Source organism: Xiphophorus hellerii, chromosome 24 (genome assembly GCF_003331165.1).
Source record: "Xiphophorus hellerii strain 12219 chromosome 24, Xiphophorus_hellerii-4.1, whole genome shotgun sequence".
Classification (NCBI taxonomy): Eukaryota; Metazoa; Chordata; class Actinopteri; order Cyprinodontiformes; family Poeciliidae; genus Xiphophorus; species Xiphophorus hellerii.
Window position 1 is genome coordinate 6,367,569 of NC_045695.1, and position 137,300 is coordinate 6,504,868.

At 38.8% G+C, this 137,300-nt stretch overlaps 3 protein-coding genes and 4 long non-coding RNA genes across 8 annotated transcripts; 3 read left to right on the plus strand and 4 right to left on the minus strand.

Annotated features, from left to right (window-relative positions):
- Nucleotides 1-8,421: 8,421 nt before the first annotated feature.
- LOC116715536 (muscarinic acetylcholine receptor M4-like) lies at nucleotides 8,422-49,005 on the minus strand. The gene is made up of 7 exons (XM_032555982.1): nucleotides 48,472-49,005; nucleotides 39,577-40,175; nucleotides 36,672-36,826; nucleotides 35,950-36,151; nucleotides 33,864-33,947; nucleotides 28,972-29,241; nucleotides 8,422-22,557 (listed from the first exon to the last, which is right to left on the minus strand). The coding sequence occupies exons 1-7, from the start codon at nucleotides 48,524-48,526 to the stop codon at nucleotides 22,312-22,314; spliced, it is 1,611 nt and encodes a 536-aa protein (XP_032411873.1). The 5' UTR covers nucleotides 48,527-49,005; the 3' UTR covers nucleotides 8,422-22,311.
- On the plus strand, nucleotides 30,693-69,549 carry LOC116715571 (uncharacterized). Its single transcript, XR_004338194.1, has 3 exons — nucleotides 30,693-32,267; nucleotides 36,700-36,876; nucleotides 68,654-69,549. It is a non-coding gene; the product is annotated as an uncharacterized LOC116715571 (long non-coding RNA).
- sonb (SON DNA and RNA binding protein b) lies at nucleotides 59,529-82,157 on the minus strand. 2 transcript variants are annotated; one of them, XM_032555967.1, is made up of 20 exons: nucleotides 82,026-82,157; nucleotides 81,430-81,630; nucleotides 80,461-80,495; nucleotides 79,760-79,944; nucleotides 78,946-79,136; nucleotides 76,988-77,166; nucleotides 76,130-76,397; nucleotides 75,839-76,032; nucleotides 75,583-75,735; nucleotides 75,138-75,313; nucleotides 74,132-74,266; nucleotides 73,673-73,759; nucleotides 73,351-73,572; nucleotides 70,245-70,355; nucleotides 70,034-70,150; nucleotides 67,522-67,669; nucleotides 67,141-67,209; nucleotides 65,541-65,656; nucleotides 64,338-64,439; nucleotides 59,529-60,177 (listed from the first exon to the last, which is right to left on the minus strand). In XM_032555967.1, exons 1-20 carry the CDS (start codon nucleotides 82,106-82,108, stop codon nucleotides 60,100-60,102), a joined length of 2,850 nt encoding a protein of 949 aa, XP_032411858.1. In that variant the 5' UTR covers nucleotides 82,109-82,157; the 3' UTR covers nucleotides 59,529-60,099. The 2 variants fall into 2 exon arrangements, with proteins under 2 accessions (XP_032411858.1, XP_032411857.1); XM_032555966.1 differs by having other exon boundaries at nucleotides 81,430-81,633; nucleotides 82,026-82,154.
- A 3,971-nt stretch (nucleotides 82,158-86,128) lies between these two features.
- LOC116715567 (uncharacterized) lies at nucleotides 86,129-87,307 on the plus strand. Its single transcript, XR_004338191.1, has 2 exons — nucleotides 86,129-86,568; nucleotides 86,681-87,307. It is a non-coding gene; the product is annotated as an uncharacterized LOC116715567 (long non-coding RNA).
- Nucleotides 87,308-102,353: 15,046 nt separating this feature from the next.
- LOC116715572 (uncharacterized) lies at nucleotides 102,354-113,084 on the plus strand. The gene is made up of 3 exons (XR_004338195.1): nucleotides 102,354-102,402; nucleotides 111,921-112,766; nucleotides 112,884-113,084. It is a non-coding gene; the product is annotated as an uncharacterized LOC116715572 (long non-coding RNA).
- Nucleotides 113,085-122,102: 9,018 nt separating this feature from the next.
- On the minus strand, nucleotides 122,103-126,871 carry LOC116715550 (ribonuclease inhibitor-like). Its single transcript, XM_032556013.1, has 5 exons — nucleotides 126,611-126,871; nucleotides 125,170-125,349; nucleotides 123,363-123,536; nucleotides 122,674-122,826; nucleotides 122,103-122,154 (listed from the first exon to the last, which is right to left on the minus strand). The coding sequence occupies exons 1-5, from the start codon at nucleotides 126,868-126,870 to the stop codon at nucleotides 122,139-122,141; spliced, it is 783 nt and encodes a 260-aa protein (XP_032411904.1). The 5' UTR covers nucleotide 126,871; the 3' UTR covers nucleotides 122,103-122,138.
- Nucleotides 126,872-128,313: 1,442 nt separating this feature from the next.
- Nucleotides 128,314-134,551, minus strand: LOC116715568 (uncharacterized). The gene is made up of 4 exons (XR_004338192.1): nucleotides 134,448-134,551; nucleotides 131,353-131,476; nucleotides 130,728-130,879; nucleotides 128,314-128,363 (listed from the first exon to the last, which is right to left on the minus strand). It is a non-coding gene; the product is annotated as an uncharacterized LOC116715568 (long non-coding RNA).
- Nucleotides 134,552-137,300: the final 2,749 nt, after the last annotated feature.

A 137,300-nucleotide genomic window follows, 5' to 3' on the forward strand; every position in this document is an offset into this window, starting at 1 on the left:
ACAGTGTGGTGACGGCGCCGGTTGGGAGCTGCAGGTGAAACTATTTTCACACGTCAAAGAGCAACATTTAGAAGGTCAGGCATAAACGCACCGGGTGGCAAGTACTACATCACATTTATGGATCAAAATTCTCACCATGAAAAATATAGAGCTTATGATTCCAGCCTCAAATCCAGAAAGGAAAATCTTTTCTATTAGAGTGCTCTAATCACACATCTAATATAAATGTATGTTTTGAGAATAATAATACTGGAAACACAATTAAATTTGAATTATTCCATTTGAGCTGTGGATTTATGGAATCGACTATTCATTTATTAGTAATCACAATAATATATTGTAGGAAACAAAACAGACAAACATAAAACCTGCAGCAAAAAGAGACAAACGCAGGAAGGAAGTTCACCGACAGTGACGCCGACAAGGCAGTGGTGTCACTGGGAAAGACTGGTGTCCTTTCCAGTGACACCAGTCCTGTTCGGTCTGGTTTGTTTGAGGAGATGTGAATGCACAACTGAACTCTGATGCGGACTAAAAAAAACGAACTCTGGTCCACATGAAAACCGCGTTCCGGTTTGGTTGAAAGTGAACTCTGGTACGGTTTGAAGGCATGCGAATGCCGACCAGACCGGAGTCCGCTCCAAAAGCAGGAAATGATCTACAGAGCACTGCATGCTGGATAAATACAACCAAAACCAAACGGATGAGTCCGTAGAGCTAATGAGAGAAATGGAGAAATTTTGCCTGTGGAGATATCCTGAAACCGCTCAACTCTTACGCCGCTCCATTTTTGTTTACGTGTCATGCAGAAGAAGATGCTCTCAGTTTCTTCTTCAGAGGTTTTCTTGTTGTTTCCTTCAGGCGATCTTGGTGCAGCAAAGGGGGCAACAGGTTGCTGGAAGGATTTGGTTTATTTGACCTTTCAGGATTGAGAAACGTCCAACCATCGTACCTCGGCTGAAACTGGAACAAATGCCACTGTTTTGGTCCACTAAGCCTAACCCTTATGAATAAAGACAATTATGATTATAAAATGACTACTATGGGAAAACATTTGCCATTTCTGAAGATTTGGAACTTCATTGACATTATTTCCCCCTATCGACATGAAGAAAAAAAGAAAAGAAGAAGGAAAAAATTTAAAAAATAAACATATCAGCAGGTGATATAAGCAAATTTTGTTATGCCATATTTTTTTGTTAAAATGTAGATAAAAGTTTTATTAATATTTTTTCCGGTATTTGTTTTTGGGGGAGAAGTCTGCATCATTTCCACTAATAAACTCCAGTGTTAAATAAACATAACTTTAAATTGAAATCTGCCACGGGTCTGAATATTTTTTAATCAAGGTGTCATTAAAAAACAACCTCAACTCACTTATTGACCTAATAAAGAGAAACGAACGTGAAACCTTTAGCCTTATTTGAGAAACGTCTTTTGATCTGTAATGCATGGAGCCGAGCTGCCGGCGGCTTCAAACAGAATCCCTGTTGACTCTAACAGAGATCCTGGGAAGCTTGAAGTGAGTTTTTCTCCCCGAACAGCTGGGGAGGGTCAAGGCAGCAAGACAGAGGAACCGCAGACATGATGAGGGGGGAAACGACAAAGAGTTAATGATGGTGTGGAGGTCAAAGGTGATCAGGGACTGGAAGAGGAAGACGAGGTGGAAAGGAAGGAAGAGCAGAAAGGAGACTCCATCAGACCAGGTTCTAAAAAATGTCACCTACAAAATAAAAAGCAGTTTTGGTTGACATGATACTCCAGAAAAGAAAAAAAAAAGAAGATATTTAATTTTGTTTTTCAGCTGATTTTCTTTCCAAACGTTTCTTTGTGCCAGAGGTTTTACGTGACACCTTCATTGATTTTTTCCCATCAGCGGAAGAAACTCCGGCTCACATAGCGTCCGTTCTCAAGGTTCATTCTGCGTTTGCAGAAAAATAAAATGCACATTACAATTTATGATAATGTAATGTGTTCTGTTAGAGTTTAAGTAGTTGTGTCAGTAAAACCTTTTATGCTAGAAAGCAACAACTTACTTTACTTTACTCGTTTGTGTCGCCATCGTGAGATGCGACTTTTTAAAGTCGTCGTTATCGCAGCCTTATTCCTCCGACGCCGTAGATTTACTAAATGTTTTTTATTTGTCAAATTTCATAAATTACGTTTTATGACCACAATCATTCCATTTTATTTGGACATTGTATTGGGCAAGACTTGTTAAATATACAAACTCTGAACGCTGAACATTTAGAATATAAGAGCGCATGTTCTTGAAAAGGTTTAAGCAAAAGCTCAATATTTATATTTACATTTACAGATTAATAAAAAATACATACAAAAAAAGAGAACATTTCAACATTTTATAAAAAAAATTTAAAAAATCAGGAGTATGCTCCATTAGCCAAGAAAACATGCTTCAGTCAAACCAGTTTAGATTATTTTGAATTAAAAATCTTAATTTTCCAAGATTAAAACTTGTTGAATCGGCAGAATCAGTGAACTGTTTATGATTCTGAAAACAATAATTCAGCCTCGTATAAACTCATAGTTCATAAAATTGGGAAGCCAGACACTTTTTTTGTTCATAAAAATGAACGAGGTTAATCATTGCAGTCGTTACGGCTCTACGCTCATCGGATCTGGAATTGATTTTTTTTTGGTCCTGGATCCAGATTCTTTTTTTTTTTTTTCAGACTTGCTTTTCACCTTCTGAACATGAGAGAAGCTGAAAAGAGGATGAAGTTTCCTTTGTTCTCCTTAATTTCTTTTCCAAACTTCTCACAATGTTTTCATGTCTGTCTTTGTCTCGTCTCTGAGTCACAGTCAGAAGAAGAAAGAAGAAAAAACTTTTGAGTTCTTTCATTTTCTCTTCCAACTCACTTAATGAGTCACATCTTTGTTTTTACTGAGCGTCTCTGTAGCAACACTCTCAATTACTGTTATTTACAACATACATTATACTGCCATGTTATTATTATTATTATTGAAAACCACATTTTTATAACAGCACAGTCATAAAAGCTGCAGAACCATTTTAGTTTCATTAATGATCTGTTTACATTCTCATTTATCCATTCACATAAACACAGACAGATCCTTTATGCTGTTGTGAAATGAGTTCCTTGCTTCAGTCCAGCTGATTTCAATTGACGACTGATTAACAGGCGTTTGTTGAACTGCAATCAGCTGAATCAGGGGGAAACCCTGGACTAAATACCCATAAATGATAGCGATAAAACAGACATTTACAGGACATTCTCATATTTTCACATTCCAGTGGAAGGCATTGAAGTTTGTGGTTGAAATGTGACAAAAATATTAAAGGGTCAGCAACATAGAATCATTTTATAGCATAATCAAGTTAAGTATATATCAAATATGACTTTGCACTTTGAAATTGGGCGTCCTGCTTTTTCTGAAACTCTGTCATCACTTCATGGCTCCTCCGTTCAAAGAGCAACACACCAGGTGTGCTTTTGATGCGGGAATAACATTATAACATGATGTAAAGCTCATGGAAGTTGATTTTACATCTTACTGCCCCTTTAACATGTGATTACTTTTCCAAGGCAGCAAATTCTGAAAGTAGTTTAGTGAAAGTGATCAGCCTGGTTCTGGTCCATCAGTGTTTTATTTCTGGTCCGTCCTTCCTCCTCCTTCATTTTGTTATCAGGGTGGAAAAAAACGTTTTTCTCTCATTGCTGCTAAATCCACAAACATGTTCCTTTGTCCTCCTCCCGTTCAGACGTCAGGACCGTTCCGACACAAGAACCACAGAGCGGGTCGCTGCTGTCGGCCGGCTGTCCGCCGCTGACACAGCCCACAACGGGCCGGCCTGCTGAGGATTCCTGCAGCTGACAGCGCTCCCAGTTAATCTGGATGTCTGAGGTGCAGTGGGTGAAGAAGAACTGTCAGAGTCCACTCCTCCCCCACCCCCTGTGCTGCTGACCACCCTCAGACACACACACAGCTCTTCAGCTGCACCAGCAGTGATGTGTCTGTCAGACTGACAGCCACTCTGGGATCCGAGGAAGCATCCACCTGCAACTCCAGCAGCCTCTCAAACAGCCGTGCAGGTTGGATGATGGTAAACACACCCGCTAAAATCAACATAAATCATCTTTCATATTCCGCCTGCTTGATCAGGTTTGGTGATGATTCCGTCTTCCGCTGCAGATCAGCAGCTGTGGGGTTCCATAAAAGTTCTCAGGGCTCACACCGGTCGTGGGTCAGGCCATGAACACATTAAAGATAACTGGAGTAAACACAACCTGCACATGAAAAAAAGAAACCCAAACCAACCTAGCCAGAATGTGAAGAAATAATTATACCTTGTACCTTGGAGGGCAACTACTTTGGTTGTACTGCCAACAACTTTCATCGAGCATTTTGGACACACGTAACGAGTTTTGTTTTAATTCATCCACATTAGGAGAGTTTTAAGTATGAATAGTCCAGTTTAAGATTATGCCAAAGCACATATATTGGATTCAAGTTTAGATTTTGACTAGACCACTCGAAAATTTTCAGTTTGAGGTTTTCAGAGGGGGAATTGGTGGTGAACTGTGTGAAATCAGCAAACTGCAGTACTATTCTGTTTTTGTTCCAGTATGATGTTGTATAATGTCAAACCAAAAACCCAGTGTAGATTTTTAAAACAAAAAGCTAAAAATAATATTGTATTTTGTTGTGGAAAAACATACATTTTTGTATTTTGTACAAAGAAAAGTGGTGTCCTTCAGAACTACATAAGTTAAACAGTTTTACATTTTAGCAGAGTAAAAATAACAGGTAACAACTGTGATTTTTTAAAAAATCCGGACACATTAATGCATTTAACAAACAAATATTTTGATTTTCAACAAGAGAAGGGATCAATTGATGTACTTTGTGTGCAGTCCAGTGGGGTCACATGCACTATTGACTTGTTATGAGTTCAATAATCTGACATTGGAGCAAATACTTTTTCCATGAACATCCAAGAATCATCAACTTAAAACAAGCTCCTGTTTCTTGCTGAAAACTTACTTGCAAGTTAATTTGAAGTGTTTTTAAAATTTTGACTATAACCAGATCAAAATTACTTTATATAATTTTGCGTTTTTGCAGTGTAGAACATCTACTTTGTTTATTTCATTTGCGATGTCCCAATGAGATAGAAGTGCAACTAATAACTAACTTTTATGCAGATGACAGTTAAATGTTCTACTTTGAAAAAGCTTTGAACTCTTTAAGATGTCTGAAATGTGCGTCTAGACGAAATTACGAAAAGGGTAAAAGCTAACTCACTTCGCCTGAACTCTGAGTGTTTCTGGTCATTTCGTTATTCCTCTGATCAGACAACGGCAGGTTTGAACTAGACCATCAAACCAACTTTCCAAAGAATCAACTTTCTCCTTCCACCCGTCCAGCAAGCTGTACCTACTCAGAGTTTGTCCCATCATCTGGTCATGCACTTGATCATGTGTGAGATCTATGTGGTTTAAAGGTTTTGGTTAATCTTAACTAACTTGACTAACCGAATCAAACCAGATGCCTTGGCTTTTGTCCGTCTGCTTTGTTACCTTTGTTCTTATTTTTTGACAACCAGCTCCTCCCTATCTAGGTCAGCTCTCGTGTTCTGATCTCTGTGCTCCATTTCATTGGAATCCTGCACTGGAATAAATTATGTGTGTAGTTTCCGTGCGTGTTGCCATGACTACCGTGTGACGTTGGCATTTTAGTGCCAGCAAGAGGGGCTATCTCTGTTTTCCAGACTTAGAGCTCGCTTAGATAGATAACAGAAAACAGAAATGTATTGACAGATCATTACACGTGTAACAAATGGGAAATACACGAATTAATTATAAGAATTATTCATCTTTCACATCATCAAACTCATGGATCCTTATATTGAATTTTGTCACATTGAAACTAAAGTAGTCCGTTCGGATGAAATAAAAAAAATATGAGGTTTGTTTATGCTTGGAATGACGGACAGTTTGTTGAGAAAACATCTTTTAATGATCCAACATTTGCATCTGTAAACCTTGGTCTGGTGTCTAGAATAAACTTATTTGTGATCAGGCAGCTGCAGGAGCATCTAACAGTCAAACGGGTCCAGGCACAGAGGATGGGTGTGTGTGGGTTTTCAGGAGGGAAGCCCAGACGTCCTCCTGTTGTCTCTACGGTAACATCCTCCATCTTCTTCTTGGGAATTCCAGGACACTTCTGTCCCAGAGGGAAGTTATAGTTCTGCAAGCTACAAGTCTGAAAATACTCTCAGTAATTTGAACAGTTTCGTAATTTGATCAGAGTACTACTTATTTTGATGTATAAATTATATTTAAAAGTGTTTTTTTTTTGTTTTTTTTTCCCATCAGAACAACCAGGAAGTAAACTTTAAAAATGTGTAAGTATTGCTGATGATGCATTTTGCGGGAAAGATGAACCAAAACAAATCAAAGATCCAGTAAACAAATAGTGATCAAACTGATCCCTAATTTTAAAAAAATACCCAGTTTCCTATACAAAAATAAAAATCAAAAAATTTCCATGTTAACCAAATACAACATCACAAACCTTCTCTTACAATATTACAACATAGATGTGCTGCTTGGATGTATTTGTCAGGCTCCAAAAGAAACTTAGTTAAGATAATGTTAAGCATACATTTGTCCCTTTATTGATGAATAATAAGAACAACAGACAATGTTTATCCTAGAAGTTTAGATATGGAAAAAAAAATCCTAAGAAGATGTAATGAATGAAAATCAGTTTGTAGCATAGCAATGTAACTAAACCTGCAAAATTACATTACAACGTTGCTACACGTCCATTGTTACTTAATTATGATCAATTCATTTTACTTACAGAAACAATATGAACAACACATAAAAGTAATGTCATCATTAAACTAAAATTTAAAATAAAATCAAGATATAAAAATACTAGAAAACTACTGGACAAAACTACACAAATGAAAAGTAGTCAAAGTCTATATAGAGTTATTAGGATGCTGGCGGGTTAGACAAATCTAAACAGATTGGTTCTGACTTTAAATGTGGTTTGTGATGAAACTGTAAAAAGTCCTAATGGCTCTCCATACCAGAGCGGAGAGGCAATGCCTCTCTGTCTGTAAGTATTATGTTCTGAGTCCATCACCCAACACATTCATGGCATCCATGATGTCGACACGGAAACTGGCAACACTTGCATCACTGTGTTCAGACCCTCAGTACAGGATCGGTTCTGAACCTGCTGCCATCCGCAGTTTAAATCTTTCCGTAAGTGCATTCTAGGGAGTTCTGCTGCCAACCTTCTGCCTGTTCGATGGGTGAACTTGAATTTTATTTTTCAAATCTTAAACAGTCCTCTTTTGATAGTGCTGGAAGAGAACTCTGCTCCGCCTCCATCAGCTTTGGCGCCGTCATCGTAGGACCCAGGAGAGAGCAGGTAAGCAGCAGAGGAGCCGCAGTGTTCATGTTGTAGCAACAGTAGAGGCAGAACAGGCAAATGGAGGAGAGTGAATAGCAGGTTTGAAGCCCACATTCTGTTTGACGTCGATTCTGTTCAAGTCAAAGTGAAGCCACGGGTCATCTGTGTCAAAGTTCAAGTTGAGATTAAAGTGATTAAAGTTGAGACTCGATTCTAAATCCCATAACTTGAGTCCACACCTCTGAATCCCACCTGCTCTGTTGTTTCCAGAGCTATGTACTTGGAAAACACCAAAGAAAGTCGCCGAGGAGCCATCTTAATTAGGACTCAACCTACCTCAACTGAGTCCGGTTGATGTAGAAGAGGACCGTAGCTTACACTGACCTCAGAGAGTGGAGCTCCTCCACCTCACTCGTTCTCGTCCCCATTCAGGCTATTTTAGATGATGCCAAACTGATTTAAATAAGTTTAAAACACGAACTGCAGTAACTGTTGCGAACCTGAAGTGAAGAGGATGTAAACTACTAAAATGGGACCATTAGAATATGATGGAGTTGGCACTAGCAGCTCCATCATTCATTAGCTCTCACGCGTTCATCACAATACAGTCTTGTCGTGTCATTTTTCCCCCCCATCAGTGTGACAGCTGCAGAACTTTTTTTTTTTTACATCAAGCTGATTTGCATCAGTTTCACATATTTATGTTCTGAAAATTTCATGAAGAAGGAACTCCAGCTGCTTCTTGTGTCTTTGAAAATGATTTATTTGTTTATTTGAGCACTTTTTAAATTGAAAGTACAAACAGCCATAAGATATTACACAGACAAAACACTTCACATCAGGGGTTTCCCCCAAAAAACACCACTAAAATCCAAACCAAAGTGAAAGACCTGAGTACAATGAGTCTGACTGTTTGTAAGGGTAAATCAACCACAATGTGTAAAGAAAATGAAAAGCACTTATTTTACTGCAACTTTTATGGGGTGTCTTTTATTACTATTATTATTTTTGCTTACGTGACTAAAATCCTGGAAGTATTTAAGATGGATGAGTTTTGTGTGATAGAAGCAAAGTGACTGCCAGTTTAAAAGTGAAAGAGTAGAGTAATTATGAATAAGCCTAGAGACTAAAACTGATCCTCCAAACTATTTTGGTTGTGTTTGGCAAAACGTCACACACTGCTAGCGGAGGGAAAAAAAATGTTTCAAAAGAAAGAAGAAGAAAAAACACACAGAGGCATGCACACACTCTGCAACGCGATGCCGCCTGCACTTGATGGTTATCAGGACATTTGAATGTATTTTAGGCCAAGATGCATTTTTTTAGTAAACAGTTTGGTGATTTTCTTTTTTAAACCTACTTTGTAAAGCAAATCTCAGCAGAACATACAGGTCAAAACAGTCAATCTGGCCTCAATCTTAATTAGGTAACTTCTGTAGACGGCTGGTTAATCTGCCCGTTACATTCAACCAGCCAAATCTGTAGTTGAAATGCTAGTCGGCTTTTACAAAGCAGCCAATCCAGAAATGCCATTCATTTTCCTTGGCACTGATTGGCTGAGCTCCAGGAGTATAGCTAAGGAAAACTGTAGCTGTTAGCTTCTGTTGTACAGACATAACAGTTTCCAAAGTGCATATTAATGAATATTAAGGTATATTTGGTGTTTGAACTATTAAAATGGATATTTGTAAGAGTCTTTAGAGAGGGTCTCAAGTATTTATGGGTTTTTGCAATTTGCTGCTGGCTGTACATGCTACATTTTTTAATATTAAATAAGCTACCATCACTTTCCAGAGGGCTAAAATTGGTGCATTTGACCATTTTTTAAAAATTTTTTTTAATTAATGCCATTTAAAAATTATGAAAAAAAAAAGAGTTGTTTTAATTCAATGAGTTATCTAGAGAAAGCATAAGTTCTCAGTAATAAACACATCACCAATGTTTCAACTTAGTTCTGTTTAACCTGGTGGGAATCTGTTTTGGTTTTGACCCAAATTCAACAAACGGTTAGCTTAGCATTTTTTTAATCTTCTCCCCCATATTGAAGGTATGAAGACTTAAACAGATGTTTGCTGTTTTACAGTTTGGTTACAAAAAACACAATAATAATAATAATAATAATAATAATAATAATAATAATAATAATAAAAATAAAAATAAAAAACAAGTTAAATGTTTTATGTTGATTTACCCTTTTTACAGTCATTCTGGCTGCATCTTGTACAAGAACACAAATGTGGCCAAGTTGCAAATATAATTCAAAGCACATATTTACCATCATACATAAAACATTTATAGGACAAAATATTTGAGTGGAATTTTTCTTCAGTGTATATATTTATATATATATACAGTATATATATGTTACACATCCTGCCTATTTGACACCTAAAACCCTCGTTTGGTCTTTAACATGTTTGATGATAATCTGAAGTCACCTTTACTGTTATTGGGACAGAAAAGGACTAGAATTGACATTTCCTTAGATTACTAGAAACTCCATGCTCCGTACATAGAGGTAAATAATTTTTTATATATACTTTATAAGAACACAAGTCTCTTCTCTTTGGAATAACTTAGTAAGCGATGCAAAACCCTGAAATGTTCACCTTGTGTTGAGTATTTACAGTCATGCACAAGAAATATACACATGAAAATCCAACAGTGTATCTTAAGCCAGTCTCCTGTCTGCATTTGTAGATAATTGTACATAATTCATCCTTAGCATTATAAAAAATTAACAGTATTTTTTTTATTACACTTCTCAAAAGCTTTTTTTTGTGGATCTGTCTCAGCGGAAGGCAAAAACCTGTCATTAGCTGACACCGGTCAAACCAATGCTCTGTCCCAGCAGTATGTTTAAAACCAGTCATTGTGAGGCACCATCTAATTACCAGAAACAGAGGCTCTCTGCTGGGCAGTAGTTTGGATGATTATTGGCCTCTGGCTGAAACACCCACTCTCTCTGACTAAGACACATGATTCCAGCTTTCACTACAGGAAGAACATCTTCCAAAAATATTTCGTTTTGAACAGGAAGCCTGACATTAGTCATATTTAGTTAAATGATTTGACATGTTAACATTTTCTGAAATTTAGGAAATATGTTGAATGGGTAGTTGGTGACCAATCTACTGTATGGTCACCGACTGGTCACATCAGAAAACATACAGAGAGCTGCTTCGCTACAATGATAATCTATTCAGGAAACGGGTGAACTCAGGGAAAGAAAGAGAGAAACAGGAGGTTTAATAATGTAGAGTAAAAATGTCACCATCTATCTGTCTGATTTTTAATTGTTTTAATTGAGCACTTTTAAATCCCTCAGCTGTGCCGGTTTGTTAGGTCTCAGAGGTACTTCATAGACATTTCTTCTGACTTTCTCCTCTTCAGTGGAAAAAATACAAATAAAATATAACATATAGATATAAATTCACATCACTATTTTTTCATTTTTCGTCAAGCGTTGTTCCATAAACACTTTTTACAGTATTTATTGGTTTATCTTGCCTGTGCAAATCAAATGTAATTTACTGACTTTCTTCACAAACACAAAAGCCTGTTAAAAGTTCGGCTGGAATATAATTGGCGTATATTTAGAGTTGATTTGTGTGAAATGAGTGAGGCTGCATTTACACAACCGCTTCTGACTTGAATCTGTTCCCGGAATATCGCTCACTGCTGATTTTCCATATCAAGTGATGCCAGATAAATACACCTGAATTTAATTAAATTCAGAAAAATGGACTGACCTTTCCATTAGGGATGTTTTTCTTTTCTAACTCCAGAACGGGTAAGAAACGGGAGCCTGTTTATTTGGCTGCAGCGACTCACGTTGCACCTTTGTTTGCCCTCAATTGCCCTCAGTGAACTCTAGTTTCACTCTTCCCAAAACTCTGCAGACTACCACTCGCATTTATTTACTTCAGAAATCTAGAATTCTCACGTTTTAGACAAATTCGTTGCGAAGTTTGGAAATGAAGTCTCAATAGGTGATGAATTTGTGCCCAAGATTTAACTTCCTAGATTATGTTTCAAGAGACTTTGTGAAATGCACTACTCCGTTCTCTGGCAAAATAAACTCAGCATGATGCTACCACCACCAAAACACCTTTTGGTGGTGGTAGCATCATGCTTTCTTCTCCAAATATGGTCACCGTGACAACAGCACGTCTCCAAAAATTAAGCTCTTTGTCCCTGAATACATTTCCACACTGTAATCTGTATTTTTATGTTACTTTTAGATTAATGGCCTCTTCTTCTCAGTACATTTAGATACAGGACTCATTCTAACAAATTTTCCAATAGAAGCTCAAATATCCAAAATATTAACAATAGAAGAAATTATAGTGTGTAACAATATCCCAGTGACACAAGTTGGTTCAAAGTTAATATTTAAGCAAATCTATGCAGAAAAAAAGTAATAATCAGTGCGAATCAAGAATTAATCCCAAAATAGGGACTGCTAGCACAAGTGATGAAACTCCCACACCCCTAAAAACTTAAAATAAATTATTATTCTTTCTTTTTTTTTTTTTTACACGCCTCTGAAAGTTGATCAGGTATTTCTTTGAAGATCCGGGACATTCTGTTTTTTTTCTCCCTGAAGGTAAAACTGTTATTCTGGACATTAATCCTTCAAATAGTCAATGTGAAGATTTGATTAGACTGGAGGAGAAATGAAAGAACAATGTTGCTTTTTCTTTGTGTTATTGTAATTAAACATGAGCAGGTGAACCTTTGTCTCTAAATTAGGCTTAACAAGGTTCATCTCAAGTATTTCTGACTAATCACTTATTGGCAACATTTAGCTTTATCTAAATGCAGAGAATACATCACGGGCTGACAATGCCAAGCTGAAAGGAACAAGGAGGAGATTAACCAGAAAAGAGATGATGTGATTTAGCACTCTGAATCTCAAAGAAGCGTCATTATCAGCTACTTAAAAAAGGGACAAAGAAGGATTGAGGTTCTGAAAGGTTGGGATTTGTTTGTCTGTAAAAGAATCCTGTGTTAAAATGGGACTTGAGACGCGAGAGGGACCCAGATGTGTGTTAAAAAGAGTGAAATAATCTGATTATCTCAGAATATCACAAGCTAACACACATAAATAAAATACAAAGATATCACCTTAGATGAAAGAACTAAATGTTACTAAAACCTTCTCAATCTTTATAGGGTCAAAGAGTAAAAACTATCTGACTGCTGTTTAAACTTTCCTTGGATTTTGAGGACAAAAACTAACTAGCATAACATTCCTAGCCCTTTTTAAAATAGAAATGATCCTGTATTACTTAAAAGAGCTATTCTTCTTTAAGTCGACAGGAAGTGTGCTTACTTCCATATTTTTGAGTGTATTTTGGGTCAATGACACAGGTCAGCTTCGATTAGAACGTCCTGCACCTCATTAGCATTGCTAGGCAAGTGAAAACTATGAAAACTGTCCGTTGTGTCCAGGCTGAACCACACAGTCAGACTGAGGGGAAGAAGTTTGTTCCCAGAGGAATTCTGGACAGCGAACAAGATACAGGAAAATCAAAAAGTAAGAGCAAAGTTCAGCGCTGTCTCAGAAATGAACCATTTTTAGCCTCTTTCCTTCTCTGCAGAAACTATAGATAATCTAATACTTTTTCCATTAAACATTATAAATGATCAACTTTTCCTATTTTAAGATGGCAGTATAGAAATAATACACAATAAAAATACGTGAATCGTAATGAAGTCTAAATATTATTAAAGGTGGATGCTAATAATTCGCCTTCTCCTCTAATGCTGTCTTTATTTCACTGACTCCACACCATCTACCTGCCACTCAGCTGTCCATCACTAACAGGATTCGCCATCAATGTGTCCGTTAGACAGAGAAAAGGCTCTGGTGTAAGTGCTAGCGGTAAAGGCTTCTTTGCATTCTTTCCTCTCTCTAAATGTGACAGACTGCCTAAAACCTCTGGCCATAGGAGTCGCAGGAAAGGTGTTAGTCCCAGAAAGGTTGCGATTCCGTTTCTAATGTAAGAAAGCAAAGTTGGATTAAGCGTCCTGATGATGTACGCCACAGATTTCTAATCTAACTTAATTATTTCAGATCCTCCAACACATTTTAGTGTGAGATAAAGATTACCAGTTCTCAAAAGATGATCTCATTTATCCAAACAATGTGGTGTGGTCGCTCTGTTACCACACCTGCCATCGACGAGTTTTTCTGCAGAATTTTGTCCAAACTTCGACTAGGCCAATGAAACGTTCATTTTCAATTCTTCGTTGCACCATTCGCGACGTGTCATTTAAAAATGAGCCCGTATCTAGAATACTGAAAAACCAATTTGTATTGTTGAGAAAACAATCGTTCCGTTACATATTTCTGTGAAATCTGGTACAGATTCCTCACAAAGGCAACAAAAAGCTGGTGCCGCGTGTCTGCTGAATGTTGTGAGTCGTTTCTGTTGCAGCCCAGTTTTCTAAAATTGTGTGTTATTAATAATAATGAATGAAGTGGGAACGAGGATTCTACAGAGGGACTTGTTCCTGAGAGCAGCAACATTATGACAGGGGATCAGGAAAAATTCATGAGTCTCCATCTGGGTGCGGGTTTCTTTAACCCAACGCTGACATACTAAATCTGCCAGTGTTCCCAATACAATGCACATCAAACCATTTATTTCCTGTTTTTGCATAACTTTGAAAGAATGCTCTAAAAAGCCTTGCTGTAGTTGAATGTTACAGTCTTACTCCAGAATGTGTAACCTGTTGATTTACTTTTTAAAGAAAGCATCTAAATTAAAATACATCATTTTCAGATCACCCTGTCATACTAGGATATGTCTTCAAAACCATGATGCTTTGTTATGTCTCAAAAAAGCTGAAGGTGATAATCTGGAACATTTTAACAGATGTTAAACAATTTTCTTACGTTGTTTTATGTTATCTTTTAAAATATCTTTTGAGTATTACAAAACGTATTCAGTTTTGTTCAAATTCATGTTATGAATTACAAATATGTTTCCACAGGGTGTTCTAATTTTTTTTCCAGCAAAAGCTTATTTCAGTAAGACAAGCTTTGTTATATTGGATCTAATATTACTTCACTCCCCACAAGCATCAATGATCCCTGTCTTCATTTCTCCTGTTTTCCTTCCTCGAAGCGCTTTAAGTAGGCCGTCGCCACGGGCTTTCTTCTAAATCCCTCACGTCTTTATGATTCTTCGCATTTCCACCTTCAATAACCCACATCAACAAGGACCAAGTGTTCACTCAGTGCTGCTTTCAGCAACTCAACATCCCTCTCTTTTCCAAGTTCACCACTGTTGCTACTTTGGAACAGATATGACCAATAAATGTCCATATTTGAACCACACATAAACCGGAGAACTTAATTATCCGTTCAGACACATCCAGTCGACCCACAGATATATCCAGCTGTGAAACTGGATTCCAGGCTATAAACAACAACTCGTTTCAGGGATTCCTGTCTGGGTCTTTTTGTGAAAATGGTGTTCCTGTCACCTGCAATGCCAGATATCACTTATCGGAATAAAAATGAATAGAAATACTTCAGGACCTTTTATTATTCATGTCTCTCTGAACAGCGAATCTTCCTGGAGAAGCAGAAGAAGGTAAGTAGCACTGAAACCTAGCTTGTTAACCCTATGCTAACTCAGTGTGACTGACTTCCTGAAACAAGAAATGAAGAAGTAGAAGACAGCACCACAGCGGAGCCTTTGGTTTCCTATGCTTTGCATCATCATTACGCTGCTCATCAAATACAGCGGTTTTTCCCCAGAGGAAGAAAAAGCTAAAACGGGGAAAAAAGCTAGAGGAGTTTTGATTCTCTTAAAGGCGGAGAAAGTATTCAATAGACAGAAATAACCTGACAAATACAAACTGCAGTGGTCAAATTATGAGTTTCTTCATTAAAAGTATTATGGAAAGAAGAAGTAGCTCCCTAAACCTTAATGCTGGTGTTTTGAAGTGTTTGTGTTCGTGACAGCTATGAAGAAATGTTGGTTCACTTTTCTAATTGGTTCTAATTTGGGTTCCCTGGAGAGGTTCATAGAATATAATTAAAATAGCTGAAGGTCACAAAAGCACAGATTATTACATCAGTATGGCACAGTCAGTACTTTGATTGATTTAAAAAGTCAATCATGCAATTAGCACACCGTGTTCAGAAATCTGATCATCTTCTGTTTAGGCAACCATCTCCTCTGAAACATTTGTTAACTTTCTGGTTGAGTTGAAGGTCATGCAGGAGTGTCCAGTCCTTCTCCTTCAGGATTTACTGCTAGCTAGAGAGAACGATGCAACGTTATGTTTATAGAAATATTGTTTATATGGTGCCATTGTTTGGTTGATTGTATTTTCTCAGCTTATCTTTGTTAGATATTAAAACGGGACGATCTGAAACATTTCAGTGTTCTACATGCTTCTGGCTGAATGGTCCAATGAAAAGGTTTGTCTTTTCAACGCCATCAGTGAATAAAGCGGTGACACGATGAACGAACAGGAAGTCGTGGTCTTCTGCAGGTCTCGGCTGTTTTTCTCCAGTGATGGAAGCAGGGGTGGAATCCAGAGAAAGGTAAAGCTGAGGTTAGCTACTTGGAAATATGAACGAGCCGACTGCTGAGCTGCAGGAGGGTTTGAATAAAGCTTTCACTTCGCAGATAAAATGCCTGGATTTGGGACTGAGTAGTTCTATGCGAGGCAAAAAAAATCCTTTCTGGTTCCTTATGAGAATAAGAACCGATGAACTCCACGTGCAACTGGTGGCCCACACAAAGTAAATGTTGCATTAATAGCCTGTTGGTGTGATTTTCAGTTTTATTGTGTCTCCCTCTCAAGCTAACTAGAACTAAATAAAGGATTCCTGTTCTGCCTCATTGATTCATGCCCTACTTTTCCTTCTCAACCTCATCATTACATTTCTCTAATTCCCCTCTCCTTCTGCCTCTGTCATTTCCTTGCATCAGCTTTCTTCTTTGATGGTGAATGAACTGAAATTAGACGTTTTTGAGCAAACACAAGCGCCTCGACATGCAGGGAAGTCAGGAATGGAACCACAGACATGGTGACAGGTGGAAAAATTCTATATTTGTATTTTTGTAAAATTGAATTTTATTTATTTTTGTTGTTCTACAGCATCCTCAGTCTTTTCCTGTTCTTCAACTATGCTAAAGAGATTTATTGAGAAAAAAATTTCCTAAAGTCAATAGGCGTGGATTCAATGTATTGTTTTTACAGAAATCTACTGAATTTCATAGCATTTCAAAAATGATTATTAGCATTTTAAACTTTGCCTCTTTTAGCATGGATTTGCCTCCATAACTTCGGAGAATTCGCAGAGACTAATATGTGGAAAAATCCCAAATTCTGGTGTAGAAAGATCGAGCTAAATGTCAGGTAATTCTGAACAAAAAAAAAAAAAAATGTTTGAGGCTAAAAGAAAACTTTAAAAATACAACCTGAGCTGGATGGTGTATATCAAAACTGATCGTGTTAATAAATTAAAGTGTGTCAAGACGGAGAGTTTCTCAGTCTGGACTCAGCAGTGGAGTCAAAAAGAAAAGCAGCTATAAGCATCAGCAGCAGAGCAGCACGACTGAAGATAAACTGGTGGTTTGCTGCTCTGCTTAGTGCAGCACCGTCTCAGTGAAATGGACCTGAATGTGTTGGTGTGTCTGCTATAGTTAAGCAGTCAGACTGGAAAGCGGCTTGCATTGGGTCATTGAATAATTAGAACAGATCTGATCTCAGCTGTGTGTACCTTCTTGGTAGCGCGCCTTAGAAATATTAATAGGAAAAACAAACAAAAAGCAAGGATGCTATAACAATATGCATTTCCTCTTATAGATTTAATCTGGATTGCTGTCAGCTGAAAATGTTTTAGATCATGAAATAAATGTAATATTAGACATAGATTCAAAAAAATGTCTTTTGTCAAATTATGATTCCATTTATTAAAGGAGAACCATTAAGCCATCACTTTGCACTTAATCCAGGATCGGGTCCAGAGCCTCGTTCACATGGCAAGATTTCATGCCAATTTTTTTTTTACCTTAAAGTTTGTTTACTCCGAATTCATGTTTGGTCTCTCGAGAGGTTTGGCCAGATTTCCCATCTGAATGCTGCTGAGTGAAATCACTTTGTGTTTTAGTGTGTTGCTCCTCCCGTGCGGCTGGACAACACAAACTGCAACAAAGTCTGTTACAACTATGATTTTTAAAAAAAAATCATGGCGTGTGTGATCTCTGAGGTTTTAAATCTCGCCGTGTGAAGCAGACAGAAGACTTCTCTCCAACCTGGAGCAGCTCATCCTGGGGAATCCCTTGGCATTCCCAGCCCATCCTAGAAACAACTGGAATAGCTCACCAGCTTTCTTAACCACGTGGAGGTCACAATCTGATGAAGCCAACAGAACCACATCATCTGCAAACAGCACAGACCCAATCCTGACACAACCAAAGCGAATCCCCTCAATACGTTAGCTGCACCTAGAAGCTCTCTGAAGAGGACCGGTTACTAAGGGCAACCTTGGCAGAGTCCAACTCTCACCAGAAACGAGCCCGATTTAAATATCCCTTACATCAGATATGAAGTTGTCCCTTTAATGCATGACATGACATTTCGATCCAATGTTAAAATCTGTTTGTTGATCTGAAAACTAAAAAAAACAGCTGTTGCTCGTCTTCTTCTGAGGTAAATTTACTCCAGTCATATCTTCGCTGAACTGCCACATGAGATCTCCAGCAGAGCTGAGGCCTGAGCGAACTAGAAGACAAATCCAGGGATTGTGTGAGAAAACGAGTTTGTGTGTGCTGTTGGATTCTCCTCACATTCGCCTGTTTGCTCTGCTGCACTGACGGGTTTATAAAGGATTAAAGTGAAAGCAGCCGACTCAGCTCCTTGTGATTCAGCCATATTAGGGAAATCAAGTCTCCTGCCTTCACTTCATCGCTACTTAAATTACAAAAGGAATCTGTTGAGCGCAGCTCCTCGGTTCTGTCTCTGATGAAGGCGTCCTGGGTGACATCCCGTCACGCCGAATTCCGACATGGTGACCAGAACCGGAGCTAATCACAGACCCATTTCTGGCGACGACTGGCTCCTGGGACAAAGCGATGAGCTAATTTGCTTTCTTGCCAGGATGCATCAGTCTGAATTAATTAAGGTAACTGAAGTGATCTGAGAAAGCGGCTCCTTGACTCATTCATGCTCCCTCAGAGCCAGTTCTTCTGTTGGATCTCGTTGAGCTTCCCTCAGTCACATGTCCCAACATTCTCACATCAGCAGCCCAGAGCTGTTTAATTGGGATCTTTAATTGGGATCTTCTTTTGACTACTTAGCTCATCTCAAAAATCTGAATGAATGACTGAGAAGAAAAACCAACTTTAACAGATATTTGGTTCCTGTTTTTTTTTATTGCCAAAGCAACAGATATAATACAAATAAAAGTTTTAAAGAATCTATTAAAATGATCTTGGACAATTGTCCTGATTCTCATTTCCTAGGACTATCCAGATCCCTTAATTAACCCATTTAATCCCACAATTGTTGCCATTTAATCCCACCGGCAACAATTGTTGCCAGACATTTTTTCTAACTTCTGGAAGCTCTAGAACAATTGTTTTGACGTTTGGCAGCCAACTGAAGTTTTAAAATAAAATAACAATGTGTCAACTCTAAGCAATATCAATTTCATGCATCTAGTGTGAAAGGTCACATGACCAGACCTCTTTACTTCCTGCCTGTAACGCTGGAGGTCAATGTCAGTCACAAACCTCTACAAGAGGAAGTCAGTAAAATATTTAAATAAACAAATATAAATAAAATATTTTGAACATATGTTCTGTCAAGTGTCTTTAAAGAAAATTGTATCCCTTCATTCATCTTTTGATCATAAGAAGAGTGAATGGCAACAACGGTTGCCGCTACAAGATGACGCCACGCCTGAAACTACTTTGATATTTGTGATTGATTATTACTTTTACCATTTTTAAACCCTGATTTGTGATGAACACGTGAGCAGCAGAAGATTTGGCCAATAGAAAAAACTTGCACAATCCTCCAACACTTTATTCTGCTATCACTAATTGCTTTTGGATCGGAAGATTGAGGTTTGAAGAAAAATTACATACTGGCAATTTAACAGTTTGTTAAACAAACAGCCTTGATAACACTGCGTAGCGCAGCATTATGTAATAACCGACAGAACATGTAATAAAATTTTTGAACACATTTTGCAATACCTTCTCTTGCAAAATGTTACATTTTGTGGCAATTATTACAAAATGCAGAAATTATTATTTAGAAATTATAACGTAATAATGTGGCACATTATGCAATAAACAATTATAAACTGTTTCTTTTCATCCTGGTTATTATTCTTCTAATGTTATTTAAGGATTTGTCAATAAATGCCAAACTTTTGCTCGTAGTTGTCTTATCATAGAAAGAACCGTTGGTACTAACTTATGTTGTTCAGGGCAAAACGATTCAAAATGCGTTTTATGACTTCATTTCATTTTGTGCTGGTTATTACATAATATGGTGTTAATGATGTTTTGTCACATTTAATTATTAGAGCCCTACATTTTCTTACCGATGTGATTTTCTCACATCGGTAAGAATTACAAAATGCACATTCTGTAAGAGCTACAAATTTCACTAGTGTTTTAAATTAAGAAGATTTTTTTTTTGGTCCATCATTGACAATAGATCAAACGTCAGTTCCATATATAATATGGCAAAAACTTAACAGTAGGCATCAAAGTGATAATTTTCTCATTAAAATGTGAATATTTGCTAAGTGTTTTTGTATGATTAGCAGCTGAAAGACGTTTCTTCTGAGAATCATGAGGAAATGAGGAAACAGGATTCAGGATTCGACCCAAAACAGAAACAACCCGTTTCCACGCTCCTTCAGGGTTTCTGCCACCTTTCACCTCAGTCCTCCTCTTATTCTGAAAAATATCATTTTGAAGCTCTATGGCTTGTTAGCTGGTAGGATTTTAAGAAGCAGCAACTTTCCTCTAATCCACCTGCCTGCAAATCTTCCTCCCTGTGTAGTCATCACTCCCCCACTGACTTCCTTTCAAATCCGCAGCTTATCCTGATCTATTTTCAATAAACAGAGCGACTTCAGCCACCTCACCCTTGCTACTTAAAGTTGCTGCCCTCCCCACTGGCAAGTTATATAAGCTCGTTCGCTCGCCCTGTGAGGGTGGCAGCAGAGAGATACATCAATGAATCTCTAGCAGCTGGAACCGTTCCTTCCTCTTCTCTCCTGGGAGAAGAATTCCTCTTTGTTTCTAAGACAGACGGCGACTGCAGCCATCTGCTTTAATGCTAAGCCTGAACAGCATCACTGTCAAACTCATCAATTGAGCTTTTAAGCTTTATAGTGGAGAGAACTTCTACCAAGCTCAATCTCATAATAATGATCCAGTCTGAGAGGGTAGAGAGGAGAAGAAGTCAGGCAGAACTCCATCCGTAGCGCTCTAAAAAGGATTTGTTGACATTTGAAGGTCTCAGCCCATCAAATGAGTTTTGATGTTTTTGGAATACAAAAAGCAGTTTTTGAGAGCTGATTTAAAAAAAAAAAAAATTGAAAGTAAAAGTCTTTACAAAGGACTTTTATCTTTAAAACAGACAAAAACTGAAAAAACCTTTTCTTTTCTTCTCTTAACATCCTCATCTGTCCAATGGGTCACATTTGGAACATGGAGCTTACGCTGACTTTGTCGTGAGCAGACCAGAGAAATTCCTTTATGTTACGGCTAAAACGTTACTTATTGGAAAATCTTTGACCTGACCAGACAATGTTGAAACTTGCTATGGATACTTCAGTTATGTCAAAAGCCTCTAGCCGAGTTTCCATTATAAATGTGTGCAAAAATGTAATGTCAAAGTAAAGACAATTTCACAATTGTCGTGCATACAATAAAAAAAATCACACGTTAAGTTTGTTCATGTGATGCTGCATCATGATCCTCCTATTTGCAAGATAAATCAATTTCAATACTGCTGAAAAACCACCTCATCCTAGTGCTAAATCGCTTTTTTTTAAAAATCAGAAAACAAATTTGTTTTTTAAATTGGCATGTTTCTATTAAGCAAATTTATTTTTGAAATGTCAAATTGCGCAATTATGTGGTCAATGGAAACACAGCTACCTATTCTCCCTTATTTTAATCCGTCTCTTGTTTCCTTTCTGTACAAACAGCTGATTTCAGATCAACTGCAGGAACAAGAAGAACTTTTTAATGATTCTGGACCAACTTTTACCCGTCTGGGTCGATAGTTGAACTGTCACAACTCAGCCAGTGGCCAATTACCCACACAACTGCCCTCGGTACTTTGATATAATAGAGTCTGCATCACATCAGAACTTGAACGCACGACTTTGCGGGGATTTCTGCTGGGAATAATTCATCATGGGGGAAAATGACAGAATATCCAAGCTGTCCTCAGCTGATCCGAATATACACAAAAACACTCAAATCCAAGCAACGCCACTGCCGCCGCCGAGTGAATGCTCTGTTTTAGTTTTGTCTCCACAAGCTTTTATTTCCATTCATGGTCTCCACACTTTACAGTTGTTCCTTCCTTCCCAGACCACATTCACTTTGTCTTACGGCTGTAGGAGCTTTTCCACTCTGTGGATCCATGTAAAGGGAAGCTGGGGAGCTCTCTCGCCTGTTTGCTTTAACTTGCAGAATAAATAGATGCATATCCCCCGCCATATGCCAGCCCTCGTTAAATTTCACACATTTATGCTTCTATTTATCCAGTCTTCTTGTCACTCACCTTTATAGTGTTTCCTCTGTTCCTCCTTTGACGTGGCTTACATCTCCCCTTCTTCTCCCTCCCCTCCCATCCCACCCTTTATCTTCTTCTTTCATCTCATCTCGTACCTATATTTTTATACTGGCACAGCAGCAGGTTTTTGAAAGTCTTTTTGAATGTGGCATTGCACAGTGCGTAACAAGCTGGGTTGATGGTGGAGTTGACATAACATAGCCAGTAGCCAATCGCCCACACGGTGTCAGGGACACAGGACTGACAGAAGGTGGATATCAGCACCATGACATTATACGGTGTCCATGTAATGATGAAAGCCAGGAGGATGGCAAAGATGGTCTTGGTTACCTGCAGAGAATGAGAAAGAAAAGAGAGACAGCAGAAGATTGGACTTAGCAAAACAGAGTAAAGGTACAAGCAGTTCCAAATGAAAGATCTTTAAAAAGACACAGAGGGGACATTTTGTCTGTTTGCTTTTATCTAAACGGACCCGATGCAGTTAAAATCTGATTACAGTGCCTTTTGACAAATCCAGATAATGCAACGGATTTGTTAGCTAACGATGAAGAGGTGAGACAAAACATTTGAGATACATGTTGGATCACCTGTGGATGTGTTTCACTGCAACACCACAAACACACCACTGACGCTGTGTGTCAACATACAAAATGCAAAGGAGTGTCAGGAAGGCTGAAGAAAACTGAAGTTTCTTGGCTCCAATTTTCCACAAGGTTCACTTGTTCGAAAACAATTTTGTACAAGAATGTCCAGTTATCATGCACATCATAAAGGAGACGTGTTCTCTGTCCCAGATGTGAAGAGGTTTCGGTCTGAAACGTGTGACTCAATGCTGAAAACCTCATGAACAAGCTGCTGTACAAACATGGGCTGAAAGGTCGTTCAGGGAGGAAGAAGCCATCTCCAAAAGACACGGATTACAGTTTGGAAATGCACTCATGGACAAGAACGTTGAGTTTTGTAGATCTATCCTGTGGTCTGATGGCTGACGGCTCCAAACTGTTTTGGAGTGTCCATCACAAGGTCGTGACCTCAGCCTCAGTGGGCGGAGCTGAACAGGTGCGTCTGTCAGGGATCGACCAACATTCCAACAAACTATTGCTGAAGGAAACCCAAACATTTGACCAAAATCATACAGTTTAAAAGCAGGTAAAACTTGGAATTTAAAGAAGAAGAAAAAATTCTAAAAATATTCACTCTTTTATTATTCAGGTATCTTAATATAAGAAAGAGGGAGAAAAAGTCTTTTTGCACAGTGAATGTAAATCTCTGGTTTCAACTGTCTGTGTGAACTGCAGCTATTATAGCTTTAGGAGGAAATGATTCAGTGTTATGTGAATAAAAGTAGCGAATGCCATTACGCCCTTGCATTCAAACCAAGCATTTTCAAAGGCATTTACTTTCAACAGAAAGGTATGAATTATTCAAGTGCAAAAAAGACATCTGTTTCAAAGGATGAACCAGTAAACTGTTTTGAATTCTAGCTTTAAATGCTGTGTTAGAGCCTGTTGCACAGAGGCATCATTTGTTCCACAACTGTAGTTGCATCTAAATGCCTGAAATAACAGTCTGATGGGAAGAAAGTGATTTTTGAGAGAGCATGGCCGAAAACACCAGCAAAGAGTTAAAATAAAAAACAAAGTGAAGCAGCCAGAAGAGGTGCTCTTGTTTAAACATAACTCTGTAGATTTATGCAAGAATTTACTTTGAAAGAAGCTTTTACATCTAGTAGAGGCACTGGGGACTTCATAAATGAAGCAACAATAGACAGAGGCTTGTTGTCATGCCAACCTGTCCAAGACCTGAACATGGTAGGTTCAGGTGACATGAGACTCTGTGTAGTTTGGTGGACATAACCTCTTGGAGGGGATGATTTTATGGCAGGAAAGAGAGCCGATAAGGATTTCAGGAGAAACTTCTAATTCTTCTTTGTCAGATGAGTTCAGGGTCAAACAAGGGCACAAACTGCACTCCACACATCAGTCCTTTAAGACAACTGCCAGGTTATGCATTTTACCCAAGATGTCTTCATGTCTCTCATACTATCACAGCTGCAGAAACATCTAACATTATCTAGAAACTTCTTTAACCACATCTTGCAGAAATACAAAAACACAGCAGATATAATCAGTAAATAAATGGTAATAAGTATCATCAGTTCCATCCAAGATGAAATAAGGCTATGAACAAAATTTTCTATTTCAAGAGCAATAATAATAAAAAAAAAATCCTTGAAAGCAAACATATTGGTGGAAACAAAATGAAAGGGGAAAAGTCTGGCAGAACAGGGATAACCACAACCTAGAGAAGGTATTGAAGCAAAGCACCTTCAGTGGAAAGGAAGTACCAAAGGCTTGGACTATGGTTGAGCCATCAAGAGCCACTGCACTCAGACATATCCAGGACATGGATAGTAACCATCACGCTCCTTCAGGTAAATCCTGAACCAGAGACATCAGAAGCCGCTAATCTGACCTGATGTCATGTAGTGGTGCGGTGTAGGTGGTGAGGCAGACGCAGTAGACCCAGGCATAAATGAGAAATGAAGGTTTAATGAAGAAAACAAGTCCAACAATAGTCCAACAACCAGGCGGCACGGCTGAGCAGAATCCATGGCTCGACGCCGGTAGCAACTGGAGGAAACGAATGGACAGCTGACGGAGACGACACATACAACCAAGCCAAATGAGACAAGGACCCAACAAAGACACAGACACACAGGTGACACTAAATACACAGAAGGGTAATCAGGGAATGAGAAACACCTGGGAGTAATCGAGGGGAGAACAGGACAACGAAGAGACTCAAGGACACAGAAACTCGAAATAAATACACAGAAAAACACAGATCATGACACCTGAGGAGACAAAGGTTTGGACCGGATCGGTGGTCCAAAGTCTTTTCTCTCGTCTTCCCTCCATATCATGAAGTATTTCATGTCAATGGATCTCCAACCAACTATTGAGTGAATATAGTTCATGAAACTCAAGAAAGCTTAGAAAGAACTAACTTCAACTCAACTACAAAATCTAAGACTCCAACATTTATGAGAAAATGGATTTATTGTACTTCAAGGGCAGTGCTGTAGTGAAACACAGGCATGTAGGATTAGGTGTGTGCTTCACCCTCTCTTTTTGTGATGGGATTGAGGCTGTTTCTTTTATGCACACGTTGAATGAGCAAAACAACCCAATACTACCAGTGGCAAAAGCTATATGAAGTGGGGATTGGAAAAGCAATATAGTCCAGTAATGCATATATTCATGCTAGACCTTCTAAGAAAGCGTCAGCAGTGCAATCAGAGCATGGTGGATCCACTGTGTGATAACAATGATGCAGCCACAGATGCTCTTTTGTTGATAAAATCATGAAGAGATTGCTCTATCTAGTCGTGAGCTCCTTCTTCCTTCTACCCCGTGATTCAAATACAGCTAACAGAGTTCCTGGTATGGTTCTGATCATTCATGCACATCCCTAACTCAACACGGCACCATGTGCCAGCAAATCCTGTTCTGGTCAGTCACATCACCACAATGCATTCCTTGCACTAATTTGGAAAGAGAGTGAAAACCAAGAGGAACCAATAACATTACTGTAAACTGAAAGAAGCCACAATCCTACCACTTGGGAACCTTTCTTTTATAGGAAACATTCACAATTGTGCTTCACAGGAACAGAGAGGCACCTGATGTTTGGAAAAATATATTTGAACCAACTGACAAGTAAACTATAATCGTTAATATTTAAAAGTGTTTCATGTAATAACCTAAAGATTGAAAACATATTAATGTACTCTAAATAAAAACAAAAAAATATATGGAGTCTTGAGTCAACGCTGGACTGTTAATATCATCATAGAAGCACGAATGCTTTCAAGTGTATGTTTACATTTTTACACTGCAACATTCAAATCCATAATATTCGTCACAGGAAGAGGGTAGAAATCTCTTTTCCAAAAATAAGTCCTTGATACTGAGAGTAAGAAAAAAACTGTAGAGAAAAGTGTTGTGTGATTCAGACCTCCAAACACTGAAAGCACTTTCTGACTGGGAATCTCAGACCAACATCATCATTGAGCTTTCTGTAAAGCTAACATCAAAACACGTAGTGTTAGCTTACATCTTCTGGGATGTTTACTACTTTTAAGTCGCTTTAAAGTGGTAGAAAAGTTTAATATTTTTCTTGTCTGCTAGTTGTTAGTGTCCGAACAGCACTGTTATATTAGACAGAAAATGTTCACTTTAATAATACACTGATAGTCCACAGAGTGCAGAAATACAAACATCCAACTGATTTTAGTTAGTGTTAAGATAAACATATCTGTTTATGATGACTTTTAAAGACATTTATACTGAGTTGTTTATTGGTCAAGAAAAAAAATTGTAAGCTATTCATTTTGTAGCATTTTTACAATTAAAATGCCATGAATTGCAACATCCTGAAGATATTGAATGCTTTATACATTTGTATTCAAATAGATAAATTATTTTCTTTAGTTGCATCATTAAATGTACTGTAGCATAAAAGAAGAACTAATTGGGTTCAGGGCTGCAAGGGGCTGGAGCCATAAGGCAAACCAAGGTCACTATTCCTTCACAGGGTCAACAGAGAGAAAGACATCAGCTGCATAATTATTCATCACAGTAGTTAACCAGAATCAGAAGAAATCTTATTCACAGAGAGAAAGTAAAAACCTTGTTGCTGTGAGGCGACATCTGAGCCACTCTGCTGACTACCTACCTTCTCCTGAAATATGAGACAACTTTTGCTGGTAACAGCATCAACACAGATGGTAGGGGCCAGATCTGGACATACTGCAGAACATCACAGCTGTTGCCTCATTCACACCCAGTTTGGCCGAGTGCTTTTAAAGGCGAGGAGCTGAGGATGCTGGGAAAGTAGATTTTTGCTGCTGAATAACTTCAGTTTAGCTTAGCAACATTTGGGATCAAATGTCAGCTCATTCTATTGACATTTCTTCCAGTCTGGTGTTTATTTGTCTGGGCTGAGACTCAAGTGATGTTTTTATGGGTTAACAATGACACAAAAAATAAAAGATACAGCTGTGAATAATTGTGACTTTTGTTGTTAAATTTGTTGTGTCTGACTTGTTGCAACATTACAAGCCACAGAATCTCTCTTTGTCAAACCAGAATGATTTGGATCATCCTGAGTAACCAAAGATAACCTGAGTAAATACAAAAAGCAAATTTAAATGATGAAGAAAAATCTAACAGGCCATGAAAGCGAACAGGCTGCTGTTAGCCTTTAGCCTAAATGAATGCAGCTCTATGTTTTGCTAACAGTATTTATGCAGGAAATTTCACTCCTGCATAAATAAACCTTCAGAGTGCTTATCACTTGGATAAACCACATTTGATCATAACAAGATTTGTCCACATGTGTTTACACGGCCCACTGCTTCACTCAAACATAATGTCCCTGTGGAGCACAACGGCAAGGTGCTCTAATTGAATAACACAAATAACTGGATGTTATTCTGAGTTTTCCCAGTAGCTATTTTCTCACTGCAGGAAAAAAAAGTGGCTTTCACACACTTTATAGTAAAATGACTCTCCACAGTCAGTTCAATTTCACAATTCCTGTTAAGCCACAGTCATGAAACATCCTCAGAAAATCCACCAACACATTCTGCCGGGTCAAATGAAAGATGAAAAAGGTCAAGAGGCAGAAGACAGAAACCAAGAACAATTACCGTAGTTGTGTTGCCATGTAAGTGTGAAAGTGTGTATTTAATAGCCAATATTTGGAAAAAAAAAAAAAAGAGTTCCTTTATGGTGAGAACAATGGGGGTCAAATATATTCAAAATGCCCAGAACAATAGCTAAAGACTTTGTAAAGATACTCATCATCTCCAGTGAAACCAGTCGTGTCCCACCATAGGCTCAGAGAAGAAGAAGAAGCCATTACTCCAAACCAAACATTCAGCCAGATTACAGTTCAGGAATCTACTTAGAAACAAGAGCTTTGGAAACATGTCCTGTAGTCTGAAGAAACAAAAATGTAGGTTTTGAGCCCTTCTGACTGTTGTCATATTTAAAATGAAATAAGATAGAAAAAAATCAAAAATGTATAATTAAAAACTGATATTAAGAAAAAAAAAAAAAACAATCTGTGGAAATTAGAGTCTACAGACATCAACCAGAAAGTTAAAGTTTGAGGGTAAATGGATCTGTAATCCCCACCCGTAAACATGCCAGTTCTGAAACAAAGATGTTTTTCAGTAAAATTTCTTGTGGTGCTAGGATTAGGTGGTTCTTTGGTTTATTTGGGAAAACTGCAATGGAAATTTTTTTTTCCGCATCACACGAGTCAAACCACAAAGAAGACAACAGGAAGTAGTTGGAGGATCATGACACGGCATGTTTTTTAACACGTGGACAAACTTATTCACACGTCATTTAAATTGCGTTTCTTATTTAATGGAAACGCCACAATTGTGAAAATGTAATCGTTCGACATTAATTGTAATATTGACAAATTTTGTTCACATTTGCAATAGTTTGCTTCAGAGTGAGCAGGAAAGTCCTGAGCCCAGAGGACTTTAGTGGGTGGAGCCTAAAGGATGTATGTGAATAAGTTTGGTAAATCAGATGACCTAAAATGGTAAAAGTTTAGTTTGTTTTAAAATCAGATAGTAAAAAAAATTGCCTTTTGGATACAGTACATGGAAATATGTTGTTGCAACACTATCCAGTTTTCACCACATGCTTAAACACTCACTTTCTTTTCTCTGGCAGCCATCTGTCTTTTCCTCTTCACTTGGCTTCTCGCGATGCTGGCAAACTTTCTTGCCACGGTTCTGGGGCGGCTGATTGGGATGGAGCGCCTCTCCGCTCCCTCCACCGGCGGGACGATCTCTATCGCTGTGATGCATTCGTCGCCCGCCTGCTTCGTGACTATCTTTATCTTGGACCACCTTGACGATGGGTTCATCTTGGTAAGGGCAGAGTTGGATGTTGTCGTGACAACTGGATTGGGATTTGTAGCCGCCTGCAATCAAAAGCAAAGAGTTTTATTAAATCTCACCGTGATTTCTCTAGGGTTAAAACTTTTCTTTTTTCATAAAGTGTACAGTTAGAGTAGCTAATAAGATGGCCGCTCACACTGAACCAGGCTCTACTGGAGGTTTCTTCCTGTTAAAGTGCAGTTCTTCTTGACTTTAAACATTTCTATGAGGCACAGAAGCTCCTCTCCAGCAGCAAAGCAGGTAATTAGCAGTAAGGTCTCACAGCAACTCAGTTCCTGTGAGACCTTAAAGGGTTCAGGTGAAAGTTAATGCTCTACAGCAAGTCAGTAACACTGAGCTACCAAAAATGAGACAGTAAGTACAGAAGAATGGGCAGTAAAGTTAATTGAATATAAAACCATCTAGTTGGGATTTTAAATCAAGAACATAAACTAAGCCACATTTTAGACTGATTTGCTGCATCCGTTGAATGTCTGCTGAGAGAGGCTCAACATTTTAAGATTGCTTATTTAATTGAATTTTAATGAACTCTACTGGATATAATGGATGACATGGCACAGCAGCGGATCTTATTGTCCTCCCAGCAGTTTATGTCTTCTTAAATGGAAAATGTTACATGCAAAACAAACAAACAAAATCTTTTATTGCCTATTTATTTTAGTTTTGTTTCATAGAAAGTCCTGCCACAAGCATCCAGCGACTTTTTTTTTTTTTTTAAACCCGGAAACACTTGGGCACACGCATCCATTATACTTAGCTAAATACAGTTTTAAAAGAAAATTAACATTTTTGTTGCTGGAAATGCACCAACAAGAAGTTAGGTAACCGCAGAAATTAAGGCAAATGTCATGCTAATGTTGGTTTGGTTAAAATATTATTGCTGTGTAGATAAAGGAGGAAGAATTCACACTTTTTGTGTTTTCAATTGGAGAGGAAAAGCTAATGTTGCCCCAATTCAGATGGATGTTCTCCATTGGGTTACGGCTGATGTTACGTTCTTGTGCTTCACTGACTGCATCCTAGCCGACCTTCTCCTTGAGAGGTTACATTGAGGTTGCAAGTTGATGTGAAGGTGGAGGAGATTGAGGTCCGATTTCCCAATCAGAACATTTTTGAAGAACTTCATTTTGGTGTTGAATAAATCTTCCATCCGTCCTGACAATTTAAAGTGGAGCTGAGCAAACAAGAGTGAGACCAGAACTGCAAAGTCTTAATCCAGCAGGATCGTTGTGAAAAACTGAAGCAGAACTACACACAGTTTTATGCCAATATGTGTCTCACAGATGAGTTTGGTGTAAAATCAACCTCAGGAATAAAACAAGACACAACTGTGTCATTAGATTGTCTTATTATCCGAAGTGAAATGATTTCTGTACTTTATGAGCTCAGCGAGGAAGAAGCCTTTACTCCAAAATTCACAAAACATTATTTGGAAATTTGCAAAAGGAAATAGCTTTTCAGTTTTAGAAAAAAAAAATTCTGTAGCATGATGATAAAATAAAATTGAAGTTTTGGTCATAATTTCCAGTTATGTCAGGAGGAAAGGGACGCGTGTACAGACGCTCCAGGTCACACATGTTCATGAGGTAATTCCTCCAATTACTACAGATCTGTATGGAAACTGTTCAAGATGAACAAAGAAAATAGAAAATTAATTCTCTTTAATTCTTCAGGCATATTTAAAATGGAAACACTTTTGATAATCTCCACTAAAACAGAATCCATCTCAGACGTTGGAATGTGTGTGTACAGTTACAGTGTGTATAAGAAACTGGTTTCAACTGTGTTCTTATTTAATCCAAGACAAACTTTAATTAAAAATATTTTCTAGTGCTGTTCATCGAATATTCAGAAGAATTGGCAACATATTTCCGTTCATTGTCATGTAGCTTATCTTTTTCTGATCATTGTCTTCGTTTTCTAAAGAAGCCAGGAGGTTCTGGGTTCAAATCCCAGTCCAGGTTCTTTCTGCTGGGACCTTCCATGTTCTCTGCAGGGACTCTGACTGTTGGGTTAATTGGTCTCTTAAAATTACCCTTGGGTATGAATGTGTGTGTGCATGTCTGTTTGTCCTCTGTGTTGTGATGGGCTGGCAGCGTCTCCAGGGTGTAACCCGCCTCTCACCTGTTGACCTCTGGAGATAGGTTAAATAGATGATAGATGTTAATATATAGTTAATAGATGGATAGAATGTACTGCTTTATACTGATTTTGTTTTTATTTTTCAATAATTAAAGAAAGGTTGCAAGATGAGGTTCTAGCCTTATCATTATTATTATTATTAGTAGTAGTACTGTAGTAGTAGTAGTAATATGTTAATTTCTTTGCACCTTCTGCCTATAAATGAAAATTTTTCCAGTCTCTAATATTTCTGTTTTCTGAATTTTTTTTGAAAGTTTATGGCATTGATTCAATGAAACTATTTCTGCAAGACTGACTAAGGCTGTTTGGCGATCACATGTGCATTCAAACCGCACCAGAGTTCACTTCAACCAAATCGAGGCCAAGTTTTTTTTTTTATTGCTCAGAGTTTGATTAAAGAACAAGGCTGGTGTGAATTCAACGTAATTCCCATATTTCCTAAAATGTGTCTTGGTTGCAAAGTCAGATCACAAAAACCAAATAGGCCATACATGTCTGGCCTTTTTATTATTATTATTATTATTTTTTACACACAGTGCTGTTCTTTAGAAGCTCTGTAAGATTTCCAGAACCTACTTGCGTCTGTAAAATGTCTGAAAGATAAGCAAATATGAACCAGCACATTTGTGTGCCGATAAGAGCCGCTGCAATTCTGCTCCTATCCGCAGACGTGAAACACGGCTGCATGTGATACGAGTATCCACGGAAACCAGCCATCAGGTAGCCGTGTGTAGAGAAAACACTGCGGTCCCAGCGTCATGCCTCATGGAAAGATGCTCCCCCATGTCTTTTCCCTGGAGCTTCCCGCTGTGAGAGCTCGTCTCCAGCAGAAGATCTCCCGCCCTGAACAGCTCGTGTCAACAGCATCTGGGGGAAAAGAGCCGAGCCAAATTGTCTGTAGAGTCTTGTGAGCATCTCTCCGTGTGTGAATAGACCTAATGGGAACATTAATCAATGATGTGGGGTTTGAACGTATTAAAAGTGGATTTTTTCCCCCCCTCCACTGATGTGTAAAATACAGAGCACTGGGAATTTCTTTATCTAAATACATGGGCTTCAGGCAAGACAACTGTTTCAACAGTTGTTTTGGCAAAGAGTTTCATAGTTAAAACTGGTTTAAAAAAAAAAAAAACTCAGCCTGAGTGCCAAGAATAAACTCAGCGGGGAAAACGGTTTGAGGATGTGTGAAGAGCAGCTTAAACACCTGGAACAGTTTGTTTCTACAGGTTAGAGAAAGAGGCAAAGATGCTCCAAGGAGAACAGAAAAGATTATTTTGAAACATTCTGATCTAAAGAAGCAATGGCAATGAAAAGTTAAATGTCACTAAAACCATTTCAGCGCTTCAAATATCATCCTATTTGCTCTGATATATAGTTATAACTGAAAAGGTGTGAAGGAGCAAGGAGGCAAAGGACAAGACCGGCAAAATTTTAAGCACAAACCCTAAAAGTGTTTTGTCGAGAAAAAGTGAGAAGACGTTAATGACGATATGAAACGGTCGTATGTAGCTAAAAATAATCCAGACGTGGTGCTGGGCGTCAAACACACAGAGCAGGTCAGTCAGCAGCTGAAGGAAAACGTCCAGACCAGCGTCAGATTGTTTTATGTCAAACCTACTGTACTGTCCTTACATGCAAATTCAGACTCTGAAAGTTCCATCTTGTTTTTTTGTTTTTTGTTTTTGCTTTCCAGCATAATGTTGCATTCATCTGAAAATATTTGCATACATCACTCAAACAGAGCTGCCATTTGCTTCCCTGTTTGTGTCATTGTATAATTCTCCTGCTTGTCTTTGTGTCCATTTTAAGTTTGACACCAAGCCATCACTAAACCACAAGATTTTATTACAACTGAGTTTTTACATCTCTAACGGCTGAATTGACTGGGTTTTAAGAATCATGTAGGAATTAGTCCAAATAGAACAAGTCATCTTCAGAATTAGATGCTTTGACTTTTTGAAATTATGTACATCACTACACGTTTTTCAGCCATAGTTATAACACACATATACCAGTAATCAACCGTCACAGAGCTGCTGCATTTGCACTCAGAGAAAAGGGGGCTGAGTACTTTTGCACACCGCATTTTTCAGATTTTTAACTTATAAAAAAAAAAATTTGGAGTCATGTTGAATTTTCTTTCTACTTCACAATTGCATACCGCTTTGTGTTGGTCTTTCACATGAAATTCCAGAGAAATAGGTTTATATTTGTGAATGCAATGCAACAAAATACGGAAAAGTTCAAGGAAAAGCATTGATAATTTAGCAAGCCACAGAGACGTTGAACCTTAAAGCAGGAGGTTTACAGCAGCAGAAAACACACTGGGTCCCAGAGTGCGTTGTAAACAACATGAAAGGATCCCTATGGTTATATCAACAGTCCAAGTTTAATGATGCGAGGAATATTCTCTTACCACACAACCGAGCCTACACGAGTTACTGACCATGCGCTTCCCTTTCTGACCACTAACAACAATATTATCCACGTTTTGGACACAAACCTCAGACGTCGCCTCGCTGTTGGCCTTTGGTTCTGTTGGAGGGATAAAAGCTGTGGACGAGTCGTTGGAGCTCTCCTTCTCCTCCTGCGAGAAAGAAAAAGGCACAAACTCTAATGCCACTCAGTTATGCAATAAATGCAGGCTCAAAATACAGTCTCTCTGCTTTAATTTGAGGGCACTCCAAAGCTGCAAGTAGAGGTTAGAGGACTGCAGCGTTCTGCAGATGGCTATGAATTTAGAAACTGCTTCGTGGAGAGCTGTGAGAAATTCTCGTTAGATCTTCTGATTAGTAGAGCAGGTAGGAGGATTGCGGGAGATTCTGTATGTGGAATCTGCATTCTGACTTTAGTCTGTGAACTGACATCAGTGAAAGTGAAAGGAGCCATTCTTTGACTGGAAAGGACTGAAACAGATCCATCAAAGAGGTAGAGCTTCACTAAAACAGAACACACTAATGAGCCCAGACACACAGAAAGGCTACATCAAGAGTTTATGATTAGATGGATTCCCTCCATGGTAAAAAACCAATACCACAGACATCAAGGGTTCGTCACAGTCAGTGCTGTCAGGTACTTTTTATTATACTTCAGGCTCATTTGAGCAAAAACATATCATCTTTCATTACCACTTTTTGTAAAGTATTACTGATTAAACTTTAGCTTTAATAACACAAAGCTACATCATTTTTTTAAGTTTAATCAGTAACACTTTTCTAACTAATTTCTGTCAGATCATGATTTCTTGGTTAATGACAAGTTGTCATAAAGACATTTTGAATAATGTCAACTTTGTATTAAAAGTGTCATGATTTAGCGAATGACACTTTATGACAACAGTCGTAAATATTCATGAAGACTTTACTCATGTTCATGACAGTCTTATTCACAACCCGTCAAGTAAAGTGTTAGCGAAGCAAATAGCACATCAAAAGACATTCAATACACAAATAAACGAATCTAGGAAAAAAAGGAAAAAACAACTAAACTAGATAATTTTTTTTTTTAATTAGAGGCTTCAGGAAACTATTTTTGAGATAAAATCTGCGTAAGTTTGTGATGTAGAGAAGGATGTTCTCTGTTCCCATGACATTTACCAAAATAAAAGCTATCACAAGGATTTTGAACATTGCTCACTTTCTATAGACGCGCTATTATTTTGAACCCAACTGTAATTTAGCATAAACGCTCCATGCTGCCGTGCAGCTGCTGCTGGAGCTGAAACAGAAGGTAAAGGTGAACATGTAGGCCGGGGGCAATCATCCTTCAGAACAAAACAACAGCACTGACAATCATATAGGCACGCAACGCTCTGCCTGCACAAAAAAGAAACAATGAGGTTTTCAGTGTTGCTATGGAGATCTGTCTCAGTTTTACTGGGGTGTGGTTTCTTGGTTTTTAATCTGTTTCACCTTCTCTCTCTCTTTGTCTTAACAGTTCCCTCTATCATCATCTTTTTCTTTTTCTTCTTCCTCAGCAACACCAACACTCAAAGTAACACTGTCCTTTAAACTATGGCTCTAATAAATGCATGACTCTATAGATTTAAATCTTTAAGTAGCTTTAAATTTCATTGCTAAATTCACTGTTGTGTCTTTGTGCAATGATAATAAAATAAGTCTAACATCGCCAGTGTTCAAAGACGTATTTAGAGTTTCTTCTCCTCATTTTCAAACATCTGGACAGAACAATTCCAAGTGAAAGCAACAGAAGGAGAAAGGGAACATGAGAGGATTCAGAAAGTTTAAAGAGGAAATGATTCAGGTTTTCAGGCCGAGGCCCTGAGCTTTCCACCCCAGGGCAAACCGAGGGAACGGACGGTGTTCAGCTCCACAGTTACCGGAGGGCTGTGAATAAATGTGGAAATGTCTCTAAGACTACATTTATTTATTTATGATTTAAGGCCATATTCCCCACAGAGCATGTGATAATGCTGATCAGCTTAAATCCCAGATTTCTTTCACTATTGGCAACAACACAAGAGATAAACATCCTGGACGCAAAGACCGTCATATTGAAGCTTAGAGCTTAATTTTTCCAACAACTAAACTTTCTAATGTCTAATAAGGTTTAGAATAATAAGTCAGTACCTGTGCCAGTCTGGGACTGGGGTGCCCCAGGGCTTCGGCTTGGGAAGGTTTCTGTTCCTCCACCTGGCCGTTCTTTACTCCATCCAGGGCGGTGGTGGTGGAGTCCAGGCTGGCCTTGGGAGTGGAGCGAGGACTGACTTGAGGGCTGGTGTCGTTGTTGTTGTTCTGCTTTATCATGTGACTCTTTAGCAGGTTGGGAGGTCTGAGGAAATGGACAGTTATTATATTCAACTAGAAAATACGTTTAAGACTCTAGAGAATGTTTTTGGACGTTGACAAAACTGTTTTACAATAATCTCAAACAGTAACTCCTTTTGTGTCCTGCTTCTTGATATTAAAACATTCTGAAGTTTTCCTGTTTTATTAAACTGTATCAATTTTCTAAATGTCAGAATATATATATATATATATATATATTTAATCTTTGTGACTTTCTTTAAATTTAGACTCATTATGTCATCAATCAGTTTGGGATGATCTTTCAGGTGGATAAAGGTTTGATGAGTTAATTCATGACATGATCTAATCAGAGCCATACTGAAAAGTTTAACCAGATTTAATGTCAGAGTGAAGAAAATGACTGCATCATTATATACAGGGTATGCAAACCTCTGGTATTTTTTTAAAGCTAGGTTGAATTTGAGAAAGAAAGAAAAAAATCCCTGTTATGTCCAGAAGGTATTTCAAAGAAGTTTGATGTTTAATTCACTGATCAATCTTACTTGATCCCCTTCTTCTCTTTCTTCTCAGGTTTGTGTTTGGAGACTCTGCTCCTGGAAGCCAAGGAGATGTTGATGTACAAGACTGTCATAATAACGACGGGCAGATAGAAGGCAGCTATAGCCGTCCCAAAGGTCACTGCGGGGTTAGAAAGGAACTGGAAGAGGAAACAGAGAAAAGAAAAAATGTATCTGTTCACACTCAGAGGTAATTAAGATATGTAAGAGTTAGATACACAGGCAACAATTTAAAGTCCAATAAAAAGCATTTTGTCTTTACTTGACACGTGTACTAGACTAATATTGAGACCGACTAATACAAACTATACAGAGACTATTTTTGGTCAAACTAAAAGGATATTCTCACAAACTCAGCTCTGGTTGCATTTCTATTACGTTTTCCATCAACTTTGAAACTGGATTCTTGAAAGGGTGGAAATAAAAAAGAAGAAAAAAAACCTCTACCAATAATTCACCAGATATTATTTGTTTCAAATTGGCTTTTGGGTTTCCATCATATATTCCCACTTGAAATGTAGAGTTTTCAGGCTGTGTGTATAAGGAAGAGGAGTATCCAGAGGAAAGCTTCATGCAGAACGACTGGCTGGGATTCAAACCTGGGACCTTCTTGCTAAGAAAATACTGCCAAGCTGTTGCAAAATCATGGTCACAGTTAATAAATATGTTTTTTTTTCCATTGCATATCTTCCTCAAAGTCCTTATCTGCATCTTTATGTTACTAAAATCCACTATCTACTAACTAGTCATATTTTTTTCCCCAGAATTCATTTGCCACATAAAATAAATGATTTCTTGTGAATGTAACTAGTGCTGCAGTCAGCGTTGGCACATACTGACACCAGCAGAATGGGAACAGATTTGTTGGATATTTTCAGGATTTATATCACATTGTGATGCCAACATTAGGAAATGTTGTTGCAAAACCAAAAATAATTCATCTTCACTGGCAAGATTGTTTTTGTTTAGTTTGATTGAAGTTAAATTTTGTTTTGGTTCCATCATTTTCTCATAGCTGAGACTGAATACTGAAGATGAAAGCCAGAAGCCATAGAAATATTACCACCACATTTAGGTTTCACCTCACTGTGCTCATTAGCACTCACTATGCTATAAAAAATAAATATGAGACGTAGATAATACAAAATGCAGACTTCAATTGTTTCATTTATTATGAAACATGTACATAATTGCTTTGTTAAATGAGTGAAACAAATGCACACCAGTAAATTTGCTGGGGAGTACCTCAGATTCGCTAAAGATGAAGCTTTTGGAGTGGCCTAGTCAATGTTCAAACACAAATCCTACTGAAATACAATGAAATCATTTTCAAAAGGCCTTTCATGTGATTTAATGACTTTGAACAAAGTAGAATTCTTAACATCTTTAAAATATAGAGAATGTATTTAATGAAGTGATGGTCCAGTATTCTTTAAACTGGGTTCCACTGAGCAGCAGTAGATAACTTAGTTAGTGTCCAATTATTTAGAAATCACATCAGTTGCTTTCAGAGGGTAAACCTAATGGCCTGTATGAACACAGGTAAAGGAGAGGGAGAGGGGGAAATGCAAAAGTAGTTTAATGATCTTTTAACCTGATATCATATTTGCATTATACTGTTATGTATGCAAACCAGCTGTTGTTTACATAAGGACCGTAGTACAGAGTGGACCTCTTCTAATGACCTTCCATGTGAAACATTGAGCAGATTAAAACCTGAGAAGCTTCTCCTGCCAGAGTCAATAGTACAAATTGAGAGAGCGTCTGCTTGATCTGCTATATTAACTTTAATTTTAAACCACATGACTTCAATAATAGAAAGTTTCACTGTTTGCAAAACAAAGCAATTGACCTTTTTGAGACTGAATTGCTTTTGAGATGACAGGAACTCATTTTTAGCAGATCAAGATTAAAATATTGTGAGATTATAATTTTCAGACTCCAAGAGAAAATGACTTCAAGGGACAGTATTGTGTATTTTCCAGACACATACTGCCTTTTTACATCACAATCACATAAAAGTTGTTACCTTCGGTTCTTATAAAAAAATTCTATATATATCAAATATGACTTCAAACAAATTTGACTTTGTAATGTAATGCCTTGAAATGGGGTCTCTGTCTCTTTAAAAACTCCTGCTCTTTCTGACACTCCATCTTCAGGAAGTCATCACAACATGGCTCCTCTACTAACTCTAATAACATGATACCATGGTTTCACTGAGAAGTACAGTAGCTCCTATAATGAGCTCAGGTGTTTGCTAATTGCTGCTGGCTAGTCTGAAGGAGCTGAGTGGGGGAGATCCTGGGGAGGGCTGCTCTGTAAGGGGGAAGCTTGGTGGTTTGTTCTCAATAAGACTCTTGGCAGGCAACAATGTCCCTGTGGAATATCTTCAGATCCAAACCATGAACATCAAAATTTTAAATAGTCATGGTCATACTTCCTTCTTTTTTTTTTTTTTGCTTCATCCAGACTCTGTCATTCACTGTATCTTCAAGTAAAGAAATCCATCCTTTTTATCTCTGGCATTGGCTCGATGCCGTTGACTGAATGTCAGCAGTTACTTTTTCTGGTTTATGGTTTTTCCTCATCTTTGTTAAGTCCTGGTTTAGGGTGAACTGGGAAAAGGTGTTCCATGGTTTCCTTTCCAGAGATTTAAATTTAAGAAAGTGGAAGACAAGACTTTCATTTATCTCCTTTCATAAAAATCATTGGCATCATCATGTGTGTGAAACTAATTTGTATTTATACAAATGAAGACACGAAGTGAGTTATTTATTCCAATAACTTCCTGGAAACTAACCAGTCATAAAACCTAACTTTAAAAATGCTGACTTTTCCTCTTAGTAACGTGGGACATTGACAGTCGCACTTGACCTATAAAATGTACCTGAATGTAGCATTCTCCTGCTGGCACTGTTCGCTCCCCGACAATGAACTGCCAGAACAAGATGGCTGGAGCCCACAAGATGAACGACAGGATCCACGCTGCAGCGATCATTAGTCCCGCCATCTTGGTTGTCCTTCTGGTGGGATACGTCAGGGGTTTGGTCACGCAGAAGTAGCGGTCGAAGCTGATGATCAATAAGTTCATCACAGAAGCGTTCGAGACGACGTAATCTAAAGCTAGCCACAGATCGCAGACGACCGGTCCCAGGGGCCAGGAGCCAACAATGATGTAGACTGTGTACAAGTTCATGCTGAAAACTCCGATGATCAGGTCAGCACAGGCCAGGGAAAATAAAAAATAGTTATTGACAGTCTGTAAGTGGCGGTTCACTTTGATGGACAGCATGACTAATATGTTTCCAGTCACAGTCACAAAGCTCAGAGATCCAGTCACCAAAGCAATAAAAAACATCTCCACGGTTTTATACGAACTTCCAGGCCTCGCGTTGTCGTCGGGAAGAGAGCAGGATGTGGAACCGTTGGTCGACTCATTACAGGAGATGTTGGAGAACAGGTCAGCTGACTGGTTGCCCAACGACCCTGAGGGAAAAACCAAAGACGGTGGAGAACCATGAAATGTAGCTAAGTTTGAAATTTGGAATCACTATTTGATAGTAATGGTGCCTGTACTTGTATTTCTGTATGCTTCAGTCAACAGATTAAACAGATTTACATTGAGAAAGAAAAGTAAAAAATCAGACTGAGATTGTGGACAGGTGTTGGAAATGATTTCTGTTTTGGATTTCACTACTGAAAACCACCTGAAAATTTAAACAGAAAACCCAAGACATATCAGATCCCCAAACCCATCCAATTAGTATCCATGAAACAAACACCTGCTGTTTGCACTGCCACCAGGAATCTGATAGATCCTAAAACACACCGATATCTCTGCACACTTCCACATTATGTTTTTGGACACTTTGACAGACAATGTTCTACATGATAGACAGACACAGATAGATGAGTGACAGGAGTTTTAAAGATGGGAGACGCCTTGTGTGCTGATATTCGTCTCAAATGATGTGAAGACTGAGCGCGCTGAAGAAACTGACTGACTCCAGCTGTCAAGCCTCAGACCCAGAAGGAGCAGCGTGGCTTTGGGAATGTTGAGCGGATCATCGTTCAACTGGTCTACATGTATGGATGTGGAGAAACCTTTTCACTGTGACCCTTAAGGTTTTTATGGTGGGTGTTGCATGGACATGAGGTTCTATGAGGAATATAATCAAAGCAAGCAAGTAAAACTCGTTTCCAGTGGGGATTGGACTACACCGGTCCTGTTATAGATACAATTTTAATGAAAATTAAAATGATAGATCCTATTTTTTCTGCCCTAGCTTCACTTCATTGACTCCTTGTTAAATCCGGAATAGAGTTTAAGATTCTCGTGGCAGGCGGCTGCTTGTACTGAGCCTGGTTCTGGTTCTGCTGGAGGTTTCTTCCTGTTAGAGGGGAGTTTTTCATTTTCCTCTCCACTGTCGCCTCATAAATGCTCGGTATGAGGCATTGCTGTAAAATCAATGACAATGCAAGTGATTGTCGCAAACATGCTCGTCCAGCAGGAATAAATACTGCAAGTCACTGAGTCAAGGTTTCCTCAGAAACTTTTTAAACTACTTTGAATAATTAACTGGGATCAATTCAAATGTGTCAATGATTGAAATAACTTTTTTTTTTTTGTAAAGTGCCTTGAGCAGACATTGGTTGTGAATTGGCACTATATCAACACATTGAATTGAGTTGAATCTCTGGGGAACCGAACCTGTGAATAAATGAATGTGGGATTTTTAGGCATCTGGTAATTGTACCTGAACAGGAACCAGACCTGTGGATGATTCAGGTGTCTAAGTGAGAAAATCTTATCAGCTTCTCAAACTAAACCAAATGAACTTAAGTTGCAGGCTGAAGTGACGAGAAATCTGAAACGTTCACTTGGAAAGGAAGTAGTAATTACTCCAAAAGCCAAAAAAAATCTCAATTTTAAAACTCACTTAGGCAGGGCCGTGCAGAGACCTTTGGAGGGGCAGGGGCTCAAAGTTAAAAAAGGGCACATTGAACAAGATCTTAAAACACCGAACAACAACATAGCAACAACCCATATTAATCAAGAATTTAATCGGATCCTACTATATCATTGGCATCATATATAAAGGCAGACATTCTTTATATCTGTCGGTGGGACCGACTCAGACTCAAACTCTTCTAATTTAACTAAAAGTTAAAGAGTTAAATATGAATGAGATATTTGCTACCTTTAACAAAACAGCTTAAGTCTATGAAAGCAGTGTAGCAGTTTTGCTAATAAGACAGCTTATCAATATCAATATGAAATAAACTGCAGTCTGATTTTTCTTGTTAATGTGTTTCTACCCACTGAGCAGTGAAAGTAAATAAAATGTTTACATGTCTTTTGCTGTAAGTATTTACATATTGGAGGGGTTTTTATTGGTGATGCAGAGCTACAGCTAACAGCTAGCTCCTCACTTCAGTAGCTCTCCCATACTTTGGACTGAACTATTGTTCTAATTATGGGTAGGAGGAGGAAACTAAAAATTAATTTATATTTTTTTCTGAGATAAATGGCAGATTTATTTCGTTTTTGGTTTCTTTTGCCTTTTCATATTGATATTATTTAAATGCAAACGTTTCTTCAATGATTTATTTTTTGGGGGGGACAATTCTAGACTTTTCCAAGATTGAAGTCAGACTGAGAAGTTCCTCATAATGCAGCATCAAACATGAATTATTGATGGCAAAGGCCATTTCCTCAAATGTAAAAAAAAATAAAAATGGATGTATGAACATTATGATGATTTATCCTAAATACACAACTTATTTTAAAATATCTCAAGAAGGCAACACTTAAGGGAAAAGTTTACAGCTGTCATCTGGTTCAAATAGCAAAAGAATTTGATGGTCACACATGGGATAGCATCTAAATGGGTCCCAGTAGCTTTAGCTTTATGGAAGTGATTTTTTTCATTCTACTGAGGTAATCCTGTTTATTACCATCAAACTTGAACTCATCAGGAAAAATGAAGTCAGTTGCAGTTTTTCCATTTTTTTAACCAGGGGGCACTTACATTTTCAAAAAGGACCAGCTAACTTTTCATATCACAAAAAGTTAAATCACTTGAAATCAGCATTGTGTGAGTGCTCTAGTTCCTTTTATTTATTAGTCTGGAACCTTGAAGTTTTTTAAAGAAAAAGCAAAAAAAGAGGAAACTTGTACAAGAGAAAATACTTTTTCACTACTAGTTATAATAAGGAGATTTCCATACAAAATAAATATAAATAAATAAAATAGAAGTAAAGCCTTACAGAAAACTAACTCCAAGAACCTCATGGTGAAACACTGGAACAATGGAAACGGGTCATGTGGTCTGATGAGTGCAGATTCACCGAACTGCAGAGTGATGGGAGCATCAGAGAAAGAATAGCGGCAGATGAAGCGATGCCCCCATCATGCCAAGAGCCTACTCTATAAGCCTGTGGGGGCAGTGTTATGATTAACTCCCGCTGAGGAATCAGAGCTGTTACAGCGAGGCAACAATGGGATGCTGAAAAAAACAGGAGGGTACATGGCATCATGTACGCTCTGGAGGAGGAGAGGATTTTTAATAACAGAAAAAATATGAGAACCTGCCTAACGGGCGTCCATGGTTCCTACGCGCACAAGGTTGAAAATTACTAGCTTGGTTTGTAAATTAACAATACAACTGTTGAAATCAGATGTTTACATTCACCATATAAAGGAATTATCTTCTTTTAAATTTGATTAAATAATCCAGTTTTCGATCAGGATTTCTAAAATTAGTTGGATTTGCTACATGCCAAAATAATGACAGACGGAACATTTTCAGTTTTTTTATTTTCTTTTATCTACTTTTTCCACTTAAGTTATATAAGCTTAAGTTTTTAAGTCTATGATGATGTCACAGATTTGTATGCTTCCATTTGATTTACAGCAATGAAATCAAAACCTGAAACACTCCTTCTCCTGTGACATCGCTGCAAAAATAAAAATGAGTAAGTCAAGACATCAGGAAGGGGAATTATGGACTTTCAGTCCAGGTTTGCTTCTCTCTTGGTTCCCAATCTCCAGCCACCTGAACTCTCCACCTTCATCTGTTCGATCAGTTATCTGCAGGTTCTCAGTGGAGACAAGCAGCGGCTACAAAATCAGCGGCCAATTGTTATAGATGTCAAAGCATCTGTCCCAGTCAACTAAGCAATAAATAAAGCTTAGATAAACTGCACCAGAAAGAGAGCAATGAAAATCTTAAAGTCAGCCCACTGTTTCACCATATGGTAGAAACAGTTCAGATACACATTAATGAACCAGCAGATGTTCAGAACTGCAGAGCTGTCAGTCATTCCATACTTGTGTCTACAACTTATCCCCATCTGGGATGCAGATGGGGATAAAAAACTGTGCAGGGTTTGGTTAAGAAAGATGGAGGCTAGGCTGCTGTCTTACCCACACAGGCTTCTTTCATTCATTAAAATTACATTAAAATGATGGTTAGGTTTAAATTGACTTTTAGGTTTTCGGTCTTGTTCCCATGAAGTGTTGTTTTTAGAAACATTTTGTATTTGTCCTTTCGAAGAAGTCCTTAGCATCACACAATTTTAAAAAGTGGCCTTGGCAATACAAGAAAACCGACACCAAGCAAATATGCAACTTATAATTTAGTTTTCATCCTCATTAGAATAATGATTGCTTCTTTTTTTTTTAAGTTCAAATTCTGAGCTGATCCTAAAGTATTTGGTATGTTAAAGTATGAGATTCTTGTTCAGATAGATATTTATTTTATTTTATTTTTTTCATTCAAATTTGACCAAATTAAACCCTTTCCTCATGTAGCCACTTACTTACCAGCAGGCATGAACTTATGGGTGAAAAGGACAGAAGATATGCCACCACAAGATCTAGCATAGGTAACAGGGTTGGCTCTGGAGCCCCCTGCTGGAGTGGAGGGGAATTGAACTCGACACCAAACTGGAAATTTGGCAGTTTTGGAAAAACGGAGCCAGTGTTTTCCCTCGGCTCGTTCTCTAATTCGGTTGTCAGTATGGATGGATGATTAATTAAATTGTCCAAAGAGCTCCGCTGGTCTCTGCAGACTAGTTAAATGATTTGAGATCGATCTGGAGTCTGCCTCAGGGTCCCCAGTCCTCTCTAAGGGCCTCATGATGAGCCTTAACGAGCCGCAGCTGCGGGGCCTGCACCTGCTGGTCACACCCTGGAGAGACGGATAAGGACAAAAACACCCAAACCACCACACAGCTCTGTGGATACCAACTACGCCTTGTTTTGACGTTTACACCTTAAATTCTACAATATGTTTTTGATTTATAATATAAATACATTAGGGAACATAAGTATTTGGTAACTTTTCCAAGTTTTTCCACTTTCAGAGAATAAAGGTCAATAATTTTCATCGTAGACCTCAGCTGTGGAAGACAGAATCTAAAAGGAGGATTCAGAAAATCACGCGATTTATGATTTCCATGCACGTTCAAACCTTGTGGAGGACCAGTGATCATGAGAAAGGTCAAGGTTCAAACCAGAATGGCACAGAAGGATCTGGTCAATGATCTGAACTGAGGTAGGACCACAGTCTCAAAGGTTACCATAGTAATACACTACATAGTTACGGTTCCAAATCTTTCAATATTGGGCATCTTGCTATAAAAGACTGAACTAGAGGAGGCTGGTTTAAGAACTATTAATCCCATAATGCTTTGTGTGATGCCTCATGTCAACCCGAGGCCTCTGCTGAAGAAACGTTATGTGGATTATGTTAAATCTCTAAAATATATTCTCCACAAGCAAATAGAAAACATTTTGGTGATTCTCTCGAAACTAAAACATGAGATGTTTGGTCAGATTAACTTCAGTGTATGTAAATATCTGGCTTCAACTGCAGATAAATTTATTAGCTTATTCTTGTTGACAAGCTTAGCATACTGACATGTACAACATTATCTGCTTCCAACAGCATTACTCAACTTGTTTGGGAAAAAAACTGTGCTAATTTTATTTTTGCTGGCCTGCTGCCATGACTCTAACACACACAGGCATGCAGGTCTGCTCAGCAGCAGGTCTCTGTCGCTGCCCTGGGCGTAAAACTGGCACTGGCATCCCAACGCTCAGGTTGTGTTTAAAGGCGGCTCAGAAAAAAACATGTTAAGACATGCTAACAACGGATTAAAACAGTTGTAAAGGTTGAAAAATGTGTGGGGAAAAAAGAGAGCTCATATAATGGGAGTGTGGGAGCCACAAACGACCAAACGAGCCTGTTTTTTCAGTGAAAACATCAATGAATATCAATACATTTGAAAATGTGATTAAATGCAGCTGGTGTGGGTGTGTGTGTGTGTGTGTTGGTTACCCAAATCACTTTTTTACACATTACAAATTGAAGGCTGTAAGTATTTGTGTTTGGCGAGGCTTTGATTTTTATGAAGCACAGTAATAGTCACACAGATGCCTAAAAAATTAATAGTTTTAATGAAAATACCATGATTAAACTACCTCCATATGCCCACCCCTAGTGGACTGCACAGCAAACTGCAGGATCATTTCAAACAATACACAAAATGTGCATGTGTGTTTGTGCCTCCAAAATATTTATTTGCAATAAATGACAATAAAAATGTGCAAACAACAGCATAAAAGTTATTTAAAATGAGAAAACCAGTGTAGAAACCAATAGGAATGTAAACAATAAGTTTATGATGGTTCTAGAATAAGGAAAGGTCTATGATAACTCAGGATGCAGCAGTCTGTCTGGTGATGATCTGGGTGATCCTGGGGTAAAGGTCATGAGGTCAGACGAGAACATTATGGAGCTTTGTGGTATGAACGCTACTCGCCGTGTTTGGAGGAAAAGGAAGGATGAGAGGAATCCCTAGAGCAGCATGCCAACTGTGAAGCATGGGAGTGGAAGCATAATGCTGAGGGATGCTTCTCTGTAACCGGGGCAGGGTGGCTGCACCGTGGTCCTGGAGGAGCCTGGGCTGTCTCCAACACCTGAACCCAATAGAAAATCTCTGGAGGGAGCTGAAGCTCCGTGTTGCCTAGCGACAGCCCCCAAACCTGAAAGATCTGGAGGAGATCTGTATGCAGGAGTGGACCGAAACCCTGCAGTGTGTGCAAACCTGGTCAAGAACTGCAGAGACAAACCTCTGGGATTGTAAAACAAAAGTTTCTGTACCAAATATTAGGTTTTATTTTTTTTAATCATCTCAAATTGGTTATGTCATGAAAGAAAAAATGCTGATTAATGATTTAAAAATCATATGCTTTCATCGTTGATGAAAATTGCAGACCTCTCCATTCTTTGCAGGAGGTGAAAGATGAAAAAACGCCTTTTGAATTTGAGTTTAAAGGAAACTTTCAGATAGCTTCAAACGGCATAAAAATTGAACAAACAGAAACTTTTGTTCTTTTGGACACATCCATACACTAAAATAAATAGCTAAGGATCCTAAATCCTATTATTAATCGAACAAAAAGTCTCAGCCTCCAACATAAATACAAATCGACTTTCCACCAACACGATCCAAGGAGCAGGCTGCAGAACAGGCGGATTAGAGATGGGTGACAAGCGAACAAAGAAGCCACAACGATCCGCTGGGCCATTTCAACATTCTGCAGCTCTGACCGTTAACACACTCCAGGACGGATGGAACACCATCCTACCATTCCTCTCCTCTTATCCCACTAAATTCCTCTTCACATACGAGCATCATATGCCACACGCCCTGCGATTTCTGCTGAACCACGTCAACAGACAGATCTGAGAGCAGCTCGTTGTGCTCAAACCGATTTTTACTCCGAGTCTGGTTTTAGATGGTGGATTTTTACTAGTTAAACAAAGGAGGATCAAATTCAACCCTGTTTTAAGCCCTGGGTTTTCACGCTAAAGCAAGGAGGGAAAAATGAGAAAAGTAGCAACATTTTAAAAAAACAAGAAACAAACTGGTAACAGAAAAAGATCAATAAAATAAATCATGTTTTTCTGCTTTGGTTCAACGTTTTTGCTGCATTTGTATGCATCATGGTCCCAGCCCCCATGAAGAACAGATTTTACATACTAAGCCTAGAAACAATAAAAAAATTAAAATAAAAGAATAACAGCACTGTTTAGATTTTAATCTTTTCCAAGAAAAATCAAACAACAACATGTCATATCTTCAATGTACTAAAATTCCAACGATTTTAGTAAATTTCCATGTAATCGGGATGAACTGATGGCAGAGTTCACACAAATCTACCATGTAAAGATTCCAGACTCAGATTTCGGTGTCTGCCCGATGTAAAGGTCAAAATGAATTTATTTATTGACTGATTCAGCTTTAAATAAGTGATCAATACTGTAATAAACAAACAAACTGCAAATTTACAAACTGAGATTTAGGATGGAAGAACAGAAAGTATGAAGGACAGGAGAGAGTGAAGAAGAAAACAAACCTTTAGATAACTAGATATGTACAAATACACACCTTCTCTAGAAAGTGCTTTCTTTATCCATACTTATCCATGCTAGAAATGTGATTGATTCATTTCCAATTACATACTCCATTGTTAGATTTGTTTTGCATCGAACAAAAATAAATAAATGCTAAATCTGTTTTTGCTGGGATGTCATTATGATGAGATTCGTCTCTGTGTGCAGCGGGTCATTCCAGCACAGCGGGGCCGCCGGAGCGCACCTGACCGATTCTCACACTTTCAGGTTTCAAAACTTGAAACCCGTCGCTTGTTTCCACCAGCTCCTCCCTCTGCTTGTTAAACCGAATAAAAAAAAGGTTTTGTACTCACCGCCGAAGCTCCAGTGAGGCTGAAAGCCTCCAACTTCACTGCTTTCATTAATCATGTTTCATGGCAAAAGAGCGAAAGCCAAGTTTTTCCCGCTCAGGCTCCTGCCGCCTCGACCCTCCGCTGGAATCAGAATCGATGTTTGGACTTTTTTCCCCCTCCTTCCTGGAGCTTGATTTGGTTTCAGTCCGAGTCTTTGTTAACATCTAATTAGGATCGCGGTGATTTGAGCTCCATGCCATCCAGGCGCACCGCTCCGCTGCGCTCCTCACCGCGCAGCGCTCTCTGGAAGAAGCAGCAGAGAGATAGAGAGAGAGACTTATGATGTCATTTTCTTCAGCCAATCCTTCATGACTCACTGTTTGGATATTAGAACTCTCATTTATACAGACGCTTTCCTAAATCTTCCCGACATTCATCCACAAACTCCGGGGAATCATCCATCCATCCATCCTCCCGGATTGTTTTTACCCACCATTTACGACTAGAACGCGGTTTTCTACCAAATCACAAGCAGATTTTCATTTTCTCTCACCCCTCTGGCAATCAAATTCAATCTCCTGTCAGGCAAACGCAGGCGAAACCCTGAGGTTGGGGGGGAGGAAAGCTGGGGTGCGCTTTTGTCACTTTAAAAGTGAAGCAAACATTTTTAGATAAGGAAGAGGCGCTTTTTTTTAAAACCTGGGAGATTATATATGACGGTGTGAATAAGAACAAATTTCCACCAAGAAACTCAGACAATTTTGAGATTAATCTCAGAAATTTTGTAGAAAAAAAAGGGGGAAATTTCTAAGTTTAAAAAAAGTCAAACATTTTCCACTTTTGAAACTGAAAATGTAAATGTTTTTTCTAAAAAAATATATATATATCTGAGCTTAATCTCAAAATTTCTGCGTTTTTGGAGCAAATTTTCGACTTTTCTCAGGATCTTCTACGAGATTTCTGAGATTTACTCCATTTTTTCTATTCACAGAGGCCCTAATACAGCCAGAAATGTATGGATTTCATTCAGTTTGATTCAATGTGCCTTCTTTTGTAAACTAACCACAATATGTAAAGGAGAAAAATCTTTTTTTTATTATTATTTCATTCCACTCATTGGACATAAAAAGCACCTTTAAGTTTATCTCATTTTTGCTTCTATTCATTTATTATAAAATATCATTTTTTTCTTGTCTCCTCATCTCTCCTGTGTTTTTTTCTTATTGTGCTTCTCTTATAACATGCCATCACACCATTCAGTTGTATTCTGTGGAAAAGAGCACCAACCCAGACAGAAGCTACAAGTGTTTATTAATCACTCCAAAGAAACTTAAAACTGAAGTGTTTCTGAAGGACCAATTCAGAAAAACCTAGCAGAACATAGAAATACATGAAGCACAGAGAATTTTCTGTGGAGACAAACAAAAGAGAAAAACAGAAACCTGAGCAGTCAGAGCTGGTAAACAGAGAGTCAGTCATGAGAAAACCAGGAGCAAATATTCGACTTTATGAGCAAAAAGATCTGAGATTTACAGTGAAAAGTATTCACCGCTTGAATGTTTTACCCTTTTGACTTTTACAAATCAATCTTTTCTTGGCAAAAAAAACCCAAGCTCTGTCAAAGCGGAAAAAAAAAACAAATCTACAAAATTGATTCTTGAACTTGATCTCAGATGATATTAACCGGGATTCTGTTGTTCAGTGGAAAACGTGGAACTTTGGTTTCAGCTTTGTGTCACTTTTAATACGCTCCTTACAAGTTTTCATTTTCAGACTAAGCTTATTCCAATTTTAGGATTTTATTCCTTCAATATTAATGCTGATTAGTATTTTTTCAAGCATTGTGATAAACACCTTAGAGCAGCAAACCGTTGACTTTTTTTTTTAAGAGTAGCTCTTTCTTTTTCAAACGTCTTCCACTCTGATTAACCTACTGACTTGATAGAGTCTAACATATTGACAGCGTCTTGCATTTGTTCTCAGCAACTGTACGTCTTCAGTGACTTGCTCGGTTGTGGTGCTCCCCAAGGCGGACTCCAAGGACTTCTCTTTGTTTACCCTCTTCTGTATGGTCAGTGAATCCAAAAATGATGGTGACCATCACAGTTTCTCTGCAGACAACACGTCTTGTCGGTCAAAAGAAATACCTACAAAAAAAAACCCAATTTGTTTCCAGTTTGCTCTTACATTGATTACTGTAATGAAACTTACAGTAAGCCTTTGTCTCCAGTAGGTTCAGAACACTGGAGCTCGACTAATTACAGAGACTAAAAGGCACAAAAACATTACCCCTGTGCTTGCCTGTCTGCACTGGTTTCCTTTTAGGTTTCATATTGATTTTGAGATCTTGCTGCTTGGTTGAAAGCTTTAAATGGCCATGCCCTGAATAAATCAGTCCTATTGACAAGGTGAGCTTCCACTTGAACTCTGAGGGCCATAGACAGCGCTCCTCTGAATATTCCCAAGGTGCAATTTATGGCGATAGGAGATCAAACCATCTCCATTATAAATCTCCAATTCAGGGAAACCAACCCACTAAACACGGGCCAATGAAATGCTGACCTTAAGAGCTAAGCTTGGTTCTGCTTGTGAAAGTCTTGGTACATTCTTCTTTCGTCTACTTTTATTGTTCTGAATATAAACTTGGCAAAAAATCTTGTAGTTTCTTCTTATGCAATATGCTGTAACAAATGTCCATTACAGGTTTTTCTTCAGTTTTGCTGTTACAGCCAATGGAAAAAAGTATTTCAGAAAAAGAACATACCGCAAGTTCAACATGTTGGTGGCAGTGTGATGGACTTGAAAACTTTGCTGCTTTAGAATCTGGACATTACAAAATCAAGCAAGTGTGACATAAAAGAAAAAAAAATCAAAACAGAAGAAATCTATTGGGGAACAATTGCGTTTTTTTTTTGTGCGTGTAAACAGGTCAAGGATCAAACAATGTTTTTAAAGAAGATCTATTATGCAAAATTACCTTTTTGCAATTCTGTTTGTGTCTCTACTGCTTCTAGAAACAGTCCAAGCCCTAAAACAAAACATCTGTTTGTGGCAATAAGTCTAGGGTTTTTTTGGTGTCTGAAAAACGAGCCACTTTAAAAAAATCTTCCCACCACCTTAGAAAAAGTTTTGTTACCCTTTGCAGATTGATTGGTTTTGTTTCTAATCTGATCTTAAAGTTCTTTAGATTGGGGCTTTAGGTTTATGTCAGACAGAGTGACCTGGTATTCAGACCTGGGTGTGTCTAATAGTGAAATTGAGCTAAATTTTCTATAATCATCCTCTTAATTTGCAATTTTTCAAAAACTAAATAATATGATTTTAAAATGTGCTTTATCAGTTGAAATTTCAGTGTGAAAAAAACAAATCTGCTCAGGTTTTCTCACAGCTCTGCTCATGTTGTCATTCTAATGTAAAAAAAAACAACAACTCATCTTCAGAGGAACAGGAGCCGTTGAATCGGAGGCGACAGGTGTACCGCTCTGTTTGTGTGAAATTTCAGAGCATCTGCTGTCACAGTCATTCTGTGTTCACACTTAAACAATAAAAATCCAGCAGGTCTTGTGAAAACGAGGTGACTTAACCATCTGGTGGCAAAATTGTAGAAATGAGTCGAATGCCAGAGAAGGGCATGAGTAACGTGAGTGTGCAGAAATACTCAGGCACACACTCAGACTCTTCTCCCTGCAGTAGGTTGTATAAGAGTATAATGGCTGAGCCAAAATCAGTCCACTTCAACCCATAATGGTTGGAGTGGAACTTCTTATGTAAGCTTGTTGGTACAAAAACACACACACACACGCGTTCCATTTCCTACTATTGACGTCCATTTAACGGACACACAAAGGAATCTCATGCCTTCGCATTGTGAAGTAGTCGTCCTTCACCTTTTATAGCGAACATTGTCCTTTTATAGTTCTTCTTTTGGAAGCAAACATTACATGGGATCTGGCATTTCTGTTAAAATGTCCAATTGAAATTTGTTAAAAAATTATAGTTGAAAGATTTTTTTCCCCCCATACAAGTTCTTTCCAGGAATTTCTACTTGGGTTTTCAACGACTCCACAATATAGAGATACAGACGTTTTAATTGATACTTGAACTAACAGCAAGTTAGTGATTACTAACTTGGTATCACTGGATCTTAAGTGCTGAATTTGATACAGTGAAACTGGAAAAGTGACAACTGTGCAAAGTGAATTGAAATATTCTTTACACATAGCTCAGATTAGAGTCTTGTGACATCTCTTACCAGCTCTATGCTAATGGTACACATCTTTATATTTCTTTCTTAGTCCCGTACTCACTTAACTCCAGCATGTTATTCCTCCAGATTAACGCTGAGAAGTAGACAAAAGTTGTGGTTTTTAGTCTCAAAAATATTAAAGCTAGAGCATCAGACACAAAGGAGAAGTTGTGGATGTAGCCTTAAAATTGAACAATCACAAAAAGAATCCAGCTATGTTCACCTTCCACCATCTTAAAATGAACGTAAAGCTGCTGCCACAGTTTGCCCCAGTATATTTTGACATACCTAAGATGGCTTTATTTTGGTTCAAAACAGAAATAAAAAGTACCAACTGTGTCGTTTATGATGCACTCCTTCCACCATAAATAAAAACACGGTTTTGTAAAGATATCTGAACAGATGGGGACAGTTTTTGGGTGGTTTGGTTCTCTGTATCGTCACAGTTACAGTGGAATAAAATAACACTTTGACACAACAAAGGTGGATAATTCACCAACTTTCCCTTTTGATTCTTATTCCACCATTTTTAGTGATTAGAGTGTGGCCATAATTTTGATACGCAGCAATGAGGCAAGAACATATGTTGCAGTTCATTTTAAAGACCTGGATAAATCAGTAAATCAAATAGTCTTCCTACTTAGTACTATAAAGTTTGTTTGGAACCATTACATCCAATTAAGCCTAATGTCCCTAATTTACATCACACCAAAATGTGTATCAATTGGATGCATTTTTTGTAAATTAACAATATTTAACATATTAATACTTAATGCAACAAATACTTAGCAATAAAAACAACATATTATTATCTTTGCACTGGCCTCCTGTCTGAAAAATATGACTTTTTAAAAATGTCATCTCTTCCACTGTAAGGTCTAAGGCCTAAAAAAAAAAAACAGGATTTACTTGTCCTATGTTGAAGTAGTGGAGCTATTTAATTCCATTTTAATCCTTTACTGTGTTACTTTTTTAGTTTACTTCTTTTTCTGTGCAGCACTTTGTTTGTCCTCATGTGTGAAAACTGTTCACTGACTGACCTTCCCAGTAACATTTTAAATAGGAGGAATTTTAATTAAAATATGGGAATGAGCAGCAGATATTTGACCACTGACTGCATTAGTTATGTCTTTATTAGTTGCAAAATATAAAGTGCCTTTTACAATGTCTCGTGGGATTTAATAGTGTTTTACATTTGCTGGAGGACATTTTTCAATCTTTTGCAGCTTTGTTTGCTTTTTTTCCTCACCTTTAATTTGAAGCAGTGACTAAATCCTGGAAATCGGTCATCTTGCAGTGTTGCCTTTGAATGCTTCACCGAACACCCTAATTAAATCCATTCCTTTTTGCTCCAATAGCTTTCAGAGTTTTATTGAAGTGACATCTGTATAAAATTTAAAAAAAAAATAAAAAAAGTTTTGTTTCACTAAACTTGTAACCTTTTGAAAAAATGCTTAGAAGGTGTCCTATTTCCTTCTTTTGGTAAAATTACAGAACTAATCCAATTATAAAACTTCCAGAAACATCCAGCTATGAATTTATTTTATTAAGTTACAGGCAGGAACATTTCTTAAACGGACTAAAGCTTTTCTGTAAGTAACAGGATTTCAGCCAAAGTATGACACGGCATCTTGCATATGAATTAAATTTGTTTTGATGTCTCAACTCCCACTCAAATTAACCAGCCAGCATGACTGCAACATAATGTGTTCTGTCAGATGCATTTTCAGCTTTTTGAATGACAGACCATCAACGCGTCAGAGTTTCTTAAAGCACATTTGGACGTTCCCTTACCGGCGCAACATTGTTTTTATTTTGTTTTGGTTATTTGACTCGCATCATTTCAGGATGAATGATGAAAAGAAACAGGAAGAACAGCATATTATATGGATGAAAATGTATCGCATACAGACCTGCTCAAAAGGATACAAGCCTCTTCCCTCAATGCCTGACATTTAGTCAGACTAGGTTTTCCTGTTTTACGTTACGATAGTCAGAATGATCAAAATTGATACTCTGTGCCAGACAGATTCTTCTACGTTTTCAAATTCAGACAGTTGGTAGATTTGCCCTTTAAGTTGATTTTCAGGGTAAGCATCTGAAAATAGTTTGCTGAAATTCTCTCCCAGTCTTCCTCATAGAACTGGGGCGGCCATGTTGAGGCTTATAGCCTGTATATTCAGAGAGTCTGCTGATTTATTCTCAATTAATTCCTTCTTAAGTATACTGTGTGTAATTTAATTTTAACTACTCCCTGGATATACAATTATATCCCTAAAAAACAAAAAGAAATTGTAGACTGAACTAAAATAACGCAGGGTAGATGTAATAAATTCACCCTGATTCACATTTTTATTGATTCTCATCTATAAAAGTCAAACAACACAATGCATCTCTTTGCTTCTGTGAGATGATTGCTGGGCTGTAAAACAAACACACGACTGTTTGTAACTGTCCAATCAAAAAGTGGTACAGTGTGAAATTCTGAAGAGTTTTTCCCAAATAAATATATTGTGAGATTTGGGTTATGATCTGTAAAAATGTCGCCTTTCTGTGACGCTCCCAGCTGTTCTCTTCATTAAATCCTCTCTGTCTGCTTCTTTTTGAGAATCGCAAAAAAACAATCCATACCGCTCAAACTTTTCCACAGCCACATGCCCACAAAGCATCGTGCATTTTACTGGGAGATGATGTGACAGATTAAAGTAGCGTATGATACAGCTGGGACACAGAGGTTATTTTATACTGTGGATAGAACAAAAATAATCGGATCAGATCAGGCCCCAAATGGAATCTAATTTTCTTACATGCAAACCACTGAAGGTAAAAATAACACTGCACAGCACTGCCGTCCCCAGTATGATGCTGTGGGCATGTTTTTCATCAGCAAGGACAGGACAACTCATTAGCATTGATAGGAAGATGGATGGAGCTAAACTCAGGATGATCCTGGAAGAAAACCTGTTAAAGACTTCAGAACGCCACAGTTTGTAGGTTTTAATTTGAATGGCTTTGGGCGGTACGTTTTTACTACAGGTTTCCTTAGTCTTGGTACGTCCAGAACAGAGTTGGTGTACCCCAGGGGTCCCAAAGTCGGTCCTCAAGGCCCTGCATGGTTTAGTTCTCTCCCTGGTTTAACGCACCTGGATCCAATGATGGCTCGTTGGAAGGCCTAAGAACATTGACATGCTGAAAACGTTGTTGGTGCCACCAGGGAGAGAACTAAAACATGCAGGATGCCGGCCCTCGAGGACCGACTTTGGGCACCCCTGGTTTACCCTGATCAGTTGACAAAGTTCCTTCCTCAGGGAGTCTGAAATGATTACTGTGAGCTCTGTGAGGAAACAGATTAATTCTTTTCTCCCGCTGACGAGATCACAGCAATGGCATCCTTTAAGGTTTTGTCCCTGCACACGAGCCTCATATTTAACGAAAAGAAACTGTTCACTGCAGGATTGCACAGATGGGCTGTTTATATCTGAAGGCAGCTTGAGGGATAAGTCATGTCACAGACATGTTGCCTTATAATGCTAAACAAACAAGAACACAGTGATATGTGTCACATTTGGACATGAACATCTAAAACTAATCTGCATTTAAACCAATTTGGATTAAACCAATGACTCAATAACTTCAACACAATTCAAGAAATTCAAGCTTTACCACAGATAATTACACCACAGACCATTTTACACCAGAAGTTCCATCTCAGGTCCCAGAACAGAACCAGTGCAGCATCATTGGCTGAATAATGGCCAGTTGCAATGATGGTTCATAACATTTGTGTAATCAATATGCCTTCCAAGCAATTTTGTGTTGAGCACTAGTGGAATTTTAAAAAAGATCTTTTTCCATATTTTGCATAGCCTGGGGAAAAATTAACTTCCTTTTGCAGCCAGCTACATTCATGTGAGGCTTATTGTATTTTTCACCCCACTGGAACACATCAGGGTAAAGGAAGATATGCACTCACAATCCAGCTACCCATTTATTTGATGCAAAATGAAGTTATTTTTTAATTCTCATTTGCTAATGCTAATGATACAACAGCTCCTCTTGGGTTGATTATTAATCTTAACTCTTAGATTTTTATTTATATATCCTGCTACTAATTTATTTTTATTTTATTTCATTTGTATTATTGTTGATTTTCTTTATCATAGTCTATCCCATATAGAACAAGTTTCCTGTATGATCTAAACAGCGGTTTGATGCTGGCAATGTAGAGAATAAATTATTTGAATACTTTGCATAACCTTTGGCAGCAACAGTTACATTCATGAGAGGCTTTTTATATTTTTCACCCGACTGGAACCTCGGGCGGGTTTTAGGGTTTAGATAGTGATGGAGCGATTCTCCACTTTCAAAGTTTCAAAGTTGTCAACACCAAAATGCAGAGCCAGAAATGTTGGTTTCCAGACTCCCTGTGAGAAACTTTATGAAAAAAACAAAAATATAAGTAGAGCAGGTCAGACATTGAACATGTCTGCTTCCTGTTCTGATTCTTGCAAGAATTAGAAGGGATGTTTAATCACCTCTCATCTTTGCTCGGTAACTAGTGACAGTTCATTGGGGCATTTTTTTCTCTTCATGTTATGTTAATATACGTTAAATATGTCATATACGTTAATATGACCTATATTAGCCTATTAATAGTTTCCACTATTAATTGTGGAAACTATTAATAGATTAATATTAATGCTACAAAGAAAAATAAAACAGAAGCATCAAACTACTTTTGATCTTACACATTAACAAATGCTCCCTGTTGAGTCACTTTCAAACAATTCAAACACACGGACCTAAATACCAACTCCGTGAAAAACTGTCTCCCCTCACATGAATTAATTCAAGCAGTTTTCGGCATGGCAACCTGAGAATACTCAATAAAACAATCTTAAACTTTTAAAGCCTTCTCCATTAACCACATTGCCCCACGTGCGCATTCCCAGACGTCATAAATATGATAAACTAACTTTTACCTTCTGCCTGCTGTCAGCCAGGTGCTTAAAATCAGTGATGCGTCTTCTGTGTCGAAGCGTCGAAAGGCGTGTCGAGTAATCCAGGAGAATGTTTTTATTTTATTTTATTTTTTTTTAAGCGCCTGCCAAGGCTTGTGTTGATTGAGCAGGTGGTGGTGACGTCTGCCCTCGGGCCCGCGTGACTGATTCAGGAATTGTAGCAAAGCCGCCGCCGTTTTCGCGTCACATTTTCTTGTTTTAGGATTTCATTGCGAGTGTAGTTGCAGTTTATTTGAGCGCCTTTTTTTTTTTTTTTTTTTTTTTTTGCGATAGACTAAATTTTTTCCATGTTTGGCAATATTTTGATATCTGTTAATAAAAAGGTTCGCATACAGTAATAATAAATAATTTCTTATGTCAAAAAACAAAACAACAACAATGCAGCGAGTGTGGAAGTGGAAGCATCATGTTGATACTGAAGGAGGGACTGGTGCTGGTGTCATTGGGAAAGAATATTAACTGGAAACACCTAAAGACAAACAGGAAGTTATAGATTGAGAATAAATTCAATTCAATTCAGTTATTTCTTTTGTAAACGAATTAAGAACAAATGTCAAAAGTACTTATTTTATATCAAATCAATCCAAATGTACACAGAATCAAAGTGTATAACTGCGACTGGTAAAAGTTTTCAGTCTAAGCTCACTCCTCCTAAACGACCAGCTAGCAACAGGTCAGCTGATTGTAAAGACTAGAAACATCTCCCCAGGCATTCCACCAATCCCAGACTTCTGGCCCCTTCTGTCTGTCAGGGGTGTGAATAATAACTTTGTTGGTATGGAAACCAATAAAGTTATTGGTTCTGAATTCGCTCACTTCTGAATTTTAAACAAAAATAAAACCCTCATTATTCTGGCATTTGGCAAATAGACATATTTTTGTCATCCTACAACATGTATAGTTTATTGTGACATACAGTCTCCAGCAATATGGATAAATATGTTGCCTATATTTCTGGAGACTGTCTGCCCTAATTGACACAGGTTCTAAAAAAAAAACCAAATCCAATTATCTGTTTAGCTTATTTTGTTTACAGGATGTGACCTACAGACAGCTGCTGGTTTAGGATAACATGCAGCCAGCAAGAGGAAAATCTCTGACATCTGGGAATACTTTGAGATGATCGCTCACAATAAAATTCTTCTTAAATAAAAACAATTCACCCCTCCGCCTCCCATTTTCTCACCTTCTGGAAGTCTCCGCTATTATGTGTAGTCTGATAAGTAAAGATATATCAGTCTTGCACAGCAGAAACAGATTTAATGCTGTTGCAAGACTAAAATTCTGCATGTAGGTAAATATAAGGGATCAGAGCCAATTAGAAATCCAAGAAAGCCCCAACAAGCACTGCACTCCCAAGACACTAAAACATCAAATGTCTTTGTCAAATCAGTAAAAGAAATAAAAAAACACACAAAAGAAGAAAAAAAAAATGCAGTTGAAAGATTATTTACTTAAATTACAAAAGATCAACAATGAAGATTTGATTGTTTGAAACGAGTCTCACAGTCAAAGCAGTAGGTAAGCATGTAGAGTAAAGCCAAACTGCTAGCCACTAGTGGAAAAGGGTCATTTAAGTCCAAATTGTCTTTAATATTACATTAAGGTGGAACTAAACAAACCTCCTTACATTATTTTCCACATTTTTAAGACCTCATTTACCTCAGTAGGGTGAAAAGTGTGCGCTCCTCTCATGCCACCTGAACCTCTGATAGTTTTTCAGACTTTAACAACTAACAAAGCTGTGAGACATTTCCAGTGAAAACACTTAAAAAACAAAACAAAAACAAAAACCCAGGCATTGTAGGCTATTTAACCGTGTTACATAAATAGAATCTTTATTTCAGTTTGCATATGTTGGAAGGCTTTATTCCAACTTGAACAGCCTCGTGTGAAACATTTAGTCAGAAGGAAAACTACAACAAGAGGACAAACAGAACCGAGGCCTGCCATTTACTGCAAGAAGTCTTTACTTAGTTTCAACTAATAAAAGATTAAAACAGATGCTATACAGTACACTCACTATACATATTTACATAACTTACAAAGGTACAGCCATGCATACTTTATACAATCTCTGTGTAATACGTCCGAGCATGTTAAAAGGGGTTTAAAACCACCCAGATGGCAGCTGAGATCTCACTATCTACCAGCTACAACAGTGAAGAGGAGAATATTTAGGTACCAGAAAGAAACACCACAAGTGGATTTACTGACTGGCTCGGTTCCATGTTGCGCACCGGAGTCTGCCGTGACAGTGAGGCGCCCTGAACAAAAGCAGGAAGCTGTTTTGGCTGGAATACATCCTGTACCTTCCTGACTGACTGACTGTCACAAGGCTGAAATGTTTGCAGTGGGGAAATAAAAGCTCTGTGTGAATGTCTACGTGGAGAACAGAGGGCCGGTGGAGGCAGCAGTGAAGACGGGGCCGGTGTAGAGTCCAGGTCCGTCTGCAGGAACCTGCCAGACAAAACAACAAAACACATCTCAAAACAAGATGTTCACTCATACATCTGATGCGTTTTAACACGACACTGGGTAGCGTTAGCAGTCTGGTGTTCCTGTTATGTACTCAGAAATTTCCTTGTTGTTTTTATTACATTTCTGAGATTTATCTAAACATTTCTGAGTTTTCTGGTGGAGATTTACATTTATCTCGGTACAACATGACCCGCTGGCCTAGAATCATAAGGAAGACTGCTGACATTACAACTTCCCAACTGTCAGTAGCTGCACTTCCATGGAGCATAAAATTACTTAAACTGGAACTATGAAACTAAGTTTGCTGGACGGAAACACGCCACGTTTAAAAAAAAAAGAAAGAAAAAGTTTGAGGTGGTTTTTCCGCTTTATCAAAATTGGTGTATTTCGCAGAACTGCAAGGGAAAAACTTTTTCCGCATCCCATGAGTCGTGATCAGCAACTGAATGTTACTCAGAAGAAGGAAAAAGAATACGACAGGAAGTGGTAGGAGGATGATGGTGCAGCATGTTTTTTTTTTAAATAACGTGAACAAGCTTATTGCGAAATGTTATTTTTTCAGCATTAGCAGAATATTGAAGTGTTGCACACATTCGCAATGCAAACTTAGCTAATAATAACCTCCACAATTTGGCTTGGAAGGTTGGTGTTACCGTTACTGTATCCTAGCATACAAGTGGAAAGTTGAGTGGAAGGATCGCCAAAGCAACATCTTGCAGTGGTGTCCAAAGCCGGTCCTCAATGTTTGAGGTTTTCCCCCACACCCAAGTTAACTCTACAGTCCTTCACTCTGCTTTATTGGCCTCATGTAATATTTTAATATTCTGAAAACTTGCCATATTTCATATATCACTCTGGGGAATGAATTGCTTTAATGAGCTGAACTTTTTTAATTGAATTACTAAAATAAATGAACCTTTTTATGCTGTTCTAATCTGCTGAGATGAACCTGTTCGGAAGAACAACAGGCCACGTCCCCATAATCAATACCGAGCAAAAACATTTGCCGTTATTGGCATGACAACCACTGTTCCCATCACATCTGATTGTTTGTGGCACAGGAGTTTTACGAGGAGACTCCAGTCAAACAGAACTTATTGTGAATAGCTTTGCATACAAATGTGTGAATAATTAGGAGTTTGCAAAGAGGCTTACAGCAGCCAGCAGCGCTGAAGGTTGCTCTCACTTCTACCTCGCCGTGTTTGCAGCAAGACGCTACGAATCTTCAAGACGTTTGCGGTTGAAAGAATTTCCTTCGCAGCCATCTGCCGGGTCGGCAGCAGCAGCAGCAGTGATTTAAGGAAGCTGATTGGAAAGTTCGCTGTGTGGGGGCAGTTGTCTATCCAACACAATCTAATGAGAGGCTATAAAAATATCTCCGATTTTTTAAATTTAGATTTCGTCTCTCATGGATGTAACATGTAGATAACTTGAAACTATTAATGCAAAAGTCATCCGAAAGCTTAACATAGACTTTATTTTAAACCCAACATTCAAACGTCATTTGAAGATGAATTTCACACAAAATTAGGTTCCTTTATGGGTTTACAGCTATAACAGCTGGGAAGATGGACGTGACTGATTAACCTTATATTTCTTAAAAGTCAGCTGGTCTTTCGATAAGGAACAAAAAAAAAAAAATGGAAATAGAGTTTATTACAAAAATTTGTGAAAACATTAGACAAACAAAACTATATTTAAGATCTGATCATTTTCATATTTCATCTACAAAAGGTGCGACTGAAAAATCTCATCTCTGGTTTGTACATTGATAAAAAAAAGAAAAAAAAAGAAAAAGAGATCAGCTTTGTACACCATGGGACACTAATGCTAACCTTTGTGAAACCTTGGATAGCTGCACTAAATTTTATCTAAGAGCAGCCAAACGTCTGGAATATTGGATATCAGGAAGCGACCTTATAAAATACTTCCAAATACGACCTTCAGTAAACTGCTGCTGCCTCTGAGGCTGATGCTCTTTACTGATGTGTGTCAGCACATCTCCGCCGACGGACGTCGCACAAACTCGAAGCTTCTTAAGTTGTTTTTTTTTTTTTTTTTAAATCAAAACTACACTTAAAGTAAACAGCATCTCCACTGCCTGTAATGCGTCGATGGACTGACCGACCCCTGGAACATGCAACACCCTCCATTCTCCATGTTAAAATACTCCAAAGCTACATCCAAACCCCCGAGGGCCAGACGGAAATAATGGCTCCAACCATATGGGTCAGGATCTTTCTTTGCTAGCCAGGCTTTCCTCTTCAGGCTGTGAGCTAAAATAAAAAGGAGCATTTTAAAAGGAAACAATCTTCCACCTGACATGTTAACCTCAATGAGGGTCAGTAGGGTCAATCTGCCGACAGTAGCAACTGTCCCATCTCTTGTTTTTCTTCTTTTACACTCCAGGGGCTCAATATAGAGAATATAGAGAGTAGAAGTGGAGGAAAAAAAAAATCGATTCCGTAGAGAATCGCAATTCGTAGTACTGGGAAATTTTGAATCGATTCAAAATGTTCAAAAATAAATTTTAAAATGTGTTTAAGTTATCTATTTTATGACAAACGCAGCGCACTAGTCAAAGTTCAGGTTGAAGAATCTGTTGAAAAGCAATTTTTAGTCAAACTTTAAACAAATCTGGTAGCTTTGGAAAACCCACAAGAGGTTCTTCCAATCAAGAAGTCTTGTCTTCGTGATTGGAAGACAGGACTTCTGGAACAATGTTCTTTGGTAAGAAGAGACCACGGTAGAAATGCCACTATGAGGTACAGTGGTGGGACAGATTCCCAGTTGCCCTGCAGTCGACCATGAGATGCCAACGTTTCCCAAAATTCTAATGTGAGGCCATCGTTCCAAATCCAGCAGCTAATCCACAACAGAAAAGAATCAAAAGTTCCGACATCAATCTGTTTAAAATACAATGACTGCTTTTCTTGCTCTGAGGTTGAATTTCACTCATTTCAGAACGTTCAAAACGTCTTGATAAATAAATACTAGGTATTAGAAAATGTGATTCTAGCCTGATTTCACCAGGTAGACGTTTACTTTCATTCAATCTTTATAATGAAAAGGTCAAACTATTTCATCTCTTATGACAGCTCACTAATGCACTAATGGGTACAGCATGGCTGATCACTAATGGATCGGTGATAATGGAAGCATTAGTGATTCCATATGGCTGATCTATAAGCTGGCATATGTAGTCAGACTCTGTCATTTCATCAAAGTATAAAACCAACTCAAAATCTACTTCCACTTGTTTCCTTGGAGAATTTTTCTCAATATTTTCGTTTAATGATCTACATCTCAGGAAAGAATGTCAGAATAAACTCAATAAAAATGAAGCCCGCCTTTAGAAGATGCAAAAGAAAGAGCAACAATTCTGCAACGCCGCAATTTTAGCTGCGCGTATATTTACATATATGATTTTTATTTTATTTTCGGAAATATTCACTACCATCGTCTAGGCCCATTTTCGATTCATTCAATTAGATTAAAAACACACTGTTTATCCCAAAGGGAAATTAAATGTTAGCAGAACTCATATTCTTTGAAGTATCTTCAAAGAATTGCTATGGATGGTGATGTTGTGGGCAGGAAGGATCTCCTGCATCTCCTGACACAATCAGAACAACTTTTTCATCAAAGGGAAAAATACTACTGGTGTTAATGCCTTAAATAAACACCAAATTCTTTGCTTCATAGTCTTCAGTCCTGCAGTTCTACAATACGTTTTCCTTCAGCTGAACTTTCCACAGTAATATCCTAAAGCAGATGCTTGTGGAGGGTGTTGATGATTGTGTTGGACAGCTGTGATGTCTATAGTCTTCCTAAAAATTTTCTAGGCCTTAACATAATGGATTCATGTAAGACTATATCTGTGGTCGATCTAAACACGATAAATGTACTCAGTTGAATCCGAAATGATCTCAGCTGATCTGATACTCCCGCCTACACAGCAAACGACTGATGAGAGAGAAAAGCCGAGGCGTTGGTTTTTTTTTTTTTTTTAACAAGCTAAAGGCCACGAGAAAATAACAGCAGCTGTTTAAAGGCTCTCTAATTGGGACGTAGAGCTACAACAACAACAAGTGCATTCTGTTATTTAGACCCAGGCGGAAGAGAAGACGAGGCCGTACCTCTCCGAGAGCCTGCAGGGCGACGGTGGCTGCCATGGCCTTGGCGTGTTTCTTATTGGGACTGGCGGTCTGCGGCTGATAGTCCACCCCGTTCACAGTGACCTGCAGCAACACGGCATACGGATGGCTTTGATAACACAGGAGCTGTGGATTCAGTTGACTTATGCTTTTGATTACAGACCGTGGAAACAAGAAGGTCAGGAAGGTGCAAACACAGAATTCTAGATTTATTCAAAAAATGTATGAGAAAATTGATGACACTAGCTGCATTTCCATGAATCATAAAAGTGTGCAAATTGAAATTACAAAAGTATTTTTGCTTGTATTTGCAATGTATTTTCCAGGCACAGTGAAATTTTGTAGCACAATGAACTAAGTATGTCATCTTCGGTTGTTATAAAAAGGCTGTATACATTAAATATGACTTAAAAAAAATTTGATATTAAAATAAATTGGGCAGGGGCTGCACAGTGGCGCAGTTGGCAGCACTGTTGCCTTGCAGCAGGAAGGTAAATTGGTCTCTCTAAATCGGAACTGGAGCTGCTTTGTCGATTTAGCAGAAAAATCGACAAAGTTTCTCGCACAGTTGTACAGGAAACGCAGCTACTGAAATGTTTTCATGGACAACAACTGGTTTACTGTTTGTTTGATTCTGCAGGGCTCAATTTCAATGAAGTCGTTAAGAACAAGAAAGTCTTCAAACTTTTTTTATTTCACAGTTGGAAGAAACACAGAACCAATGTGGAGCCAAAGTATGGTAAAGTTATGGAGTAATCTGCTCCGATGAAACTTTCACCTGTTGCCAAAATATGACAGTGAATAAGGTATGATCCATAATCATGTTTGAAGGATCCATGCTCATATAGACACTGTATTATTCTGAATTTACAGTCACATTCAGTTAATTGAAAAATATGTTGCAATGAGTCTCGATTGTCATATAACATGTACCAACAACAACCTTTAAGCAAGTATAAAACACTTTTCATGAAGCCCACATTTCTGCTTTTAAACACAATTTTTTATTGGTCGAATGTAATAATCTACTTTTAAACGTAAAGTGGAAAATCATCATAACTAATAGAAATAAAGGCCATCTGTGTAATTAATCTATATAACGTATGTCACGTAAGTGAAAAAGTTCCTATAATAAATCAGCTTTTCAATAATATTCACATTTATTGAACGGGTCTGTTTACCAACCTTGAAAAGGAAACTCTTGCGGTGGTCCGGTCCGCTGTGGTGAACCATGACGAATTCTGGCTGCGTGATCCGCTTCTTGTTGCACAGCTCAATGAGAGCGGAAACCGGGTGCTTCCCTGCGCACAAATAAAACCAGCGTGAAGGAAATGAGAAGGAAAGGATGGCGACCGTTTTCACAAGTTTAATCAAAAGACATTTTCCGTCAGAAGCCGAGTCGTGTCTTCAAGAATATCGGGTTTTGATGGGAGTTCTTTGAACCGCTCCCATTCTAGGCCACACTGACAGCACCTTTGATAATGAGAGCATGAACAAGCAAACAGATACATCTAAAGCTAATTTCAAGATTTGCTGACTTATTTCATGTATGCAGACGCATGGAGAATCCCCGTGTGGCCTTTCAGGTCATGTCAGAACACGACTTCTTTATCTTTACAAGATTTTTTAGCTTTTGTTCTGGGGCTGAATCACAGATTCAGTGAATCAATCCCACTGAATCTCAGAAGAAACAGGAAGAAACCTTAAGGTAAACAGATGAACGTGGAACCTTCAGGTAAATTGCCCCAGTAATTATTGTGATAAACAATAACATTGTTGTTTTCATATCACTTTCAAGTAAATATATTCAAGTAATAAATGCAAGTTCTCCATCTCAAAGTGGAATCAGTGGATTCCACTTTGGAATTGGAAGTTATCGTAAACATCCAAAATAAAATACAGCAACCAAAAACAATAAATAAAATGGAAATAAAAACCACACACAACATGAAGCATTAAACATGGATTATGAAGTCTCTATAAACAAAATTGCCCTTCAAATATATAATTAACATAGAAATGAAATTATTTTAAATTTATAATGTGATTAATTAAGAACTAAAAGTTCCTGATGCTTTGAGTAGCTTGATATTTTCATTTAACTGATTATTTGTCTGTGTTGTATTTGTTGCTGCTTCTTGGCCAGGACTAAATGTGTTTTTATCCTGGTAAAATAAAGGTTAATCAAAACGTATAATTTGAGAGGATCAGTGATTTCAAAATAAAAATAAAAATAAAAACAAGTCCGAACTAAACAAATGGAACATTGCATTTCTGTTTATGGAACAAATCTTTCTAAAATAACCAGAGTATATCCATTTTTACCTTAGAAAGTAATAAAATATAATATTCTAACCAGGTATAATGAAGTAAATTGACTCAGTAGAGTGCTGTATCATTAGAAAGATATTAAAAAAAATGTGTGTAGAGATGTGGTATCTATAAGGATGGCTGATTATTACAAATTGACTTTTGGGATAAGGGGCTTTTTTTTTTCTTCCAACTACTCCTATTTTTTCAAAACTGTCTATTTACATCAACATGGGACATGTTCATGTTTAATTGTAAATGAATAAAACAAACTAAAGTGTGTGTTAATGGAGGGCAGCCTCATCTGGAATCACTGCGCTGCCATGGCGCTTTGAATAAGACAAGTCTAAGCCTAAGTGCTTTAGAGACACAAATCAAGAATCAATCAATATATCTGACAGGCAAACTTATTTTTCCATATGTGAATCTTTTCAGCAAGAGCAAACAGACGGACATAATGCAGTGAATGTGTTACCCATTAGGTCCTTGGTTACAACAAGTCCTCCTGTTTGCTTCTGTGGCTTTTCTCCCTCAGCAACAAGACCTGGAAGATAAAAATCAGTGAGCACAGGAACTCCATTAGCACTGCTGCCGCATTTATTATGATCAACTGTCTGAAAATCTCCCTAAAGAGTCTATCAGTGGGATGTGGAAGGGGCTGATGGAGCTGCAGAGAGAAGCAGGAGATTTAACAGGAAATCCAGCGTTTGCATGTGGGGAGTTATTATACAGTACAGAACCAAGAATTAACCCTTTAAATGCCTGTATAATAATTTCAATGACCAAAAACGGGTAAGAATTTTCTATAAAATAAATGATTTGTACTAAATGACCCCAAAAAAAGAAAAATTCGCACCTTTTCTGTCCACCTTGAAGTCGATGACGATTGGTTCCACCGTCCCCTCGCGGTTCCTCCCTAAGCCCTCGCCCGTTCTCCAGCCCATCTTCCTCATGAGGAACTCCCCAACGCCGCCCGACACCGGAGCCGCCCTGAGGAACTGGTCCTACACCCAGGAGAGAGAAAATCACTCTGCATCAGCACAACTCAACACAGACCCAATATAGCCCTGGAACGGGTCACACCACTAACCTTTTTTAGTTTATGTCAGGAAGAGGAAGTTATTCAGTTTTAGTTTTAATTGGTTATGTTATGTAGACGTTTCATAGAGTTTATTCGATATGCTTAAGAACCAACCAGTCTGCTTCAGACTGACAGACCCAAACCTGACACAGTTAAATCGGATCTAAACTACTGGTGGGTTTGACAGAACAGACTGTAACCATCCAGAGTCAACAGGGACAGACATGCACTGAGGCTCCTGACAGACACGTGTCAGCTTGGTGTCTAACAGCCCTTAGCAAGACATGCAACCACAGACCTGCAGTGCTAACAGCTGAGGAGGACTTTGCAAAGTTTCACCTTGGGGGAGCGAATGTTTAGGACTGGTTTTGAAGGTAAGATATGAAAGCATGTTATTGTGGGGGTTAGAAATTTTGAAAGCAATTTTTTCTCTCTCTCTCTCTTTTTTTAATTTCGCTGTTGATTTTGATTTTGTTGAAGGATTTCAGACACAGGTCTCATCGATGTCAGTGATTTTACCACCTTCCTAGAGCTGTGCTGCTTTATCAAACATCAGATATTATATGTGGTTTAAAATATCTGCACAAAGAAAGTGGCCGGAGAAATTGAGATCAACTCTATAATTTACATTTGAAAAAAGACATTTACATACACTGAATAAAAAGACACATAATTTATTTTTCACCATTTGAAGTTAAATCAGGTCAAATTATTTCTGTTTAAGCTTCATTAGAATTACAAAAAATTATTTGTAAATCCAAGTTTTCTAGCAAATAGAAAGAAATTTGGTGATCAGATTTTTAACAACATATATTAGTTTTTGGCATACACCAAGTTAAATCCTTCAAATCAATCTTTTTCCTTTGCCATTAATAACTTGTTCACATCCTTCTGTCCTCCCCTACAGGACAAACCCAGAAGATCACACAGGATTACACAACACAGTGTGTTAGCCTCACAGTTTGACTGGATCGCAGGAGTCAGCATATAGAGAGAAGCGGTCCAGGATTGAGCTGGCAGCCCTACCATTGACTGGTGAAAACTGATCCCATCTCATTAAACGGGTGAGCTGCCGCCGTCAGTCTCAGCGCCGGGTTAAGGTCAGTAAGTGTGTTTTTGCAAGAGGAAAAAGGTGAGACGTCGCCTCTGTCATAAACTTGCACACCACAGTGTCTAATTTGTCAGTGACAGCTGGGTTACTCTGCGACTACAGCAGTTTGTGTGAGCCTGCTGGTCAGCCGCTGAGAATAAAGATGGACGGAAACCAGAAACAATGCAGCATTCGTTAAAAGTCCTGAACTTTTAACAAATACCAGCTCAGACCCCTTAATACAAACATGACATAGAAAACTGTGTTTTCTCAGGGTTGATAACAAACTGAAGCTTTTGTACTGAACGATTTCTTTTCAGTTTCCTTTAAGAAACACTGCATTTTTCTTTTTTCTTAACAGGGTATTAAACGTGACATTGCACGCTTTCCTAAATTCCCCTGGTGGAGTTGATGGGCACCTGACAATATCACAGTGGGCCCACTTTTGTGAGTTATCTAATCCTGATTCACAGACTGAGAAAAACCGCCTCAACTCAACCTGCGCCTGAACGCCTCGCGGATTTGGTCACCATGTTTTTCTTCCAAATACCTTTGGGTTTATCATCTTGATTTTGAAAAGTTCCTGCAGAGTTTCGTTTCATTTTACTCTGAGGCAAGTAGTTTGGGGTTCAATTCCCAATTTGTGACCTTTGGGAAATGCCACCCTTTCATGCTCTCTCTGATTACTGTGAACAAAGAAAATTTTAAAACTTTTTGAGACCCAAAAGTCCTCTTCTTTCAGTTTACACTCCAAACCTTTCGTTCGAAGTTCCTTTGTTCAGAGCAAACATGATCTCTGAAACTTAGACTTAAAGACACTGGTACATGTTGGGATTAACATTTAATCAGCTAATCAGCTAATATTTGTTCTCCACTCCTTTTAAAGTAGTTGCCAGGTCCATGATTGCTTTTTTGGGTGTTGTTCTTTTACATGACTAATCCCTAAAATATATTTGTGTGCTTCCTAAAACCATTTAAAATTTAAAAGTGTAGCTTGATTGAGATTTGACAGTGTTGGGGAGTTGCTCTGTTTTTTCCTGAAGAAATGCAAACCCTCTGCTTAATGGACCAAAACCTCAACGAGGATTTCCACGTTTGAACCACTGAAGACCGATGGTGAAAAACATCTGCCCTCGACGTCGTTCATGTGTCTCACCGTAGGATTTGACGTTAAATGAGTGGCTAAGTAACCTTTACCTTCTTTAGCCATGCTTGTGGTCCGCTGGTAGACAGCTCCTCTGAGCTGAGAACCTGGGCTCCAGTAGAACCAGTAAAGAGACCAGGAACGTTACTGGACTGAGCCCACGCATCCACCTGTTAAAAAAAAACAAGCCAGCCATTCAATTTTCATTATAACTATTTGAGAAATCAACATTTCTTTAAGAATCCTGAGTGAGACGTATTCTACCTGCTCTTGAGCGCGGCTGAGCATACAAATGGCACTGACGTCATAGGGGTTCTCAGCCAATCGCCTCTGAGCTTTGATTCTCTCCGTCACTGCCTGGGTGATATCCACATTCTGAGGGGAGAGAAGAAGAAGAAGAAAAAAAAGGCAATTTGAAGTGATGGAAGAAAACTACCACTATATCGGTTTGGACGTTTCTGTATGCTTCACTGCTCATCTACAAGGACTCGTCTCTTCCAGCTGCTGCTTCAAAACTTAAGGCTTTACTTAAATCTTTGCCGTTTTCCACACGGGAACTGCAGTTCTGATATCTGCCAGAGACGTTCCAGATGGGAGGCAAAGGAGAGCTGGGTGTTTAATATACAAATATGTCTGACTGGAGTTAGCTGGAAAGTGCTGAGGAATATATCAGAATAATAAAATGCATGTTTGAAATGAATTTATCTGGAGTGCAACAGCACACAGTACAACATAACAGAAGTCAGGTTTCTATGGAGTCAGGTCAAACCCACTTTATTCTTGTTTGCAGTTAAAGCTTTCATTAATTATCTTCCGCAGCATACAAGTGAAATAACTTTTATTTTATTTTATTTTAATTTTAGCTGCAGGTGCATCGTTTTGATCAAGCGTTCACTAGAGAAATTATGTTATGGCATTTTAGGCAAGAACATTTTTATTTTCTTATTTAAAAGGGGAACTGTTTTATTTGTTATTTGCATCTTTTAATGTATTTCTAATATTGTATAAGAAAGGCTGAAGAAGATCAATAAAAAAAATCTGCAAAGTGTGATCATGTTTTATACGAATAACTGATAGAATGATTGACTACTCTAATAATTGTTAGCTGCAGTCCTAATATAAACGTGTGAAAGTTCATAAAATGATTTTTTTTTATATTTGGGGAGATTTTTCAGAGCTTCTTAGGCTCAATGAACCCAAAATGCACTCTGCTACAGTTCATACTCACTTCTACTTTATTTATTTATTCTTCTTAGTCTATGAAAACTATTGCAAAATGCAGTTCTAGTTCTCTGGAGCAACAGAATGAGACTTACAGAACCATGCGAGAGATCCTTTGATCATTCTGATCGGGGAGTTTATAAACACAGCCAGTGTATAAATGTTCTGTATAAATGTTCTGTAAATAGTTGCCCAAACACTGTTTGGGCAACTATTTTTTTATTTTATGACACTTTCACTACATCAAGAACATGCATCTGCTCTCTTCCACTCAGAAGCTTTCTCCAAGATTTCCAGCTCAAAACAGCCTGAGTTTGGCGTTTCCCTTCTGATGCTCCTGACGGAGGTTTTGCCGCTTGTTCTGTCTCAGAATAACATCCCTGCCAGCCTACAAAATACCTTCATCCACGTGAAACACCGCAAGAGCACTGCAAATTGAACAGCGACAGCAAACTGTAAATACTCAGAGGCCAAGTGTCTTGTTATTTCTCATTTCGCTTGTATTGACAGCCCAAAGGCGCTGGCAGTGATGTGTGATCTCTGCCAGCGCTGACAGCCGATCTCATTACAGATGTCTCTCTCTGCTTGTGCCCACCAAGCAGAAGACGGCGTCTTGTTATTCTGCAGAAACAGCTGCTTCCTGCTCAGAGCTCTGATCAGCGCGGCTGGGTTGGGTAACGGTGACCTCCGTGGCACCTACGGATGGATGCCTTTAGTGTCGATGAAGAAGTCATTCATTGCATTTAAAGTGATCAAGCCAGAAGCTTTTTTGCATTTTCCACAGGTGAAAGGCCTCCTTGCCGACACCCTAATTTCTAACTCCTCCACAAATTCTCTAAAACTTCACATCTACACATTAAGAAGAGACACACGTCATTGTTTTGTCAATTCAGTTGAAGAACACTTTATTAATCCAAAATAAATAGTAACTCATCTTATCCACGGTTCTTCAAAGAATTTGCGTTGACGCTGACGGCCGTGGGTAGGAATGATCACCTGGAGCGACTGAAGAGGCTCTGTTGTGTAACCGTCTCAGAAAAAGGATGCTTAGGGTCCTGCAGGTCTCTTTTTTATTTCATTTTATTGCAATGACGAATGGGATTTTATATAATGTGGAACTCTACGAGCCATCATCCTCTTTAGGAAGGTACAAAATGTTCAAATCAACCCCAGATACAAACTGTAACAATACCCTACTCACACACAAGTTAAGAGAGAGTCAGTAAGTCCTGTTGTAACATTGGCTGAAATGCCATTCAGAGGAAGAAGACATTACTCCATATGCAGCAAAACAAATCTAGATTAGACTTTGCAAATGTACTGAGGTTCTGATGAAACTAAATCAATCATCCATCTATTCCATCTCAGCCCTGAAGCTTCACAAAGGAGGCTGGTCCCCAGCATTCACTGGGCAACAGGCGCAATTCATCCTGGACAGGTCGGCTTTGAATCCATTATGTTATCTATATGGAGGCTCTTAAATAACATGACAGACCTTGTAAATTGTTTGCATGTCTCCACCTAACTTCAGTGTTGATGTCAGCAGCCAGGAGCTTCTGAACTGGCTAAAACGAGTCCAGCACCACCTTCTGGTTCAGAAATGAACTGCCGTCTAGATAAACGTGCCAGACTTCTACATACTTTTGTTTGCAGAGTGGAACATTTCTATAAACTCTTTTAATAAACATGTACGTAAAGCAGTAAAACACCAACAACAGTCAACAGGCATATTGCTGCAGTTTTTTATTTTTCAATACGAAGGCTCAAATAGCCACAATGCTAAAATATTTCATATTTTATGGGCGCCATGGTTCTCAGTTTATGTCCCCACATGGCACAATATACTGGGATTTAAACTATAGTGCTTTGTTTATGGGAAATGTTGCTTTACCTTCCCGGAATGAATTGTAATTAAATTTATAGGACGGTGTGAGTTTCTACAATAAGCTCAGATCGTTCCAGCTGCTGCTTTGGGAGCTCTAAGTGTTCAAGCAGGAACTGATATGGGTCATAACAGAAAACAAAACATTTTAATGACGCTGCACAGAGGTGGGCATCCTAAAATACCAAAACGTGAAAGTCCAACCAGAACAGAATTGAAGTGACTTTATTAGACACCAACAATCCCTACAGAGAGTTTATGTCTTACCTGCTGCCTCACTTCAGGGAAAACACTGTCGCTGTCGGGTACAGGTGCCACCTGCTGCTCGATGACGTCGGGTAACCCTGAATCTGACGCCGCCTCGCCCGACAGCGAGGTGGACGTCGCCGAGGGAGCGGTTGACACAGACTTCTTGCTCGTAGATGTAGATTTGTCAGCTGTTTTCTCAACTGGAACCCACTCTCCATAGGCAACCACTCCTTCTCCCTCCTACATGGTAGCATTGTGAACAGGAAGAAGCATTAATATGTGTTAGAAACCGATGAGAATCCTTTGCTTCTCCTAATTGGTTGTACAGACGAATCCTGACCTTCTTACGATGCTGTGACCCTGAAGACACAGGAAACTCCTTGGCCATTTCTGCATCACTCCGCGATGTTGGACGAACTGTTGTGTTCTGAAAGTTGGAAAAAAATAAATAAATAATTGCAATAAAAATTTAAATGCTCATTTTTATTTTTCTTAAAACAATCCATGTAAATGCTTACTGGTAATTTTTCAACTCCACTTATGCGCTACATTTTGCATTTAAAGTAATCAATCGGCTGCCAGATTCAATACAACTTATTTTTTCCTATTTTTAAGGGGATTAAACACAATATTTTTGGCAAATTAACTAATTAAAATCTGCCTTTTCTGCATTTTAAAGAGCTTTAATACATCTTTTAATAAAAAGCGGCTGTCAAATCACACCAACTACAGCTTTATATCTGCCCATTTTGCCTCTTCAGTGTCCATTTCTCAGTTTAGAAAAGACACAAAAAATTACATTAATGTTGAAGTTGATGACTTTTTGCTCTCGAATGGTTGATCCTCCAAAGAGTTTGCCGTCGTCTTCTTCATCGGAAACATGAGGTAGTGCCACCGGCAGCTCTCCAGTGCTGTCTGCAATCATCTTGCATTTCTATAAAAACACAGAGAACAATAAAATGACTTAAGAGATATAATGTAATAATAAGGCTGTAGGTCTTGACTTGTTACCTACTATGTGGTTTCAAGTGGGAGAGTGCAGATGTACACAGTCAGAAGTAAGACAAGGTGACATTTTCCGTTTTTTAACAATTCCTGACACATTGCAAACTAAATACACGTCTGGTCTTCAAAGTCTGTTGTTTCTCTCTGTCCTTTAGTAATAGCATAGACTCTGCATGGAAAGAATAACTACAAAAGAAATCCTCTGCCAATCAATTCATGCCTCCTTTCACTTTCAAGTTGGTTATCATGAAGTTCAGTACTTAGAAAAAAAAACACAATTCTTACTGCTATGAAAAACGGTAGTTTTTATCAAACGAGCATAGTTACAATCCAAATATATTTGATCTACGCGGCTTATTGATAATGCATTATTTTTAAATTCATCATACATTTGGCTAATGTATATTGGACATCCTTAATTTTCACTAACAAAATATGTCAATTAGATAAGTACTGTATTTAATTGTATTGGTTTTTGAGGGGGATTTATAAACATACAGACAGGATTTATGCTTCTTCAGTTGCATTTTTGCAAATAAGATGAAACAAACTTTAAAATATGCATATTTGTGCTTTTTGTAGTAAACTTATGGCAGTAAAAGTATTTCTGCTGACCCGTAGGGCTTCTTCGCCTTAGCTTTCATATATCGCCTCAACATTTCGGCCATGTTTTAGAGAATACCTGACATCGATGGAACAAATCCTCCAAACTGAGAGCATGCTGATGACTGCTTAGTGTTTTAAGTGCTTTGTTTAGTCCTGAAAACACACACACACACACACACACACTGGGGTCTTACATCAGTAAACTCCTTAATGCTAATGCTGTTGGCCTGCTTCGCCACTTTCTTTTTCACTTCCTCCAGAGCGGCCGAGTTGGACTGGATGCCGAGGATAGACGGCTTGTTACCGACGGAGTGCGGTGGGAGCAGCGAAGACAGAGTCCCCATGTTAGACAGAGCTGCAGTCACAGACGCTACAAGGGAGACAAAGTTAAAAAAATTAAAAAAGATTCAAAAGAGAGCCGATAAAATGGGTTCGCATTGTTCATTTAAGTGAGTAGAGCAACACCACATTTATTGTTTTTAATTCTGTTGTGTTGGTTATTCAACCATCAAATTGGCGCAAAGCACTATTCTACCCATTCAGTCGGGGCAAAAAACTGTGTAGTGTGAACTGGGCTTAAAATAATCTAACCAACATCCCAGAATGTGACATAATTAAGAAATGATTTCCAGATTTTACCAGCAGTCATGCTAGCCATCGCTGCGTTCATGGCCATGTTTGGTAGGGCCAGAGGAAGCGCGGTCGTCCTAAGGCTGGCAGGGACGGGCATCCCAGCCTTCACACACATGGCAGCAGCATTGGCCTTGGCTATTTCCAACAACTGCTCCTTATCTGAGGAAACACAGAAACAGGAATAATTAACCCCAATTTATTCAAAAACTCATAGTGGCAAATGGTAGCTTTGACTGTGGAATGCTGGTTTAGCGTATCTGACCCAGTTCGCTGATGCGTTTTGGGCTGGCACTCCTGCTCCGGTCCTTTCTTGTGGGCGATCTTTTCTTGCGCAGGATGAGGACGGGGGAGTGGCTCGGTTCGCGTTTCCAGCGGTCCCTCTGGCTGTAGGTCAGCCTCCTACGGTTGCGCGATGCAGACCGTGAGCGGGACCTCCGGGAGCGCCGGTGGGCCGACCTACGCAGCGAAGAAACCAACAAAACACAAACGACGACATCGGTTCTGATGCTGGTAACCGCATGTTGGACGTTACAGAACGAAAGCGTAACGCTACCTGGAGCGTGACCTCTTCCTCACTGAGCGGCTCCTGGATCTGGACCTTCTCCTGTGGCTCCTGCTGTGGGAGTTGGATCTTTTTCTCTTCTTCGATGACTTCTTGTCTCTGTCTCTGTCTGGGGACCGGGACTGCTTTCGTTTCCTCCGAGCTGGTGACTTGTCATGAGACCTGGGCTTTTCTGAAGCTTTCTGCTGAGGGGCGGTGGACTTCGGGGCTTGTTCGGGCGCAGAGGGTGTGGGCGGCTTGTGGGCAGATGAACCAGAACCTAAAGTTTTAGGAAGACCAACAAACAAATTCTAATCAAGCTGAAAATCCAACTGGTGCTTCGAGACAGTGTGACATAAACCAGGGTGTGTCTCTGTGTGTGTGCATGTGTGTGTGACCTACAGCTTTCTTGAAGCTTAACCAAAGACCCTGCGTCCATTTATTAATTAAAAATAATTCCATTTCAAGAAAGCAGCATTCAGTTAACAAAAACAGTTTAAGATCAGTTCAAAATTGAAATAGTCTCATACAAGGTCTGAAGCAGAACTATTTATTCTTAATTCTCATTATTTTTGAAGACTTTCATTCGAACAGTAGTAGTTTGTTCTTTGCCATTCATCCTCCATTTATTATTTTCTAAAAAGTATGTGCTGTCATGTACTTATTAGCATGTTATGATGTTCAATACATTGTAATATGCCTCCCAATGATTACAAGTAACTTTTGAAAGGCAAATATTAAGCATACTTTTCAATAATTTAACTTACTTTAATTGAGCTAATAAAAGGCGACAACATGTGAGAGCTCAGCCTGTGAGTCAGAACTGTGCCGAGGTGCTTATGTGGATTTGTTGGCTTTACGTGATCTTACCTTGTTTTTCCGATTTGTCTCGATTCTCCGCTGGCTCTGCTGCTTTTGGTTCAGCTCTCTCTTCTGCCAGCAGGGGTCTCTGTGCAGAACTGAGGTTCTGCACCGGCGACTGGGGCCTTTCTGAAGGACACTGGGCACTGAGCACGGATTCACACAAACGTCCTGTCGTCTCAGACGGGCTGCAATTAACCGTACCACAACATCATTTGGTTCATTTAAGAAACATATCAAACAATTAAAAAAAAGTTCTGGCCTGTCTTCATTACTGTAATGACAGCATTTGATTGAAGCCAAGTGACAGAATCCATGGAAAAATACATGAAGTAACCAGCAGCCCAGAAGATGAGTTTTGAAGCTGTGTTTATGGGCTTTATGTATATTTCAATGCCAATTGTGACATCAATGGGAAACGTCTTCATGCGTTTTCCTTAGAGAGATATTTACCGCTAGAGTGGGCTGAGACCGTTATATTTAACAGTATTTATGACGGTGAAAAGCTTTTTCAGAGCTGCAGCACCTGGTGATTGTACAGTGTAATCAACTGGATGGTGAACATGTAACACTCATGCAACTTTGTTATGTTTTTGTTCTTTGCTGAAACTGCTCTGGTCACTTCTTGATTTTTACTGCTTTTGTCCAATTTAATGCCAAAATGATTCTAAATAGGCAAATTTGTACTTTCTGTGAACTGATTCCTCCATTTAGGGACTTCTCCAGATGTACAAAAGTATTGCACATCGTTATCTGTTGGAGTGACGAATATCAGCTGGGAAAATGTTGCATTTCGCCCGACATTAATCGGATGTTGATGCTACAGATGGCTGTAACAAACAGGAAGTGGAGCATACATCTCAGAAAAATGGAAAGTATTCCCTGCTGCACTTGAGGTTTGGACTTTGAAACTTTCAGAGTTTGTGCCTCTGGTAAGACAACAACCCACCAGCGAATGAGAAACTTTGCTAAGTCCTCTCCCCATATTAAATCTTTTTTTCAGAAAAGCTAAAAACCAGCTCAAGCCAGCGTACAGACTTCGAAGAAATGATACCGAATTTTGCAGTTTCCGTCAACCTTTCCTGATGGAATACCACAAATTGCCTGGAAAAAAATAGATCCAACCAGAACCTTCTACGGCAGATGTATGTGGTACGCCACAGACAGATAAGGAACACTAGAGCAGAGCCAGATGAAACATCCAGAAGAGAATTATGGGACAGCAGGATGATTCTTCTTCAACTCTGAGGTGATTTTAGCTACCAACTCTGGTTGGTGGAGAAAGTAATTCACTTGAAATTCTATTCAGTGTGGACAGGGTCTAATAGACCTGGTGTGCCAACAGCAGAGGACCTGAACTGAAAAGCAAGTTATCAAAATAATGAGAGAAAAATAATAATAGGATTCCCCCATTCTCTTCCTGAAGGACATTTTCAGGACTCTCCCACAACAGTCTGGCAGACTGCGTCATTCTCTGCGTCCACTCATTTTTTATTTCAATCTGCCTTCTTTTTGCTCAGGGCTACCCTCTATGATATAACCTTGGACTTATCTTACGTGACAACAATCACCCGTTTTTAGATTGTTCCTAATCTATTCTATAACAAACAGAGTCAACAAAACAAAGCGCTACTTTTTCACAGCCGATATAAAAGGAGTTTCAAAGCCAGAGGCCCAAATCCCAGTAAAGCAGGACTTTTCAGCGGGACTCTCCAACCTGTGACTCTTCAGACCTTCCTTCATTGGTTCTTATTCATTTTGAGTAAAACTGATGTTCATGTAGTTGGCCTGAGGGTTAAAATGCCACTTTGGATTAGACAGGTTGCAGACGCCTGCATTAGTGATTTAATTAGGCCGATTTGACCTTGATCAGAAGGACATAGACTGAAAAAACAGAAGAGTTTTTTTTATTGAATGCATCTAGAACTCCCTCCAGGGGCGGGCATTTATCATATCGTTTGTAATACCTGCTTTCGCTTTGGTGGCACTGTGAAGGAGACGGTGATTGAGCCTGTGATCTTTGGCAGTGGAGACGCAGCGATGAGGCGGGGTTGCTCTTCGCCGGGGAGGAATGGGACTCAGAATTGGAATGTGATGGCGGACACGGGCTCCTGCTCCCAGCTCTCTTTTCATTTCCATTCCCTTTATTGGAGCTGTCCTGTTTTAGAGTGAAAAGCAGCAACAACAAAAAAAAAACTAAACAAAAACATGGTACGTGTATATGTGATGTCAGCACAGAGATAGTTTGGGAGAGAAGGACCAGCATCGGTCCAGCTTATCCACTACTTGTTAGGAATTTGAAGAATTTCAAGCATTAAATGAATAAAGATGAAAGTTTTTACTTCAGGAAATGCTGATCTTATTTATTTAAGATAAATAAATGCTGTCAAACAGCATCTGGATTAATTATAGATTCTTGATTTGAATATATTACAGATATAAATGAAGGTTCTTTGTGCAAATTAGTGAAATCAGGCATTTTTGGGTGGAACTCTGACCACCAGATGGCGACAAAGTGTTTCAACAGGAAGTGGTGAGGAAAACACATTTCTGGGATTGTTTCTGTCACATTCCCTGTTTGAATTGTTTTTGTTTCTTCGTCATGGAAACGGACCAGTGGGAAAAATAACAGGCTCACCATCAACTCCATATAACCAGGTATCAAAATGTCAATATTTTAACTTAAGATAGTAAGCAGAAAGAAAATGATACATTTGATGAGACTAATAATCCATATAAAACAAAGCAACCTCTTTTTACTCTACCATGAATTGCTGTTACCTGTTTGGGGATGATATCTGGCAGCTGTTCCTGTCGAGGTCGCAAACATTCATTGAGCTTCTGCTTCGATGTGACTTCCGAGTCCGAATCAGACGTGTTCTCTCCACTTCTCCTCCTCTTCTTCTTCTTTCTCTTCTTCTTCTTTCCCGACGAGTGCTCTCTGTTGGAGCTGGACTTCTTGTCACCTGGACCATTCAGGAGACATGTTTAAGACAATGCAGTCTTGCAATAATGCATAACTATCAAGTGGTATTTTCAAATTTCCTGTCAACTTTAAACATTTTTTAACTCAAGAACATGCCGGTCAGCTGGATTACTGCCTTAGTGCCCCGAGCTCCGGGGGTAAACCGGCGTTTTCTGGGGTAAACCCTGCAGAAAATTAAACCCCCTGTAAGACTGCGATGGTAACCTCACTCCCAACAACCAACATATAATATCGCATATGGATTAGGAGTTTGTAAAGCGCCACATGTGACGTTTTCCCCACTCACTATAAAAGTATAAAGAAGGTCAAATTTGATATTTTAAGCATTTTTCCCAATAAATATGACCTTTTAGTCTCCATGCCTGTAAGACATATTGATATAAATCCCATCCCCTCTCTCACTCCTGATAAATATGGAGCAAAAAGTTCAAAGGTTGGCCCTCAAAAAACACAAAGCACATGTAAAAGGTGAACATTTTTACTCTGGCCGACTCACCTTGTTCCTTCATCTCTGGAGCTGGTGCCTCTTTTCTACGAGGAAAAGACAAAAGACAGACAAGTTCCCAATGAAAACACGCACGACAACCAAAAACAGCAGAGTGTGAAGTCTCAGAATTCGCCATCTTAAGCATCTGTGTTACATCCATTTGTAACTTTCACGAGTTCTCCCTCTCTTCTGACTTGATTAGGTCTATGACTTGTTTCAGCCAGGTCATGCGTTACCATGGTTTCAAAACTATAAAAAGTTTTCTATTAGAAATTCCAAACTTTTTAAGCTCTGCTAAATTAGCAGATAGCCTGACTAATGAATCAGCTAACATTAGCATTTTATATTTGTGCTACTCTATGAAGAAAACAGGAGCAACTCAGATTAATAATCTGCACAATAAACACTTACTTAGCATGTTTTTACATATTGTTTTAATTCACCTGGCCCTTTATTTCTTCTTACTGTGTGTTGTGAAATTAAGTAAACATTTAAACATCCCCTTAAAGCAACAGGGAGTCATTCTGGTATCAAAATGGCAACATGACCTTTAGGTAAAGTGCATCCAGGGACATACAGTCAAAGATAATATTTGTCATTTCATTTTAAGACACAATATCTATTATTACTGTGAACATGTTAGCTTCTAGTCTACACAATACAATATTTTTCTTTCATTTAAAGAGTGAGTTTCGGTTTGTCCTGGGGTAAAAATGATTAGAAATTGTGAGATAAATTAGATAGGTTCACAGGGATAAAGAATTAAATAACTGAAAGTAATTAAAACTGATTTTTTTAAAATTGTTTCAGTTATTGACATTTTGGAACAATAACGAAATAGAAGAAAACGATTAACTGATTAATATCTAATTCAACTGCTGAACAAAGTAAAAGCAATTAGTGAAGGATATTGTTAATATGATAACATGATTATAGATGCTCTTTCAGATGAACCTGTTTGGATGATGGAAGTTTTACCTCGGCTCTTGTCCCTCCATGTCGGCTCCTGACTCAGAACTGCTGTCCTTCTCATGGTTCTTCCTCTTCTTCTTGCTCTTGTGCTTTTTGTGCTTCTTCTGCTTCTTCTGGGACTTGCTGGGGTCCTGATGCTGGGCTCTCGGAGGACTTCTCTTTGCCGCATCACTAACTTTCTCTTCACAGTCCGCGCCTGTTGCCTCGCTGCTGGGAAACGGATCAGAACATCACATGTTACCGTCTGATTATTTAAAAAAAAACGCGAGGGCAGCATTGAAAAGATCCATGTGGAAGCAGAGAAGAAAAAAATGTTTAGCGTTGATCTTTCTGACAGTGCTGCCGTTTGGCCTTTAATCTCCACCGTGGTTAAAATAATCTTTACAAATCAAACAGATGATCTTTCTAAATATATTTAAAAAAAAAACCAGTTTCCATCTGTATGAAGACTTTCATCCCCTGCCCTTCCCGAAGCCTGCATGCTCTGCATGGTTAGTTCACAACATTCAGAACCACATGATTCGGCGACATTCAGACCGCAGGGCTTTCGTTAGCAACAGTCCGTCAGCAGAAACACAAGCTAAACACGACTGCCGACAAACCTTTTGTCGTCCTTCTGCTCCTCTATCTCTCGAATCTTGTTTAGAATAAAATCCTGGAAAATTTGTTCTATGTTGGCCGCCATGTTTCAGTGTGTAACTAGAATAAACGTCCGGGTAGGAACTCCATCCGCTCGATAGTTGCTTCCCCCCCCCCCCCCCCCCGCTGTTAGTTTTGTTCTCAACTTTATTTGTAGACACACCATTTACAGTACAACAACATAGGACAACGTTGACTGAATATATTTATATGTCTCAGAAAAGAATAGTACAGAAAAGCAAATAAAAATAAAAAGCCAGGGGGTTTAGGTTTCAAATAGTACATTTAAAGCATTACATATTCCAAAGGTTTAAACACCCAATTTATTGTTAGATCTGATATAATACTTAATTCCATTGAAAAAAGCAGTAAAACATGGTTTCCTTTCAGTGAATTTGCAACGATGAATATGATATTTAGCCAATAATAAAACTCGGAATTGCTAAGCATTCGTTTACCGGTAAACTCATCTCACCACTAAGTCCTTTTCTGTCACGTACATTCTTTACTGTCTGACTTAATACAGTAGTATTGAGTACTACTGTACTTCTCCTCCTCCTTTTACTACTACTACTACTACTAATAATAATAATAATATATTTTAAAGAGTTGTGCCTCTCATGGTAGATGTGTTGGGTTAGTTCTGATTTAGTCTTTTTCTAGACTTTTGTTCAAATATTTTTTTATCTTATTTTATTTTATTTCTGTATTTTATTAATTAACTCATTAAGAAATAGCAAGATTAGACACCTCAAAGACACCTCGACTACAACCACTAAGTCTCGAAGGAGTTGAAAGGGAATCATGACGGGTGCAGAGCAGCTTATGTTGTATTATCGTTCAGGTTACATGAGCGGCGGAAGAGAACAGACAGGGACAATCTTCTCCAAGGTGTGAATCTTCCTCCGAAGGTATCCGTGGCTGTGACACCTCTTTCCCAGAACTGAGAATTATTAGACCAGGAACGCCTGGCAAGAGGGGAGCCTCCCAAAAAGCACCAATGGAAGCAGGACTACTACTGTCAGTGTCCAGTTTGTGGTCGATCAAAAAACAAAAGCACTGGCCACACACAGATTAAGGGGAAACGATACTGTCCAGCCTCTGGACAGACTGTTTTGTCTCTTGGGAAGCAGTGACTGTTTGAAAGATTTTCTTTGTAGTTTTCATCTTTTAATATCATGCCATCACTTCTGTTTTAAAGCCCAGAATTGTTTTTAAAATTCAACAGGACAGCTGCCATGTTATGAGGGCTTAGTTAATAACTGCAGCGGTCTTTATCCCTCTTTATTACATAATAGCACATGTAATATTACAAACAACTGTTCAACCTTTTTTCGATAAATGTAATTTTTTGTGACCTCAGTTTTTCATGACGCTAAATCACCTTGTAGCTATAGAAACTGAACTTTCAGTGAAATCACTGTTTCTTTATATTGCTGAAATTTGGTATCAAACTAAATCTGAGATATTCTGTGTTTAGCTACAGAAAAATTACATGTTATTAAGCTTTGTTGATATAAACACTGATTAACTGGTCTCTCCAAATTCTCCCTAGGTATGAGTGTGTGTGTGTGTGTGTGTGTGCATGGTTGTGTGTCCTGTCTGTCTCTGCGACAGACTGGCGACCTGACCAGATTAATAATAGATTAATAATAAACACTGCAAAAAACTAATACAGAGAAAAGAAAATTAATGGAAGAATTTGACACTCCCTTTATCATTTTGGTTTGCACTTGGATCTGCTGAGTTTATGGCTTTAGGCGTTGCTTTATACATGTCGAGGTATATTGTTAGCCCTCTGCGAATGTAGGTGTGTAAGAGTGAAGAAATGTCAATGATCATTTATTTGTGTGTTCTATAATTTTGTTGGCCCTCTCAAAAGTGATACTATCAACAGTATAGTAATTCAATAATTCAGAATTAACAGTAATTTGGATGTTATGCTACATTGAACTTGAAATTAGTGTAAAAAAAAATGCTTTGTGGAGCATGAAACAGGTATTATTACTAAAATGACATGAATGCTGCTGAAACATGTACTTGAGTAGAAGCTTCAGATTTTTCCTCTTTTCTCCCCCAACCTCTAATTGTCTCTTTTGCCCCATTTTTGGCCGACAGGTTAAGGCGTTGGACTCCAAATCCAATGCGGTTTCCCCGCACAGGTTCGAATCCTGTTCGCGACGAAGATTCATTTATTGTCTTTTCCGTCGCATAAATGTTTTCATTTAGGTTTGGATTATTCTGGGGTAACACATTTTTTTGTTAGAAAACACACCGTTTGAAATTTATATAAAGTAGTGTAACATTACAAGTGTGCAATGTTGCATTAAATTGATGTTTACTGGGCTTTTCTCGCCCCGAGTTTTCGGTTTTTCAGCAGCTACACAGCCAGACAACGACGCTAAAAATAACCAAACTTCTTCCTTTTTTACTTGTTTTATTGAAGAGTGGCCTCTGACCACTGCCATCACTTTGGCCATCGTGAACTGTAACATACAAGGCTTAGTAAAACAAACAATGCAAATTAGCCATCCTTGCTGCGAGCTAAAATAAAAAAGCATTTTCATAAATGACAATTATTTACACCACAGTTACATAAAGCAAAAAGATAATTATTGTTTTCACAATTAACCAATACTTACGAACAAATCTTGTCTGAAACACAACGTACAAAGATAATAATCAGCTTATTGCCATAAACTGTTCGGTGTTGCTTTCCACCATCTTGGATCTATTTTCTTTTTTAGCGTCACCATAACAACATAACAAAATATCCACCAGGGGGCGTTCTAGTGCGGTTTTTAACCTTGCTGGTCCAACTAAACTTAAAAAAAATCAGCACACAGTGGAATGTTCTTTTTAATATTCATGTTGAATTCAACATTTCTAATTAAAACACTGAATATTTTTCTCCTATGTGTTGCATATCATCCAAAAAAACAACAACCTGAAAATCTGCATCATCCAGGAACATCCTTGCCGTCCTGATGAATACAAGACGAAATGTCTGAATGACAGAGTGATTGCTGCGAGTTGCCAAGATGGTTGACCTGTGCACTACGCAGGATATCACAAGTAAACCTTATGGTGAGGAAAATGCTTTAAAACAAGATGCTAATCTTTTCTGAACAACTTTTTAAAATTAAAGACATATACACCTTTTGACGCATTTTAAGAAACAACTACGTCTTTCATTTTTTTTGGCGTATAAAAACCTCCACCAAATATGTCTTTTCCTCAAAGTGTAAACAGAATAAAGTCATTATAATGAACCTACTGCTTACTAAAGAGCTGTGTTGTGCTTATGTTGATGTTCATGAGTTACATGCTACTAAAAATAGTGTCTCAGAAAACAAAAATTTAAACTTTGTTGTTTCTAGCAACTCGATTTGAGTCTTCAGTCTTCAAATCTTATTAGCTACTCATCAGTTTTGGAATCATGAAATTGATTCTCATGTTTCATCCCATCATCCATCTGAAGACATGAAAACAAGAACCTGATAACCTGATGAAGATTTCTTAATTTCTAGCGTTTTTCAAATGAGTATCATTTTAAATAATCCTAACCAACATAAAATGAAAATGCCAAATGTCTTTTCATACAATAAATGCAAATATCTGGTTTCAACTGGATCTGCTGACAGGCTCAGAATCCTCCTTCATTCAAAGCAGATCTGCAATTTTCAAGATAAAGCAAATTATATTTGAATGAATTTGTGAAACGGTTTCCCTCCTGCACTCCTACTTCAGCTTTTCTTAAATGCAAAGGAAGCGCTCTTTAAATTTCCATTGCCACAGTGTTTTAAAACTTAATTTTCTTTACTTTACCAACACAAACATCAATCAAAAAAATTAATTCTTGCTATATTGGAACATGATGTGATGTTTTATGAAGTTATCCATTAAGAGCAAACACTTAAAACAATTTGTTTCTTCAAATAATAAAAAAAAAAGTGGCAGCAACTACCTAACTGTTGATTTTTTTTTCTTTTCTCAGATTTACACATTTAAAATGATGCTTCTTTAATTGACCTGACACTACAGTAAGAATCCTAACCCCAATCCTAACCCCTACCCCAAGAGCTTCTTTTTCATATTTTTACCTGCATTTGTGGAATAAATTATAACTGTACCTTCAGTGAGGATTTCTGACCTCATTTGGTGAAGAATAGCTCCAGTTAAAGAGATGATTTTGGCTCCCTGTGTGCAACAACAATAAAAGAACCTTTCTGGGAATTTCCCCGACCTTAAAGGTTTTGCATAACCCACATTTCCATCTTAAAATACGCTTGTTTTTTTTTTACTGATTTCTGTTCAGATATGGGTTTATCTTTATTCAAATTAGATTAACTGGTCTCTCCCTCTCACCTGGATCCTTTATAACAAGCCCAGATCAGTAAGTTCTGCAGCTGCAGAGACTTTCCACCACTGAAGATCTTCAGCAGTCCGTGCTTCAGACAGCCAAGTCTACCGACACAGTCAGGTGAAAGGGAAAAATAACCTCCGGTATGTTACTTTATTGGGATTTTTTTCCATTTAATCCTTCACAAATTTCATTGTTAGCCATTTTTAACAGGTAAATGTTGATCACCTTCGTTTTTCTCTCTCTCTCCACCAGTAGTCATGAAGATCCAGGTTGCCGGCTTCCTGCTGATGCTGCTCTCTGCTGTCGAGCTCTGCGAAGGATTAAGACGCATCAATGCCATGAACAATCAGCAATGCGATGCTGTAATGGATGCAGAAGTCAATAAAAAGCAGGGATGCCAACATGAGGAAACCTTCATTGTGGCTTCTCTCGATGCCGTCAATGCCGCCTGTCAAAATGTGGAGGCTCTTGCCAAATTTCCAGTTGTTCACTGTACACGCAAAATAATTGTGAACTCTAGCTTTTGTACCTATGTAGGTATTAAAGATGAAGCACGTAAAGTTAGGCTTCAATGTGAAAATGGTAAAGCTGTGAACATTTAAGGCTTAAACACCGACACTGACTCCGTCGGTGTTTAAAGACTTGCTTAAATCAGATAATTCCTGGCATATATAAAAATTTGAAGCTCATGTTTATCCTGATAGAGTCTTAAGCTACTTCTGTTTACATTGTCATCCGTTTCCCTACATGTAACTATGTCTGAACTTCCAGAGAGCCTTTTTCTTATGAGCCTTATTACCCATTATCATCTTATGTTTTGGCTTTGGCTTGTTTCTTGTAGCTGTCTCAATCCAAATAAACTTATTGCTTACAATCTGATATAACTGCGTTTTAAATGTTTTACTCCTACAAATTGTCTAGGTGTTTTTTGGTTTGACATATAAAAACCTTCAAAATGGAGGTGAAAGAGTTGTTAAAAATAAAAACAGTTTTGAAAAGACAAAAATATATTTAAAAAAAAAAAAAAAAGAGCACAAATCTAGCCTTTCTTTTTTTTTTTTTTATAGCAACGTTTCAGACATGGATGTTCATTTGCAGTAAAACGTCTCACTTGTTTTAAAATGTGTTGCTGTAATAAAAACACTAAATGATCCAATAACATATCTTGAAGAATCTGTGAGGAGTTTGATAATTCATATTATCAAATGCCTGGCATACTATCCAAATCAATTTAGTTATAATACAGAAGTGCTAGTCAAAATAAATTATAGACAGATCATCTGAAAGGAAATGCAGGGCAGGATGAATGAGCAGTGTTGTATAAAGTACTGAAATCTCAGAGTCAAGTAAAAGTATAAGTACCTCTCCAAAATATGACTTTGGTAAAAGTCCAAGTCACTGACTGAAATGTTACTTGAGTTAAAGTCTTAAAGTATCTGAAACTTCTTGTACTTCAGTATGGAAATTACTGTAAAAATGGATGTACTCAAGTAATGTAATGAAAAGTACAAGTAAAAAGTAAAACAAAGCAAATGCAGTTTGAATGACATTTTTTATATTTTTGGTAAACTTGTCAAATACACTTAAAATAATGTACCCAACCAAGTGCAGGCAAAATTAAACCTGCTAATAGATATACCTGCAGGCATCATTTAGTTAAGAAAATTAGGAGCTTTACCTATAGCACAAGGTTAACTTAACCTGCTTTACAACTGAACCAGCTTCTTAGTAAACCCTCCAGGACAGAAAATACAAAGTTTTTGTAAGCCTCAAGTTTTCCCTTCAAGTAAGGTCAGTGCTGAAAATGAGAAAAATAAATAGTACAGAAAATGCGGCCAACATGAAGAAAAAGAGCTGTTACGATTACTCTACTTCACAAACCAGTGAATCAGTCAATGCTACAGTCAGTAGGTGGTGCACACAACTGGTCATTATGCAAAAGAAAAAAGAATTGGGAGGGAAATGCAGCTTATTGACATCTCTGTAAACCTGGTTTTGAACTTGCATGCCTTTCCTATATTCGTTAAATTTAGTCTAAATTGCTATCGCTATGGCTTCTGTCCCCCTTGAACAGAGGAGTCTAGGTAGCCTGCTACAGTCAACATTAGGCCTAAGCTAAATACACCACGTATGGAACTGAAACAATGCCAGACAAAGTTCATTTATGGTCAAGATTTCACAATACAGTAGTGCCTAGTGACCAAGCTATAGTTACTGAAACAGGAGGATTATAACCATTTCATAAGACGTTACCTCGATGGTAGGGTGACCAGACGTCCTCTTTTTCCCGGACATGTCCTACTTTTCAGACCTAAAAATCGTCCGGGATTTTGGTCAACTGCCTCAAAACACATTACATAGCTTACAGTGCATTGTGATTACATTGCCACTGCGTTCCACTACTCCATTCCAGGTTTCTTTGTATGGCAAATTAATCACGCCCTTCTCCCCAAATCCAATCACGTTGCATTATGTGTGCGAGTGTGTGTAGGAAAAGTAAAGATAACACCCCCCCCCTCTCATCAAAGCCTAAATTGAGGTATTCAGCTGGATAATGTTCAGGTTGGCAACTTAACACTTGCTTGTCAACCTCTCTGGATGTCCACTCAAGGCATCACAACACCAAATTATTATTTTCTTTGCAGTTGTGAAACGTTTAAAACTTCCCATATTATTTCATTCCTCATAAATCATTTGCTTACTTAAACAAGCCACTCTAAAGAGAAAACTGTTCTCTGAATTTAGAAAACTAAAACTACATCAAAATCTTGCCTTATGCGATGATCATGACTTCTCTACTGTCAGACAGACCACAAAACAATCCTCACTCCCTCCTTGCATGAACTTCCTCTCACCTACTTTTCTTTCCAGCTTTTAGATAATTCATTATTTTTCATTTTGTTTACTAAATCATTTATTTATTTATCTATACTCTGTATCTTCAAAATCTTCTTTTTATTTTCTTTCTGTATTTGGTTGCTTAAGAGGAAAGGAGATCGGGCTTTTTCTGTTGTTGCTCCTCTTCTATGGAACAATCTACTTTTCCAAATTAGATCTGCCCACAGCCTGGATCATTTTAAATCGCTTCTTAAAACTCAGTTTTATTCCTTGGCATTTAATTGAACTAGTGTTTTGATACTCTGTTTTTATTCATTTGTGTTATTGTCATTCTTGTGCAGCACTTTGGTGCAGTTTTATGCCTGTTTTTAAAGTGCTATATAAATAAATTTGACATTGCTTTTTTCTTATAACTCCTACCTGAGCTCCTCCCTGCTCTGCTGCCTGATCTGCTTCACTCTTCTTGCTCTCCTGTTTTATCCTAACTTTTCTGATTGCCTTCTTCTCTCTTTTTAGCTCCTCCATCCACTTTTCTAACTCACCCATTCCTTCACTACTCATATTTTTTTTGATTTGATTTTTGTTTTCTGTCATACTTCATCCTATAACTCAGTCAGTTCGTTTGAGTGTTTAATTGGCCCTGAAAGTTATATTTTTCTATCAATTAGTTTAAATTCTTTACTGAGTTAGGGTTTTGTCTTTCCATAAACTTCCAGTCCTTACACTGGAGTTTATCTTTCGGTGTTAATTTGCTATTCCCTTTTCCCATTTTGAGCAAATTAGTCAATTTCGTTCCAGTCTTAAAAACACATAGGGTGGACTCTAAAAGACTGGATAAATTCTTAGCAGGACGGTGATCAATCCCCTGTTGTGGTAATTCCCTCTTCAACCTTTTCAGGTGGGAAATTCTTGCCTACATGCATCCACCAGAGGTTCACCGTTTGCACTCCTGCCGTTTGGTATGAGGACAAATACCTAGTGGTATTTAGATTCCTCCAAGTATTCTCACACTCACACACACACTTGGTATTACGGGTTTTTCAGTTTACGCGGACTCCGCCGTCCTTCTGTTACCTATCAGTGCCTAGGATTCATGGGGTTTTACACCCCAAAGACCCTCAATTGTTCGCTCACTTTTTAATTTAAACGCTACTCACTTGTCCCCCCTTCACGGACGTCCCGTCAGCCGTTGGTTTCCAGCAGGCGGGTCGGACTCCGGCTTCGAAGGAGCAATTTATCCATCCATCCATCTTCTTCCGCTTACCCGGGGTCGGGTCGCGGGGGTAGCAGCTTCAGAAGGGAGGCCCAGACTTCCCTCTCCCCGGCCACTTCTTCCAGCTCCTCCGGGGGAATCCCGAGGCGTTCCCAGGCCAGCTGAGAGACATAGTCCCTCCAGCGTGTCCTGGGTCTTCTCCGGGGCCTCCTCCCGGTGGGACGTGCCCGGAGCACCTCACCAGGGAGGCGTCCAGGAGGCATCCTGACCAGATGCCCGAGCCTCAACTGGCTCCTCTCAATGTGAAGGAGCAGCGGCTCTACTCTGAGTCCCTCCCGGATGACTGAGCTTCTCACCCTGTCTCTAAGGGAGAGCCCAGACACCCTACGGAGAAAACCCATTTCTGCCGCTTGTATCCGCGATCTCGTTCTTTCGGTCACGACCCAAAGCTCATGACCATAGATGAGGGTGGGAACGTAGATCGACCGGTAAATCGAGAGCTTCGCTTTTTGGCTCAGCTCTCTCTTCACCACGACGGACCGGTACAGCGCCCGCTTGACTGCAGACGCTGCGCCAATCCGCCTGTCGACCTCCCGCTCCCTTCTTCCCCCATTCGTGAACAAGATCCCGAGATACTTGAACTCCTCCACTTGGGGCAGGACAAACCCCCTGACCCGGAGAAGGCACTCTACCCTTTTCCGGCTCAAAAAAATGGCCTCGGATTTGGAGGCACTGATCCTCATCCCGGCCGCTTCACACTCGGCTGCGAACCGCTCCAGCGAGAGCTGCAGATCACGGCCTGATGAAGCCAAAAGGATCACATCGTCCGCAAAAAGCAGAGATGAGATCCTAAGGCCACCAAATCGGATCCCCTCAACACCTTGGCTGCGCCTAGAAATTCTGTCCATGAAAGTGATGAACAGAATCGGTGACAAAGCTCAGCCCTGGCGGAGTCCAACTCTCACCGGAAACGAGCCCGACTTACTGCCGGCAATGCGGACCAGACTCTGACACCGGTCATACAGGGACCTGACAGCCCGTATCAAAGGGCCCGGTACCCTATACTCCCGGAGAACCCCCCACAGGGCTCCCCGAGGGACACGGTCGAACGCCTTCTCCAAGTCCACAAAACACATGTAGACTAGTTGGGCGAACTCCCGTGCACCCTCCAGGACCCTGCAGGGTGTAGAGCTGGTCCAGTGTTCCACGACCAGGACGAAAACCACACTGCTATTCCTGAATCCGAGGTTCGACTATCCGACGGATAGTTTCCAGCAGGCGGGTCGGAGACACAGTCCTGGAAAGGATCTGTGAGACTCCTAGGAGCCTGCGGTGGTCACGGTCTTCTGATGTCCGTTCCTCCCTCTGGAAGCCGCAGATTTCTGCCTCTGCTCTCAAGCTTCATCTGAATCTAGCCCTGCTTTTGTGGTCGCTATTTAATCTTATTTCGAAATTAAAATATCCAGGGTGGCACCCAATACCTCAAAGTCCCTGATTGGTACATTTTGATGAACGTTCTCCCAATTATCTGAAATAAATTTGATTTCTCTTCTTTAGTTTCTTCATCCGGGGTCTGAATCTCTGTTTGGTCCATCTTTTCTTCGTCAGCCTTTAAATTTTCTTCCCTGGCTTTAAGTTTGTCCATCTTCAATTTAAGTCCAGCAATTTCTTGAGTGAGCTCTTCGTTCACCTTGCCAATCCAGTACAACTGTTGCGATTTCTCCTTCATTGAATTGTTAAAGTTTTTTTTATCGACCATTGTTCCCCATTTTACCTTCTTATTATGTGTTGACAGGGCTTTGCTTTCTGATTGTAATTGTTCAACTGTCGCTTTAGCCTCGTCCAATTCACTATTTAAAGTCTTGAATTGTTGCTTCAAATAATCATTTTTGCTGACCAGCCTTTCATTCTCTGTCTGCCAGGTATCTTTTTTCCTGGCATTCAGTCTCTCAATCTTCAGCCTCAGATTTTCGACAGTTTTCTGAAGCTTCTTGTTCTCTCCTGTAAGCTTCCGGCAGCTCTTCTCCAAACTTTCCACGTTCTCCAGCAATTCATTTCGTCGCGCCATCGTTCAGTTTTGTTTGAGATTGAAGTCTGCAAATGAATTTCTCTGTGGAACCTGGGAATACAAAGACAGGCGGCTGTGATGTCACAGACAGGATGAGTGACATCACAGCTTCACGTCAAAGCCACAAGAAGTCTGTTGGGTGAAGGGGAGGGAGAGGGGGGCGGATGTTGTTTTTTTTTAAACTTTATTCGCAGACACACTGTATAACGACAGAGTTATGCCTCATTTGTTCTGCCTCAAGAAAAAACAAATACAGATAAACATATTCAAGGTAAAGAAAAAGCTAAGGGTTCATTTAAAGCAATACAGATTTTAATTGTTTTATTTTCTGTAGCTCTTTTTCTGTCATCTTCATGTCGAATCTTCACATTCAAAGACAAACTCCCAGGATTTTCTGGTTTTTATTCATTTTTATTTTTCACAGATTGTGAGAACATCCCACCTTTAAATGGCTTGTTTTCCGGTAGAGAAGAGACATTAAAAAAAATTAAAGATAGGCAACAAGTTTCTATGAAACAGTGTCATTGTTTTCATTGTTTTATACTTGTGCATATGTATTAATTGTTTTTATCTTGTAACCAGGTTGCTATGTATTGCAAATTTTTTGCTCAGGTCCCTCTTGAAAATGAGATCTAGATCTCAACGGGGTTTACCTGATTAAATAAAGGAATATGAATTACACCCATTGAGAAAATATGAATGCAGCAGCGCCCTCTGCTGTTTGACAAAGGTTAAAAAAAACCCCCAAAAAACTACTTGCCGCATGTTTACGTTTATTAAGTGTTATGTCACCGAATATCTTACAAAACTCAAACTCTTATGCATGACTTTTTACACAAAGTGATGCATTTCAAACAGTTATTTTCATGATCCAATCAACTTCTATTCAGACACAAGAAAGTTCCTAACAAAGTTGATAAAATGTCAAATAAAAATGATTTTACAAATCCTTTAAACTCACTTTACTTTGAGCCATGATGGATGGTTTTGATGTTATTTGGATTTGCATTCATCTTTCACTTAGAAAATATCTGTATTTTTACAGACTCTGTGTGCTGATGACCACACCTATGCCAAAACAGCCGAGGCACAAAATGAGGTTAATTTTTAAAATTTACACATAACTAGTAATTTTGATTTGTATATCTTTATGTGCAAATGAGACTAAAACCCTAAATGGTTTAAAAAAATAATTATTGTAATTCATTATTTGGACAGCATTTTTTATACCATTAGAGATGGAAAGGATAATATACTGAGAGATATAAAGTGTTAATTATTGTTTAATGCTCTTCACCATGCAGGTACAAAGGATACCACCAATCTTACAGGTAAGATTTAGTCATAATCATATGTGTCATAGCCATTCTTCCGGTATGACAGTCTTGCAATGCACCAGGTTTTTTGTTTTGTTTGTTTGTTTGTTTTATTTTCAGATGCCTTTGAATGTTCTTGACGCTGTTCTCCAGGAGGTGATACCAGCACAGGGAGACTCAGCTTACCTCACCTTGGCATTGACATGCAAGACCTTTCAAGCCATTGTGTCTGACCCTGTTTTCAGGAAGAAGACTCACTTTGCTTGGCTGGATGGTAAGGACCTTTGACTTTTTTCACCCAAAACATGCGAAATTAGATTTTAACTACATGAAATCGATTTTTCATTAACAGGTGAGATCAACTGGGGCAAATTTTCAAAAACATTCAAGGCAGAAAACCGGATTCCTTTTGCGGTTGTAACATGTTCCTCCTGCAACCGGCAATATAAAGACTGCGTGGGCTTCACCGGCAATGGAAGACGAGGAGAGTACCCTGGTTACTACTGTGATGGCTGACCTGGACTTTGCCCTGAGTGCCAATACTGAATTCTAAGAGAATATAAGTTGCTTTCCACAATCTGTCACACATTTCAGTTGTCACACATTGTTTGTTTTTTTTGTGACATGCCATTTTAAATAATTTCTGATAAAGCACATTTACCTTTTGACTTGTGCAGTCATCCTTTTTAATAATGTGTTCTTTCAATATTATTTACATTTTTGAATGTTCCTTTTGTTGTAGCTCAGTTGATTTACATAATTTAGTTTTCATAGAAATGGTGCCGTTTCCACACAAAGTTACATTGTGGCTGTAATTTGTTGGAGAAAGTAGAACCAATAAAGTAGTTGTAAATATATTCTAACAGCGTTGTTTAACAATAGGATAACCTTGTTTTAAAAATTTTAAATGCAAGCAAATCTAATAACTTGCAATATACTGTGTTTCCTATACATTTTGAACAATTACTGGAATCAATACAAATTTTCTTTACAAACCTGACATACAGCCAAGTTGTTTATGTTTTAACAGTCAGAATCAACTTGGGCTTTTTTTGTAATAAAGCAAGCACATACATCAAGCCGGACTTTATGAAGGGTGGAGGAGATGAGCCCGGCGCTGTTAGACTGGGATGGAGACACCTGATCAGGTGATTGGCTGAGCAGGTGAGATGAAGACAGTTATAGTTAGAATTTACACACTGGTTTAATTTATGTAACCAGTGACTTTATTCAAAAAGGTTTTCATATAGAACAAAGATCATTCTCTCTGGCAGTTACCAGCGCAGTGTCTACTGCCGGGGTCCGAGCGCCAAAGATTATTTCTTGTCAAATAAACTTTATAAAACCTACTTTCTTTCTGTGTGAGTCTTTCCAGGCTGAAGCTACATTTAAAGTTTTAAATGAATCTCTTTGGGTTTTGCAACAATTGGATATTTAAGGGCTTTATTTTATGAATTGATTGCAATTGGTAGAATTGATATGGGATTTCTAAATGGAATAGTGGGACACCAATCAGTTTACTGGTTGAACTGGAGTCCTTATAGCAAACGTTTCCAATGAGACATTATGGTAAACAATGATAATAGCTGAGCCAGGTCACCTGCTACCAAAAATATTCTAGTTTTCTGAATGGCACTTGTTAGAAGTTCAAAAGTCCTTTGGTTTGTTTGTAAATTATATTCACAATGTGAATAATAAGAAAAATATTTGGCAAATAAACAACAAAAGTGCGCTGTGAATGGACGTACTAAGTTGGCCAAAATTGTTGACTAAATGTTTTACAGACCAAACCTCTTTTCCATCTAGTTCTTATTTAATAAGCCAGAGGCTATTATAGTTTAGATTGTAACTTATTTATTTTAAGAGTACCATTCACAACATCAAAATATATTATTTGAACTTCATTTGTTTATATCTGTTTTCTTAATCTGCGATGGACTGGCGATCTGTCCAGGGTCAGCAGCCCTCATGACCCACTATAGGGATAATTCATGATAATTAATGGATGGATAAATGTGCTCTTAATGTAATGTACATTTGTCTCCAAAATATTGATTTGATTTATGTTTTATTACTTTTGTTTGAGATAGATTGGGTGTAAGGATAGATAAATACATCTCCATAATGTTTCCTTATTGTTGCTTATTCTAGATTGTTTGTTACTAATATAATTTTAAATAAAGATTTAATAAAGATTTGGAAATAAAAAAGTGACTTACCACGTGACAGACATACCACGTGACATATCACGTTTTGTAGCCATTTCTTTACTATTTAATTTGTATTTTTAATGTTGAAAGTCTTCTTGGGTGTTTTAAAAGGCGTTGTCAAATAAAATACGTTATTATTAGTATAATTATTATAACACGGTCGGTACAGGAAATAGTGTCACTAGCGCCCCCTTCATTTCCGGAATGAAATAGTCCCATTTCCATATAAGGTATGAGACTGACAGTGGTCCGTCCCCGCCCCATTCTGTTTGCTGCAGCGAGGTGTACTTGATTCTGTTTGCTGCAGCGAGGTGTACTTGATTCTGTTTGCTGCAGCGAGGTGTACTTGCACTGTCCCCCTGCTGAGTTTACACCGCGGAGAGGCAGGAGGGAAGTCAGACACAAGGTGAGAAACCTCTTCCGGATACGAGTTTCAAAATAAAATAGAAGAAATATGTGAGGCAAATGTTTTTTCGTGTTTTTATTTTTGCTTTAATTCCCTCACCTAAATGTTTAAGACTATCATATAACCCGAGTATATGCGGAAAGGCAGATAAAGCTTTCCAAACCAATCTAGAGCTTACTTGCTGACTATAGCTAGATTTGCTACTTTTGTTTGGCCAGATTTTTGGATGCAGTTTCACTAACAACATTCAGCCCCTCCACCACATAATTCAGAATAATAATAATAAAAAAAACGTTGAGAAAAAAAGTCAAGTGTAATTTTTTTTAAAAAATCCGCCATTAAGATAATCTGGATTTGGACAACTTGCCATAGTTAATAATAATAATAATAATAATAATAATAATAATAATAATAATTTGTGCTTTCCACCATCCGACCTTAACAGTCGGAGAAACAAGACATTTTAGACCTTTGATGGTGATTTTATGTTTTTATTTTAGATATAAAAAGGGAAAAAAATAATAAAATTACATTCGAGTCTGTGCATATTTTTTTAAATATTTTATACTGGCTATTTCAGGTAAATTATTGAAGCTAACAAGTACAAACACACGTCTCCCAGCGATAGTTCTATTTTCCTTTTTGGTGGTTTTATTTTGAAGACATCCGCTTCGTCCCGTCTTTTCCCTCGTGGCAGATTTCTCCTTGATATACTGACAAAAGACAGGTAGATTCTGGGTCCAAGTGATGCTTTTATGGGCTATTTGTTATTGTAAACGATGACGTCATTAGCTGACATCAACAAGATGAGGCTGCTGCAGGTTTTTTGCACCTTCTGTGTTTTTTTTAAATCTTGTTTTTGTTCCCAGTTTTTTTCTCATGTCATTTTCAAATTAGGACAGAAAAATCCTCACTTCTATAAGTGAGCCTGGTGCTGGAAATTCGACACGATTCGCTTTTAAATATGCGAATCGTACTCAGAAGCATCAACTCAGCTTCTGAGTTGATGCTGTAAGAACTGAAAAACTCCCAACAAGTTTTAAAAGTGTAAATATATAGCCCCAAGTGGAGCAGAAACACATTAATCTGATTGATTTAAAAACACAGCGTTTTATCAGTCCGGTGTCTAATGCAGCACTCTGTGTCAACATGACAAAGTTCTGGTCTGGACAAACGAGTTCAGGGAATCCTGGAGGTTTCTGGAGAAATTCTTCATCTTGTCAGAGAGTCTGGCGTTTACCAGCGAAACATGAATGCGCCACCAGCAGACATGGAGGGCGAGGTTTCCAGCGGGAGCGTGTCGGCTGGTTTGAGTCGAGTCCAGGTTCTGGTTCAGATCTGAACTCGCTGCAGTTTGGGTTCTGATGGAGCTTCAGCGGCTTCTCCAGACGCGAAAAGTTTCTGAAGAACAAAAAACATTGCAGAACAGAAGTGAGATTCAACAAACTCTGAGTTTCTTCAGGAAGTCAGGGTTCAGTAATGTGAACGGAACACTTTACTGCACTTTATTCTAACATTTCTGTGAGCAGGTCAGTGTGTTTCTTTGTGTGTGTGTGTGTGTGTGTGTCTCCTACAGGTCAGTTCATGTTAAAACCAACAGATTTTAAAAGGCGTTTAGCTAGACCAGGGGTCGGCAACCAATGGCTCCGGAGCCACGTGTGGCTCTTTCATCCTTTTGTTGTGGCTCCCAGTGACTTTGGGAAGTAGAATATTTTATTAAAATTAAATCATTAAAAAATTATAAATTAAAATCATTTTTAAATAAATGTCTAAATCTGAAGATTATGGTAAACTTGTAACATTAAAACAAAAGTTTTGAACATTTTTAGCACCCAAAATATACGTCATGTCCGCCGATGTGCGACAGGCATTCCTGGCGAACCCCACATGTCTGGCAGACCGCATTTTTTTAGTGCACTGATTTATTGATTTATTTTGATCCTTGCCTGGAAGATACATCATGAATAAATCCAAGAAAAGGAAACATTCTGAAGATGGCAGAACATTTAATGCTACGTGGACAGATCATTTTGCTTTCACCGCTGATGAAACTGGTTCACCTTCTGCTTAATATGTGGCGAAAGACTGGCAAACAACAAGAAGTCAAATGTTGAAAAACATTTCAAGAGCAAACGCTCTGTCTTTGCTAAAAAAATATCCCGAGGGAGAGGAGAGAAAAAAGGCCGTTTCGGAGCTGATGCGAAAGGCTGAAGCGTACGGAGGCCCCTAGGGGACATGGGGATTTTTTTCTATTGCGTTCCCTCGCAATACTGTACTGGTCAGTTATGCAGCATAATTGAACACTGCAAGCCTTTCTTACGGTGGGCGCCGTATTTTCTGCTTCAATATAAGGTTATGTGAGGTTTTTCCATGAATGTTAGAATCTTTTTGTGAAATATCTGAAGTTTTATATCTTTCTTTAGGATAGAAAGGCACCACAAACCTACGATATAAACAGAAACCTTCCGTAAGAAAGAAATAAAAATACATCCTAATTTGGACTATTTCTGAGTTATTATCGCGGGTAATAAATAATCTGACAGTTTTGATTGTGTCTCTGTTGTGTTCGTATCTGAATGGTTTAAAGAGCTGCTTTCAGTGCCGCTCCATCTTCGCCTTAACAGACATAAACATGCAGTAAAAAATAAATCGATTTTCAATCAGTGTTTTGCACCAAACAGTTAATAATAATAAACAAGTTTTCACTGAGGCTCTGTAAGAGCCATATGAATGAAATAAGTAATTATTGATATGACAGGAGCAGGAGGCTTTGACACTTAGGTGTGTCGACGTGGGAGTGACGTCACCAGGTATGAATGGGAAGGATACTGGCTTTGTGTGTATTAGGAAGCGGTGAGCGGTCAGTCCTTGCAAAGTTTGGAGCAACTTCAGATAATCATCAAAATGGAATAAATCGATAATTGTGACAGAACAAAGAAAAGGTTTGGAGTTGATTGATACACAGACAGATGAGATTCCCCGAGTTAACCCAGTGCGGCCCTTTACCATCATTAGTTTGTCGTGTTTTTAATAATAAAAACTTAATAGTAAAAACTGTTTGGTGCAAAACACTGATAGAAAATCAATTTTTTTACTGCATGTTTATGTCTGTTAAGGCGAAGATGGAGCGGCACTGAAAGCAGCTCTTTAAACCATTCAGACTACGAACACAACAGAGACACAATCAAAACTGTCAGATGATTTATTACCCGCGATAATAATTCAGAAATAGTCCAAATAGTTTGGATCTATTTTTATTTCTTTCCTACTTACGGAAACATAGTATCGGTTTTTGTACATGGCATATAGGTTTTATATATATGACGTCAAAATGGGTTGTGGCTCCAAGTGCTTTCTTTTTATTGGGAGGCGGTCCCAAATGGCTCTTTGAGTAGAAAAGGTTGCCGACCCCTGAGCTAGACCTTATTATTACCTGTTATTATTATAGTTATTATTATCGGTTACTTTCTGAAAGATGTGAAACAGAATATAGAAACAATAAGTTGTGTATTGAATAATGTTTAAAACTTGTGCTGAAATGTGGCTTTTTCATCCATGATTCTTGTCATTGTTGTTTGGACGCCGAACGTCATCTTAGCATTTGCTTGCTAAATGGATCATTATCAGCTGCGACCGCAAGAGGGCGGTAGAGGACCAAAAAGAAAATCATCTTTGTTCATTACAGTGGGCTCTTTGCACCTGCCGCGCTGACTTCACAACGCAAATGCGGCTCTTGTTTTCCGCTTTGAGTTCTCATGACAGCTAGAAAAGACAAAGTGTTGTTTCAGACGAAAATAAAACCATACTATGAACATTGCTTTCTTCACACAGCGAAGTTTCCAGCCTTCACTTGACTCCGGATCAACTTCTTCAGCCTAATGAACAAGGTAAAGGAGCCTCCTGAGTTTCTGTCCAAAACAAATAATCCTACAGTATTTATTGTTGTCAAAGGCGTGTGGTCTAATGTTGATAAAGATTTTATTAATTTCTTGATTAAAAATGAAAAGAATTACCTGATGTTCTATATGATTGTTTTAATAGGAAACTCCATCTGAAATAGATTTTTATTCACCGGACGAATAGAATAGCCATATTCTTTTAGAGGAAGCAATGGGTGATGGGAAATCCCCATGGAGATGGAATAAAAATCCTGTGGTCTTCCAGACATGAAGAGGCCCTGGCATGGTGTTAAACTTTTATATGAAACCCTACTTTGTTATATTTGTACAAGTTCAATCACGTAAGAAATCGGTTGCTTGTTTGGAACTGTGGTTTGTGTCTATGCTTTGAAAAACATTGACCCTGGATTCAAGTCCAAGCAAAACCTACGTAGCGGTATTTGTACAAGTTTGAATCGATGAGTTGTCAGTTGCTTGGTTGGCACTATGGATAGAGTCTGTGTTTTGGGCACATGCATCCTGGGTTTGAGTCCAGCTTATTACCTGGTATCTGAATTTTTTTAAGCCAAACCTATGTAGTGGTATTTGTAGAAGTTTTAATGCATTAATTGTCAATTGCTTGGTTGGCACAATGGATAGCGTCTGTGCTTTGGACACGTGCATCCTGGGTTCGAGTCCAGCTTATTACCTGGTATCAGACTTTTTCTTAAGCCAAACCTATGTGGTGGTATTTGTAGAAGTCTGAATGCATAAGTTGCCAATTGCTTGGTTGGCACAATGGATATTGTCTGTGCTTTGGACACGTACATCCTGGGTTCGAGTCCAGGTCACTGCATTGTTTTTCTTTTGGATCTTATGTCAAGCAGCATAGTATTTGTAGACGTTTGAGCGATGCATGTGTTGGGCTCTCTGGTGGCACAGTGGTTTGAGTCTTTGCATGTGGCCCAGTTAACCCGGGTTCAAGACTCGTGCCTGCACAGAGTGAGTGAGTGAGTGTTGGTTCCCCTTTTAGTGACCCTGGGGGTCTCTCCCCCTACTTGGAGTTGAGTGAGGGTCACCTCTCTCTCTGCCTAGCTTGAGTGAGTGACCCTGGGGTCCACTCGTTACCTGTTATCATAATTTTGTAAGCAAAACCAGCTTAGTGGTACTTGTACAAGTTCGAATCGATCAGTTTTCAGTTGCTTGGATGGCACAATGGATAGTGTCTGTGCTTTGGACGCATGAATCCTGTGTTCGAGTCCAGCTCGTTACCTGTTATCATAATTTTGTAAGCAAAATCCGCTTAATGGTACTTGTACAAGTGTGATATTATTTTAAAACAATGTGGTTGCAAGGAAGTAAATTTGGTAAGACTTTATTTGAAGGGGTGCATGTAAAAAGAACATAGGATTCTTTATAAATGTTGAATTAGGTTTGAATTAGGTCCGCTGTATTTTATATTTCTGTTTTTTTGTAAATGTTTTTGTAGCGATCTGGAAAGGTAATGTCCTGTTCTGCAGTGCCGGGGGGCCAGACGGGTGTAAAGATAATTTTCTGGACCCGGACTCAGACCTCAGAGACGCAGAGTGATGGATCCTCTGGGGAGTCAGAGGCAGGAGGCTTAAATGAAGTGAGCTCTGCTACGTGAGCGCTGAGGATTAGAACAAGCAGAAACTATTATTAGTGGTTTATTGTGTTGCTGAGCAGAAACTTGGTGCAGCTTTGGCTATTTTATAAAAGTCTTTATAGATAAAACTGAATCTGATCAACTTGAAAATCTTTATTAATTTAATGAAATAGTAATGGAAAAAAAATCTTGAAATGTTTAAACATAAATAATCTTTACACTGAAATGTGAACTGGTTGTTATTTTCCATTTATTTCCTGGTAGTGATGATCAGACAGGATTCTTCTCATTAGCAACACACCTCTGCTGTGAGAGGGGGCGGAGCCTCAGGTGGGTCCGGTTCAAGTTCTGGAGAATCGGGTCCAGTTCGTTCCGACTCGGTTTGTGTGAACAGAAGGAGAAGCAAAGATCTGATCAGGTGAGTTTTAACTCCACATTCTTCTGGTTTCCAGTCCTGACTGGGTTTTCTCTCTTTGAGCTGCTGGACAGAACCAGAACCAGAACTGGGCCTGGTTCTGGTTCTGGTTCTGGTTTTGGTTATGATGCAGAGCTGCAGCACCTGGTTTCAATCAGGAACTCTGATTTTCTCTGAGTTTTCATCTGTAACCCAGACAACAAGCTGAGTTTGCTCCCAGTTTGGAGTCAAACTGGTACCAGTAGGTCCTGAGTGTTTGTGGCCCGGCTGAGATATCTGGGTTTCTGATTGGTGGATGGAAAATATTTCAATATGAAGTCTATAATTTATTGATCAGAGAGGATTTCTCTGGGCTTTTATCAGTAGAAAATCCAGATTGAATCAGACATTTTGGATCAAATGCGTTACTTTATGGACTTTCTTTAATATGGAAAACTTGACCTCTTTCTGACCATCGCTCCATTTCTGAGTCTTTCCGGTTTTAAATGTTTGCTCATTAGAAAATCATAAAATTGTTGGTTGAATCACAGCAATAATTTCCACAGCTGTTTGCCAACTTGCTAGGAAAGTTGTTTTATGTATTTTATATTTGAGTCACTGAATACAATCACGGACATTTCAAATATCCATGTTTTTCCTTTACTCTGATTTTGTTTTAATGAGGAAAATCAAAGTCCCTGGTGAACTAATGAATGAAACGTATTCATACCCCTTTAAATTTCTCACTCTGTTTCATTGCAGTCATTTGCTAATCTCAGAAAAGTTCATATTTCTTATGTTTCTTCTCATAACTTAACTTAATAAGCATTAGCTACAATAATGCAGAAAACATCTACCGTGCAAGCAAGAAAAACGATTTACACCGCACGCTGAATTGAAGATGAAGACTGAATTGAACTTTGTATACTTCTTTGACTGCCATCAGGGAATCAATGTTTAAAGTGTCTGAATGGTTCTCCAACATGTTGGTAGGTGGTACAAGTCAAAGTAGCGTCTTTGTGACTGGTAGGACTATAGATGTCTCAGCAAAAAACATTTCCTAAACCATTGCACTGCCCCCACCAGCTGACCTTCTCTCCGTAGTGCAGAGTGTAATGCACACCCACCAGATCAACGTGACTCAAAAACCCAGGATGCTTTCTTTGATTGCTGTTTTTTGCTATGCTCATGTGTCCATTGTTGTTTGCCAATAGACAGGGGTCATCAGGTGTCTTCTAACTGGTCTTTTGCTATGCAAACCAGCCTTCACTTTGCCAACAATCACTTTATTGCTTATATGCCATTGTTTCTGTGGATCCCTTTTGTGAAAAACATATCACTACAGAGTAGGAACACCCAAAAAGAGCAGCGACTTTTACAGTTTCAGCTGTTTTCCATTGGCACACATTCCTTAAGATAAAGACCCAACCTATCTATTCATATCCGCTATCAATTGTCTTAACAAGACAATTGAAAGCATTTTTTCTAGACAGGTTGACTGTTCCACTATACCAGTAATGCTGCAAATTATTTGGTGTTGGTTTGCATTTATGTAGGCCTTTGGTATGTATAGGAAGAAGTGTTGTGGTCAGCAGTAAATTTAGGTCAAGAGTGTGTGTGTATGCATCGTTTCCCCCAAGAGGAACAGTATGCAAACCCTTAGTCACCACTGCAGATCTAAAAGGAAGCTAAACTTCATCTTTCATTCCTCGAGATAGTGACAGTTCTTTGCTGGAGAATGTTTATTCTTTTAAATTCATATATTAAGTTTATTTTAATCAAAACTTAAAAAGAACAGTGCAAATCAGTGTTAATTTTGAAGACTATTAATTTAATTCCTTTAACCCTCCTGTTATGTTCGTTTCTAGGGTACAGCAAAAATGTTCGTGGGTCAATTTGACCCAGGGAGTGTTTAATCATGCAATAGTGTCAGAAACCAAAAAATTCCTCCAAAACATTTTTGTATCTGATTATTAACTCCAATACTAACCATTTCAATCAATATTTGTGCAATGATGTTTTATTATTTCTCAGAAATTAAGGATCAATGACGACAACCTGCTCATTTACTCATTTGGACATAAAAAATGGAATTTTAGATTAGAGTTAGATTAGTTCAAAGTGCTTTACATCATTACAAACACAGAATCACAATGCAATATAGAAGTCAAGTTACATCAATAAATTTGTAATTGATTACATTTCAAATACAGTTCTAAACAGGTAGGTTTTCAGTTGAGATTTAAAAGAAGTCAGTGTTTCAGCTGTTTTACAGTTTTCTGGAAGTTTGTTCCAAATTTGTGGTGCATAGATACTGAAAGCTGCTTCTCGTTTGGTTCTGGGGATGCAGAGCAGAACCAGAACCGGAAGACCTGAGAGGTCTGGAAGGTTGATACAATAACAGCAGATCTTTAATGTATTGTGGTGCTGAGCCGTTCCGTGATTTATAAACTAGCAACAGTATTTTAAAGTCTATTCTTTGAGCTACAGGGAGCCAGTGGAGGGACTTTAAAACTGGTGTTATGTGCTCTATCTTCCTGGTTTTAGTGAGAACGCCAGCAGCAGCATTCTGGATCAGCTGCAGCTGTTTGATTTGTTGGACAGACCTGTGAAGACGCTGTTGCAATAATCAATACGACTGAAGATAAACGCATGGATGAGTTTCTCTAGATCTGGCTGAGACATTAGTCCTTTAATCCTGGAAATGTTCTTCAGGTGATAGAAGGCCGACTTTGTAACTGTCTTTATGTGGCTCTGGAGGTTCAGGTCAGAGTCCATCACTACTCCCAGGTTTCGGGCTGATCGCTGGTTTTCAGTTGTAATAACTGAAGCTGTGCATTGACTCTAGATCTATAACTCTACATCTATGACTCTAGATCGTTCCTCTTTAGGTCCAAAAATAACTTCAGTTTTGTTTCTGTTCAGCTGGAGAAAGTTTTGGCACATCCACACATTTATCTGTTCTAAGCATCTGTTCAGTGATTGGATGGGGTCAAAGGTCACCTGGTGGCATCGTAATGTAGAGCTGTGTGTCATCTGCATAGTTATGGTAGCTAATATTTCCTGTTATAACCTGAGCTAGTGGGAGCATATAAATATTGAATAAAAGGGGTCCTAGGATTGAACCTTGGGGTACCCCACATGTGACCTTTGACCTCTTTGATGAAAAGTTTTCAATTGAAACCAAGAAATCCCTGTTCTTTATGTAGGATTCAAACCAGTTAAGCACTGGACCGGAGAGTCCGACCCAACTCTCCAGTCTATTCAGTAATATGTCATGGTCAACAGTGTCAAAAGCTGCACTGAGGTCCAACAGAACCAGCACTGTGGTTCTGCCACAGTCCGTATTTATATGGATGTCATTGAACACTTTTACGAGGGCGGTCTCTGTGCTGTGGTAACCATGGAAACCAGACTGGAAGGAGTCAAAGAGGTTGGTTGTCATGATGGGTGCGTTTTTCAAGCCCACATGCAGAACATCACACAGGAGAGCAATGTGAAAATAAAGATACATTTATTGAAAACACTGCTGGCAGGAATAGTTGGCTCGGGTCGGGTCCAGGGAGAGAGGCTGGTTCAGGGAACAACAGTTCACTAGAGAGGCAGAGGGAGGTGATGAGTTCAGGTTTGTAGGAAATGACAACGTTAAGAGTGAAGGGGCAGATCTTACTTGTGATCGGCAGGTTAGAGAAGTGAGAGGGTAACTGCAGCGTCCGGGGTTTTAGTTCTCAGAGGTTCCAGGTGGTCGTCTTGTCTGACAGCGGGGATCCAGGAGGCAAAGGGAGTACGTCGGAGGGCGGACAGGTAGGCTCAGGATCAGCGGTTGTAGAGGAGCCAGGAGGAAACACCTGGAGGCAGGAGAAGCAACTGTGGCGAGACTAGGTTGAAATCAGGAATATTGGGCAATTTAAATTTCTGAACCCAATTAGGTTGTTCCACAGCGCCACCCTGGGAATTTCACCCAGAGAATATTACCTCTTCTTTTTTTTAAAGCACACAGGTTCGGTTATGCATAAATTGAAACATCTGAGGCAATTTCAAATATACAAACAGCTATTTATTAAATTCTTTAAAAACTCTTTTTAAAACCAGTTCTTTACAACAAAAAAACTAAGGAAAGAGAAGAAACAACAGTAGCTGAGGTCACCGGCAGAAGGGGCCACTATAGGGACGGCATCCACCAAACACAGCAAACAAAAAAACCGTAAAAGCACCAGACGCAGTGAGACAACCCAAACTCAGGAATCACGGCACACAAAAGAGGGAGACACCGTCACCACACCAGCACCGCCACCGGACCTCAGCAACTGCAAACAAAAGAAAAACAGTTAACAAATACAACAACCTTAAACTTAATACAACAAAAGAAAAACAATATCAGCCCAAAGAAATAAACAATTATCTAAAGGAACCGAAGGGCTGGAAACTAATAAAGAAAAAAATAGAAAATCCAAGTTGAAGATTAAGATCCGGTGTGGCTCTGGTCACGCCACAGCAGGAGGCGAGCTCGGCGCGCCGATGCCACACCCCAAACACCGCTTCAATGAAGGCGTGTAGGCGCCACCACAGTCCGAGTTTGACTGATGACGTGCAAAATCCGGGATCCAAAAGAGCAGCAATGGTTCGAATATGGGGAGACCTATGAAAGTTAATCATTTTAGACAGAACTGCAACAAACTGGAGCTTACAATGAGCGTTAATTATTTACCTGTCAATCCAGGCAAAACGCACACACACACTCGCTGAACGAGGAAGCAGAGGAGAGCAGCACAATAGCGTTTCACCTACAATCATACTTAAATTTAGATTTTCTAACAAAGATCAGCAATAGTGCAGGGAGAGAGGAAACCTACCACCAGGGAATCAAAGCAGCATGCACCACACTTGGCGATATGTTGCCTTTTTTTTACCGCCGGAACCCAAGAGACGCGGGCCACACAGTGGATGATGAGGAAGACACATGTCTGACTGGGCACAGCGGCCGCTTATATACCCCGCCCACTTTACCCAACCGGAGCGTCACACCTGGAAACTATTTGTATAGGAATATGTATATTTCTATACCACTACACAACAAAGAAAACTTTCACTAGGAGCAGATCAACAAGGCAAACCAGAAGCAAGCTTCTAGGGGCTCAGAGGTACCGTGACTGGCTAACACTCAGGCGCCGAAGGACTGGCAGTCAGCTCCTCTTGAACATCTCGCTGATGAGCCAAAACTCGCATCAGGTGTGGGATGACGTCATCCACGCCCTCCGACGGAATGGTAAAGGCGCCATCTAGTGGTGGAGAAAAACGAGTGCATGCACAAAAACTCCACAAAGGAGCTAAAAGACCCCGGAACATGACATTGGTTATAGTTAGGAAGCTAGTTAATTGTTTACACACAGCTTTTTCAATAACTTTGCTGATGAATGGGAGGTCAAAGGTCGGCCTGTAATTCTGCATTAGTGATTTGTCCAGATTGTTCTTTTTTATCAGTGGTTTGATTACTGCTGTTTTCAAAGCCTGGGGGAAAACGCCTGATGAGAGCGATGAGTTTACTATTTGGATCAGATCAGCAGCAATAACAGGAAGGACTTTCTTAAAGAAATGTGAGGGTAAAACATCCAGACAGCAGGAACTGGAGCTTAGTTTACTTATAATTTCCTGTAGGGTTTTATAATTAAGTAGTTGAAATTGGGTCATTTTTCCTGTATTTGTTTTATTTGGTCACAGCATTGGTACTGACTTTATAGTGGATGTACAGATTAATCCTCTGATTTTTTTAATTTTCTCTGAAAAGAAGCTGGAAAACTGGTTGCAGGCGGCAATACATTGGAATTCAGGCGGTAACGTCACAGGAGGGTTTGTGATTCTGTCAACTGTTGCAAATAAAGCTCGAGCATTGTTAATGTTTTTGTTTATGACATCTGCAAAGAAAGCCTCTCTTGCATGTTTTAGTGTTAAATGATAGTTACGTAGTCTTTCTTTATAGATGTCACAATGAACGTGGAGTTGAGTTTTACGCCATTTTCGTTCTGCCCTGCGGCAGAGTTGTCTTGCAGATCTAACTGTTTGTGTATTTCTCCATGGAGATTTCTTTTTACCAGACAAAACCTTCATTTTAATTGGGGCAATGGAATCAATAATATCTGAGACTTTAGACTGAAAATCATTTACCAACTTATCTACATCATTACAGCTTAAGGGTGAGGAAGAAGAGTAAATTTGATTAAAAGTTTCTGCTGTGTTGTCAGTGAGAGAACGTTTTGTGATGGTTGCTGTTTGTCCAAGTGGGTTAAAAGATAAAGAACTTTCAAAGATAACAGGAAGTGATCCGACAATGCGACATCAGTTACAGAGAGATTGGAAATATTCACACCCTTACTGATAACCAGGTCCAGTGTGTGTCCTTGAGTGTGTGTTGCTTGTTTGACATGTTGTGTTAGACCAAAAGCCTCTAAAATATTAGCGAGCTTTTTTGCCCCTCTGTCTTGGGGGTTGTCAACATGAATGTTGAAATCACCAACAATTATTAAACAGTCATAATCAATACATATAAGAGATAGAAGTTCATTCAAGTCAGTAAAGAAATTTTCCATAAAAGTTGGAGTTTTGTATAGAGTTACTGTCAAAGTTCGTTTGTGGCCTTTAACCTCAATTCCAAGATACTCAAAAGAGGTGAAGTGACCCAAAGAGATTTTACTACTATTTATGGTATTCTTAAATATTGAAGCCACCCTAACCCTCGTTTTTTCGTTTTTTGTGTTTTCTATTCTCACTGAAGAAATTGTAGTTAGGAGGCGCAGATTCAATTAGTACGATCGATTCATTATTATCATTCAACAATGTTTCTGTCAGAAACATAACATCGATGTCATGCTCAGTGATGAAATCATTAATTAATAGAGCTTTAGCACAGAGAGATCTTGTATTTAAAAGAGTTTAAGTGACTTGGAGGCCAAGAAATCTTCAGTCTGAGGTTCCTTTAGGAAGGGGATCAGTCTGATGTTTGAATTATGTCCCCTGTATTTTATGTTTCTGTTTCTTGTAAATTTTCTTGTAGTTATCCGGACAGGTAATGTCCTGTTCTGCAGTGCCAGGGGGCCAGACACATTCTGGAGCAAGAAGGGTGTAAAGATAAAGTCTGGACCCCGGCCTCAGACCTCAGAAACGCAGAGTGATGGATCCTCTGGGACGTTAGAGTCAGGTGGCTTAAATGAAGTGAGGTCTGCTACGTGAGCGCTGAGGAGAGACGTCCCAAGTAAAACTTGTTGATTCATTCCATCTGTAAATTTAAGAAACTCCGGTCCAGAAGACATTTCTCCATGTGTATCTTGTGAATCCTGTGAATGAGAGGGTGAGCAGAGAGGGAGGGGAGAAGGAGGACGGGAACCAGTCGCTCCGTCTCCAGTCGATGTATCAACTTGTTTTTGTTCCTGATAAGGTTTCTTCCTAGTCAGAAATCCTTGAGCCTGTTCTTCTGAAGCGATGATCACGTTGCTGTCCTTGTTGATAAAGTGAAAAAGATTTGCAGTGAGCAGCTTTATCCCATGTTTATTAAGATTGCGTCCACTTCTTCCAAAAAGGTGAAAGCGCTGCCAATAGATCCAGAGGTTATCGATGAAGATCACTGAGCTGGCAGAGCAGCTTTTAATCAGCCATTTGTTTATCATGTCCAGCCTGGAGTGTTTTTCGTCTCCCCATTGAGGTGATGGAATTGGACCACTGAGAAATAACTTCATTTTTAACTTTCCCATAGTTTTCAGAAGGATATTAAAGTCCTTTTTCAGAATCTCAGATTTCTGCTTTGCCAGATCGTTGGCTCCAACATGCACAACTGAGGACTCAATATCTGGCTGATCAGCGGTTAGCGAGAGAACTTTACGAGTTAACCCTCCTGTTATGTTCCGGGTCAAATTGACCCGTTTTAAAATTTACAAATTAAAAAAAAAATAATAGAAGCATTATTTTTGCATGAAACGTTTTCTATTTGTCTTAATAGGTGCACTCTAGACATAAGTTGAAAATTTATTCATTTTACACATTTGTACCAAACCCTAGGTCTACTTTTTACATCGATACTGTTCGGGTCAATTTGACCCGGCAGTCAGGTTAAAGTGCAAAAAAAGATTTTATAATGTCCAATTTTATATGTTTCCTTGCAGTTATGAACCATATTTCACCACACACACACTCACACACAAACACACGCAAACACACACACACAAGCCCACTTTCTCACTATTCTCTTTACTTCACTAGGAAACTGCGAGAAAGCAGGTGTTCACACAACCTTTGACGGGAATCTTTTCTGTTCCTGTGGACAAACTCCACCCACACTGAGTGGACACTCAGCAGAAGTGGAGAAAAACATAAATACTCTCTGCATGACTCATTTATCTTGATTTTAATCAGCGGGTCAATTTGACCCAGAACAGTATGTGTGTCTCAAGTTCAATTATAAAGATCACCCTTTGGTAAAAAAAAAAAAGTATAATATAAAATAATTTACCAAAGGTCAACTTCAAGGAAATTATTGTTTTTTTGTGTCTAGGTTTTTTTCAGTGGACATTAAAAATCAAAATTCCATTTTTTATGTCCAAATGAGTAAATGAACAGGTTGTCGTCATTGATCCTTAATTTCTGAGAAATAATAAAACATCATTGCACAAATATTGATTGAAATGGTTAGTATTGGAGTTAATAATCAGATACAAAAATGTTTTGGAGGAATTTTTTGGTTTCTGACACTATTGCATGATTAAACACTCCCTGGGTCAAATTGACCCACGAACATTTTTGCTGTACCCTAGAAACGAACATAACAGGAGGGTTAAATCAGATACAGTGTCACCAGGAAAAAAAATCACTCTCGTTTTCTTGGGATTGCAAACGTGACTGATTCCATTTACTGCCTCATCTCCAACAATAAGCACTTTTGGCATACCTTTCGTTTTCCTGGTAGCCGCTTTGTCCTTTGGAGCTTTGGGGGGTGGATGTGTTAGACTTGCCTCATTGTTGATGTTTGAAAGCGAGGTTTCACTCAGAGGCTCAGGCTGGAGTACAGAAAATCTGTTTATCAGTGGGATTCCCACAGAGTCAGAATGTTTTGAGGCCCGGGCTGGTCGCTCTGTCCTTGGGAGCGGGGTCGGTGGAACCGTTTTGGTTGCAGCTGCTTGTTTGTTTTTCTTTGGTGGAGCAGGTGTTGAGGTTGAAGGTGGGTTTCGGCTCAGAGCCGGCCACGCTGATTCGTCCAGGTGAGGGGTTCTCCCTGTCAGTCGCCTCATCGGATCTGCGGTGTGAGACTTGCCAGGTCTCTGGCAACTCTACTGTTGCCTTTAATCATAGCCTTACCCAGTCAACTGTGTGGCTGTTTGGCGCCAGCAATATTTCTAAGTTGCGTCCTCTTTTTCTGCTTGGCTTTGAAAATTGTAATATGATTTTCAGTCTTTTTTTCCCCTTCATGTTATTAGGAGAAGGAGAACCACAAAAAGATATTTGCTGTTAATTGAACTAACTTTTTTTTTGTTTTCGTTCATTTATTTTTCTCTCCACAGAAGCTGCACCTGATGAGGCATTCAGTTTCGGCTGTGGTGCCGTACTGGAAGAGGACATTGGTTGAGATAATGCTGTCATCAGCAAATCCTTCTTCATATTCTGCTCTTAACTTTTTATGAACATCAAAAATAATCCAACATCAGTTCTGCTTTTTTGTTTGTTTGTTTTTTCGTGTGTGTGTATCTGCTCCAATCCCCAGTCGGTCGTCATCGCTTGTATTGAGCCGGGTTCTGCTGGAGGTGTCTTCCAGTTTAAGGAGAGTTTTTCCATTCCACTGTCACCACTTGCATGACGGACCACTTTAAAGTCAACAACTCAATGCAAGCGGTTTCCTGCTGTTGCTACGTGCTCATCCAGGAGGAGTGAATGATGAAAATCAATAACTCGATACCATCTGCCAAATTAACCTTGCTGTATTGTTTAACTAGGATCAATTGAAATGTATCTGTGATAGAATTGAAATGATTGATGTACTTTTTGTGTTGCAGATGCTGCCATATCACAGTGCAATTGGAGCTATCTGAACATTGCACTGATCAGATGGAAATAACGAAATGAGTTGGTCCTTTCTGATCAAATAAAAACATAAATTTCTTCTTTTTGTAAGCAGAACGAGCAATGTAAAACAGGCAACTAGCAATATACTGCTAAAATCGGAGTCTGTAGCATATTTTATGTCACATGGCTGCAGGTGGGATGGGAACTCGGGTGCCAACGCTGCAGCTTGAGAGAATAAGGTGATGCCTGTGCCTGGCTGGTTTTGTCTCTCCAAAGACAAAAACTAAAGCTGTTTGAGAATATTTCTAATTGTTTCACACCAAAGAAAAAAACTGCTGCGCTCTTCAGTTAAGTTTGATTCCATGTATGTATGTAATCAATGCTTGTTTTTTTTTTTTCTTGGTGCAGGGGATCATACCCAAATATAGCTTTACCAACCTTCTTTTTACGATGACGTTTCATAGAATTGAAGATGCTGCATCCATCCATCGACTTACCCAATGCTGGAGCCCTTCATCATGTTGCTGATGGATCCGCTACCAACATCAATAATCTATCTACAAATCAATGTCACAGACGTTTGCCATATAGAATATTTTTTTAATGTTTTCTCATGTTGAAAAACCTAAGGTTTGTGCTAACCATAATATGTACACAACCCACAACCCTGTGCATGTTTTGTTCTAACTCTGAGCATGTGTATGTGTTAATATCTAAATTAAGTCACCAAGAAACCAGGCCATACATGTCAAAATGAACTGCAGAATAGCATGGTGCCTCTCAACTTTGCTGTGATAATAATATCAAGTCTTTTTTAGCAATTACATTGACTGCTTTGAGTGTGGTAAGTACCAGAAGAGCAGTGGTTGTCAAATTTGCTACTTAAGGTATTAATGAGCAGTGACTCTTTTCTCCAAGATAAGTGCTCAACCATAGTTACAACTTAAATGTTTAAGCACATGTACACACAAATGCTCCCCACTTTTTGTGAACGTAAGTGGGAAAACAAAAGGTAATTTGTTGTTTAGGAATGGTGCAGTATGAGCATACTTCAGCCTGGGATAGAACTTTAAATTTTTCCAGTGGAAAGCAACTTAATGAACAAAACTATCCTAACTTGGATAGCGCAGTCGATTACATATGTGCTTAGTACCTAAAAATACTAGGTTCAAGTCCTGTTTCCGACAGACACCGACCTTTAAAAGTTGGAGTTCTCCCAACTTTTTTGTAAACAGGACAAGCAAAAAGTCATGTTTTCATTAGAAATGCTCAAATTTGCACTCCCAACATTGTGGAAAATATTTTCAGGAGAGATGAAGATGTAACGGGTGGGTCAGTGACATTAAGCATTTGTTGTAAAAATTGGGTGTTATTTGCATTGTAACTAATGTCCTCATAAAGAGTCTAATATCTTTTTCTACAACCCAGGATGAAAAAAAAGTCAATGTTTAGTGAAACTTTACGAAAAAATACAAAACCTTTTTACTTGCTGTTAATCACCATAAAAGCATTTCAGCCAGAAAGAAAATCAAAGGATGACAGTGAATCACATTTGTGGTATTTGTAGAAGTTTGAGCGTCTAGGTTGCCAGGTGCTTGGATGGCACACTGGATAAAGACTGTCCTTTGGTCCCGATGATTCTTAGTTCAAGACCTGCATGGTTTTAAAATTTCACAAGGAAAACTGACTATGTGGTATTTGTAGAAGTTCGAGCGTCAAGGTTGCCAGTTGCTTGGATGGCACACTGGATAAAGACTGTGCTTTGGTCCCGATGGTTCTTAGTTCAAGACCAGCATGGTTTTAAAATTTCACAAGGAAAACTAACTATGTGGTATTTGTAGAAGTTCGAGCGTCAAGGTTGCCAGTTGCTTGGATGGCACACTGGATAAAGACTGTGCTTTGGTCCCGATGGTTCTTAGTTCAAGACCAGCATGGTTTTAAAATTTCACAAGGAAAACTGACTATGTGGTATTTGTAGAAGTTCGAGCGTGAAGGTTGCCAGTTGCTTGGATGGCACACTGGATAAAGACTGTGCTTTGGTCCCGATGATTCTTAGTTCAAGACCTGCTTAAGGCATGGTTTTGCTGCAAAATATTGTTAGGATGAACAGGTAATTCCCCCCCCTCCAATCAGGGGGGGGGGGGGTAAGGGGGGGGGGGGGAGGAGAGAGGAGAAGGGGGGGAGACGAAGAGTAGGGGGTGGGGTAAGGGGGGGGGACAGGAGAAGGGGGGGAGACAAGAAGAGTGGGGGGGGGAGAGGAGGAGAAGGGGGGGACAGGAAGGGTAAGGGGGGGGAGAGGAGGAGAAGGGGGGGGACAGGAAGAGTAAGGGGGGGGAGAGGAGGAGAAGGGGAGGAGACAAGAAGAGTAAGGGGGGGGAGAGGAGGAGAAGGGGAGGAGACAAGAAGAGTAGGGGGGGGAGAGGAGGAGGAGAGGAGGAGGAGAAGGGGGGGACAAGAAGAGTAAGGGGGGGACAAGAAGAGTAAGGGGGGGGGACAAGGAGAGTGTCCACCCTCCCCCTCCCCCACAAGAAGAGTGTCCCCCTCCCCCCCTACGGGGGGGAGGGGGACACTCTTCTAGTAGTGTCCCCCCCGTAGGGGGGGACACTACTAGAAGTGTAGGGGGGGGGACAAGAAGAGTGGGGGGGGGGGAGGAGGGGGGCACAAGAAGAGTGTCCGTCCCCCCCATAGTCAGTTTTCCTTGTGAAATTTTAAAACCATGCAGGTCTTGAACTAAGAACCATCGGGACCAAAGCTCAATCTTTATCCAGTGTGCCATCCAAGCAACTGGCAACCTTGACGCTCGAACTTCTACAAATACCACATAGTCAGTTTTCCTTGTGAAATTTTAAAACCATGCAGGTCTTGAACTAAGAACCATCGGGACCAAAGCACAGTCTTTATCCAGTGTGCCATCCAAGCAACTGGCAACCTTCACGCTCGAACTTCTACAAATACCACATAGTCAGTTTTCCTTGTGAAATTTTAAAAACATGCAGTTCTTGAACTAAGAACCATCGGGACCAAAGCACAGTCTTTATCCAGTGTGCCATCCAAGCAACTGGCAACCTTCACGCTCGAACTTCTACAAATACCACATAGTCAGTTTTCCTTGTGAAAATTTAACGCCATGCAGGTCTTGAACTAAGAATCATCGGACCAAAGCACAGTCTTCATCCAGTGTGCCATCCAGGCAACTGGCAACCTTCACGCTCGAACTTCTACAAATACCACATAGTCAGTTTTCCTTGTGAAAATTTAACACCATGCAGGTCTTGAACTAGGAATCATCAGGACCAAAGCACAGTCTTTATCCAGTGTGCCATCCAAGCAACTGGCAACCTTGGCACTAGAATTTCAACAAATACCACAAGTTCGGACCCAGGAACGCGATCTTTTAAAACAATCCCTTAAGCAGGTCTTGAAAACCTTTGAATCCCTTAATATTGCACCTGCCTCAAAATGTGAATTTGTATCAAAGAATCAGCATACTTCGATAGCTGAGGTTTAATTAGAATGTTCTGGTTTGCACAAAACATCTTATTTAGACCCAATCAAATGATGAATGCCATCATTTTTTAATAAGCTACAAAGTGCTTTGTTTTTTGGTTTTGAAAGGCTGGAAGTTGATACCACACTTATTTGTTCCAAAACGCAACATGTTTGAAAATTAATTTCAGCCACAACATGATAAACCACAACTGATTTAAAAATAATTCTAATCGTCTCATCTTGAATGTGAACAAAAGAAATGTGATGATTGTAGATTTCAGGAGGAACAGGATTAGCTCAAACACTGTTCCCATCATGGCAGAAGAAGTGGAGATGGTTGAGGAATATGAATATCCTTGTGTTCACCTGAACACCAGACTGCAGTTGCAGTAGGGAGGCCGTCTACAAGAAGGGGCAGAGGAGAATGTAATTTTTGAGCAATTTAAAGGTCTCATCTCTTCTGCAGGCAGCTGTTGGTGTAGCAGCATCAGACCCAGAAACATAAAAAGGCTCAAAATCCTGATAAAGAATGCTGGTTATGTTTTGGGGTCGACTGTATAACGTTTGGAGATAATGCAAAAAGGATGAAGAAAATTATGGACAACCATGACCATCCGCTTCATGAGTGTCCTGGAAAAATGGTGTCTTCAGTCAGAGGCTTCTTCAAATTTGATTTCAGACATACCGCTAGGAAAGATCTTTAATGCCAACACCCAACTCTTTGAAGAAGTTGAATTAATGAGGTAAGTTTAATTTCCCTTTTGAATCAATAAATAATTTTTGAATTTCAATAAGGGATTGCTGAAGATGGTTTTTCAGTGTTTCCAGCCGCCTTCAGCTAATCACATTTATTGAACTGCCCCCTTTTATGATAACTCCCGGCACAAGGAGTTATATTTATGGTGTCAACTTGGTAAATTTTTAGTAAAAGCCTTCACCAGGTAAAAAGGTTAACTTACGTTAACAATCTACTTTAAGTATTCTCTGTTCATTAAAAAGTCTGTATGCTAGATGCATGGTGTGGTCATGATTCACAGCATACATTATGCCAAGAAAGATTTTTGCTGTGTCAGAAGGAAAGCAAAACAAAATTTTAATTCAGGAATTTAACCTCTCTGATGGTCAGATTTTTTTTTTTTTAAATAGAGTCATTGAATGGAAAAAATATATACATATACAGTACCTATTGCAACATTTTCATTCTCTGATGTGTGTTGCTTCCGCATCATTTTAATACTAAGTACACATGACCAAAAAAACCACCTACCTTCAGACCGGAAGTTCAGCATATTAGCGTCTAAACCAGAGGTTTTTATTTATTTTTTTTTATTGAATATACAAAAATAACAATAACAATCTCAAACAACATGTCAATAACAGACATTACAAAAAAAAACTAATATCACAACTCCTGCTGTTAACAAAACCAATTAGATGCAAGGCTAAAACAAGTATTAAAATAATGAAAAAAAAGAAAATAAAATTAGATAAAATAATAATAATAAATAATAATAATAATAATAAAACAACTTAATCAGAGGGGACTCCTAACTGAAATCCTTCCATTAACTCAAACATTTTAATTGCGTTTAAATTCTGCATCTTTCTCAGAGATCTTTTAAAAAAGGAAAGATCATTTTTTAGAGCAGAGAATGAGAGGGAGCATTTTGCATAGCGACATTTATGGATATAATATTAGGTTATAATCATTAGAGCATTTACTAAAAATTCAAAAAAATTTTCTTTGATAGATAAACCGAATTTAATGTTTTGTAAGGAAATAAAATCCACATTTATTGTTTTAGAAGACAGAAAGTTTCGAAGTTGATCCCATAAGTTTAATACTTCTTTACATTCATAAAACAAATGTTTAGTTGTTTCCAATTGAGTTTTACAAAAACCACAATTCTCAACATTAAACCTAAATCTCTCTCTTAAGAACTCATTTGAAGGATATATGTTATTTATTATTTTAAAATGTAATTCTTTATATTTAGGAGGAATTGGGAATTTCAAATAATTTGTCCTAATTTTGACTATCATAGATTTGTTAAAATTTTGTAAGAGAACTGTGCTTTTTGTTCTTCCTGGGTACATAATATTTATAGAATACTGATTCAAAAACTTGTTATTGCATTTATTATCTCTAATGTCCACATGCTCAATTTGAATCTTATGAAGTCTTGGAATAAAGAAATTAGGTAAATTGTTTTTAAGTGACTGAATGAGGACATTAGGGATACTACGTAAAACTTTCTTATAAATTGTTAGTGAACAATCAGCTCCATACTTCCTGTTAAATTCCTCCAAACTTAGAATTTCACCATTTCCATCCAGTAAATGAGTAATTGACCAGATTTGTTTATTCCACCAATCTTCTAGAAAAATAGATTTTCTACACATAGAATGGCTCTGTTGTTCCACAGACTGAAGTTATTTAAACATTAACTTCCACTGTAACAAAACCTGTTGGTGGAAATTAGAGAGTTGTAGGGAGTTTTGATAATTCAAAATCACATTTCAATAACAGCTCAATACCTCCAACTTTTTGAAATACAAACGACGGTATAACAAACCAAATAAGATCACCGTTTTTTAAAAAGGACTGAAGCCATCTAATTTTTAAAGTACCCTTCATAATTTCAAAATCGATTGCCTTGATACCACCTTCCTCAATTTTTTTTAGCAAATCACTTTTTCTGATGTAATGGTGCTTGTTTTTCCAAATAAAGTTAAAATTAATTCTGTTAATCTGTTTTATGATATTTGGAGGGACGGCTAAGGAATATGCAGGAAACGTCAGCCTGGATAAGGATTCAGTTTTTGTTAATAAAGTTCTACCAAACAACGTCAAGTCTCTTTGAAGCCAAATATTTAAGGTTTTGCCACATTTATCAATGTTGTCTTGTAAATTTTTTCTAACACTGGTAGCTCTACACTTAGTAATCCACATTACTAAGTGGATTTAACTTCATTTTCAACTGGAATATTGAAAATTGAAGAATTAGAACTATTATGGATACTCATAATTTCACATTTATTTACATTTAGCTGCAGCCCTGAGGCTTGAGAGAAAAATTCTATTTCCTTTAAAGGAATTTGTTCTATGCTTTTTAGGAAGAGGGTTGTATCATCTGCGAATTAGCTAATGATTATTTTCTGATTAATTATTTCCAGACCTTCAATATTAGAGTTTTTAATTGTTATTGCAAGTAGTTCTGTGACTAAAATAAATAAGAGAGGCGAGATACTGCAACCTTGTCTGATTCCCCTTTCTACTTTGAATCTGGGGCTTGTGCCCTGTGACAGAGACACACAGCTTAATATTAATATATAATAATATATATAAGTGTTACTATTGGTGTTTAACATGGTAATCATATTAAGAAAACTATTTCCAAAACCAAAATGTCTCAACGTGTTAACAATAAATTGATGTTCCACCGAATCAAATGCTTTGTGGAAATCTAAAAACAACATAAAACCAAAATCTTTCACTGTTCAGGACTCCTTCATGTTCTCTTTGGAGAGTGTATCCACTTGTTTCTCAATTCTATTATTTTCTTTTTGCAATCGTTTAGCTCCTCTGAGTTGAGCTGAACCGATTTAGCAATAGCCGCTAGCATAGCACTGTGCTGCTTCATTTACATGCCAACTTCTTCCATGCGGTCATCTAATTTCTGTCCTAAGGAACTTATAGCGCTCAAAATAGCCTCAGTGTTCATTTGATCCTGGGACGAACCTTTGGTTCTTTTTTCCATGTGTGTATTTTTTTCCGGAGTGCTGGTCAGGGTTCTGGTCGGGGTTCTGGTCAGGGTTCTGGCTTCCCTTTCCCGTTTGCCAGCTGCAGCTGATTCCATTGGCACAGAATAGTCGTGATCACTTTTAGACTGCAAAGTCTTGACTGCAGGTGGCATAAACTTATTGCTTTTCTTCATACGTCAAGCTGGGAACTGATTTTTACAAATATTTACTAATAGTTTTACTTCATAAAGTAATTTAGAGTCGGGACCTCTTAGGGAGCTCAGAGAAACATGACTGCACTGTCCGCCATCTTCTCGGAACTGTCTCTGTTAGTTATAAAGCGAAAACAGCGACACCTACTGTCGTTTCTGTAAAATATTTCAATCCGTTCGGCTTTTGCTCCGTTTCACTTGATATTTTTCTCCACTTTTCGCCAGAATGACAACCACCAGCTGACTACAACAACAATGCTCAGTGAGCATGCGCACTGTACACGGTAACATGCTCGCTGCTTCTATTCCAAGAGAGAAGAGAAACAGCGCGGCCGCTAGCGCCCCTAGTGGTGTGAGGTCACAACTGCATTCTTACAGAAACATTTTCTACATTCAGGAATACTGATTTTATATTTCATTCATTAATTTAATCCGAGTTATATTTGATCTAAGGGCAGCTTGATAGTTTTGTTCAATAATCCACACAGTAAAAGTGTAAACTTTGTCCATTTTTTGGTAAATAATGAGATTTTTATGCACACTTACACTAAAACATTACATAAAAAGTCAATTAAAAGTGTAAACCCTGTATAAAAAAAGTGTCATTATTTACAAAATGACATTTCATGACAACATTTATAAAGAATTCTATGTCCTTTTGACGTGCACCCCTTCAAATAAAGTCTTACCAAATTTACTTCCTTGCAACCACATTGTTTTAAATAATATCACACCCTGGTTCACTTACACCTGCTTAGTTGTTAATGCTGTGGTTCTGATCCAAACATGACTAGAGCTGACACACCTGAGGCTCCAACCCCTGACCCAGCTGAGGCTCCGCCTCCTTCCAGGTGACAATTAACACCTTTATTTTCATGTTTTCCTTTGTATGAGTTGAGCTGTAAAACTTTAGGTCAGATTTGAACTTTTTCAGGTTTTTCTCAGTTTTCTGCTCATTTCCAGCCAACATTTTATTGCAGGAAATCATTTCAGGAAGGAACCAGAAGATTCAGGAGTCTGGGAGATGAGACTGTAACCGACCTGAACACTGAGGCCCCAGAGCGCCCCCTGCAGGATCTGCTGCACCATTAACCAGACAGAAATGGCAGTTTTATACAAGTTATTATTCTAATTCAATAGCTGATTTAATTAATCGAGTTTTGATTGAAAAGATTGATTCTCATCTGTTTTATTAAAAAAACATCTTCAGTCTGAATACTGCAAAAATAAACTGCTGGCTAAATTAGTAGCTTAAAGCTGAAATCAACTTGAGATGTTTCTGCTTTTACTAATTTAAGCTGTGAAACTAAATGTGAAAACTTATAATACAGCAAAAATGGCATGGAGGATTAAAATGAAGGTTTAGTTATTATATGTGTACACAGTCAGCTGCATAAAAAATACACAAAGATTTTTAAAAAAACTTTATTTGGTCGTTAAACATCCAGCAACCCACATTGCGTTAGAAGAATTATGAAAATCAAACATGAACCAATCAGCACATTATCCCAGTGATTCTCTGAGGTTTGAATAAATCAGTAAAATCACAGTAAAGAGCCTGAAGTTCTCTAGAAAACTCAAAACATGAAATATGGAGTTAAAAAAGTAAAAACCAAAACAAACTGAGAGAAATTAAAGCTGAGAATCAATGATGACGTAAAACTTCAAGATTTAGCTTTTACAATGAACATAAAATATATAAAATCTTTTTTTTTTCCAGGTTCCACATGTTCCTGAAAACTGCTCTAAGATCAGAGTTTCTGTAGGACATCCAGTTCTAAACTGGTTAAACTGGTTTCTCTGATGGAAGCTGAAGTTTCTCTGTAGTTTCCAGTAAAGCATCTTTTTATCTGTGGAGCTTTGAGGAACATTTTCATGTCAGCAGAAGGAAGAAGCAGCAGAGAAAAGAGGTTTCAAGTGTCTTTCATGGCTTCAGAGCTGAACTGAAAATGATTCCCATGTTTCCATTCTCAGACCATTTCTGGTTCCAGGATCAAAATGAATCAGAGAGAAAAAAGATCAACTTTCCAGTTGAATCCAGTTCAGATCAAAACTCCATGAAGCCTCTAAATGGAGCCCAGTTTGAATTGGATCTTTATTGATCCAAAGAGACAAACAATATCAGACACTAAATGACAGACACGAGAAAATAAACGGGAGGAAAATCTTGGAGGTCAGAGGTCATCATCATGATCCAGTCAGAGTCTCTTTAGACTCAAACTGCTGCAGCCTCAACCTCTGAGGATCAGCAGGACACTGAGACCATTCTCTACTTCACACAGGCCAGAACCTGCAGAGAGAAGAAGGAAGGAGAGAGCAGATCAGTGAGTGTTTCCAGCCTCTCTCCAGCAGCAGTCAGTGACGCAGCACATCCACTAGATGGTTTCCAGGCTGCAGTCAGACTGATCTCAGAGCTGTGACCAAGATGAACCTGATCAGTTGTTTCCTGTTGAACTGAGAGAACAAACAGATCTGAGATCAGATCTGCTGCTGCCACAGTTTGATGGATGAGGACCACTGTCTCTAGACATGTTGGACGGCTGGACGCTGGAGTCCAGCTGGACGTCCTGGAGACATGGACACAGCAACAACACTCATCTTCACACCAACACAAACGCAGGAACACAGCAAGCTGCTGCTCCTCTGGTTGGCTGATTGCTGTCTCTGTGTCCAATCAGGAAGCCTGAACCATTCTCCTCCCACTGAGAAGCTGCAGCTTTACTGGGAACACTGGATCTTTACTTTGATGCTAACTGGGTTTAGTTCAATATGCTGACAGGAGATGGACTCACTAGAAACATTTACTTACTGAACAGTCTTTATAAGGTTCTTCAGCTGCTGAACATCTGAATCCTTCAGGTTGTTGTATCTCAGGTCCAGATATGTCAGACGGGTCGGGTTGGACTTCAGAGTTGAGGCCAAATAATCACAGCTGGTCTCTGACAAACTGCAGAACTGCAATCTGAATAAAGAATAAAAGATGTGAGCTGAAGCCAACAGGATGCAGGTTAACCAGTCCAACAGAACCAGTTAAAGATTCTCATCAATATTAATGCCAACAAGCTGCTGCTTCAATAAAGACCTGCTGACTTCAGAACCAGAACCAGAACCAGAACCTGGTACTGGGTCATGTTGTGTTGGAGGATTTTAGTCAGTAAAATCATTCCAGGTTCTGATCAAAGTGTTGAAGCATCAATCATTGATTATTGATTTGTTCCTGTCAGATTCCAGGAATTCACTTTTCTAGACTGGGTTGAATGACCTTTGACCTGCTTCACATGAGGGGGATTTCTACACACTGGGGGTCCGAATGCTGTCCTGTTCTGACCTCAGATCAGCAGGTCCAACTCAGTTACACAGAGGGACTAAATTAAACTCTGGATCCAAGTCCAGGAACAAACTCAGAAAATATTTATTAGAACAGAAGAAATTAATTTGATTTATGATCAATTATATATAATTATTCACAGAAATATTGATAATTATAGAATTACATACCTCAATATCTCCAGTCTGCAGCCTTCAGTCTGTAGAAAACCACAGAGCTTCTTCACTCCAGAATCTCCCAGGTTGGTGTCGTACAGCTCCAGTTTTGTCAGATGGGTCCGTTTGGACTTCAGAGCTGAGAACAGAGAAGTCCAGCTGGTCTCTGACAAACTGCTTTTAAACAAGCTGAATAAAGAATAAAAGATGTGAGCTGAAGCCAACAGGATGCAGGTTAAAACTGAAACATGAACAAATAAATAATAAAAATGTAGAAAATTAATTTCCCTGAATGTAAAAGAAACATAATGAACTGATTCTAACATCTGATCCAGTCAAACTGGTTTAAAGAGTCCAAACCAGCAGAACCAGAACATTTGATCAATAAAGAAACTCAAAGTTTTTTATCAGCCTGGATGAGTTGAGCTATTTCTGCTGGTTCCTGATCATCAGCTGGAGACCCGACTTGGTAACTGGATCAGAACCACTCAGTTTCTTCATTAATGGCCTTGGGTTCTTATTAAAGCTGCTGAAAGCCAATGGAGGCCATTATTTCCTAAGGAGACGTGACCTGATGAAGCATCATCACAGAGACGAGGCTCCAACCGACTGACAGCTGTCAGACTGAAGAGGACGGTTCCTCTCTGACCCGGCCCAACAGAACCACAGCTTCAGGACAAAGCTGAGGAACCTGCTGCTGCTGCAAACCTCACTTTCATTCATTTCATCTAGATTTGCTTTTCTACAATCAGTCATTTCTTAGATTTGGTCATTAATGATGATTTGAACTTGTCAGTGTTTGTGGCTCGACTCTGGAGGAACAACATTTCATTCTGGATGTAAAGATGAGAATCAGAAATGAGAAATAAAACAATCTGAATCTTTACTTCCTGAGGAGACTGCGGTCCTTTAACATCTGCAGCAAACTGCTCTGGATGTTCTACCAGTCTGTGATTGCCAGTGTCCTCTTCTACACCGTGGTGTGCTGGGGAGGCAGCATATCCAAGAAGGACACGTCCAGACTGGACAAACTGACCAGGCGTGCCGGCTCTGTGGTCGGCATGAAGCTGGACTCTCTGGTGACGGTGGCAGAGGCGAGGACACTGAACAAACTGCTGGACATCATGAATGATAGCAGCCACCCTCTACACGCCGTCATCAGCAGCCAGAGGAGCCTGTTCAGTGACAGACTGCTGCTTCCCAAGTGCCGGACCAATAGATTTAAGAACTCTTTTGTCCCCCATGCCTTCAGACTGTACAATTCCTCATTGGGGAGGGGAGGTGGGGGAGGTGACACAGGACAGAGGGTAGAAGGAGTAGTGACCCCCTTGTATTTTTCTCCATATTTATCAGGTTTTGGTTACTCACATTTAGTGTGTACCTTAGTATCTAATTTGTATTTTTGTATTCTTTTGCACTTTTGCTTACTGTGTGTTATCTTTGTTTTTTGCCTGGGAGCTGCTGGTAACTTCAATTTCCTGAGGGAGTCTTCCCAAAGGATCAATAAAGTACAAGTCTAAGTCTAAGTCTACCAAACCAAACTGGAACATCTCCATCATTAATTTACATCATTTGAATTATTTTACTCATTTTGTTCATCAGTAAAAAACATTTTAAAGTAAAAAACTGAAAAACAAAGTTCAATAATCTCAAAGTCTGATATAAGAAAAAAAATCATATTTAAAGTAAAAAGCTTTAGAGATTTTATTCTGACATTAAAACAGGTTGTTATGAAATAAAATATATTAGAATAAAAGCATTAATTAAACTAATGTTTAAAGTATAAATGAATGATTTTATTGTATAAATAAAGAAAACAAACCTCAGATTCTTCACTTTACTGACTGAACTCTCCAGGATCTCAACCAGAGGCTTCAGATCAGAGTCTCCACCTCCATCTATGTTGATCCGACTTATTTCCAGTTCAGTCAGATCTGGGTTGGACTTCAGAGCCGAGGCCAAAACTTCACATTCAGCCTTTCGGAGCGAACAGCCACCAAGTCTGTGATTAGAGAAGAAATAAATTCAGTTCTAATTAAATCAATCTGGATCATAAACAGACTAAAATATGATAACAGTGATGTCATCATCTGATCAACATCTGATCTTCAATTTACTGAGTTCGACCCCACAGAGAATCTGTGCAGTTCCTGGTTAAAGTCCAGGTTCTGGTTCTGGTTCTGGTCCAGGCTTCATGTCCTCAGACCTTCAGCTGCAGTCAGATGTTGAAGATCTTCTATCATCTGTGAAGGAAAGTTCAGTTTTGTCTGCAGCATCTGATGGAGCTGCAGCATCAGAGCCTCAAAGGAGCTGAAGCAGCTGATGAAGAGGCTGACTGAGCTGATGAAGGAAACTACTGGAGATGATGGAGAGGAGGAGGAACTGCTCACAGCTCGGACTTGGACTAGACCGTGTGGCTCAGAGGAACAAAGGTTTGGATGTCAGAAGAAATTGTTGCTAAACTCTTAAAGAGCTGAAGACCAAAACAGAGCGTTTGGGTCCAGCAGCATTTTTCATGGTGAAGCAGTAAAAGTTCTCCAGTAACTAGAAGAGGCTGGGATGTCTAAAGAGTTGAAGCTCATGTCTCTCCAGGTCTTCATGGCTAACAGCTTCAACAAAAGCTGCAGATGAAGAGTTGATGAGGAAAATGGTTCCAGCTCTGGAAGCAGAGTTCTCAGAGCTTTGGGAGGATCTGACAGAAACTAGGACTTTTTCTGGAGCCAGACAACAATCACCACATTTTGCTCTGATTTACAAACTCAGAGGAAACTAGTGGGAGGAGGAAAAGTTGGTTCACTAAGTTTCTAACTGGTTTCCATGACAACAGCAGCAATTATTGGGGTTATTTTAAAGTGTCCATCAAACCTAAACAGTGATTTTATAATTTTAAAAAAAGACAAAGATCCTAAAAGGAGTAGCGGCTCAATGAGTGAAGAGGAGTTTAAAGTGTAAAAGTCTCTCTGGCTGATTGGATGTTTCAGACAAAATAGATTTTTTTCTAGAGTTCAGGGTTTTCTATGCATTTAAAAATGAAAACTGATAAAAAGTTAAATATTTTTAAAATGATCAAAATGTCTAAAACCAGAAGCTGCAGCTGTCCTGGATGAGCTGAATGTTTAGATGGTTGAATGGCTGAAATAGTCCAGAGGATGAAGGAAGAAGTTAAAGACCAAAAACATCCAGAAGCAACTTGAAGAAGAAGAAGAAACAGGAGGACAATAGAGCTGAATCAGCATTCACACAATGAAAACATCTGGACTCACCGAGCCTTTCTGCAGTTCCTCACAGCTGGAAACAGTCTCTGTCGTCCATCTGGTGATGTGTTGTACTTCTCCAGGTCCAACTCATCCAGAACCTCTGACATCTGCAGCATGAAGGCCAGAGCTGAACAATCAGTCACTGAGAGCTGCTTCCCTGAATCTAGCAGCCGTTGGATCTCCTGATAAAATGAGACGTCGTTCATCTCCACCAGACAGTAGAAGATGTTGATGCTTCTGTCAGTAGAGATTTTATCAGTGTTCATCTCCTTCAGGTTGGTGATGATTCTCTGGATGGTTTCTGGACTGTTCTCTGTCTGACCCAGCAGATCTTCTAAGAGTCTCTGGTTGGACTCCACAGTGAGACCATGAAGGAAGCGGACAAACAGGTCCAGGTGGCCATTTTTACTGCTGAGGGATTTCTCCATGACTTTCTTCATGAACTCATCTAGAGATGTTTCTCTGTGTTTTTCTCCCAGAAACGTCTTGATCACCTCTGACTTCCTGCTGGTGAAACAGTGGAGCATGTAGACTGCAGCCAGAAACTCCTGGATGCTCAGATGAACAAAGGAGTAGACGGAGATGTCGCACGTCCCTCTCTCTCTTTTAAACATTTCAATGAACACTCCTGAGAACAACGCAGCATCTTTGATGTTGATGCCGCACTTTTTGAGCTCTTCGTCATAGAAGATCAGGTTTCCCTCCAGCAGCTGCTCAAAAGCCAGTTTTCCTAGAGACTCAATCAGCTTCTTGTTCTCTGGACTCCAGATTGATCTTGTCTTTTTTCCTCCATCATACTTTTCCTTCTTGATTGCGAAGTTAACCTCCAGGAATGCTATGTACATCTCAGTCAGAGTCTTTGGCAGTTTTTCTCCCTCTCTGGTCATCATCACATCCTCCAGAACTTTAGCAGTGATCCAGCAGAAAACTGGGATGTGACACATGATGTGGAGACTTTTTGATTTCTGGATGTGGGAGATGATCCTGCTGGCCTTCTCTTCATCATCTCTGAATCTCTTCCTGAAGTACTCCTCCTTCTGGGGGTCAGTGAACCCTCTGACCTCTGTTGCCATGCCGACACACTCAGCAGGGATCTGATTGGCTGCTGCAGGTCGTGTGGTTATCCAGAGGAGAGCAGAGGGAAGCAGTTTCCTCCTGATGAGGTTTGTCACCAGAACATCCACTGAGCTGGACTCTGTAACATCAGTCAGGATCGGATTGTTCTTGAAGTCCAGAGTAAATCGACTTTCATCCAGACCATCAAAGATGAACAGAACCTGGAACGTTTCAAAGCTGCTGATTTCTTTGGTTTTAGAAAATAATTTATGAATCAGTCCTAATAAACTGAACTTTTCTTCTTTCAACATATTCAGCTCTCTGAAAGTGAATGGAAATATGAAATCAATGTTCTGGTTGGTTTTGCCTTCAGCCCAGTCCAGAGTGAACTTCTGTGTTAACAGTGTTTTCCCAATGCCAGCCACTCCCATGGTCATCACTGTTCTGATTGGTTGATCTCTTCCAGGTGGGACTTTAAAGATGTCTTCTCTTCTGATTGTTTCTTGTTTCCTGGATGCTGTTTCAATGTGTCTGACCTCATGTTCCTGGTTGACCTCTCTAGTTAACCCCTCTGTGATGTGGAGCTCTGTGTAGATCTGGTTCAGAACGGTTTGATTTCCAGCTTCAGCGACGCCTTCAGAGAGACTCTGGAACTTCTTCTTCAGAGACGCTTTATGGTCACTCTGACACCGAATATCAAAATCTGAAGAAAGAGACAAAGACAGGAGAGGAGACACTTCAGCTGAACATAAGGAAAACAATATTTTTTTGATATTCTCAGAGACAATTTGTGCATCAGCTTTAATGGATGAGAAAAAAGTAAATCAATAAATAAAAAGCCCAAATTTTATAAAAACTCTGCATGGTAAGAAGAACGAAAGTCACGACTTAAAGTTAAAGTTGCTGCTGTTGATTCATTGGGATGTAAAGTTTTATCTTTCAAATCTATTTCAGCTCTCAGTATTTGAAAAATATTAACACCATAAAAAAGCAAAAGAAAACACCTTTCTCTAAACAAGTTTAAAATATAGAAAATCTATATGGAAATTGAAAAATATTCAAGAAATATGGACTTTAAACAAGTTTCTATATCTTCCTGAGACAATATCTGTGTATTTTCATCTTATTTCAAATTTACTGAGATATTTACAGTCATAATTACACAAAATACTTGGAATGAGAGTTGCAAAAATAGACATGAATTTAATAAACAACTGCATAGACCCATGTATCAAATTGTCCTCTTTGATGGCCTCTGAGGCCACTGCTGTTTTATCACAAAATTATGGCCAAATCAAACTAGTTCTGATTTAAACAACGTCCAGCAGAGGGAACAGCTCCTGTTAGTTTAGGTTTTATTGAGGTCTGAGTTGTGGTTCACCATCTAACTTCTCATTCATGGAATCAAACTCAGGAAACAGTTTGGATTTTACAGAGCTGAAGTTGGCTTCAGATTGAGCTTCCCATTCAGGAAATGGGTAAAGGGCCTTTACCCATTAGGGCCACCTACTGGTTGAGCATTTTCAATCTGCTTGAGTTTAAAAGCTGAAATACTTGCACTCTTAAAATATGGGCTACATTATTCTACACTAATAGCAGAAAACTTTAAACTATAGATTGTGATTAGTGAACATTTGGCCATAAATCCAGGTAAAAACCAGGATCTGGCAGACAGGGGACAAGTTACTAGTTATCTCTCTGAGTTTTTAACTCTTCACTATAGCATGTAGTTATTGTTTCTAGTAATCTTTCTCCAGTTCACCTCTTGTGATTTCTGTGCCTCCATGGTCTAAGGATGCCTTGTTGGTCCCCAGATTCTCCTCCACTCCTCTGTTGTCTGCTGCAGCTCTGCTGTCCTCACATTCATCTGCCTGATTGTCTCCAAAACCATTTGGATCTCACAAACTATTCACTTCCTGAAGAAGCTTCTCTGTAACATAACTCCTTACTATATTCTACATTTACCATCATCTGCCAGGCTGAACCTCAACCACACCTTGAACCAGGGAGCTTTTCAGAGACTTCAGTGACCTCTGAGGTTACTCAAAGTCACTTTCTAATGGGCAGAAAATGATTTAAACTCTGTAACAGAGTTTAAATCACTTTCTGCCTAGTGAAATCCACCATGTTCTCCCTTTTCATAGAGAGACATGGTGACCGTGGTCCAGATACATTAAAAGGGTTGAAATCAAACCTGTATTGAAGCTTCACAAATCAAAGCTTTAATGCAGCTTCATTTAGGGAAAGAAAAAAAACTACAAACTTATTTTTAGATATTCTGGCCTGAATAATCTACACCATGATTGAAATCTACATATTTTAGTTTTTGAAGTAGATCACATTAAAGATGCTCAAAGTAGAAAGAAATTACGTGGAATTGTCCTTTAGTCATTTCCCAAATTAGAAACTCCAATTTTCCAGCAGAACCTTAAAGGCCTGGTGTAATAACCAATAAAAGTAGAACAAAAATCCTTTTCAGCAAGGTCAGATTAACCATATTGGCAGCTGGGCAATTTGCTGACCTATAACTTTTGCCACCTCTCTTTCATTGTTTTATTATACACTTTATTTCTGTTATGCTAAACGTAACATTAACATCAACCAAAACCCGATTGCTGCTCTCCTTAGCCATCCTCTCTGCTATTTCATTCCCCTTAACCTCATAATGTGCTGAAACACAAATAAAATTATCTGTAAATATCATCAAATTGATTCTATGAAGTGTTTGTTTTATTTACAGCTGATGACATGTTATGCTGCAACATGACCCTTCAGAGTAAGAGTCTTCACTTATAATTTTAAAAATGAACAAAATAAAAAGTTAAATTTGTACATTTATCTTGTGGTCATTTTTTTTGAACAGGCTCAAATTAAATGAGGACTTTATTAAGCCCAGTTACCTGGACATAAGTTCCAGTTACACCAGCTGGAAAAACACAGATTCAGTTGAAACAACTGACCACAAAAAGACTTTTAAACCTTAAATTTCCAAATCTCAACTAAAGACGTGGATCTGGTTCCACAGAGACGATAGAAGGAAGCTCTGATTGGAGGAGTTCAGTCTCACCTGGAGCACAGCTGCTCTGATTGGCTGTCAGCCGTTCAGATCCTGTTCTGGGTCGTTTCCCATACTGGGGGCAGCTGGTACAGACCGGATCCATCAGAACATTCTGACCCAAAGCACAGCAGGATGGATGCTCCTCCTCACCAAAGCTTCTCCTGTGAAGACATTTCTTCATCACTGAAATAGTTCACTAGCAACAGGCTGGAGCTGAAGATGTTCATGAAGGTCCACAAAAAACAAGGGACCAGAAACTGGGTCAGAACAGAACCTCAGAACATTGATGATTTCTGGTTTTAAGTACTTCATTGAATTATATTTGGTATCATGACTGATGCCAGTGTTCCCAGTCTGGAAGATGCTGGGTTTCACTGCTTCACTGGGTTTACAGACAATCTGAATTGTTGCTCTTCACAAGCTTGGTTGTTTTTGTTTCCATGCAACATTTTAATCCATATTAATTCATTCAAACTCTACTGATTTACTGACCAACATCCTTCATGTCCAACTTTAAATTAAGAAGTAAGAAAATTAAGTTACTGTTAGTTAAAACACTGAGATCAACCAGTTAATATCTTTTATTTTATATCTCTATAGATTCACATGAATCAGTTAGAAAATGGTTTCTTACTTTCTGTCTGAGGGTTCAGGTTCATTACTGAACCTCGGAGGAAGATCTTTGGACCGGTCACTCCTCATAGATGGACTGATGGGTCCTGGAGGTTCTGCTCTGTCCTGATCTTCCATCTTCTTGCCTTTTGGAGAGAGAAACCAGAACCAGTCAGTCCAGTGATCCGGTTTCCAGTAACTGTCCTGTGAAGCAGAAAGCTGGTTCCCATCATGTGTTCAGAGGATCAGAGTGAATCATTTGAATGAATGAGTGAACATTTCCTATGAACTAGTGAACTTATTTAGCTCCCAGTGGACTTGAACGCATCATGACTCTATTGTAGCTCTGTATGGAGGGAGTCAGTGAGCAGAAGGTTCTGAGGGAGCAGCAGCTCAGGTCGGGTCCACAGCTCTCCTCCAGACAGAACCGGGTCCAGCTGGGATCTCAGCAACATGTCAGCCTCTGTGTGCAGCTCAGCAGGATTTCCTCTCAGCTCAAGAGACACAAAGCAGCTTTCAGGGACCACAGCATCCAGCTGAGGTACCAGCTGGACCCACTGCAAGGAATCATGGGTAAACAGCTGCTTCAATAGGGGGATGAAGCCCCCAAACACTCAGCGAGGCCTGAAACATATTTAGTCTATTGATCGGATTGAACTTCAAAATAAAGAGACACATTAATGCAACTCTTTTAGTTAGAAACTAGTTTGTTACAACTGATCTAAAACGTTGTGAAATTATTTATTTTATTATTATTGCTCCATTTAAAAGTTTTGTTATTTTTAGGGTTGAACCGACTGCAGTTTTCTGGCTGATCGATTCCGATTTTGCAGATACTGATTGCTAAACACAGCAACCTTTCAGGGTAAGAGTCAGTCTGGATCTGGATTGCATTTTTCCAGCAGAGCTTTGAGAGACAAAGAGTTTCTTCCTGCTGAAAGGAGCAACAAGAGGAAAACCTGGAAAAGACGAAACTCAGTGAGGAGGAAGAGAGGAAATCTGTGGACGGCTTAAAGCCGGTTCTGATCCACAGACAAGAGAAAACATCAGTTTCTGCTGAACCCCAGACTGATGAGGACGGAGTGATGTGATTCACTTCCTGCTGATTTCAACAAGCAGAGAAACTAGTTTACAATGTTTTAGTTCTGCTTTTAGGTTAAAACACCGGAGAGAGTCGCTGGTGCAGCAAGAACTGATGGACTGTAAAAGTTACATTAAGTTCTCAGTTTATTTAGATTAAATCTGAAAAGTTCATTATTGCTCACACAAACAGATCAGCTTTAGATGCTGGTGCTGCTGTCATGGTAGATCCATACCACTTTATTCTAAACTCATGAAGTACAATATTGCAGCTGACCAAAGTGTTGTACAAAAATAAAAACAAACAACAGTAAAGCAACTGTAAGAAAATATAAATAAAAACATCACCAATTCAAACAAGTAGGAGCGCAGCATTAAGAGAGATGTTAGCTCACTCTGGGTTTAAACCCAAAAAAGAAAAAATGTGTTTTTAATGAGTTTTAAAAAGTTGTATCATAGAGTTGATCATTCACCAGGTTAACCCTCTGATGCATAACTGGGCCCTTTTTGACCTGGTGAGGTCATCTTTTTGCAATATCTTTGTAATGAAAAGTTTTCATCACTTCATATTCCAGGTATTCCTCAAAAGATATGTTACTGATATCATGCAATTAAAATTTTTGATTTACATTTCATACATTTTAAGAAACAGCATGTTTTATATTACTACCACTTTCTTCTGTGAGTGGGTCAAAAATGACCCACATTCATTTCCTATGGAATTTAATGGGAATCTTTGTTCTTACCAACTGTGACTGTCAGGAAAACATGTTGTTGTGAACCATACACACTGAGTCTTAACCGTCCACCCCTGAGTAATAATATTTACAAAGCAAGAACTTCTACATATAAGTATTATCTTTATTTTTACCTCACAAATGTGTGTATGTGTGTCAATCATCAGTACTGTGACAGTGTTATTGTCACAAATCAACCTATTAGTTAAGTGAAATTGTGAAATGCTCTCACAATAAAGCATTTCATTTAACCTGTGACTAATTTCTTTCTACATCAGGCATTTAATAAAGTAAACAGGAGAGCCGAGCGACCCAAGCTGCGATGGTTCATCGGTTAGAAAGGCTCCAGAGAGCCGAGAGAGACCCCCCGCGACCTGAATGGATGGAAACAACTTAATAAAAATTATTTATAAATGTCAAAAGTTTCCCAAGAGACATTTCACGATTGCCTGCATCGTTTCTGCCAGCAGATCTGATTAGAAACTTGGATTTTCTAATGGCAGCAACATAAGATACAAATGAAGCCTGTTTATGTTGTTTTACAATTTGGATTAAAATTAATGTTTCTACAACTGATGTAAATATTTTATCCATCAATCCCCCCCCAAAAAACCTTTTTACATATTGAATTTATTACAGCAGCGTCACATAAAAGGTTGAACTAGTTTATAACATGAATAAAATTAAGCTGCATTTTAACATGTTATATGCAGCTAAAAGTGATCAGTTAAACTTTGGTAATCAAAGTGAATTTATGATTTAGCAAGGAAATAATAATGTGTCCACATATTAACAGGTTGGTAAGAATGGTTTCTTCCCTTCATAACTTTAGTCATTATTTGGAAACATTTTGTGTGGAATAAGGTTATGTTTGTCTGATTTTAGTTTTATCATCTGAAACATTTAAGAATTATAAAAAACAAAATGTAGAACAAGAGCAGCAACATGATATCTAACCCCTCATGATCTCAGACATAAAGAACCACAAACATGTCTGTTCATGTTCTGACTCGTTCACTGATAACAAGAACATTTATGGTTCAGTTGGAACCAAAACCTCCACAGTAACCTCCCTTTGTTTTAACAGAGATCAGAGTAACTTTGTTCACCACAGAACCAGAAACAATCATTATCAACACATTCATGGCTGCTGACGCCAAACGATGTAAACAGAGCTGCGGGGACAGGAAGTTAGTCTGGAACAAAAGTCTGACAGAGAATCAAACAGTTCTGACTCTTTTCTTCATCGAGAGAAAAACTCACTGAGCTGCAGTGAAGTTTCAATAAAAAGTTATTTTACCTTCAACTGTGAGAGACTTGATTTAATTCGCTCGTTCTTCAGAGTTTCTCTTCACTTCCAGCTACCTGTGAAACATGAGCCCCTCCCTTCCTCATTTACAGGAAGTCACCTGAGTTTCTCTACCATGATGCGTTCAAGGACATTCAGTAACATTCACAGACATATCTAGCTTCATAAACATCATGCTGTTTATCCACAGGGTGATATTTTCTAGAGTGTTGCTGCAGCAAAACAAGGAAACAAAACAAGGAAACACGTCTCTTTGAAATTGGTTCAGATAATGAGGACAAAGGAGAAATCTACAAACGGTTTATTTTAAAGGACTCTGATTGGTCGCCTCTAGTGATGTCATCAGAGGAAGGTTGTTGCTCTGCAGGAGACAAAGTGTCTCAAGAAATTCTCCAGAAAGATCCGTTAGTTTTTCAGGAAAAGTCTCTATTTACTATAAAAGATTGGTTATAAAAAGACAAATATTTAACATTTTCTATTGTAAATTTCTACAAATAAAAAGTTTGCATCTGCCCTTGTGATGGACAGGCCATACAACTTTATTATTATATGAGTCCCCTGAGTCTTTCTCATTTGGGCCATCGATGAATTTCTATGAGACAAAATGAAACATTTGGGTTTATTTGACTCCAGAACTTCAACCTCGAGGTTTTTTATCGCTGATTGTTGCTGCAAACTTCAGCAGAGAATTGATCACAGCTGCTGCGAGCTCACGTCCCGCCCACAACGAGAAACATGGTAAAGTCAGGAAATGGAAAGAGCTCTTATTTTGACCAAAATAAATGATGTTAAATATGTTTATTTGCAGGTTTATTTAGACAAATTATACATCTGTCAAGAAAACAAAGGAGTCAGTTAATTAAACCGATAACATCCATTAGAACAATGAGGCAAATCCTTTGTTTTGTGCCTTTGTTACAAGCTCTCATCCATGCTGTTACATTCATTACTTGGTTGGTGTTTTTGTACATTCATGGACAGAAATATGTCGTTTTTCTGTAGTTCAGTGGGACTTTGATCAGGGGATTGTTGGACAAGGTGTTGAAACCTGGAGATAAAATAGTCTAAAGTAGGTTTGATTCATTTTTCATCAGGATGTTTTAAGAGGTTATGAAGAGCTTTAAAAACCCAACCTACTGCAGAGATGAGATATTATCCCACTTTCTCAGTCAGGAGAACATCCGATTGGCTGGTCAGTGTCCTGCTGGTTCTCTCTTACCTCTACCTGCTGTAGAAATGAACTGATTCATCTAATTCATCTAGGAGGGGTGGAAGTGTGTCATTAAAGAGAGAAATAGGAAAAAACTGCTTTTTATGATGGAATAGTTAACAATACAGGGTTTATAATTACCTGACTGATATGAAAATACATATTTCACCAAATGCTAAATAATAAATAATAGCACTTCAAATTGGACCCATATGGTCAGGATAACAATCGGGCCCCAGATGGTATTTACCACAGATTAAGAAACTGACTGTGGGTTTAATGTACAACAACTCAAATTACATTTATTTGGCCTGAAACATCAGTTCTGCATTCTGGTTTAAACAGCAAAATATTCTTAGAAAAACATGGAGCAGGTTTGTTTCGACTTTAAAAATAAATTTGTTGCATAATTTGGAATATTTCTTCCTACAGTAATCACTGTGTGTGAAGTATCTGGTGTTGGATCATGAAAAACGTCAGTCTCTCCAGAACCAGGAGACTCTTTGTGTCTTGAAAGCCTCTCATTGGTCAGGAAAGGTCCAGAGAGCCGAGAGACACGGAGGGACTCGGAGCAGCAACACTTACCTCTGTTAACAAGTCAACAAGTTATTTCCATCCTGCGGGTCAAAATGGACTGTCCCAGGTTTTAGGTAGTGTCGAGGTGAAGAGCCAGACTCCTGATCTGCTGTGAGTGACGTGACGCTCGGTGGAAGTCCTGCATCCTGTTCCATCTTCATGTTGGAGACGTGAGGCTTTGCTTCTCCTGTCTGGAATTTGATGGGAAACGAGTCACAAGATTCAGATGATTTCACAGTCGTCACTTTGACGATGCAAACTCTGGTTCCTCTCAGTGTTTGGTCTGTCAGAAAGCTGCTCAGGTTCCTCCTCAAGGTTTTCCTGCTTTTCTTTAAAGTTGTACGACTTTAAATCCACACAAATAAACCAAAGAAAGTCGGTTATTATCTCATCTTCTAATGCAAATTTTCATCCGTCAACAAAAGCTGAAAAACAAAACTGTTCTCCTGGAACAACAGCTGTGCAAACTGATCCCATCACATCTGTGAGCAACATGGAGTTTATCTCTGTTTCATTTCAACTTTGACCTTTTGTTCCTTCCTGTTGCATCAGAAACTTCCCGTCCTTAAAGTGAATCAGACGGTTTGAGTGAAACCAGGTTTCAGGTGGACTGAAGTCGTCTTCACTGTGAACTTCATCAACTTTCTGCTTCACAACAAAACCTTTCAAAGCCAAACACACATCCAAGCAGCTGAGTCACAAATGATCCAAGTTCAAATCTTGTGTTTCTTTTCTCTGGAGGATCTGCTCCGGACGTCTGGATCTGTTCTGAAGTGGATTTAATGCTACAGATCCGGAGGAAGTTTTAGTGTTTGGCTCTGAATCTATAGAGCTGCTATCATGTCTCATTTTAGCTCAAGTTTTTTAAACCACAACAGAATAAAATGACATTTTGCCCCATTAACATGCTCTTTAAAGCTTTTTAAATGAAATTAATACTTCATATTTCTGCTGAATTCAACTCTTGTAACTTGAACTCAGAGTATTTTTCTCTCTTCTGTTCCTGCAGATCATCAAACAGATCAGATGAAAAATCAAACTGAAAATCTTCAACATCC

Bases quoted from the DNA above. Each gene is read 5' to 3' on its own strand.
- LOC116715536 (XM_032555982.1), bottom strand. From the start codon at position 48,526: ATGATTAATGAAAGCAGTGAAGTTGGAGGCTTTCAGCCTCACTGGAGC. The intron at 40,176-48,471 runs GTGAGTACAAAA...TTTTTCCCTCAG, and splicing joins GCCTCACTGGAGCTTCGGCG to GGTCGTTGGGCAACCAGTCA. The intron at 29,242-33,863 runs GTTTGTGTCCAA...TTTTGATTGCAG, and splicing joins ACAGCGAGGCGACGTCTGAG to GCGGCTACAAATCCCAATCC.
- sonb (XM_032555966.1), bottom strand. From the start codon at position 82,108: ATGGCGGCCAACATAGAACAAATTTTCCAGGATTTTATTCTAAACAAG. The intron at 80,496-81,429 runs GTAAAACTTCCA...TTTTCCTCGTAG, and splicing joins ATGGAGGGACAAGAGCCGAG to AAAAGAGGCACCAGCTCCAG. The intron at 64,440-65,540 runs GTTGGTAAACAG...GTGTTGCTGCAG, and splicing joins GCAAGAGTTTCCTTTTCAAG to GTCACTGTGAACGGGGTGGA.
- LOC116715550 (XM_032556013.1), bottom strand. From the start codon at position 126,870: ATGAACACTGATAAAATCTCTACTGACAGAAGCATCAACATCTTCTAC. The intron at 125,350-126,610 runs GTGAGTCCAGAT...CTCTAATCACAG, and splicing joins AGGAACTGCAGAAAGGCTCG to ACTTGGTGGCTGTTCGCTCC. The intron at 122,827-123,362 runs GTATGTAATTCT...TTCTTTATTCAG, and splicing joins TGCAGACTGGAGATATTGAG to ATTGCAGTTCTGCAGTTTGT.